This window comes from Drosophila navojoa, chromosome 3, assembly GCF_054131105.1.
Source record: "Drosophila navojoa isolate 15081-1374.11 chromosome 3, UAZ_NAV_1.0, whole genome shotgun sequence".
Classification (NCBI taxonomy): Eukaryota; Metazoa; Arthropoda; class Insecta; order Diptera; family Drosophilidae; genus Drosophila; species Drosophila navojoa.
The window spans coordinates 29256372-29372902 of NC_142891.1; the positions used below are offsets into that span (position 1 = coordinate 29256372).

Sequence of the window (116531 nt, forward strand, 5' to 3'; positions counted from 1 at the left end):
CGTTCTCTGGTCAGTACATAGTTTCAGTGTTTAATATGATATTATTGCTTTCACTCCAAAAATTTCATTATTCATAGACTTGACCGTGCTATGTGTAGAGGGGGTGGGGTGTTAATTGCTGTTAAATCCAGTATCCACTCAGAAGTGTTTAGCTTTTCGTCCCTTCAAAGAAAGAAATTTATGAGCATGTAAATGATAGGGACTTGTTTCTTGTGTTGGGTGAATTTAATATTTCCAATACTTCTTGGTCATCAACTTGTAATGCAAATTTCTTTATTCCGACAATTGATCACTATCTTTTTGATGAATTGTTCAACCTGTCTATGTTTCAGATGAACTCTATTTAAAATCATGTAAATCGCACTCTAGATCTTGTGTTTGTTAATCATGATTCGCTCATTAATGTCGCGTGATCAACTCCTTTCTGCTTACCAGAGGATATACATCACCCCACTTTAGAGGTTTTATTAACTGTTGATATCCTCCCACTCCATTGCCTGTTGTCGTAAATGCAATTTTGTTTTGCTTATTTGTATTAGAATTTTGAGTGATTTTTGTTTTTGGGTAGTTCCAAGTTACAATAATGTTTGGTTCTATATAGTTCATTTGGTAAGTTTTAAATGTTTTGGTATATTTGCATTTTGCTGCTTTTTAAGTTATTATCACTAACCAGAGAACACATAGACCGGACACGTAGTGCAAAGCGTTTTGCACACTTATTTTCGAGCATTGGTTCCCAGACCGTTCGTATTTGCTCGGCTTCTCACTTTTTAGGCTTGTGCTACTAAAATATGGGAACACAAAATCATTTCTCTTCATGCGCTCGACCGAGATGGTCGATTGTTAAACAAAAGATCCCTCTATGCTAAATGTTTCCCTTGCTCTCTCTCTCTCGATGCTCTCTGCTCTCTCAAATGTGTATATGCGTGTATGCATGTGAGCACAAGCAGCAGCTCTGAGCTGCCAGCTCACGAAAATTGAAATTTCTTTGCAGCAAGAACCCATGCCTTCCCTTCTGTGTGAAGAGTATACCGAACTTATCAAACCGTTTGCCAAGCTCGTGCAAAATATGTATATGTGTTTTCAATTTTATTTGTGGAAAGGGTATGAATGCGTTGGTGCTCATAGTGAAAATGCTTTCGCGACGAGCCTGCACGCACACACTCTCCCTTGCTACATGTACTATGAGCATTTGTACGCCTGTGTGCGAAGCTCTTGCTGCTAGTAGCAATTTTAAATCCCAGCATTTGCATTTGGTTGATCTTGAGAAGTGCTCACATACATATGTATGTATGTTTATACATTTGATTGTGTGTGTATGAATGGGATCTGAATCGAACAATTATGGGATATCACTTGTAGAAGCAATTGTATGCCTATGTGCTTTTACATGTGCGTGTGTTTTTTTTTTTTTTTTTTTTTTTTATATTCGTTTATTAACAGTTTTTATATAATAATACAAGGTGCAAGTTGCGTGGTGGCTAGGATAGTGCGCGATGCTTGCGGGACGGCCGTAAAGCATTGCTTCGCAAGCACTGTGCGCTACCGTAGCCTGGGACAGCTCGACTTCTCATTCGCTCGACTCTGCGGAGCTCCATCATCACTGTGGCCGCGAAGGTGCTTGTTTGTTCCCAAGCTTCCTCCGATTCCAGCATGGTGTTGACAATGTTGTCCGCTCTGATGGAGCGGCCCACTGCCTCTTCCAGACGACGCCTCTCCTCCAGGAACCGTCCACATTCGAAAAGAATGTGGTTGGCGTCTTCCACGTGCCCTCGCTCGCACCAGGGGCACTCGTCAGATTCCTCGTGGCCAAAGCGCTTCACATAGCTCCGAAAGCATCCATGTCCCGAGAGGATCTGCGTAAGGTAGTAGTTTACCTCGCCGTGCTTGCGGTTGACCCATGGTTCAAGCTCCGGGATGAGCTTGTGCGTCCACCGCCCTTTAGCTGAGCTATTCCACTTCCTTTGCCATCGTGCAATGCTGTTCGCCCTGATAGCGTTGGGTCGCGCAGGCGCGTGCGAATTTCGCTCCACGGCTTCGGCGACCAAGTACTCCAGCGGTACCATACCAGCTATGACGAGCGCCGCGTCATCGGAGATAGTCCTGAAAGCGCAGCTGACTCTGATTGCGCTCAGTCTGTAGACCGCGCAAATGCCCCGGCTGTAGCTCGGCGTTGCCATCGCTCTTGCCCATATGGGCGCAGCATAGAGGATGACGGACCTAATGACGCTCATTAGAAGGAGACGTCGTTGCTGTTTAGGTCCCCGCGTGTTAAGCATAATTCTCGAGAGAGCTCTACAAGAATCAGCTGCCTTTTTTTGCACATACTCTAAGTGCTCGCGGAAAGTTAATCTTGTGTCTATCATGACACCAAGATACTTTATCGCCCTCTTTGACGCAATGGTGACGCTGCCGATCTTTATATTGGCAGTTTCCACTCTTTTGCGACTGCTGACTAGGACAACTTCAGTTTTGTGTGCCGCTAGCTCGAGCCCAGCTCCAGTCAACCAGCTTCGTATGCGATTGATACTTTCGCTGCACATATCCTCTGTATCTTTGAGCTCCTTTCCTATGGCTACGACAGCTACATCATCAGCAAAGCCAATGGTGTGCGCACCTGTTGGTAGTTCCAAGCGCAGTACGCCGTCATACATGATATTCCATAGGAGAGGCCCCAGCACTGAGCCTTGGAGTACTCCAGCTGACACTGTATGAGTTTGGGGACCCTCACTCGTATTGTATACCAGTGTTCTTCCTCTGAAGTAACTCTTTATTGTTTCTTTAAGATATTTAGGGATATTATATTGTGACAGCGCATTCAGTATCATATCCCAACTAGCTGTATTGAAGGCATTCTTTACGTCCAGGGTCGCAATAATGCAGTATTGCTACGTCCCATGCTTCCATCTTGTGCCATGAATGGCGGAGGTGGCCAGACCAACAACTTTGTTTAGCGCATCCGTTGTTGACCGAGCCTTCCGGAATCCAAATTGATTTGGTGACAGGCCTCCGGCGCTAGTAATCGCAGTCTCCAGTCTGGAGCAGATCAATTTCTCAAACACCTTTCCCATGGTGTCTAAGAGGCAGATCGGTCTGTATGAAGATGGCTCATCTGGTGGTTTGCCAGCCTTGGGTAGCAACACCAGGTTCTGGGCTTTCCATTTTGCCGGGAACGTCTCTTGTATTAAACATTCGTTGAATAATTCAGCGAACGTATTAGGGTGCAAGGCGAGGGCTAGCTTTAGCGCACGATTTGGGATCCCGTCCGGCCCTGGAGCAGTGTTGGTTCTAAGACCCCGGAGAGTTAATATAATTTCTTCCTCTGTGACTAAAACAATTTCAGTGCTCATTGAGCCCTGATCAGCAGACTCGGACCGAGGGGCGTGAATGGAGCTTAAACTTTCTGGAAAGAGCGTTTCCACAATCGTTTTAAGCTCCAGACGATCCGTAGGCTGCACCTGTCTACCTGCGTATAGTCTTTTAACTACTATCTTATATGCCCTGCCCCAAGGGTCATATTCGGCTGAGTCGCACAACTCTAAAAAACATTCTCTTTTGCTTGCCCGAATGGCCCTCTTCAACTGTCTTCTAGCTGCCTGGTAAGCTAATTGTTTCTCTAAAAACGTAGACCTACCGCGAGCCCGTTGGTAGCTTCTTCTCGCCTGGATGCATTTGCGACGAATGTCACCTATTTGTGCATTCCACCAATACGTAGGCTCTTGTTGTCGCATGAACTGCTTGCGGCGTAGCATACTGCTATTGCAGGCACTCTGTATTTGGGCTACCATTTGGCATGCTCTGGCCTCAGCATTACCAATTGTGCCCAGAGACTGAATGGCCTCAGAAAAGACCGCGGGATCAAAAGTATCTAGCCGATACGACTCCCTCCACAAGGGTGACGCCCTGGCAGGTGGCTCACCTATTGTGAATAGAAGTGCCGTATGATCGCTGCCCGTATAGCTATCGCAATGGCTCCATGTTGCTCCCCGAAAGAGGGATGAAGTGACAAAAGTAATGTCGATGACAGATCCCATACGAACCCATTGAATGACTTAACGTTCGAAAGTACGTTCGTTGAGTTGCCGCATACCCACAACGCAGCTTTGCCATTAATGTCAGTTGACCATGTCCTAGGGCAGCTGGTTATACAGTGGTGGGGCTCACTGAGAAAAGCTACGTCTATACATTTTTCCTTAACGGTCTGCTCAAGAAGGTCTTGGGCAGCAATACAATGATTTAGGTTAAGCTGCAAGAACCTTAACATTTCATTTTACGAGCAGCTTCACGGTAAGATGGGCACTTGAAGCTGCCTGCTGAATGGTCCGTCTGCTTTTCACCTTTCCGGATGCAGAGGCTACATTTTGGTGACTTAGTGCATGCTTTTGCACTGTGACCCATCTCTCCACACCTGAAACAGGCGCCCTTTAGGTCACAGTCGCTGCGACAGTTTGCTGCCATATGACCGTAATCGAGGCACTTGAAACAGCGTTTAGGCTGTTCCACGGCTCGAATACGGCATACTACCCATCCTATTCTAATTTTGGACAGCTCGAGCAGAGCTTTAGCTTTCCCAATTGGAAGAGCAACCGTAGCTCTTTGCTGTCCACCAAAAGCTGGCCGAAGCGATTTAATAGCCTCAATGGGGAGTGAGCTATCCTTCAACTCCACCCTGATTGCCTCCAAGATCTCTTCTTTACTTGCTAACTCATCTAGGTCGCGAATCTCAATTTGAGCCGATTCGCTCGGTCACCCAAGGCTTTGCTTACAGCTTCGTGCAGAGCCTCAGCGCTATGCTCCGGCTTCCTACTCAGTTGCAACAAAAGGACCCCCTTAGCGGTCTTCATAATACCTTGGACGTCGCCACTCAGATGCTTTAAGTTTGGGTCGCTCTTGACCACGCGAAGCATGTCCGCATAGCTGCAACCACCTACACCTGAGACCGCGATGGCGTCGCTTCTGGAACGTTTTTGCAGCGGCTTGCGTCCCTTAACAACCGTCCAGCTGTTCGAGTTCGTCTGTCGATCTACCTGGTTGGTTTTAACGGCTGCAGCCCGTAGAACCATTGGCTCTATTGGCTTTGCTGCGCTTTTATTGTGCCTCGGCTTTTTCGAGGGAGTCTTCCTCTGCTCAGTGGCAACTTCCCTCGACCGCTTGGGCGTATTACTACCTACTGTAGCACTAACGCTCGCTGTTTTAGCCTTCTGAGCTACTTCTTTGACCAGCGTGGTCTGCACCTCGCAGTCTTTGACCGGTCGGTTGCAGAACGGTTCGGCCGTCTTGTGGAGACTAACCAGCCTAGCCAGCTCCTCTCTCATTAGTGCATTTATATGCCGCTGCCCCCCAAATAGGGCAGACAAACCCTCTAGCGTAACTCCTATTTGAGCTAACGCTTCTTTTAAAGACTTGGGTGCCTGGCACTCAGCCGCTGGAGACTGGTTACAAGTCGACGGCTGCGGCAACGCCCTCTGTTGTTGCTGCGGCGATCGCTGCAACGAGGAACGGCGCGCGAAAGCTTGCAGCTCCTCCTCCATCATGGCCTCCATATTGCTCCGACTACCACGGCGTGAAGCCTGTAGTGGGCACTGCCTACTAATATAATTTGAGTTTAGAGACCACAGTAACTTAAACTCAACCTAACTACAGCGAGAGCCTGAAAGTATGCACTACTTTTAGTACCTGCTACCTCACACCAGCAGCTGGGTTGCTGTCTTTGCTGAGACTTAGCAACTCACCACAGTTAGTGAGCAGCTGATTGTCCGCTGCAATTTCCAGCACTACTATCAGCTGTTAGAGTGAATGCACCTGATTGATTATTATTTGCACAAATGTGACGCCTAATGTGACAAATTATTTCGCGCTTAAAAAGAAAGGGAAGGAGAAAAGCCCTGACGCCAAAAACAGTGACGCTATTGCCCCCCTCTCTTGCACCACCGGATTGTACCACTGGGGTACTCCGCGAAACCGCCGCGAAGTAAGTTTTTTATTGTTTTTGTTTTGTCGTCGCTGGGTGCGTCGCGCCCACAGCAACCACGTTGTCTACAGTTCTTTCCACTTTCACAGGGGAAAACAAAGATCAAGCTATTGTCCACGGTGGATCGCGATGACATCGACCGTACTCCACGAAAACGCAACTCGAACTCCTCCTACATGTGCGTGTGTGTATGTGCCTGTGTGTATGCATGGGACGTGAACATTGGTGTGCATATGTGTATGCATGGGACGAGAACATTGGCTGCCTACCTCAACTAAGAATTGTCTGAATGATTTTGGGTTCGAATTGAAGAGGCGCGCTTATAACTAAAGTGACAAGTGCATATGCCAATTCTTTTTAGAAGTTTTTTTTTTATTGGCATGCACCTGTATATGTATGTAACTATATGAACAGGTACAAAGGATCGAAAATCGCATCCCATTTGTATAGTAAGCTAAATAAGATACTAAACTTTTGTTTTAATTCCTTCTGATAGCCAACCCACGATCATTAAAATTAAATCCAGGTGCTTAAATATAAGCGCGAGTAACTATACTACACACATACACATACAGTATGAGTTATTCGACGGTCACAGTGCCACAAAGAATTGGCATATGCACTTGTCACTTTAGTTAATCAGCTACTTACATAAATACATACATATGTATTTATGTATAAGCGCGCCTCTTCAATTCGAACCCAAAATCATTCAGACAATTCTTAGTTGAGGTAGGCAGCCAATGTTCACGTCCCATGCTTACACACATGCACACACACAAACGCACATGTAAACGCACATAGGCATACAAATGCTTCTACAAGTGATATTCCACAATTGTGGGCATCGCGTCCCCTGCGTACACACAATCATACATACATACATATGTACATATAAGAGTGAGGCACTTCTCAAGATCAACCAAATGCAAATGCTGGGACCTAAATTTGCTACAAGCAGCAAGACCTACGCACACAGACATACAAATTCTCATAATACATGTAGCAAGGGAGAGCGTGTGCGTGCACATTCGTCGCGAAAGCATTTTCACTCTGAGCACCAACGCTTTCATACTCTTTCCACAAATAAAATCGAAAACACATATACATATTTTGCACGAGCTTGGCAAACGGTTTGATAAGTTCGGTATACTCTTCACACAGAAGGGAAGGCATGGGTTCTTGCTGCGAAGAAATTTCAATTTTCGTGAGCTGGCAGCTCAGAGCTGCTGCTTGTGCTCACATGCATACACGCATATTCACATTTGAGAGAGCAGAGAGCATCGAGAGAGAGAGAGCAAGGGAAACATTTAGCATAGAGGGATCTTTTGTTTAACAATCGACCATCTCGGTCGAGCGCATGAAGAGAAATGATTTTGTGTTCCCATATTTCAGTAGCACAAGCCTAAAAAGTGAGAAGCCGAGCAAATACGAACGGTCTGGGAACCAAAACGCTTTGCACTACGTGTCCGGTCTATGTGTTCTCTGGTTAGTGTTATTATACTACTTCAACATTCGTTTGTTTCTTTTGTTTTTTTTTTTTTTTTTTTTTTTTTGTGGTTTTTACATATGCTTTATTATTTAATGTGTAGTAAGTTTCATACGTATTTTCAATTAATATATTATTTTGATCATCTGGATAAGGTTTTGGTTATTTTTTTCGGTACATGCGAAATTATAAATATTTCATTTATGTCCGATTTATACCAAGTAGAAGTTTTTATCTTTAGAATTTTTTCAGAATTAATATCTAACATATGCTGATGTTGAAAGAGTTTGGGATTGAAAATGCCTAGTCTGGTTAGATGCATGCCTAATTCAATATCTTCTCTATATTCTGTGAAATGCTCTATGCTGAATATGAGATAATCTAGTTTCTTATCTGCTTCTTGTGAGATGGTTAAGTTTACTGCGTCTATTAAATAGCTTACTAAGTCATTTTTTTGTGTTAAATTGTTAATTTTTTACTCTAATTCTTCTTTGTCGTTCTGGTCTAAAGTGCCAAAAATATATTTATTTACTTTTCCTATTGCATTTATTAATCCTCGTTTATTTCTTTTAATAGTTTGTATACCATTCATTTGGCGATTTAATTTTTCTATTAGATACTCTATGTGGGTAATGTCTTTGAACGGTTCTGTTTGTTTAAGTAAGTTGTTATATGTATTTATAATTAAAAGATTTTCGTTAATTGTACGGTGAAATCTTTCTATGTCGGAAATACCGTTTTTGCTAGTACTGATATTGATTCTTACTTTTTCAGATTGTAACCAAGTTTGGAGAGCTGCGCATATAAATGCTGAATCTTTGTCTGCTTTGCTTTCGATAAGTTTTCCCATGTCATTGAAAATTGTTATGATTGCTCTTTTAGTATCGAGCCAATCACGACTGTGGATTTCTACTAGGTTTCCGTATTTCGAATATATGTCAATGCAAGATAAAATTGTTTATTGTCGATTAAATAAAAGTCCATGACGTATTTGTCTCTAGGATTGTATACTTCTGGAGTGATTTCGAAAGCGTAAGCTTTTTGGAATTTCGGGAAATCTGAGAGGTGATGAAAGCATAAGGCATTATTCTTTAAACAAAGATATTATTTGATTATGTCTTTGGCAAGTGTATCTGTCATTTCTATGTATGTTATTTTTATACCCTGAACCCATTGAAAATGGGAAATCAGGGTATAATAGTTTTGTTGAAATGTATGTAACAGGCAGAAGGAGGCATGGCAGAGCCCACAAAGTATATATATTCTTGATCAGCACGACGAGCTGAGTCGATTTGGCCCTATCCGTCTGTCTGTCTGTCCGTCCGTCCGTCCGTCCGTCCGTCCGTCTGTCCGTATGTATGAACGCGTCGATCTCAGAAGATATAAGAGCTAGAGACTTCAACTTTTTTTAAAATGTCCGTATATATCGCGCGCATATCGAGTTTATCACTAAAAAACGATAACTCATTCCGATATTTTTTTATCGATAAAAAACCTTATCGAATGTCAGTTCAAAAATTATATCTCCTACATCATTATAGCTAGAGTGTCCAAATTTTAAATATATATTAAGACGTATTTAATACAATTTCGGATTTTGTTAAAATTTACCCCCCGCCTCTATATCCACCCTCTCACCATCATCTTTGTAGAAGTCGTATATCAAATACTAGAGACTTGAGCTTCGGTATACACACACGTTTATACATCATGATTACGTTCTGAAAGTTTAATTACGATCGTACGTCTAGAAATTAAATTATTCCAGAAATAAGTTATCATAATATCGCCAACACTGCAGCGCAACCTAAGCGCAATCGCCTGTATATGCGTGTGTGTGTGTGTATGTATGTGTGTGTGTGTGTGTGTGTGTGTTTTTTTTTTTTTTATACCCTGAACCCATTGAAAATGGGAAATCAGGGTATAATGGTTTTGTTGAAATGTATGTAACAGGCAGAAGGAGGCGTGGCAGACCCCACAAAGTATATATATTCTTGATCAGCACGACGAGCTGAGTCGATTTGGCCCTGTCCGTCTGTCTGTCCGTCCGTCCGTCCGTCCGTCCGTCCGTCCGTCCGTCCGTCTGTCCGTATGTATGAACGCGTCGATCTCAGAAGATATAAGAGCTAGAGACTTCAACTTTTTTTTAAAATGTCCGTATATATCGCGCGCATATCGAGTTTATCACTAAAAAACGATAACTCATTCCGATATTTTTTTTATCGATAAAAAACCTTATCGAAAGTCAGTTAAAAAATTATATCTCCTACATCATTATAGCTAGAGTGTCCAAATTTTAAATATATATTAAGACGTATTTAATACAATTTCGGTTTTTGTTAAAATATCAATATACTAGAGACTTGTGCTTCGGTATACACATACATTTGAACATCATGATTACGTTCTGAAAGTTTCATTACGATCGTACGTCTAGAAATTAAATTATTCAACAAATAAATTCTCATAATATTGCCAACACTGCAGCGCAACCCAAGCGCAGTCCCCTGTATATGTGAGTGTGTGTGTGTATGCGTGTGTTTGTTTGTATGTGTATGTGTGTGCGTGTGTTTGTTTGTATGCGTGTGTGTTTGCATATTATTATTGAAATATTAGTTGCTTGCTGGGTTCAGGGGATCTCGTAGTCGAGCAGTCTCGACTAGAGCTTTCTTACTTGTTTTTTTTTATATTCGTTTATTAACAGTTTTTATATAATAATACAAGGTGCAAGTTGCGTGGTGGCTAGGATAGTGCGCGATGCTTGCGGGACGGCCGTAAAGCATTGCTTCGCAAGCACTGTGCGCTACCTTAGCCTGGGGCTGCTCGACTTCTCATTCGCTCGACTCTGCGGAGCTCCATCATCACTGTGGCCGCGGAGGTGCTTGTTAGTTCCCAAGCTTCCTCCGATTCCAGCATGGTGTTGACAATGTTGTCCGCTCTGATGGAGCGGCCCACTGCCTCTTCCAGACGACGCCTCTCCTCCAGGAACCGTCCACATTCGAAAAGAATGTGGTTGGCGTCCTCCACCCGCCCTCGCTCGCACCAGGGGCACTCGTCAGATTCCTCGTGGCCAAAGCGCTTCAAATAGCTCCGAAAGCATCCATGTCCCGAGAGGATCTGCGTAAGGTAGTAGTTTACCTCGCCGTGCTTGCGGTTGACCCATGGTTCAAGCTCCGGGATGAGCTTGTGCGTCCACCGCCCTTTAGCTGAGCTATTCCACTTCCTTTGCCATCGTGCAATGCTGTTCGCCTTGATAGCGTTGGGTCGCACAGGCACGTGCGAATTTCGCTCCACGGCTTCGGCGACCAAGTACTCCAGTGGTACCATACCAGCTATGACGAGCGCCGCGTCATCGGAGATAGTCCTGAAAGCGCAGCTGACTCTGATTGCGCTCAGTCTGTAGACCGCGCAAATGCCCCGGCTGTAGCTCGGCGTTGCCATCGCTCTTGCCCATATGGGCGCAGCATAGAGGATGACGGACCTAATGACGCTCATTAGAAGGAGACGTCGTTGCTGTTTAGGTCCCCGCGTGTTAAGCATAATTCTCGAGAGAGCTCTACAAGAATCAGCTGCCTTTTTTTGCACATACTCTAAGTGCTCGCGGAAAGTTAATCTTGTGTCTATCATGACACCAAGATACTTTATCGCCCTCTTTGACGCAATGGTGACGCTGCCGATCTTTATATTGGCAGTTTCCAGTCTTTTGCGACTGCTGACTAGGACAACTTCAGTTTTGTGTGCCGCTAGCTCGAGCCCAGCTCCAGTCAACCAGCTTCGTATGCGATTGATACTTTCGCTGCACATATCCTCTGTATCTTTGAGCTCCTTTCCTATGGCTACGACAGCTACATCATCAGCAAAGCCGATGGTGTGCGCACCTGTTGGTAGTTCCAAGCGCAGTACGCCGTCGTACATGATATTCCATAGGAGAGGCCCCAGCACTGAGCCTTGGGGTACTCCAGCTGACACTGTATGAGTTTGGGGACCCTCACTCGTATTGTATACCAGTGTTCTTCCTCTGAAGTAACTCTTTATTGTTTCTTTAAGATATTTAGGGATATTATATTGTGACAGCGCATTCAGTATCATATCCCAACTAGCTGTATTGAAGGCATTCTTTACGTCCAGGGTCGCAATATTGCAGTATTGCTTCGTCCCATGCTTCCATCTTGTGCCATGGATGGCGGAGGTGGCCAGACCAACAACTTTGTTTAGCGCATCCGTTGTTGACCGGGCCTTCCGGAATCCAAATTGGTTTGGTGACAGGCCTCCGGCGCTAGTAATCGCAGTCTCCAGTCTGGAGCAGATCAATTTCTCAAGCACCTTTCCCATGGTGTCTAAGAGGCAGATCGGTCTGTATGAAGATGGCTCATCTGGTGGTTTGCCAGCCTTGGGTAGCAACACCAGGTTCTGGGCTTTCCATTTTGCCGGGAACGTCTCTTGTATTAAACATTCGTTGAATAATTCAGCGAACGTATTAGGGTGCAAGGCGAGGGCTAGCTTTAGCGCACGATTTGGGATCCCGTCCGGCGCTGGAGCAGTGTTGCTTCTAAGACCCCGGAGAGTTAATATAATTTCTTCCTCTGTGACTAAAACTATTTCAGTGCTCATTGAGCCCTGATCAGCAGACTCGGACCGAGGGGCGTGAATGGAGCTTAAACTTTCTGGAAAGAGCGTTTCCACAATCGATTTAAGCTCCAGACGATCCGTAGGCTGCACCTGTCTACCTGCGTATAGTCTTTTAACTACTATCTTATATGCCCTGCCCCAAGGGTCATATTCGGCTGAGTCGCACAACTCTAAAAAACATTCTCTTTTGCTTGCCCGAATGGCCCTCTTCAACTGTCTTCTAGCTGCCTGGTAAGCTAATTGTTTTTCTAAAAACGTAGACCTACCGCGAGCCCGTTGGTAGCTTCTTCTCGCCTGGATGCATTTGCGATGAATGTCACCTATTTGTGCATTCCACCAATACGTAGGCTCTTGTTGTCGCGTGAACTGCTTGCGGCGTAGCATACTGCTATTGCAGGCACTCTGTATTTGAGCTACCATTTGGCATGCTCTGGCCTCAGCATTACCAATTGTGCCCAGAGACTGAATGGCCTCAGAAAAGACCGCGGGATCAAAAGTATCTAGCCGATACAACTCCCTCCACAAGGGTGACGCCCTGGCAGGTGGCTCACCTATTGTGAATAGAAGTGCCGTATGATCGTTGCCCGTATAGCTATCGCACTGGCTCCATGTTGCTCCCCGAAAGAGGGATGAAGTGACAAAAGTAATGTCGATGACAGATCCGTATCCCGCCCGACTGAAGGTGTACTCGTGCCCAGTGTTGAGCAGTGCAACATCTAGTGTTGCGAAGATCTCCAGTAGGATACGACCTCTGGCATTTGTTGTGAGGCTACCCCATTCTAACGCCCAGGAGTTAAAATCTCCAGCTATAATGGCCTTCCGACCCCTAGCATCCTCGGCAAGCTCGTCGAGCACCGTCGTGAATTCACTGAGCTGCATGCTGGGGGCCAGATAGCAACTGTAAAGCCATAAGTTGCCATATCGGCCGCGTACGAACCCATTGAATGACTTAACATTCGAAAGTACGTTCGTTGAGTTGCCGCATACCCACAACGCAGCTTTGCCGTTAACGTCAGTTGACCATGTCCTAGGGCAGCTGGTTATACAGTGGTGGGGCTCACTGAGAAAAGCTACGTCTATACATTTTTCCCTAACGGTCTGCTTAAGAAGGTCTTGGGCAGCAATACAATGATTTAGGTTAAGCTGCAAGAACCTTAACATTTCATACGAGCAGCTTCACGGTAAGATGGGCACTTGAAGCTGCCTGCTGAATGGTCCGTCTGCTTTTCACCTTTCCGGATGCAGAGGCTACATTTTGGTGGCTACATTTTGGTGCTTTTGCACTGTGACCCATCTCTCCACACCTGAAACAGGCGCCCTTTAGGTCACAGTCGCTGCGACAGTTTGCTGCCATATGACCGTAATCGAGGCACTTGAAACAGCGTTTAGGCTGTTCCACGGCTCCTCTCTCATTAGTGCATTTATATGCCGCTGCCCCCCAAATAGGGCAGACAAACCCTCTAGCGTAACTCCTATTTGAGCTAACGCTTCTTTTAAAGACTTGGGTGCCTGGCACTCAGCCACTGGAGACTGGTTACAAGTCGACGGCTGCGGCAACGCCCTCTGTTGTTGCTACGGCGATCGCTGCAACGAGGAACGGCGCGCGAAAGCTTGCAGCTCCTCCTCCATCATGGCCTCCATATTGCTCCGACTACCACGGCGTGAAGCCTGTAGTGGGCACTGCCTACTAATATAATTTGAGTTTAGAGACCACAGTAACTTAAACTCAACCTAACTACAGCGAGAGCCTGAAAGTATGCACTACTTTTAGTACCTGCTACCTCACACCAGCAGCTGGGTTGCTGTCTTTGCTGAGACTTAGCAACTCACCACAGTTAGTGAGCAGCTGATTGTCCGCTGCAATTTCCAGCACTACTATCAGCTGTTAGAGTGAATGCACCTGATTGATTATTATTTGCACAAATGTGACGCCTAATGTGACAAATTATTTCGCGCTTAAAAAGAAAGGGAAGGAGAAAAGCCCTGACGCCAAAAACAGTGACGCTATTGCCCCCCTCTCTTGCACCACCGGATTGTACCACTGGGGTACTCTGCGAAACCACCGCGAAGTAAGTTTTTATTGTTTTTGTTTTGCCGTCGCTGGGTGCGTCGCGCCCACAGCAACCACGTTGTCTACAGTTCTTTCCACTTTCACAGGGAAAAACAAAGATCAAGCTATTGTCCACGGTGGATCGCGATGACATCGACCGTACTCCACGAAAACGCAACTCGAACTGTGTGTGTGTGTGTGTTTGTGTGTGTGTGTGTGTGTGTGTGTGTGTGGTGTGTGTGTGTGTGTGTGTGTGTGTGTGTGTGTGTGTGTGTGTGTGTGTGTGTGTGTGTGTGTGTGTGTGTGTGTGTGTGTGTGTGTGTGTGTGTGTGTGTGTGTGTGTGTGTGTGTGTGTGTGTGTGTGTGTGTGTGTGTGTGTGTGTGTGTGTGTGTGTGTGTGTGTGTGTGTGTGTGTGTGTGTGTGTGTGTGTGTGTGTGTGTGTGTGTGTGTGTGTGTGTGTGTGTGTGTTTGTGTGTGTGTGTGTGTTTGTTCTTGTTTTCTTTGGAAGCGTCCTCTTTTTTAGGTACGATCCATATGGGTGAACAATAGGGTGAATTAGATTTTCTATTGATTCCCTGTTCTAACATTTCATTAATTTGTTTGTTGACTTTTTGGTCAAGAATTTGAGGGTGTCTATAAGGGTATTTATAGATGGGATCCTCATGTTTGGTCATTATTTTATGTTTGATTGTACTAGTTGTTCAGGCATGATCATATGAATATACGATGATAGTATACATGCCTCCGACGCACTCAGCGACTAGCAGGTAGTGCGCTGTGATAGCGATAAGCGCCACATGTACGGACTGCATAAATATACAAATGAAGACCAACCCTTGCAACCCCAGAGTAAGATAACGTAAGAGACGAGCGCTGAGCCTTACAAACTCAGCGATAGGATAAGAATAGCTAATAGACCAACGCGGAGTCTTACACACTCAGCGATAAGATAAGAACATTTAATAGCCCAATGCTGAGCCTTACACACTCAGCAATAGATACATTAGATTTAAGGGTTGAAATTATGCATGAGTCTGGGTATATGAGACCGGGCTCAGAAGAATAAAGGTCAATACGAAACTAAACACCATCATAGTCAAGTGTATTCGTTCACTAGTAAAGGTCAAATTTTCACCTTTTCTGTACTGGATATCACTATAGTCGTGAAGTATTTTTTTAAATTTATTTGTTTCTTATGGATTTAGATGATCCAGTCTGTATTCGTTTTTTTTTTTTTTTTTCAATATTATTATTTATTTCGTACGAAAATAAGTCGTACTCGAATTCTGTTGGAGGGTAAGGGAATTTGAACGTGTAGTTCCCTATGGTTATATTATCATATGGTTATAAATGCATAATTAATGATGGCTTTGGATGCCGAAAGGTAATTTCTACCTAATAGTATATCGTAACTGTCTGAGGAATTGTGACAATAGAATTTTTTTATAGTGGGGCAGAGTTTTTTACTTGCGAATGAAATGCTTCTATTGAGTTCTATTATACCTTTAATGGTTTGGACTTTTAGATGTTCTTTAGTTTCAGGGAAATTGAAAAAGTTTTTATTAATAAGGTTTATGGAAGAACCTGTGTCTATTATGCATTTAAGGGGTGTATTATTTAAGATGAGTCTGATGTAGGGATTTGTTCGGTTGGTGTTATTTGTCTGGTTTGATCCGATGCAGATTGATGAAAATTTTCTGACAAGTCCATTTTAGTCAGTCCGCTGTTGCTTTCTCTAATTCGTTTAGTTGGTTGGTTAGGGAAGGGACTTTGAGTGGTCTTTTGATAGTTAAGAGGATTTTGTTGTGTTTCGTGATCTAATTTGGTTCGGAACTCAGTATATAGTCAGTATACAGCTGTTGGTTAGTAGGATTATTCTGTCCTGCTGAAGTGGATTGATAGTTATTTTGTTTGTAATTCGTTTGAGTTTGAGTTGGTTTGTAATTCGTTTGAGTTTGATTTTGTTTAGAATAAGTTTGGGAATCGGGCGACTTTGAAGAGTACTTAGGTTTGTCTGCGAAAATTTGTATCATATAAGCCTTCTCTTTGGGCTACTTGTTTTAAATTAGACACTGTTGAAATATCAAACTTCGCTAAAGTCATATAGAGTCTATCTGGTAACTTTATAGCAATAACTTCCTTTACTGTATTATTCATTGCATTTATATAAAGTGTAGAATTGGCGGGATTGCTTTCTACCATTAACTTATTTACAATTATGTATGTCTTATGTATGTCTAATTCTTCGATAAACTTACGAAGGCTTCCATTGAAATTGGTGTTGTACAAACGCCGTAGAAGCTCCTCGCAAGGTGTGTGAGTTTTGAATTCAATAATCAGGGCGGATCGAAGGCTAGTCCAACCTGTGGCTTGTGTGAGTTGAGACACTCGTTGTGCTGCTCCAGATAGTAGCATCTCGATGGTTCCATACATTAAGCTATGCTGTCGGACGTCCTTTGTTGGATATAGTTGCATTATGTAGTAGATACGTCTGATGAAAGCACTTAATCCGTTGGTGTCACCGTCGAATGTAGGCACCTGCCTTAGGAGGGTTTGGGCATGGCTGAGGTGGGTCTCCGACAATTCCAGAGTCATAGTGAAGTCGTTTAATTTGTTCTTAAGTACTTGCTTATTTTTTAGATAGTTAGCTCACTATTAGGTTGCACACAGTTGGCACGAAATTGTGAGTGGGTTTCTGTTCCTTTGATTGTTTCACTTAACTGGATCAATCGTTGTTAGTTGAACAGCTTTTGGTTTTGTTAATTAACGTTTAACTTGCACACAGTTGGCATTTAATTGTGATTGAATTGATCGTTCGCTCGATTATTTAACGTAATTGGATTAATCGTTTATAGTTGAAGGGGTTATTAATTTTTTTTGATATAACACTTACGACTTGCTGGGATCGATAGATTGTTATGTAGTGGTTGTTTCCACTACGCAGAACTCAAATAGTCCAGCGGGTCTATATTTTAACTAGAAGTCTGGTTGCAACGCGAGAAGTCACGTAGTACTTTAGCGGATTAGAATGATGATTTTAATTTTCACCAATCCTACCGGCTGCGCCAATAATAAGACCGTCGTTATAATTTAAATAAAAAAAAAAAAATTTATTCTTAAAAAACTTATAATGGAGTACAATTATTCTTACGCGATGTAAGAGTGGTTTGAGATCTGAATTAAAACTGAACTGATGATTGAAAATTTGTTTGTCTTATATAGCTAGAAATGTAAATCGATGGTGGCGTGCTTTTGGTGAAATGAGTGGCCTGATCGCTGCCAAATATGCTGAATATGCAGTTCCCACGAGAAGGGTTCGATGCGTTGGAGCGCGACTTGTTTATATGAGTGGACGAAGGGATGGTTGTTTCTAAGCGGACACTGGGACGATTTGTTTGTGTGTGGGTGAGCGCTGATGGATATATTACTATATATAATGAAAATTTCAGAACGTTATCATAATGCTCAAATGTATTTTCATTCCAGAGCAGAAGTCTCTAGTACTTGAATTTATAACTGATTTTCGATAAGGTTTCTTATCGATAACAAAATAACGGGATGAGTTTTCGATTTTTAGTGATAAACTCGATATGAGCGCACTGTGGACGGACATTTTAAAATTTGAAGTCTCTAGCTCTTATATCTTCTGAAATCGACGCGTTCAAACATACGGACAGACGGACGGACGGACAGACAGGGCTAAATCGACTCAGCTCGTCGCCCCGATCAGGAATATATATACTTTGTGGGGCCTACCACGCCTCCTTCTGCCTGTTACATACATTTTTTCGAAACCATTAAACCCTGATTTCCCATTTTCAATGGGTTCAGGGTATAACAATTATAACATCGGGCTTACAACATTATTGCAAATCGATTAGTCAACCATCTCAACATGATTTTGCTCAAAATCGATCAACGTCCTCTAATTTACTTGAGTTTTCTTCGCTTGTTCGATTTAGCCCTGTCCGTCTGTCCGTCCGTCCGTCCGTCTGTCTGTCCGTATATTTGAACGCGTCGATTTCAGAAGATGTAAGAGCTAGAGACTTGATTTTTGTTTTTTTAAATGACCGTATATACAGCGCGGATGTCGAGCTTATCTTTAAAAATCGATAACTATTCCCGATATTTTGTTATCGATTAAAAACATTATCAATCGAGGCAGACGCCACTGCACTATAGGAAAAAAGCCCGAAATTTTGGCATCAATTCTAAAAATAGAGCTAGGAGGTTGAAATGTGTACTATCATTCCGTTTATACCCTGTAAAACTCAGAAAAATATGAAAAAAATATTTGTTTTTTTTTTTATTTTACAATAATTACCACATACTCAAAAAATCTTTCTTATCTCACTCGCATTCTCACTGTGCATTATTTTTCCTAGAACGAACGAATTATCATTTTTCTTTGCATTTTTTTGCTGAAACCGATGCAACATGTATAAACAGTTGGGTTGTGTGTTCTTCTTGACTTGCAAGATCAGAAGCTAATTTTCTCTTCAGACTGCCTGCTTGTATATAAGTAAGTTCTCTACGGCCAGCTTTATCTTGCGAGGACTTAACTTCTTTTAAGTTGATAAATATTTTGCCCTCGACCCACCGTGAATGTGTTGCTTTGAATCTATGCAGATTACGGTTACATCTGGACAAAATATCTTTTAACAAAAGCAATAAACTGGGCAACTTGGGTAGAAGTACTGTTTTCTACATTTTCATCCACATTATTATTAATTTTTTCAATCATAAACAATTTCACCGCGTCTGCTTGGCGATTGTTGCTTGCCCATACGTCTAGAAGCTCTGAGCGCTTAAACGCATACTCTGCTATAAAAACGTTTTTTTTCGAAATGGAGCAAAAAGGAGCAAAAACGGTCTCTTATAATGGAAGGTTCAGACAATATGTTTGCATTTAAACTTCATCACTAATTGCCTCTATTTGTAAGTTATACTCCACGAAACAAGAAGAATTTATTTATTTTTTAGCTAAAATACACAACAACAAAACATTGAAAAATTAAACAATTAAACAAATGTACTCAAAAATTTGAATTGACAATTTATAGTACATACCATCAGTTTTCCATTTTTAAAGTTATAAATTTTATTTTTATTTACCGCAGTACTAAACTTGAAAGTTGCACAATTTTTCCCGCGCTTTTTTTGCATACAAAGCAACTCTGGGTCAGCCGACTTGCAGCCCAGCGTTATATAGTGGGGCAGTCCATACAATTTTTTAAAAATTCGTTTTATATTAGTTAAGATATTTATTATTGGAAAATAAAAAAAAAAGTTCAAAAATTGACAAAAAAAAATTGTATTTATGCCAAAATTTCGGGTTTTTTTCCTATAGTGCACTGTAGCTAATCCTGAATGATTTTTAATTTTTTTCAAATTTGTCAATTATTCAATAGAATATGTAGATCATATGCTGAAAGTTTCATTAAATTCGGTTTAGTCAATCGACGTTAAAAAAAAAAAAACAAAATGTTTGGCCAATTAACAAACGCACGTGCTGCAGCAACATCAGTTTTCCTATACATGTGCACACATATGTATGTACATTCATTAAAACATCTTCTAGCACATTCTTAGAATCACATCAGCAGTTAGTTTCGTTAAGTTCTGCTAGATGGCGTTGCATCAGTGAATCTATTTCAGTTTTGACATTGCAAATTCGAATAGACGGGTGGCGTCATGGTAGAGGGCACAGCGCTCGATTGCGAGGTCTCGGGTTCAAACCCAAAGCGTTTCGTAGTTCTTTTTTTTAATGTCGCGTTTCAAAATTTTTATATATTTAATTAAATGAGTTTTCTATTTCATTTATATTTTTAAATACATCGAAATTGAAATTTGAACCATACTAAATGTGCTTTTCTATTAGTTTGGTTCAGGCTAGTATCTAGTCGAGCGCTCTCGACTAGAGTTTTCTTTCTTGTTTGTATTAACTTTTCTTGTAACTTCTTTTAATACATTCCTTTTTCTTTTTATACCCTAAACCCATTGAAAATGGGAAATTAGGGTATAATGGTTTTGTGAAAAACTATGTAACAAGCAAAAGGAATCATCGCAGACACCACAAAGTATATACATATACTCCTGATCAGCACAACGAGCTAAGTCGATATAGCCCTGTCCGTCTGTCCGTCCGTCCGTCTGTCTGTATGAACGCCGAGTTCAGAAGATAGAGATCTCAGCTAGAAAGCTGAAATTTTGTATGCATACTCGAGTATACCATACTCAGTACGAGTTTGCTTTATTTTTCCGATAGCTTTTTATCGAGAATAATCGAAAAATTGATTTTGTTTTTTGAGCCTCATTGGAACGCGATTAAAAGTGGAAACTTCATATTTACTGTGTATATACACATGATGAATACAAACATTTTGTAATTTACAGACTTTGGATACCACGCCCCCTTCGCCACCCATTTTTAAACAACGCCTTTCAAATACTAGAGACTTGTGCCTTGGAATGTACACACATTTTGACCATATGATTATGCTCTGAAAAATTTCATTAGGATTGTATATCTATAAAAGAAGTTATTCACCAAATAAATTCTCATACCATTGCCCACACTGCAGAGCAGTCCAAGCGCAGTCGCTGCTTACTGCGCAGTTAGCAGAGCGCGGGCTTATGCATTCGAGTGGATGTGAGTGTACATAAAAGTGCAGAATGGAGGGTTCAGGGTATCTCCTAGTCGAACAGTCTCGACTAGAGCCTTCTTGTTTTATTTTTTTTTTTCTTTTTATTGCATTTTCCTATCCATTATTTCTAGGTAAAAAATTGTTGAAAGCTATGTTTTTCAGGTTGGGATTCACTCTGATTAATTTATTAATCGGATTTTCATTCAAGCACTTTGTGGTAAACGACATTCTTTGTTTTTTGGTCAGGTGCAAGAACAAATAATGTGGATAGTTTGCCAACACGTGAGCATGAGGCCACAAATAGTAAATGATTGGCCTGTGATTTGTTGATCGTCATGGCGAGGGCAAGACGAATCGGGAATTGAATTCGTTTAAACTCGAAGGGCATATCTGTTGGGATCATCGGAATCCTAGGAATAGGAACTTCCTCATCTTTAAATTTTCCTTTGAGTATCGACGCGTGAATCATATTGCTCATCAGTTTTCTTATCACCAAACGCGTTCCATTGCACAGTTTTGGTTGGCTTAAATTTCTAAGCATGATAACTACCGACCCAATCTCAGTTGTAAATTGTGCAGTGGTAAACCAGGCACATCCAAGGAGTTCAAAAATTCAGTTGGATAATTTGTGGCTCCCTCTTCTTCGTTTGTTACACCGTCGATAGATTTGAATGAATACAGAGTACCAACGATTTTATTTTGAATTATAAAATTAAGGTCATCCACATCTTTATTTATAGCCGCCAAAATTGCTCGCTCACTTAACCATTTAGTATTTTTGTAGAAAGCCATGATATTCAGAAAAAACTTTGTTAATAAGCTCATCTTTTAATGAGACGAAATTGCAAAAATTTTGAGGAAATGAAATCAAGCCGATATTCAGCAATTGCTTCGAGAAATCATCAGCAGATAGATCGTTCAACAATGCAACTCTCATTTACAGACAGTTGAAGTTTGGTTACATATCGCCACAGATTTGATGCTGCAGCAGTAGATCTTGAAATTACTGGTAGTGTTCGTCGGAAATCGCCAGATAATAAAATCCTTGAACCATTCATTATTGCCGTTTCACGGGCTGCCTCTTTTTGAGAAGCACGAATTAAGGCCCTTTTTTGCGGGGTACTAACGCGGCGCTCTTCTCGAGCGATTTCTCGTCCTTCGTCAGATAATTGACTAACGTTATTCTGTTGCCTAATTGCATTGGTCCGCCGGGAAAGATTAGATCTACTAGGACGCTGCATTTTTTTAAATAGTAATACTGAATAATGCCCTCGCATAAAACCACAAAGCAATCGAGATATATAAATATGAATAATTTACACAAATTAATGTCTGAGACAAACAAATGTTTTTTTTTTTTATCAAATGGCCTTTTTTTATGAATAGCCTGAGGCTGTGCCGTAGACTGACTGACTACATTTGTTTATTTACTTCTATAGATATAGATATAGATATAGATAGATATAGATATAGATATAGATATAGATATAGATATAGATATAGATATAGATATAGATATAGATATAGATATAGATATAGATATAGATATAGATATAGATATAGATATAGATATAGATATAGATATAGATATAGATATAGATATAGATATAGATATAGATATAGATATAGATATAGATATAGATATAGATATAGATATAATAGATATAGATATCGATTATAGATATAGATATAGATATAGATATAGATATAGATATAGATATAGATATAGATATAGATATAGATATAGATATAGATATAGATATAGATATAGATATAGATATAGATATAGATATAGATATAGATATAGATATAGATATAGATATAGATATAGATATAGATATAGATATAGATATAGATATAGATATAGATATAGATATAGATATAGATATAGATATAGATATAGATATAGATATAGATATAGATATAGATATAGATATAGATATAGATATAGATATAGATATAGATATAGATATAGATATAGATATAGATATAGATAAGATATAGATATAGATATAGATATAGATATAGATATAGATATAGATTAGATATAGATATAGATATAGATATAGATATAGATATAGATATAGATATAGATATAGATATAGATATAGATATATAGATATAGATATAGATATAGATATAGATATTAGAATAGATATAGATATAGATATAGATATAGATATAGATATAGATATAGATATAGATATAGATATAGATATAGATATAGATTATAGATATAGATATAGATATATAGATATAGATATAGATATAGATATAGATTATAGATATAGATATAGCTATAGATATAGATATAGATATAGATATAGATATAGATATAGATATAGATATAGATATAGATATAGATATAGATATAGATATAGATATAGATATAGATATAGATATAGATATTAGATATAGATATAGATATAGATATAGATATAGATATAGATATAGATTATAGATATAGATATAGATTATAGATATAGATATAGATATAGATATAGATATAGATATAGATATAGATATAGATATAGATATAGATATAGATATAGATATAGATATAGATAGATATAGATATAGATATAGATATAGATATAGATATAGATATAGATATAGATATAGATATAGATATAGATATAGATATAGATATAGATATAGATATAGATATAGATATAGATATAGATATAGATATAGATATAGATATAGATATAGATATAGATATAGATATAGATATAGATATAGATATAGATATAGATATAGATATAGATATAGATATAGATATAGATATAGATATAGATATAGATATAGATATAGATATAGATATAGATATAGATATAGATTTAGATATAGATATAGATAGATTTACCCCCTACCCCTTTATCCATCCATTATGAATACGTTCTGAGTTTTATTAAGATCGTACGTCTAGAAATTAAAATATTCAACAAAGAATTTCGTATAATATTGCCAGCCCAAGCGCAGTCGCTGCTTACTGCGCAGTTAGCAGAGAGCGTTCTAATACGTGTATGTATGTGTGCCTAAAAGAAGTGCAAAGGGATTAGAATATCAGCTTGGAGGGTTCAGGGTATCTCCCAATCGGGCAGTCTCGACTAGAGCCTTCTCACTTGTTTTAGTAAGGCAACATAACCTTTCATTAGTAGGATACATTTATAATATATGTTACACACATTTTACTTACAAAAGAAGCTTTTAAAATAAGCTTTATTTCTTTAAAAAGTAGTAATTTTAAGCCACTCAAAATGTTACTAAGTAAAAAATTATGTTTTTTTTATTTTATTTTTGAATAAAATTAAACATAACAAATCAAGTTGTAATACACACATGTACGACCTAAATGTAAAATTTCTAATCACCATATTTATCTTATAATATAAATTAATTAATTATTTATTATTAAGCAACACTTCCGGAAGTCCGAATCTTAAATAGTAATAAGTGGCTTGTAAATTATTATACAGTTTACAAACTATTATTTTGAAACACTTTTTATTATTCTATACAATTTTACGATTCTAAATTGTCTGTTTTTTTTCTCACTAGAACAATACGAAATACAGCTATATTTAAAATCAACGAAAACAAAGAAAAGTGCCGATAAAGTTAGTTCTATACATAGCATGTATTTAAAAAACTTTTACGAAAACTTCGAACATTTTGCCAATTTGTATTTAGTAAGAACTTTGAGATAATTGATATACTTATAGGCAAATTGAGTCGAGTAGCTATGACATTAAGATCTATACATTTAGGACAGCAGTATAGCTCTTGAAAGGCAGGCAGTTTACATATTAATAGGCTGATTGCATTTACGATTGTTTAGATACTTATCATTGTGGATTCCAAAATGAAGTACGAAGCTATGAAAATAAAAATTCAATTTCAATTCTAGAGATCTTTAAAACGGCTAATCTATGATTTTATTTTTAGTTTTGTATACAAAAACAAATCATTTTTCTCAGTGATAAATGAGTGAGTAGTAATTTTTCAACAAAGTCGAATTACATAATCTAACAAAATATGTAGATAGGTTATTATTACTGAAAGCAGTATAAATAGTATGTTTTTAAAACCACTGCCACTAATTATAATTATATATATATATATATATATATATATATATATATATATATATATATATATATATATATATATATATATATATATATATATATGTATATGTTTGGGAAGGACTAGAGAAGGAAGCATGTAATTAGCTCCAACGTGTACGTGGCTCTGGGGAAGTTATATGCCCTTAAGATTTTATAAAATATTTAAAAAATTTACAGTAAGTACACAATACAACCGTCGATCGAAAGATATTTTGTGTAACTTTAAATCTTGTGGCATAAGTACTATTTCTAGTATTAGTATAAAGCAATTTATGAGCCATATTTCGATTTTTCGATTTCTTTCATTTGAAAACAACCATACATTGCAACGTATCTAAATATAATGGTATAACAGTTCAAATTCTGTGTTATAATAATAAGTCTACTCTATGTACATTGCCAAGGTTTTCTAGCCCTGCTACTCTGCAGGTACCATATTTTGATCCAAATCTGGCTTAGTATCATCTGGATCCAAGCTCAAGCATTCTGCAAAGTAATGCTCCATTGAAGAGTATACATGCTCTAAGACTCCATTAAGTTCATGACCTTCATCAGCATAAGTCTATAAATAAAAAAAAGAGCATTTTTTATGGTAAATTATATACGTTTACAAAGCCTTACCTGATATCGATATAATATATTCGCTTCTGTTAATGATTTTGCTAATTGAACACCATGGACGTAGGGTGCTGTGGAGTCTGCTAAGCCGTGAATTAAAAAAAAAGAATTTGATTTAATAAGTCGAGCACGTTGAGTTGCATCAGCTTCTACGTATCCTTTATAGTTTTCCGCGGGTAGACCTAATATGCGTTCAGTAAACGCAGAATCTAAAATCATGTATATTGATTTATGCAACAATATTAATTTGTACCAGTATTTCTTACTATAATATAACCAATCTGCAATAGGGGAAATCGATATGCCGCATTTAAAGACATCTTGCTGAGTTCCCAAAACCATAGAGGTCACATATCCTCCATAGCCCCAGCCCCAAATACCAACTCTCGTTTCGTCCAAGAAGCTTATGGTATCCAATAGATATCTTAGCATTGAAGCAAATTAAAATTTTTCTTATTGTAAATAACGCCAATATACATTTTTTAAATCATACTCACCTCAAAACAGATATTTGATCTTGAACTTCGACTCCCCCCAAATGACGATATAAAGACTTTTTGCTTTGGCCCTTTGCTCCTCTAACATCCAAGCGTACATAAATAACATCATTTCTTGAGGACATGTACGTTCCCCAGTCTATTCTAAACTTTTCGGAAACAGACTCGGAACCCGGCCGGCCATTGCTATAAAATAAAAGGAAAATACACGATTTAAGTTTCTTATATAAAAAAATATTTTTATAAAACAAGGCAGAAAACTCTTATCGGGAATGACCAACTAAGCAATGCGCAACATCGCTATTCCAACTTGCAATTGCGCTTACAACAAATCTCTAGCTGTTACAGTATTTAAACAATTCTTAGTTTCCATCAATATTAAGAAATTGAGAAGAGTTATCATCATGTTGGTTGGTCAACATTTCTTCGTGTTGCCTACAATCAATACCTTCACGGTTAAACCGCAAAATAGCAAGATTATAGTAAAGTAACGGTTGAGAATTCAAATACATTTTAATCGCAATCGTGAATTTTCGAATATCCTTGAATCTGGAGTACATCTGAATATATGTGAACATGCATAAAGTGTTTCACTGTAGGTGTGCACACGCTTGATATATACGTATGCTATTAACCAAACGTTTCAAAATTGTGACTGATAACGGAATTTAATGAAGCGTTCAACATTCAATTCTATTGAATATTTGACATTTTATAAAAATTCCAGCTAATTCACATATTGGCTAAGTTTAGCTTGAAACAGTCTCTGCTGCCCACACTAGCTGATAGGTAAACGAAAACAAAACTTGAATGATGGTTTATCGAGACAGCAAGCACTATTAGCAATAGCGACCTACAAATGCAAGGTTATACCTCTTATATTGACGCGTTCATAAATACGGGGAGACAGACGGACAAAATATATATACATACATGCATAAATATATGTATGTATAAGTATATTATGCTGTTCATTTCATGATTTGTAAAGTACAAATAAATATTTTCGTAAGAAATTATTGGTACATACACTTCGACAACAACAGGAAATGCTGCATCTCTGAGTTCCTCTCGCCAGCTTGGGGGCAAAAGCAATTGCACTTGCGCCCGACTACCATGCGGTAATGGTATTTCAAATGATCTTTGTATTGGGAGTGCTAGTTTTTGTAACCTTTCTGTGTAAAATGGTCGCGTATCATATAATATTTTCACAAGGCTGTGCGTCCTCTGCGTATGCACCCCAGATACCGGTAATCCTGGACCTTGGCACTCAAGGATGTAGAAATCAATTCCATAGTTTGTTGCTAATCTATTTGATGGTGTTATGAATGCATCAAAATGGGAACAATTTGTATAATAATATCTACTACTCCATAAAGCTTCGCCTAAATCGCATGTTATACACTGTGGCTCGCTTCTGTTAAAAAAAATGGCATTTATTATACTAGAATTTAATAATTTGAGTACACTCGGCTTACTTTCTGGTATCATCATGCACGGGATCCTTCACTAAATACAAATGCCTTTGTCCAGGCTTTTTATCTTGCGTAGCAAGATAGTACACTACATGATTCGTTGTATCCCAACACAAAATTTTTAAAACCTTTTAAACAAATATAATAATATTATTGATTTCACACTTCTTTAAGAAAATACCTCATAACGGCCGTGGGATATTACAGAAATTCTTTGCTGCGATATTGTTATGTGTTTTATGTGAGTAAAATGATCGTTTCCCGATTCCTGAACGCCAGCTAGTAGTAAGAAACTGTTTCCATCTGGAGCAAATACAGGATGCGGAAAAATATCTAACCATTCATCTTCCGGTGCGCGCTCAGAGTGAATCTTAAAAATAGTGAACGTTGGTAAATTATATTTAATGTATTATTAATACTACACATACTTCTGCACATGACCAATTTGTATCCTTTGAGCACGTTGCTATTATACTATAATTTTGTGAGCGCACCATGTAAACTACAGATACTTGATTATTACTACCAGATACCCAGCCAGCTGATGTTAAGTAATAATCTCTATGAAAAGAAAATTCATAATTGTCGCATTTCGTAGACTTTATTACAAATATATTTACTTACTGTTTACTAAGGGAAGGTGGCGGCATTAACTTCACTTTATTTATGGACGTAAAATTCGTTATGTCGACTATCCACAGCTGAACTTCTGGATTCGCAGTGCCTGGTGTTGGGTATCGCACATTTTTGGTTTCAGGAAATGAGCTTCCTGATGACATACCACTACCAGAAATTATGGCACCAGATGATAACCATGGATATGTCATCATTCCGACATGACTATCGTTAAATGAGGCGAAAATAAAGTGACTTCCATCAGTGGATGACCATATAGCTTCCGGTATATCAAAAATTTCCTCTAAAATAAAATATTTTTGTATACATATTTTTAATAAGTAATGTTAAAGTTAAGACCATCGACAATCTCAGGAGGATGGAGAGTTCAGTCAGACATTCAGTGGGAGAACCCAACCAGTGGAACTGATTAATATCGTATCCACAAAATAAAGATACTTAAAATATTAATTCTTTACTCATTTACATTCATATATTTGCATTTTCGATTGAATTAAAAAACAGAACACTCTTTAATTAGTATTTTTATTTTTATACCCTGAACCCATTGAAAATGGGATGGTTTTGATGACATGTATCACTGACCAAACAACACATAGACTAGACTTTAAGAGCAAAGGTTTTCCACGCCGCAACATCTGTCTAGCAAGTCCCGGCCAACTTCGTATTCGCTCGGCTTGGTATTGGATGGCTCGGGTAATGAAAGATAGCACGACGAAATCAGTGCGCTCTAAGCACGCAAACGAAATGGTCATGTATGCGCTTTTCGTTTTTTGTCTTACTCTCTCTCTCTCCCTATCCTATCTCCCTATCTAACTCTCTCTCTCTCTCTCTCTCTCTGTGGGCTCTCAAATCACGAAGCAGAGAAGCGCACAAAAATTGAAATTTCTTCGCGACGATCCCAGCTCTTTTCTTTTGAATGAAGAGTCCTGTTTTCTACTGTTAAGAATTGTGCCAAAATTAATATAAAGTCAAGTTCCCTATTGATGTATTATTTTTAATTTCCTTTTACTTATTCTGGTTTTACCAACAATTTTCTCAGTTTGCCATTTACAATTCTTCCTAATTAGAATTAAGACAAACTGATTAAGAATAAATTTCCTATGCTTAAAACAAGAGTGGGTGGGAGAAAACCATTTAGTATCTAAAGAGGATTTTGCTGTAGCGTGCATGCAGTATAGAACAATTTGAGCAAAAAGAAGACCTACCGGCACTTAAATCTTGCCACAATTGATTTTTTAAGCTATTGTCAAAGCTCAAAAAATTCTCCAAATTGTCTTCCTCGTTACTTGGATTTGGAATGTTGCTGATCGGATGCTGCTGTTCTGTGTCAGATGGCTTTACAAAGCCATCCACTACTTTGTCTAAACTTTTCTTTGTATAGCTATAAGGAATAATATCTTCTTCCTGAAAGTCTATTGAATAAATGTCATCACTTACGTCAGCATTATTATTTGAGAGCCATAGTTAAAAAAAAAATAAAACTTTAATAATTTTTGCACGATTCTTAGCAATAACAAGTAAGAAAGCTCTAGTCGAGACTGCTCGACTACGAGATCCCCTGAACCGTACAAGCAACTGATATTTCAATAATAATTAGCACACACACACGCATACAAACAAACACACGCGCACACACACACTCACTCATACAGGCGATTGCGCTTGGGTTGCTCTGCAGTGTTGGCAATATTATGAGAATTTATTATACCCTGAACCCATTGAAAATGGGAAATCAGGGTATAATGGTTTTGTTAAAAGTATGTAACAGGCAGAAGGAGGCGTGGCAGACCCCACAAAGTATATATATTCTTGATCAGGGCGACGAGTTGATTTAGCCCTGTCCGTCTGTCTGTCCGTCCGTCCGTCCGTCCGTCCGTCCGTATGTATGAACGCGTCGATTTCAGAAGATATAAGAGCTAGAGACTTCATCTTTTTTTTAAAATGTCCGTATATATCACGCGCATATCGAGTTTATCACTAAAAAACGATAACTTATTCCGATATTTTTTTATCGATAAAAAACCTTATCGAAGATCAGTTTAAAAATTATATCTCCTACATCTTAAATTTGAAGTCTCTAGCTCTTATATCTTCTGAAATCGACGCGTTCAAACATACGGACCGACGGATGGACGGACGGACAGGGCTAAATCGACTCAGCTCGTCGCCTTGATCAAGAATATGTCTACTTTGTGGGGTCTGCCATGCCTTCTTCTGCCTGTTACATACATTTCAACAAAACCATTATACCCTGATTTCCCATTTTCAATGGGTTCAGGGTATAAAAAGCACACAAAGAAATAAAAAAGGTCGTTTAACTTTCCCTTCTGCAGACTTAATTCGAGATCGCTCGCACAATTAAAAGCCGTGGCAGGCACAAGCCAATGTTCACGTATTATGAACACACATACATACTTACAATATTCCACAGGCAGCAAGAATAGTTTCCCATAATAACACATAAGGGCTCGTACATGCATGTAAAACGGGACTGTAACTGATGATTGACGGAAATACTGAGAAAGAATTGAGTTTCGCGACGCACGCACACAAAAGCACCTACACGTAGCAAGGATGTAAATGTGTGTGTGCATGCTCGTCGCGAAAATGTATTATTTCTTTGCACAACAGCCTGTGCAAATTGTAAATTGCCTTGTGAAGTGAGCACATGCATACATACATTTGTGTATATGTATGCTTGTATGGGATGGCAAGCTAATTGTCTCTGGATTTCGAGTTTATAAATTTTGTATGATTTGAATAGTAGGGTGACTATCAAATGGGCCATTATGACTTAATTAGAAATTTTTGACAATAATGAGTAAAGCTTGAGTATAATATGACATGTGTATTTCATATATTGCAAAGCATTTAATAAAGTTAGTAGTGTTTTACAATAATTTTTTCGGTTGAAAATGTGTATAAAATAATTTTAATTATATATAATTATTTACAGATATAAACACATTTATAAGCATGATTAGCAATAATCTATATATATAAAAAAAAGTTGTTTAAAGTGTTCCAGTACTTATAACTCGAGATCTGCTGGACCAATTTTCATGGTTTTTGATTTGTTGGATTTGTCACCGCTACGAGTAGGATAGTAGATCTTAAAAATACTGAAAAAAATTTCACGAATACTTGAAAAACGCGGTTTTTTCCCTAAATATTCAAATTTCCATTGATACTCAGTAGGCTTGATAACAGTCACAGTTTTCGGTCATGCTCATATTATACAATAGTATAGAAGTAAATAAACAAATGTAGTCAGTCAGTCTACGGCACAGCCTCAGGCGAACCTGACTATTCATAAAAAAAACACATTTGATAATAAAAATAAGACGCGTGCATACAGAATAAAGAGTTAAATATCTCGAAAGTTCAGGTATTTGTTTGTCTCAAATCTTATATATCTATTTCTCGATTGTTTTATGAGGTTTTGTGCGAGGGCATATTCAGTATTACTATTAATAAAAATGCCGCGTCCTAGAAGATCTAATCTTTCCCGGCGGACCCATGGTGCAATTAGCCAACGGAATATCACGAGTCAATTATCTGACGAAGAACGAGAAATCCCCCGAGAAAGGCGCCGCGTTAGTACCCAGCAAAGAAGGGCCTTAATTCGTGCTTCTCAAAGAGAGGCAGCCCGTGAAACGGCAATAAGAAATGGTACAAGGATTTTATTATCTGGCGATTTCCGACAAACACTACCAGTAATTCCAGAATCTACTGCTGCCGACGAAATAAACGCTTGCCTCAAAGCATAAAAATCAAAGAAAATGTTACCAAACTTCAACTGTCTGTAAATATGAGAGTTGCATTGTTGAACGATCTATCTGCTGATGATTTCTCGAAGCAATTGCTGAATATCGGTAATGGCCGTATTCCTGTTGACGAATCGAGTGGCTTGATTTCATTTCCTCAACATTTTTGCAATTTCGTCACATTAAAAGATGAGCTTAACAAAGTATTTCCGAATATCATCGCTTTCCACAAAAATACTAAATGGTTAAATGAGCGAGCATTTTTGGCGGCTAAAAATCAAGATAAAGATTTTATAATTCAAATCCGATTAATAAATTAATCAGAGTGTATCCCAACTGAACAACATAGCTTTCAAAAATTTTTTACCTAGAAATGATCTATAGGGCAATGCAACGTTTGCCGGGCCAGCTAGTAATATATAAATGTACTTATGTATATATGTATGTTCATACAAAGTACATCTGTGTTGTGTAAAGTGGTTATGACATTCCGTAAGATTGCTACAAACAGCAAGAGTATCGCACGCAGGTCACAAATGCTCATACATGTAGCAATGGACTACAAGTGTGTGTGTGCATGCCCGTCGCGAGATCATATTCTTTATGTGCCTCAACGCATTCATACCCTTCCCATAAATATATATCGAAACGCTAACATTTTGTTTGCATGAATGTCGCAAACGATTTTAAGATTTCGGTATACTCTTCATTCAAAAGAAAAGAGCTGGGACCATCGCGAAGAAATTTCAATTTTTGTGCGCTGCTCTGCTTCGTGATTTGAGAGCCCACAGAGAGAGAGAGAGAGAGTTAGATAGAGAGAGAGTTAGATAGAGAGAGAGAGAGTTAGATAGAGAGAGGTTAGATAGAGAAAGAGAGAGAGAGAGTAAGATAAAAAACGAAAAGCGCATACATGACCATTTCGACGAGCTGAGTCGATTTATCCCTGTCCGTCTGTACGGCATTATGTTTGAGCGCGTCGATTTCAGAAGATATATGAGCTAGACACTTCATATCGAGTTTGTGCTGCTACAAGCAGCAAAAGCTACGCACACAGACATACAAATTCTCATAATACATGTAGCAAGGGAGAGTGTGTGCGTGCACATTCGTCGCGAAAGCATTTTCACTATGAGCACCAACGCTTTCATACCCTTTCCACAAATAATATCGAAAGCACATATACAGATTTTGTACGAGCTTGGCAAACGGTTTAAAAAGTTCGGTATACTCTTCACACAGAAGGGAAGGCATGGGTTCTTGCTGCGAAGAAATTTCAATTTTCGTGAGCTGGCAGCTCAGAGCTGCTGCTTGTGCTCACATGCATACACATATATACATATTTGAGAGAGCAAAGAGCACCGAGAGAGAGAGAGAGCAAAGGAAACATTGAGCACAGAGTGATCTTTTGTTCAACCATCGACCATCTCGGTCGAACGCATGAAGCAGAATGATTGTGCTTTCGAATATTTTCGTTGCCTGAAGCTAAAAGTGAGGAGCCGATCAAATACGAAGTTGTGTGGGTCGTAATGTCAAAAAAAAAAGTGTGCAAAACCCTTTACACTACGTGTCCGGTCTATGTGTTCTCTGGTCAGCTTGTTACCCTGATTAAGAATACATATACTTTGTGGGCTCTGCCTTTTATATATTTTTCAACAAAACCATTATACCCTGATTTCTAATTCTCAATGAGTTCATGATACGACTACGAGATCCCCTGAACTTTTCGAGCAACCGATATTTCAATAATTCCTTGCTGCTTCCTGCATACTCAAGAAATACATACTCTCACAGACACACAAACGCACAAACGCATAAAAAACGCATCGGCTGCAGTGTGGGATTACCTTGGAAATTTAATTGTTTAATAACTTTTCTTGTGGATGTAAGTTCTTCATTAAACTTCAAAATTGTGATCATAATATTGAAATGCGTAGTAAGCATCGACTGCGCTTGGTCTACGCTGCAGTGTGGGCAATATTATGAGAATTCATTTGTTGAATAATTTAATTTCTAGACGTACAATCTTAAGGAAATTTTCAGAACGTAATCATAATCATAGTCATAATTCTAATGCATGTGCATTCCAAAGCACAAGTCTCTAGTATTTGAAATGTGTTTTTTACAAATTGGGGGCGAAGAGGGTGTGGTAAAATGTTTGTACTCATTATATATGTGCATATATGTATATATACACAGTAAATCTGAATCTTCCAGGTCTAATAATGTTCAAATGAGGCTGAAAAAAACAAAATCAATTTTTCTATTAATCTCGATAAATAAGTTATCTGATGATTTATCGAAAAAATAAGATAAACTCGTACTGCGTATGGTACACATATGGTATGGTAAACATAGCAAAATCGGCTCTAAAAAATAGTAAAAATAGCTTAAAAAATTTGTAAAAAAGCTTACAAAATAGCTGAACTCTATGCATTTTAATGTCATGTAATTTGGCAAAAACACTGAATTTCCCGTATATGTAATATGTCCGTGTGTTGTCCAACTCCAACAACTTAAAATCGGTGATTTTTGTGCGCGAATCATAAAATTTTTGCTTATAGATTTTCTCTATTTTGTAATACACTCTTTCACACAATTAATGCCGAGAAATGCGCAATCAGTGATGGTGTAAATGAACCACTAGTGATTATCTATGTAAGTATGTATGTGTATACGATAAAGTACTGGTGGTAGTATCGCACAGATCATTAAGTACAGTTTGGGGCTTAATTACAATTACGTTACAAATTTTTTTCTTTAAATACTAAAATGAAACTAAAAATATTCTTTTGTAAAACAGCTAGATTTATAGCTAATAGCATTTTCAAAATTAATATAGTATTTAGGATTTTAAAATAGCTAGAAATGCTATTTAATAGCTAATCTGGCAACACTGCTTCTGAGATCGACGCACTCATACAGACGGACGGACGGGCGTACGGACGAACAGACGGACATGGGTACCTCGACTTAGCTCGTCGTCCTGATCAAGAATACATATACTTTATAGGGTCTACGATGATTCCTTCTACCCGTTACATACTTACCATAATATCCTGATTTCCCATTTTCAATGGGTTCAGGGTATAAAAATGTTCAAGTCTCTAACTCTTATATATTCTGAGAACGACGCGTTCAAACATACGGACAGGGCCGAATCGACTCAGCTCGTTGCCCTGATCAAGAGTATACATACAGTAATTGTTTGCATATAAGATGTGATGTTTAAGTTGAATTTGAACGACTTTTTTTGTTTTGCAAACAATTAATGGACATACTGTATGTACTTTGTGGGGTCTTTCACGCCTCCTTCTACCTGTTACATACATTTCAACAAAACCATTATACCCTGATTTCTCATTTACATATGAGTCCCGGTCAAAACACAAAATATGTTTTAAAGAAAAAATACATATAAAATTACCTTGGTAAAGCCAATCTGGAACTCCGTTATATATATTATTTTCTTGACCTGTCATTGTTATTCTTATATCTTCTTCCATGGATGGAGATTGTCTTACAAATATATCGTTGTCAGCAACAATAATGATTGAAGTTGTGTTTCCCAGCCAGGCGGCATATTGAAGTCGGGTTCTTTGCACCTTCGATGAGTCTTTTAACTTCACAGGCATATGGTGGTCATTATCTACGTCATAGATTGTGTAAAATGCAGTAAAGGATTTCTGAAATATCTGTGAAATATATTTGTAATTTATAATAAACTTTAATTTATTTAAAATTAACTTGCCTTCTTTACATTGTGTCTGAATAGTACATATTTCAGATCGTGTGAGCATTCATATCCCCTTACATTTAGTTGACGAATGGTATGATTTGTAACTAAAATATTTATTGAGTTTACTGAAGTATCCAATAGGGAAAGGCCCCCATCATCTGATTGAAAGACATATTTCTTCGTTGTCACCCATGATGGCTGTAATCGGGTTGGCGTCAATTCACCTTGCAGATACTCATCTAGAATCATTCTTCGACCCGACCAATATAGTAGTTCATCCACATATCTATAAAAATAAGTTAAAAATAATTATAAAATATATAGGTCAGACCACTTTGTATTTGCTCGGCTCTTCACTTTTAAGTTCGGGCTACAAAAATATGGGAAACTGAGTTTTCTACAGTATTTGAGCAAAAGTTAGCTACTATATTGCTGATGGGGTGTGATGAGTATACCGCAGTCGGTAACACCCGACTGCAACATTCTTACTTGTTTTTATGCATGTACATGCATTTATATTTATTATTTCTACGTTAATGGTGTCGTTATTAAATACGTTTCTGTTGAAAGTGGACTGATGATTTCTATTTGCTTGAAAAATTATGACAGCACTGGTGCGCATGGTTGTCGGGAACAGATTTCAGTTTTTCTACGCAATTGCTTGTGCGTACATAGAGCGGAAGATCATAGGGAGACAGCAAGAATAAGTGAGAAAGTAACGCAAAAATAGGGTACAGCATATGTAAATATGATCATGTATATTTGAGCACTCACAGCGAGCAAATACGAAGTAGAAAATGCCTGCAAAAACTCAAGTGAATCGACTCCTTTACGCTTTGGCATTTTTATTAAAAGCCGTAAACTATGACGCCTTGAAGTCGCTTCAATGTAAACTCACTTAAGACGTTTTTCGCCTATCACGCACTCATTTACTTTTTATACCCTGAACCCATTGAAAATGGGAAATCAGGGTATAATGCTTTTGTTAAAATGTATGTAACAGGCAGAAGGAGGCGTGGCAGACCCCACAAAGTAAATATATTCTTGATCAGGACTCAGCTCGTCGAGTCGACTTAGCCGACGTCCGTCTGTCTGTCCGTCCACCCGTCCGTATGTTTGAACGCGTCGATTTCAGAAGATATAAAAGCTAGAGACTTGATTTTTTTAATAATCGATAGCTATTCCCGATATTTTATTATCGATCAAAAACATTAACCATTAAGGCAAATGCCACTGTAGCTAATTGTGAATGATTTTTATACCCTGAACCCTGTAAAGTGGCCTTCTTGGCGGCAGAAAGGGGACAAAAGCTGCGCGCAAGAGTTAGTGAGTTTTGAGCTTCGGAATGAGCAGACGCAAGAAATCGAATCAGCATTAAAATTGATGTTAAGTTTGGGAGCGTAATAAAGTAAGCACATGTAAAAGAAATGGTCGAGTATTCATTCGTAGTCAGTTTAACTAATATGTTGCTTTTCGACACTAATTGCAATTAACTGTAACACCACTAACTGGTAGTTTGAACGTGGTTACGCCCCGTTCGCCGGAAGGGTAAACCTCTGGCAGTGAAAATCACGCGGTCTGTGAGTGAACGCCGGCGGCGACGCTGGGCGTTCCTCGACCCGCGATCTACGCTTTCGCAACCCCGACCCCCGCAATCTGGAGTGCGCTTGATCGCACCGGCCGCGGGGTTGGGGGTTAGAAATTTCGAGAAGCGTCAAGCTGAAAAAAATAAAAACGGGAAAATCAGTTAATCAAATATTACGCAGAAGCGTAAGCCGAAGACGCACATGCACAAGCATGTGCACGCGCGGGGGCAGCATAGCGTGCGTCGCCGAAACCTAGATAACGAAGAAGAAGGGTGAGCAACGAGAAGTGGTAAGAGCGTGTATATATGCACACCCCAAGAGTAACAGAAAAAAATGTGGTTAAAGTGAACGAAATGAAATATCGAGATTATTGATGATACTGCAATTGCACCAAGAAACTAATAGTTGAATATTAAAGTAGCTACAAACGAACCAGTCGAAAAAAAAGGGTCGCGATAGTAGTGAGAAGAAAAGTGAAAGCATTTAGTGCCGACAGCAAGTGAATATACCCGCCATAAAAGAACAAAAGGTGAAGAGTGCTCATGTATGGGCGCATATACATAGGTATATGTGCACGTGAGAAGGCAAGGGTATATATATGTATATGTGGGAGAGAATAAATCGAGAGAGGGTAATTGGTCAAGCGTATGTGTTTGAGTATGCGCATATGACACTAGGCTAATTTTGATTGTACAGCGGGCCGAGGCCAGGGTAATAGAGTATGATTATATGTGCGCATATGCGGGTGCGTGTATATGTGTGAATATGCGCAAACGGACAGTGGGCCGAGGCCAATATAACAGCAAGTGAAAATAAAAAAAAAAATAATAATTAAATTAAATTTTAAAAAAATTAAATTAAATTAAATTAAATAAAATAAAGTAAATAATAAACGAATAATTGATAATCGAAGAATAATCGAAGAAGGAATAGTGGGTAGATACATATAATAAAGCTGAAACGAGTGAAACGGAATGAAATAAGCGAGAAGTGGAATGAAGCATAATAAAGTCCAGTGGAGTAGAATTAAGTCATGAGATCAGATAGAGCAAAGTCCCTTGAGCTAGGGGTGAAGAAAAGCCAGGTAAAGTTGGAGCGGAAAATTATAAAATAAGGTAAAGCAAATATAAAATATAAAAGAATCCAGAACAAGGAAAGCGAAAAAAAACAAAATAGATTATGATGAAATAAAGAGAAAAATTAAAAGAAAACAAACAAGATTAAGACGAATAAGAAAAGATAAGCAAAAGTAGCATAAGCGTATGAAGACAGAGAAGAATAAAGAAGTAAGATAAGATAGATTAAGACGATAAAAGGAAACGAAATTGTATAGGATAAGAAAATTAAAAATAAGAGAAATAAAAAAAGGAAGAAAAGAACAAGTAAAAGAAAACTAGATTAAGTGAGCGAAATAAAGCGAAATATAGAATAAGTGGATAAAAATTGAGTAAGCAAAACAACTGGAGAATATTGGTATAAGCGACCAGTCATCAAGAATGGAAGGAGGAACGTCCCACAGTTCGGGACTAAGCGTCGGCTGGGTCTACCAGCGCTGTAAAGAGGAATCGAAGACAATCCCATCCCCTCTCCGTCGCCAGAAAGGCACCCGCCTTGGAACATCGCCGAGCAAGTCAGAAAATGGGGTATGGAATACGACGGCCGGTCGGATCCTCTCGGCTTCATCGAAATCCTGGAAGAGCAAGCCATAACTTACGGGATCCAGCTGTAGGTGTGTTGGTAGACAAGGCGGCTAAGTGGTTCCTAAACAGTGGGCTAAGAGACGCGCCCTGGTTGGAATTCAAGAAAGAGTTCTTAGACTTCTTCTTGCCTTCCAAATACCTCGAGCGTCTGGAAGACCAGAGTCGAGCGCGCAGGCAGCGAGAGGGCGAACCCTTCAAGGATTACTTAATCGAGCTGCGTCTATTAATGCGTCAGGCTAGATACAGTCCAGCCCAGGAGTTAAACAGGGCCTACGAGAATGCATCCCCGGAATACAGGCTATTTGTACTGTGAGGAGCAATATAGGTATGCACGTATTAATGTATATGAACATGTTGCTCCACACAGCGACGCGAATACTGTAGGAGCGACCCTCGCACTGGAAAGGGGGTCGAAGTCCTGTTACAGATGGTCTCTTTCGCTCCTACAGTTTCAGCAATGGGTTCGCGTCGCATGCACGACGATCATCGGTAACCGTTAGCCGAGGTGCCGTTCGGGCCGGGTGATAGTAGTGGACACTTTCACTTTCACTGCCACGCAATTTGGCGGGAAAGTGGCGTCACCCGAATCACGCCAGTTTACCGTTTTTATGGGCACGAGCGGCTGAAAGGCCCCGCTCCAGAGCCGAACAGGCCTCGTTACCACCCAAAGCAGGGCCTGTGGCGGGGCTATAAAACGCCACCGGCGGCTCCATACGGGAGGATTATGATTAAAGAGTTAAAAAAGTGAGAGTCAGAGTCAAATGTCAGAGTGAAAAGTGATTAGTGAAAGTCAGAGTGCCATGAAAGTCAACGCGAGTGGTAAATCAGGACTCCCAGGACTTCAAAGGACAGCAAGGACATCGTGGGAACAGAAAGGACATCCAGTGGGAATCCTTACGACAAAGATAGAGGCAACCAGCATCGTCAGCGGCACCGATCAGGACATCGGTGCATATCAGCGGCTTAAGCGAGGCCTGCACATCTGAGTAAGTTCACGTAGCCGTGCGCAAGAGAAGTGTTTATGAGTGAAGCGAAGCTAGTGTTGTGCTGTGAGCGAGGAGAGGCCTGTATATCTGAGCGAACCGCCAGAGTTTACAGATCGAGGTCCTGGCGTTTCCCGAATCGTCCCGGTGAACTAGCGTGTTTTAGCACCACACTCTCCAAGGCGGAGTGCGTTGAACCAGCACTCAGTAGGTGTGCTTCGCTAAAACCAACCAGCGAACCATCATAAATTTAAGTGACGTGTACATTTCAAACTTATTCAAGAGAATATACATTTACGCTATAAAACCTAAATTCACAAATGACTAATTAATATCGCAGGGGCTTCATCAAATAAATTTGTTGGCACGAATCCACAGTGAGCTGAAACTAGCCCAGCTTAGACTCGGGATAAACCGAAGGTTCGTTACAACTGGCACCCAACGTGGGGCCCTGCGATAAGAGTTTAATTTGCATTTGTGACTATGGTGCGAGCGTGGATGTATAGCTTGAAGAAGGATGAGGTGCTGAGTTATGGTGACGAGTGCGGAAGGCGCTTGTCAGGCACACTGGACGCTATGCAGAATCAGTTTGGCGAGTGGGTTGAGAGGAATGAAGGTGAAGCAGGTGGAGTGGATGGCCTGGATCTGGACATGATCCCGCGGGCGATGCCAGAGCTTCTGAAGGGCATGGCATAAAAGTGGTACGTGGCCAACAACAGGCACTGGACGGCGTGGGCGACGTTTGTGCGTAGCTTCCAGGAGTTCTTCTTGCCCAGAGGCTATCTGGAGAAGCTGGAGTACGACGTCAAACGCCGGAAACGCCAGGTGGTAGACGAGAGCTTCAAGGTCTACATGGTGGAGATGCAGACTCTCATACGGCCTCTGCGCTGTGGAGCAGACCATGAGATGAAGCGCATCTATAATAATAGTCTGTCTGATCTGCGTGCCTACGCTCGCCCATATCAATTCCATAGCCTAGTGGAATTGATGCACCTGGAGAAGGACTGCGAAAGGTTGCGGCAGCAGCCACGCCCGGGCCGGACACGATTTATGGCCATGGACGACGCTGGAGGCGATGTGGAGTTTCGCCGCATGGACGATGAGGCGAAGCCTTCTCCTGCGCCAAGGACAGGCGGCACCCGCTATCCATGGGCGAGCGGTAGCAGCGGCCAGGAGCCCCCAGGCGCTAGTGGGCCGTCTTCAGGACGAAGGCAGCCAGATAACAGCGATTGTGGCCATTGGGGTCACCCAACAAAAAGCCACGATCGACACGGACGCCACAAGCAGCTTTATAAGTGAAAAGCTTGCTGACAGGCTCAGAGGAAAGGGCGTGGTGCGTGCAACACGGCAGCGCATACGCTTAGCGGACGGCAGTTGCAGTCATGTGGAATCGCAATTGGGGACGACGATCAGCCTAGCGAAGTGATCGACGATCTGGTGCTGGGCTGGGATTTCTTGGCCAGCATGGTCACCACACTGGAGTGCGGTGGCTTGACACTGAGGATCGAGCCAAGAATCCCACAGTTGAGCGGACAGTCAGAGGAGAAGCTGTCCGTGGCTGTGGCCAGCGTGGAGGCGAGCCCAGAGACGCCAGTGGAGGCGAACATGGAGCAGCCAACGCCTATGCACAAAGACCTGGACCTGGAGAAGTTCCAGCATGTGAAAGGCACCACCAGGATCACGGAGCACCGGATCAGGATGCAGGACAACAGGCCCATAAAGCAGCGTTACTTCCTCAAAAATCCAAAAATGCAGGCGGAGATCAACCTGCAGGTGGATGAGCTGCTGGCCAAAGGCTGCATTGTGCCCTCGAAGAGCCCACATCATCATTATCAGTGGAAAGTGAGGCCGTTTGGACTCCATTCTGCGCCGGCAACATTTCAGCGAGCGCTAGACCGAGTTATCGGCCCACAAATGATGCCCCATGCCTTTGGCTACCAGGACGACATCATCGTCATCGGCCGAGCATGACAGGAGCATATGAACAACCTACGAGAGGTGTTCTGGCGACTGCGGGCAGCCAACTTGAAAATCAACATCGACAAGTGCGATTTTTTCAAGAAGGAGCTAAAGTCACAAAGTCATGGAGGATGGCATTTGCTCGGATCCAGAGAAAGTGGCCGCTATCGCCGAGCTGAAGCCACCCACAAACGTAAAAGAGTTACGCCAATACGTGAGCGTGGCTTCATGATACCACCGCTTCGTGCCAGATTTTGCAGCCACAGTGCATCCGTTAAATACACTGCTCAAAAAGGGCACGAAGTGGGAGTGGACGGAGGAGCAGCAAAGAGCGTTCGAGACGTTAAAGGCCAAATTGACGGAGTCACCGGTGCTGGCGTGCCCTGATTTCTCGAAGCCGTTTTGCTTGCAAACGGACGCAAGCAATTATGGGGCAATCCTGAAGCAGACCTCGGAGGACGGAGAGCGCGTCATTTCGTATGCCAGCCGGACACTGAACAGTGCTGAAAAGAACTATTCAGCTACTGAAAAAGAGTGTCTGGCTATAATCTGGGGCAGACGGAAGCTCAAGCCATACCTGGAAGCCTACAAATTTGACCATATGGCTCTGAAGTGGCTCGATTCGATCGAGAGCCCAACGGGAAGGATTGCCAAATGGGCACTGGAGCTGCAGCAGTACGACTTCGAGATTCGCTACAGGAAGGGCAAGCAGAATGTGGTAGCAGATGCGCTCTCACGGTAGCCTCTGGGAGAGCAGGCGTGCCGTTCGGTCCAGAGCAAGGAAATGGCAGCTGGGACAGGATGTTGCTGGCTCACCAAGCTTCGACAGGACATAAAGAAGGCGCCACATAAGTTTCCAGACTATATGGAAGAGTCTGGAGACTTATATCGGCACATCCCGCATCAAGCCGGCCACGAGGATGTGGCTGAATGGAAGTCGTGCGTGCCTGCGGACCGGCGCAAACAAGTACTGGAGGAGAATCACAACGCAGCCACCGCTGGCCACCTTGGGAGCCGAAAAACAATCGCTCAGGTGGCAGCGCGGTATTACTGGCCAGGTATGTACCAGGATGTGAGAACATACGTACAGCGCTGCGAAGTGTGTCAGCTTGCAGCTGACTGGGCAAATGCTGACGCAGGTGCCCGAGGAGCCATGGGCAACAGTTTGTGCCGATTTTGTTGGCCCACTGCCGAGATCAAAGCATGGGAACACTATGCTTTTAGTTTTCATAGATCGCTTTTCAAAATGGACGGAGATGGTGCCGCTGCGGAGCGCGAATAGCGAATACGGTCAGATTGACAGACATACGCACACGCACATGTAAAGGCATACAGATGCTTCTAAAAGTGATATCCCACAATTGTGAGCATCGCGTCCCCTGCGTACACACAAACAAACATATGTATGTAAGAAACGTGTGTGTGCTTGTGTTTGTTTGCTGCGTGTGTGCTTGTGTATGCGCGAATTATTATTGAAATATCAGTTGCTCGAAGGTTTCAAGGGATCTCGTAGTCGAGCAGTCTCGACTAGAGCTTTCTTACTTGTTATACCCTAAACCCATTGAAAATGGGAAATCAGGGTATAATGGTATGTGTTAAAATGTGTAGGACAGGCAGAAAGTATATTCTTGATCAGGGCGACGAGCTGAGTTTATTTAGCCCTGACCGTCTGTATGTATGATCGCGTCGATTTCAAAAGATATAAGAGCTAAGGACTTCTAATTTTTTTTCCTAGGTCGGCTCCTCACTTTTAGGTTCAGGCTATGGAAATAGGCTAAAAGAGCACGTAAAAGGGTTACATAGACGCTCAACTGATGAACGGCCTAACGGATGAATAAAGACGAATTAATATTATTAACGAAAGAAAATGCAGATCTCAACCAAGACGAAAGTCGGAAAAAATTAAATGCAACATCGAATGGAAGAGGAAGCACTTAATCGATCTTTTAGGGCAAATGACAAAATTAACACGCAGCAGCAGAAAGGTGCAAGAGAGACAGAAATAATGAGCACAAAGCACGCTAAAAAACTCAGTTCAAATGCGACATACAGGCGTCGAAGAAGAAGATTCTGGAAGCACACATACAATGGTGAGCATTAGAGAACTATGTAGGTATGCTGATCAGAATGTTCACGACGAAATTCGAAGAGAATAAAAAACAATCGAATAAATATATCGGTCGATAGTTTTGTAAGAGTGGTACGAGACTTTGATGGAAACTGCTGAACTTTGAAGAAAATGCAGATGCCTATCAGCTGACTGAACGACAAGAATATATAAATGCACGCAATAAAATGACGATTCGATTTTTTTTTTTTTTTGTAATTTACTTCGCACCTTTGTCTCCACCCCCTCACATGCCCCTTTGTAAGAGGCGTATTTCAAATACTAGAGACTTGTGCTTTGGCATATACACGCACATTAATGTTATAATAACGACCTGAACGTTTCCTGAGAATAGAAAAACTATTAAGCAATTAATTTTCCATAGTGTATATGCTTGCATCCAGAGTTATTGAGTTATTTTGAAATATCAATTCTTCAAAGAGTTCAGGGGATTTCGTAGTCGAGCAGTCTCGACTAGACCTTTTTTACTTGTTTTCACTCTATCGTGTTGGAGTATTATTTTGCAAGTTATTACTTGTAAAGTGCTAACATATACTTACCCCAGTAAATATATAGCAGTTATTATGCCAGCTATTACGAAACTAATAACCAATAAAGAGAAGATTATACTACGCCAGTTGTGTCCTTCATCCAAGTCCAGGTCCTGATCTTTCTGCTTTGGATCTTGAACTTGCAATGTCTCATCCGGGGGAAGTCTCCATGACCCACCTCCACCTCCGCGATCAGAAGCAACATTGGCATGCATTTTTTTTAAATCCAAGCAGAATGATTTTAAAAAAAATGGTTGGAGAATTTAACTTATGGCAATATGAGGCGTCTCAGTACTCCCAGAAGTAAAGAGCTAAAAAAGAAAGAATAAAATTAGTTTGTTTGTATATGTCAGATAGTCGATATGTGAAAACGATATGAAATCTAAATTAATTCACTTAAAAAAAAAAAAAAACATTCATGCCTTGGCTTATTCTTTTTCTGCAGCCTCTATTATAAGTAATTGACTAATTAATGGATTACCAGGACTTTCTCCTGTTATTATAGGTGCCCGAGAGCAGTCAATTTAGCCCTGTCCATTTGTCTGTCCGTCCATATGTTATCTGATAACCTGAACTAATGGCTTTGTTGAAATGTATGAAGAAGAATTTTCCACGCCCTTAATGGGCGTAGACATATTATTATGCTCCAAGCCTATAGAATATGGGAAATCAGAGTATAATGTTTTGTTGAAATGTACGTATCACGCAGAAGGAAGTATACACATATACTAGGCAAGGTATATATATTAGGCCCAGTCCGTGTGTTGGTCTGTATGTATAAATGCGTCGATCTCAAAAGATATAAGAGCTAGAGACTTAATTTTTTTATATGCCCGTATATATAGCGCTGATATCGAGTTTATCACTAAAAATCGATAACTCCTCTCGTTATTGTGCTATCGATAAAAAAAACCTATCGAAAATTGGTAAAATAATTTTATCTCGCACATCTTTAAAGCTATAGTCTCCAAATTTTAAACATATATTAAGATGCATTTTATAAAATTTCGGTTTTTGTTAAAATTTACCCCACCTGAAAATCCGCCCCCTGACCATCATATTTGTAAAAGGCAAATGAGCATACATTTGAATATTATGAGAAGTTCTGAAAGTTTAATTAAGATCGAAAGTCTACAATTAAATTATTCGTTGTGTATGTGTGTGCGTGTGTCTGTGCGAATTATTATTAAAATATCAGTTGCTTGGAGGGTTCAGGGGATCTCGTGACTACGAGACTGAGCAGTCTCGACTAAAACTTTTTACTTGTTATACCCTGAACCCATTGAAAATGCAAAATAAACCATATGTCATAGAGTATTATAGTAAGACATTTACTACATATGAATCCAAATATTCGTTTTATGAGTTAGAAACTCGAGCAACAGTTAAGGCAGTAAGGCGTCTAGAACGAAAATTGAACTAACACCAAGAGTATATCAAAGGAAGCATATGGCCCATGTAGATTTTCTTAATGGGAATCCCTTGCCGAATGAGAAAGAAAGAAGTGTCACAAAATAAAGTCATAGAAAAGCGCATAGATACAAGCTGAGCAGCAACGCGACCAAGATATTTTAGGTAAAGTTCGCAAATTCATTGATGGTGAGCTTTTGAATGATTTATAATTCATGTACGAAATTAGAGCTAAACTTTTGGCTAGGCTAGGCGGCAAGATTGAACGCAAAGAGTATATAATAGCACAACTTGATGGTTTTACAAAATAAGTGTATTCATAGCTTGACGCTAATAGCTGTATTAACGCATTAAAATCTTCAATTGCAGTGCTCGGAGCACCCACTCAAATAATAACTGTAGAAGGTAGAAGAATAGGTGCCAAATTTGCTGAATTTTGTGCTTTTCAGAAAATCCATCTCCATCGGATAGCAACGGGAGCCAGTCGGGCCAACGGGCAAGTCGAAAGAATGATGAGCACTTTGAAAACCTGAGGATATACATCACCCCACTTTAGAGGTTTTATTAGCTGTTGATAATCATCTCAATTATACTCCTTCGCCTTCTAAACCAAGTCGTTGTTATCGCAAATGCGATTTTGTTTTGAGTCGGTTGATATTAATTTGGCAGTATCGCTTTTTTATACAACCTTAAACTCTATTCTGGATGTGTGCGTCCCTCTCCGCCGTATGTCGCCCTTTTCAAATAAACCGCCTTGGTTCACTAAGACACTTTCGAATTTAAGAAATATAAAATCTAAATTTTTTAAGAACTATAAAAAGTCTGGTTCTAGTGTCGATTGGTCTAAGTATTCCATAGCCAAGTCTAATTTTAATTTTTTAAATACTCTTTGTTATGAGAATTATCTTGTACGTTGCAAACGTCAGTTTGCTCGAGATCCTAAACAATTTTACTCATTTTTAAACTTAAAGCGCAAGTCTTCTGGTTTGCCGTCTACATTTGTGCTTGGTGCTGAAAGAACTTGTCATCCTGGTCATGGTCCTCTGATCTATTTGCAGATTTGTTTCAATCCACTTTTCTTCTACTGATCCCTATAACAGCTCATATCCATATTCACTTCCTGAATATAGGTCCATTAACGCTCCTAAGGTCACTGCTACCTCTCTGGCTGCAGCCATTAGGACTGTTCAGGCATGAACATATGAATATATACGATGATCGTATACATGCCTCCGACGCACTCAGCGACTAGCAGGTAGCGCGCTGTGAAGAGATAAGGGCCACATGTACGGACTGCATAAATAGACAAATGAAGATCAACCCTTGCAACCCCAGAGTCAGATTACGAAGGAGACGAGCGCTGAGCCTTACAAACTCAGCGATAGGATAAGAATAGCTAATAGACCAACGCGGAGTCTTACACACTCAGCGATAAGATAAGAATATGTAATAGCCCAATGCTGAGCCTTACACACTCAGCAATAAATACATTAGATTTAAGGGTTAAAATTATGCATGAGTCTGGGTATATAAACCCGGACTCAGAAGAATAAAGATCAATACGAAACTAAACACCATCATAGACAAGTGTATTCATTCAAGGACGTTGAAATCATATTTCTCTCCTGGTGCTGATAATATTCCAAGTTGTGTGATTAAAAAGTCCAGTGTGGCTCTTCAGTCACAATTACTAAAAATGTTTAATTTGTCTTCGGAAACCTCTGTGTTCCCTTCAATTTGGAAAAGATCTTTCATTATTCCCCTATATAAAAAAGGTGGAAGATTTGATATTTCCAATTATAGAGGCATTGCAAAATTATCTGCTATTCCAAAGTTATTTGAAAAAATTATAATTCAACCGTCTCAGTATGGTTTTGTATAAATCGATCAACGTCGTTTAAAGACGTAATTTACTAGAATTTACATCGCTTGTCAATGACAGTTTTTCTAAAAATATGTAAACTGCTGTTATTTATACTGACTTCAGTAAAGCATTTGACTCCGTACATCATCAAATACTAATTCTAAAGCTGGAACGTTTGTGATTTTCCCCTAGATTTGTGTCCTGGATTTCATCCTATTTAAAGGGAAGAACGCAAAGAGTCTTGCTGAGAACAGCTATTTCTAAACTCATCTTTCTTTCGTCTGGTGTACCTCAGGGTAGCCATTTGGGTCCATTATTTTTTTCTATCTTTATAAATGACCTTCCTAGCTGTATCTCTTATTCTACGATATTTATGTATGCGGATGATGTAAAACTTTGCCTTCCATACTCCTGTGCAAACGGACATCTACACCTTCAAGATGATCTTAACGCATTTCCACATTGGTATGTGGCAAACCAGTTGCACCTAAATTGCTCAAAGTGTATGACAATGACTTTTAGTTGTACAACTCCTTATATTGTTGACTATAAACACTAACCAGAGAACACATAGACCGGACACGTAGTGTAAAGGGTTTTGCACACTTTTTTTTTGACATTACGACCCACACAACTTCGTATTTGATCGGCTCCTCACTTTTAGGTTCAGGCAACGAAAATATTCGAAAGCACAATCATTCTGCTTTATGCGTTCGACCGAGATGGTCGATGGTTGAACAAAAGATCACTCTGTGCTCAATGTTTCCTTTGTTCTCTCTCTCTCTCGGTGCTCTTTGCTCTCTCAAATATGTATATATGTGTATGCATGTGAGCACAAGCAGCAGCTCTGAGCTGCCAGCTCACGAAAATTGAAATTTCTTCGCAGCAAGAACCCATGCCTTCCCTTCTGTGTGAAGAGTATACCGAACTCTTTAAACCGTTTGCCAAGCTCGTACAAAATCTGTATATGTGTTTTCGATATTATTTGTGGAAAGGGTATGAAAGCGTTGGTGCTCATAGTGAAAATGCTTTCGCGACGAATGTGCACACACACACTCTCCCTTGCTACATGTATTATGAGAATTTGTATGTCTGTGTGCGTAGCTTTTGCTGCTTGTAGCAATTTTAGGTCCCAGCATTTGCATTTGGTTGATCTTGAGAAGTGCCTCACACTTATATGTACATATGTATGTATGTATGATTGTGTGTACGCAGGGGACGCGATGCCCACAATTGTGGAATATCACTTGTAGAAGCATTTGTATGCCTATGTGCCTTTACATGTGCGTTTGTGTGTGTGCATGGCTGCCTACCTCAACTTAGAATTGTCTGAACGATTTTGGGTTCGAGTTGCACGCATATGTATATCGGCTCCGTCGCTTGAGGCTTGATTAGTGAAAAAATCTCATACAGTGCGCTGCGAGCCCTCAAACGAAAAGCATGCATTTATAAAGTCTAACTGCGCGACAATTTTTATACCCTGAACTCATTGAAAATGGGAAATCAGGGTATAATGTTTTTGTCTAAAAGTATGTAACAGACAGAAGGAATCATCGCAGACCCCATAAAGTATATATATGTCCGTTCGTCCGTCCGTCTGTCCGTATGAACGCCAAGATCTCAGAAGATATAAGAGCTAGAGAGCTGAAATTTTGTGTGCATACATACTCGTGTATACCATACGCAGTACGAGTTTGCTTTATTTTTTCGATAACTCATCCGATAACTTTTTTCTCGGGAATCATCGAAAAATTGATTTTGTCTTTTGAGCCTCATTGGAATACTATTAGACGTGGAGACTTCAGATTTACTGTGTATATACATATGATGAATACAAACATTTTGTAATCAACAGATTTTGGATACCGCGCCCCCAATTTGTAAAAAACGTATTTCAAGTACTAGAGACTTGTTCTTTAGAATGTACACACATTTTGATATGATATGAACCTAAAAAGGGAGGAGCCGAGCAAATACGAACGGTCTGGGAACCGATGCTCGAAAATAAGTGTGAAAAACGCTTTTCACTACGTGTCCGGTCTATGTGTTGTCTGGTTAGTGGTTTTACAAAGAGAAATTATTCAACAAATAAATTCTCGTAATATTGGTTACACTGCAGCCGAATCGCCGTCGCTCCTTGTAGAGTTCAGTTGAGACTGCTCTAATACGGGATCCCCTGAACCCTGCAAGCAACTGATATTTCAATAATAATTCGTGTACAAAATACACCTTAACATATGCTTTAAATTTAGAGACTCTAGCTTTAAAGATGTAGGAGATATAATTTTATAACTGATTTTCGATAATGGTTTTATCGATAACAAAATAACGGAACAAGTTATCGATTTTTAGTGACAAACTCGATATGAAGTGTCTAGCTCATATATCTTCTGAAATCGACGCGCTCAAACATAATGCCGTACAGACGGACAGGGATAAATCGACTCAGCTCGTCGAAATGGTCATGTATGCGCTTTTCGTTTTTTATCTTACTCTCTCTCTCTCTTTCTCTATCTAACCTCTCTCTATCTAACTCTCTCTCTCTCTATCTAACTCTCTCTCTATCTAACTCTCTCTCTCTCTCTCTGTGGGCTCTCAAATCACGAAGCAGAGCAGCGCACAAAAATTGAAATTTCTTCGCGATGGTCCCAGCTCTTTTCTTTTGAATGAAGAGTATACCGAAATCTTAAAATCGTTTGCGACATTCATGCAAACAAAATGTTAGCGTTTCGATATATATTTATGGGAAGGGTATGAATGCGTTGAGGCACATAAAGAATATGATCTCGCGACGGGCATGCACACACACACTTGTAGTCCATTGCTACATGTATGAGCATTTGTGACCTGCGTGCGATACTCTTGCCGTTTGTAGCAATCTTACGGAATGTCATAACCACTTTACACAACACAGATGTACTTTGTATGAACATACATATATACATAAGTACATTTATATATTACTAGCTGGCCCGGCAAACGTTGCATTGCCCTATAGATCATTTCTAGGTAAAAAATTTTGGAAAGCTATGTTGTTCAGTTGGGATACACTCTGATTAATTTATTAATCGGATTTGAATTATAAAATCTTTATCTTGATTTTTAGCCGCCAAAAATGCTCGCTCATTTAACCATTTAGTATTTTTGTGGAAAGCGATGATATTCGGAAATACTTTGTTAAGCTCATCTTTTAATGTGACGAAATTGCAAAAATGTTGAGGAAATGAAATCAAGCCACTCGATTCGTCAACAGGAATACGGCCATTACCGATATTCAGCAATTGCTTCGAGAAATCATCAGCAGATAGATCGTTCAACAATGCAACTCTCATATTTACAGACAGTTGAAGTTTGGTAACATTTTCTTTGATTTTTATGCTTTGAGGCAAGCGTTTATTTCGTCGGCAGCAGTAGATTCTGGAATTACTGGTAGTGTTTGTCGGAAATCGCCAGATAATAAAATCCTTGTACCATTTCTTATTGCCGTTTCACGGGCTGCCTCTCTTTGAGAAGCACGAATTAAGGCCCTTCTTTGCTGGGTACTAACGCGGCGCCTTTCTCGGGGGATTTCTCGTTCTTCGTCAGATAATTGACTCGTGATATTCCGTTGGCTAATTGCACCATGGGTCCGCCGGGAAAGATTAGATCTTCTAGGACGCGGCATTTTTATTAATAGTAATACTGAATATGCCCTCGCACAAAACCTCATAAAACAATCGAGAAATAGATATATAAGATTTGAGACAAACAAATACCTGAACTTTCGAGATATTTAACTCTTTATTCTGTATGCACGCGTCTTATTTTTATTATCAAATGTGTTTTTTTTATGAATAGTCAGGTTCGCCTGAGGCTGTGCCGTAGACTGACTGACTACATTTGTTTATTTACTTCTATACTATTGTATAATATGAGCATGACCGAAAACTGTGACTGTTATCAAGCCTACTGAGTATCAATGGAAATTTGAATATTTAGGGAAAAAACCGCGTTTTTCAAGTATTCGTGAAATTTTTTTCAGTATTTTTAAGATCTACTATCCTACTCGTAGCGGTGACAAATCCAACAAATCAAAAACCATGAAAATTGGTCCAGCAGATCTCGAGTTATAAGTACTGGAACACTTTAAACAACTTTTTTTTATATATATAGATTATTGCTAATCATGCTTATAAATGTGTTTATATCTGTAAATAATTATATATAATTAAAATTATTTTATACACATTTTCAACCGAAAAAATTATTGTAAAACACTACTAACTTTATTAAATGCTTTGCAATATATGAAATACACATGTCATATTATACTCAAGCTTTACTCATTATTGTCAAAAATTTCTAATTAAGTCATAATGGCCCATTTGATAGTCACCCTACTATTCAAATCATACAAAATTTATAAACTCGAAATCCAGAGACAATTAGCTTGCCATCCCATACAAGCATACATATACACAAATGTATGTATGCATGTGCTCACTTCACAAGGCAATTTACAATTTGCACAGGCTGTTGTGCAAAGAAATAATACATTTTCGCGACGAGCATGCACACACACATTTACATCCTTGCTACGTGTAGGTGCTTTTGTGTGCGTGCGTCGCGAAACTCAATTCTTTCTCAGTATTTCCGTCAATCATCAGTTACAGTCCCGTTTTACATGCATGTACGAGCCCTTATGTGTTATTATGGGAAACTATTCTTGCTGCCTGTGGAATATTGTAAGTATGTATGTGTGTTCATAATACGTGAACATTGGCTTGTGCCTGCCACGGCTTTTAATTGTGCGAGCGATCTCGAATTAAGTCTGCAGAAGGGAAAGTTAAACGACCTTTTTTATTTCTTTGTGTGCTTTTTATACCCTGAACCCATTGAAAATGGGAAATCAGGGTATAATGGTTTTGTTGAAATGTATGTAACAGGCAGAAGAAGGCATGGCAGACCCCACAAAGTAGACATATTCTTGATCAAGGCGACGAGCTGAGTCGATTTAGCCCTGTCCGTCCGTCCATCCGTCGGTCCGTATGTTTGAACGCGTCGATTTCAGAAGATATAAGAGTTAGAGACTTCAAATTTTTAAATGTCCGTACACAGTGCGCGCATATCGAGTTTATCACTAAAAAACGATAACTCATTCCGATATTTTTTTTATCGATAAAAAACCTTATCGAAGATCACTTAAAAAATTATATCTCCTACATCTTTCAAGCTAGAGTCCAAGATTAAAATGTATATTAAGATGCATTTTATACAATTTCGGTTTTTGTTAAAATTTACCCCCACCCCTAAATCCACCCCTTCACCCTCATCTTTGTAAAAGTCGTATATCAAATACTAGAGAATTGTGCTTCGGTATACACATACATTTAAACATCATGATTACGTTCTGAAAATTATTACGATCATCATTACGATCGTACGTCTAGAAATTAAATTATTTAAAAAATGATATTTCAATAATAATTAGCAAACACACACGCACGCACACACACACACGCATACAAACAAATACATGCATACACATACACATACAAACAAACACACGCATCACACACACTCACATATACAGGCGATTGCGCTTGGGTTGCGCTGCATGTTTGGCAATATAATGAAAACTTATTTGTTGAATAATTTAATTTCTAGACGTACGATCGTAATGAAACTTTCAGAACGTAATCATAATGTTAAAATGTATGTGTATACCGAAGCACAAGTCTCTAGTATTTCATATATGACTTTTACAAAGATGAGGGTGAGGGGGTGGATTTAAGGGTGGGGGGTAAATTTTAACAAAAACCGAAATTGTATAAAATTCATCTTAATATACATTTTAAATTTGGAGACTCTAGCTTGAAAGATGTAGGAGATATAATTTTTAAACTGATCTTTGATAAGGTTTTTTATCGATAAAAAAAAATATCGGAATAAGTTATCGTTTTTTAGTGATAAACTCGATATGCGCGTGATATATACGGACATTTAAAAAAAAAGATGAAGTCTCTAGCTCTTATATCTTCTGAAATCGACGCGTTCATACATACGGACGGACGGACGGACGGACGGACGGACAGACAGACGGACAGGGCTAAATCAACTCGTCGCCCTGATCAAGAATATATATACTTTGTGGGGTCTGCCACGCCTCCTTCTGCCTGTTACATACTTTTAACAAAACCATTATACCCTGATTTCCCATTTTCAATGGGTTCAGGGTATAATAAATTCTCATAATATTGCCAACACTGCAGAGCAACCCAAGCGCAATCGCCTGTATGAGTGAGTGTGTGTGTGCGCGTGTGTTTGTTTGTATGCATATGTGTGTGCGTGTGTGTGTGCTAATTATTATTGAAATATCAGTTGCTTGTACGGTTCAGGGGATCTCGTAGTCGAGCAGTCTCGACTAGAGCTTTCTTACTTGTTATTGCTAAGAATCGTGCAAAAATTATTAAAGTTTTATTTTTTTTTTAACTATGGCTCTCAAATAATAATGCTGACGTAAGTGATGACATTTATTCAATAGACTTTCAGGAAGAAGATATTATTCCTTATAGCTATACAAAGAAAAGTTTAGACAAAGTAGTGGATGGCTTTGTAAAGCCATCTGACACAGAACAGCAGCATCCGATCAGCAACATTCCAAATCCAAGTAACGAGGAAGACAATTTGGAGAATTTTTTGAGGTTTGACAATAGCTTAAAAAATCAATTGTGGCAAGATTTAAGTGCCGGTAGGTCTTCTTTTTGCTCAAATTGTTCTATACTGCATGCACGCTACAGCAAAATCCTCTTTAGATACTAAATGGTTTTCTCCCACCCTTGTCACTTGTCACTTTACTTAATCAGCTACTTAAATATAAGCGCGCCTCGGCAACTCGAACCCAAAATCGTTCAGACAATTCTAAGTTGAGGTAGGCAGCCAATGTTCACGTCCCATGCTTACACACATGCACACACACAAACGCACATGTAAAGGCACATAGGCATACAAATGCTTCTACAAGTGATATTCTACAATTGTGGGCAGCGCGTCCCCTGCGTACACACAATCATACATACATATATATGTACATATAAGTGTGAGACACTTCTCAAGATCAACCAAATGCAAATGCTGGGACCTAAAATTGCTACAAGCAGCAAAAGCTACGCACACAGACATACAAATTCTCATAATACATGTAGCAAGGGAGAGTGTGTGTGTGCACATTCGTCGCGAAAGCATTTTCACTATGAGCACCAACGCTTTCATACCCTTTCCACAAATAATATCGAAAACACATATACAGATTTTGTACGAGCTTGGCAAACGGTTTAAAGAGTTCGGTATACTCTTCACACAGAAGGGAAGGCATGGGTTCTTGCTGCGAAGAAATTTCAATTTTCGTGAGCTGGCAGCTCAGAGCTGCTGCTTGTGCTCACATGCATACACATATATACATATTTGAGAGAGCAAAGAGCACCGAGAGAGAGAGAGGGCAAAGGAAACATTGAGCACAGAGTGATCTTTTGTTCAACCATCGACCATCTCGGTCGAACGCATGAAGCAGAATGATTGTGCTTTCGAATATTTTCGTTGCCTGAACCTAAAAGTGAGGAGCCGAGCAAATACGAAGTTGTGTGGGTCGTAATGTCAAAAAAAAAGTGTGCAAAACACTTTACACTACGTGTCCGGTCTATGTGTTCTCTGGTTAGTGCTATAAATTTAATAAAATTTCCTTAAAACACATCTTCACAGTCAAGGATCTTGGTGTTTTTTTCGACTGTAAACTTAATTTTAATCTTCATATTTCTACCATCATAAATGAAGCCAAAAGTGTGCATGGCTTTATTAAACGTTAGGCTAAGGAATTTAGAGATATTTGTTTAAGAACAGTGCCAAAATGAGTATAACAGTGAAAAATTAAATTGCTTAGATGCCTTGTATGTGTTATCGATATCGTTTTTAATTGCTTTTTAAATTGTGCTCCATGCGAAAAGTGTAATAAAATTCCCAAAGAAACGTATAGGCAAAAATTTCGAGATTGCTGGCTACAACAGCCAGATTTTAACTCGTGGATGGCCCGCAATAAACTATAAAGCGTACTGCAGAAATATATAAGTATATATATATACAGAAATATATATACATTATACACTATTGCAATTATATGCATTAATTTTAAATGTCCTTTTTTTAAATTTGCATCCTTTTTTCGAATTTTCCGGACATATTTTCCTTTTTTTCCAAACAAAAATTGGCATCACTGGATCAAATTGATTAACGGTGATATTGATTCGTCTTCTTTGTCCGCTTCATTACCTGTGTGCACTACGGACTATTCTTTGCATAGTGCGTTTTATGTTCTATGTGTTAATTTCAATATATATTATCACGTATTTTCCTTAGAGCACTCTCTTCCTACAATAAAATCTCTTCTATTATATTACCTTAGGGAAATCACTCTCAATGCTCAGAAGTAAGCAACAGTTCGTCACCAACGTTGTGCAGTAATTTCTCAATCCTATCCGATATTCCTTTTTATACCCTGAACCCATTAAAAATGGGAAATCAGGGTATAATGGGTTCGTTAAAATGTATGTAACAGGCAGAAGGAGGCGTGGCAGACCCCACAAAGTATATCTATTCTTGATCAGGGCGACGAGATGAGTCGATTTAGCCCTGTCCGTCTGTCCGTATGCTTGAACGCGTCGATTTCAGAAGATGTAAGAGCTAGAGACCTGATTTTTGTTTTTTTAATTGACCGTATATACAGCGCGGATGTCGAGTTTTGCTTTAACAATCGATAACTATTCCCGATATTTAACTACCGATTAAAAACATTATCAATTAAGGCAGATGCCTCTGTAGCTAATGAATGATTTTTAATTTTTTCAAAATTGTCAATTATTCAATAGAATATGTAAATCATATGCTGAAAGTTTCGTTGAATTCGGTTAAGTCAATCGATGTTAAAAAATAACAAAATATTTGGCCAATTAACAGACGCACGACGCACAGCTACAACACATATGTACATTGTTTAATTGTTTCAAAATTTTTATATATTTAATTAAATGAGTTTTCTATTTCATTTATATTTTTAAATACATCGAAATTTAAATTTTAACCATACTAAATGTGCGTTTTTATTAGTATGGTTTAGGGTAGTATCTATTCTCGACTAGAATTTTCTTACTTGTTATTTCTCATGCTCTTTTCATTATTTCTTGCAATGTTTGTACTACTTTCATTCTTTCTTACAAATACTTTTACGTTAAGATTTATTATAATTTTAATTAGATTAACTATATTTAAGCTCTTTTAATATCCTATTTTGAGTTTTTTTTAACACTGTCTTTTCATAGTTTCAATAGTATCAATGACCACATTTGGCTGTGAAGTGGCAAATAAAATACCCCCATCGGGTTGGTGATACTATTGTTATAATGTGTTGTACTTTTCATAGGCTTTTTAATTTTAGTTGACTCTAGTTTTGCCAATATCTTTAAAAAAAATAATACTGTAGAAATTTCTCGGTTTGCCACGCCCCTACTGGGCGTAGACACTTCATTTTTGACCAGCTCATAGAACAAATTTGGATGCTTACACTCACAAAATAAAAAAATTGCAGGGCATATTTTGATATGCAACGTCCAATTATATAAGGAATCGATAGAGGAGGTTACTAGTAACTTAACAATCCAAATTTGAAGCTTCTAGCTTTTATACTTTAGGATATATAAGCTTTTGTGGTTTGCCACGTCCCCTGTGGACGGACATACATATATCCACCAAAGCTTTTTTCGTCTTCGGAGGTCAGCCCGAGTATGTATACCAAAGTTGAGGTCTCTAGCGTCATAGTGTCCAAAATGTAGCAGAATTTGAAAAAATCACTATATTTTCAGGTCCGATCTGCCACGCCCCAAGTAGGCGTAGATATATAATCCATCTTAAGGAATCGAAAGATTAGCTCACGTGCATAACACTAGCTTATAGTCTACAAGAGTATAATCAATATAGTCTTATAAGACTCTAATTTATAACACTTTACATAACATTAGCTGGCATGTAACATCATCAGAGACTCAAAAGCCCTAAGAACGATTTTCAATGCTTAGCTACTCCATTCAAACATCTCAGAGCCTACCTCACTAAATTATAAGTAATATATATATATATAAAAGAGAGTTGTGAAAAGTTTTCCAGCACTTATAACTCGAGAGCTGCTGGACCAATTTTCATGGTTTTTGATTTGTTGGATTTGTCTTCCCGAATACTTGAAAAACGCGGTTTTTTCCCTAAATATTCAAATTTCCTTTGATACTCACTAGGCTTGATAACAGTGACAGTTTTCGGTCCTGCTCTCATATTATACAATAATATAGAAGTAAATAAACAAATGTAGTCAGTCAGTCTACGGCACAGCCTCAGGCAAACCTGACTATTAAAAAAGCTAATTTTATAAAAAAAAATTTGTTTGTCTCAGACATTAATTTGTGTAAATTATTCATATTTATATATCTCGATTGTTTTGTGGTTTTCTGCGAGGGCATATTCACTATTACTATTAATAAAAATGCCGCGTCCTAGAAGATCTAGTCTTTCCCGGCGGACCCATAGTGCAATTAGGCAACGGAATAACGCGAGTCAATTATCTGACGAAGAACGAGAAATCGCCCGAGAAAGGCGCCGCGTTAGTACCCAACAAAGAAGGGCCCTAATTTGTGCTTTTCAAAGAGAGGCAGCCCGTGAAACTGCAGTAAGAAATGGTTCAAAGCATCAAATCTGTGGCGATATGTAACCAAACTTCAACTGTCTGTAAATATGAGAGTTGCATTGTTGAACGATCTATCTGCTGATGATTTCTCGAAGCGATTGCTGAATATCGGTAATGGCCGTATTCCTGTTGACGAATCGAGCGGCTTGATTTCATTTCCTCAAAATTTTTGCAATTTCGTCTCATTAAAACATGAGCTTATCAATAAAGTATTTCCGAATATCATTGCTTTCCACAAAAATCCTAAATGGTTAAAAGAGCGAGCAATTTTGGCGGCTAAAAATAAAGATGTGGATGACTATAATGCTTAGAAATTTAAACCAACCAAAACTGTGCAATGGAACGTGTTTGGTGAAAAGAAAACTGATGAGCAATGTGATTCACACGTCGATACTCAAAGGAAAATTTAAAGATGATGAAGTTCTTATTCCTAGGATTCCGATGATCCCAACAGATATGCCCTTTGAGCTTAAACGAATTCAATTCCCGATTCGTCTTGCCTTCGCCATGACGATCAACAAATCACAGGGCCAATCTTTGACTATTTGTGGCCTCAATCTAAAAAATTTCGTGTTTTTCTCATGGTCAATTGTAGGTGGCAAACCATCCGAATTATTTGTTCTTGCACCTAACCAAAAAACAAAGAATGTCGTTTACCACAAGGTGCTTCAATGAAAATCCGATTAATAAATTAATCAGAGTGTATCCCAACCTGAACAACATAGCTTTCAACAATTTTTTACCTAGAAATAATGGATAGGGCAATGCAATGTTTGCCGGGCCAGCAAGTATATTTATAAAGGCAAACCCACAAAACTTAATCATAACTTAACTTAATCACATATAGAATGAATTGCATATATGTATATAAAAATCAATATCAAATATCAGTAGAATCTTACACACCTTTACGCAAAAACATTTGACAAATGAAACTTGACTGAATTATTTTCATTATTACTTACCTTAACCAAATCATTATGTCGCTAAATCATTTGTCATCGCTTTTTATTGATAACGGGGAAAGATGACAGCCAATATTCTGAAACAATAAATAAATTTAGTTAAACTTGCAAAACATAATTTTAGTATTACGAATTTTACATTTTTGAAATATTTTTGATTGCCCGAAACCCTTAAGCGGGGTATCCACAGTCATATGCGAACATGTTCACGAACATGATTTAAAAACAAAATTATGGATTGTGAACATGCCAGCGAAAAAAAAATAAAATCGGTCTTAATGGCAATACATGTTTATTTAAAACAAAAAAAAGGACCTGACTTTGCGTTTCTTTTTACACTCATTCACGATGTGAAATGAGTACATTGGTTTTCTGCAATGTCCGTCTTGCTGTCCGTCCGTCTGTCCGTATGAACGCAGTCTATTTCGGCGCTATTGTAACTAGAGACTTGACATTTGGAAAATATACTCGTGTATATCTCCGATTTATAAAGTTAAAATTTTCAGGATCCACCCACTAGGGGTGGATATGCCAGAAATCATGTTAGTTGAAGAAAGAAAGATGGGTAGAAAAATTATACATCTACGCCTACTAGGAGCGTGGCAAATCGGACCTGATGATATATTGGTTTTTTAAATTCTGCTATATTTAGGCACTATTGATGCTAGAGACCTAAAATTTTTGTATATATACGCAGGTTGACCTAACTCCAACGAACTATGATGGATTTATCTCCGCCTAAATGGGGCGTGACAAACCACAAAAGTGTATATCTCGTACAGCTTAAGAGCTAGAGCGATGAAACTTTCAGAACGAAGCTCAAGTCTCTAGGGAGGGTGAGGGTGTGGATTTAGGGGCGGGGGGTAAATTTTAACAAAGTTATTGTTTTTTAGTGATAAACTCGATATGCGCGTGCTATATACGGACATTTTAAAAATTTGAAGTCTCTAGCTCTTATATCTTCTGAGATCGACGCGTTCATACATACGGACAGACGGACAGACGAACGGACGGACAGACAGACGGACAGGGCTAAATCAACTCAGCTCGTCGCCCTAATCAAGAACATATACACTTTGTGGGGTTTGCCACGCCTCCTTCTGCCTGTTACATACATTTCAACAAAACCATTATACCCTGATTTACCATTTTCAATGGGTTCAGGGTATAAAAATGATATATCTACGCCTACTAGGGGCGTGGCAAATCGGACCTGAAGATGTAGTGATTTTTTCAAATTCTGCTATATTTTGGACACTATTGCCTATATATACTCGAGTTGACCTCCCAAGACCAAAAAGTTGGAGTGGATATATGTCCGCTCAGAGCTAAAAGTTTCAAATTTGGATAGTTAAGTTACTAGTAACTTCCTCAATCGATTCCCAAAATAATATTGTTACGCCTCTTTAGAAACGTGGCACATCAAAAATACCTGTAATTTTTTCATGTTTTAAGCGTAAGCATCCAAATTTTGCAGCTAGGTTACCGTTAGCTTGTTCTATGAGCTAGCCAAAAATGAAGTATTTACGCTTAGTAGGGGAGAGGCAAATCGAGAAAAACTGAGTTTTCTACAGTACTAGAGCAAAACTTAGCTACTAAATTGCTGATGGGGTGTGAATGAGTATTGCGCAGTAGGTAACGCCCGACTGCAACGTTGTTACTTGAATAGGTATTTGCGTAAGTGTTAGCTTCGTCAACCGTATCGATATGAAGCTGTCGCTGATATTTACGTGGGATTTCTGCCCTAGAAGATAAGATTCTAATAGACGAATCGACTTCCATTGGTTGTAGAGCTGGCTGTGGGTTTGGGGCCATTGGTCATGGCGGTACATTAAAGAAATGTTGTGGTTGCTGGGGTATTGTTCTTATACCCTGAATCCATTGAAAATGGGAAATCAGGGTATAATGGTTTTGTTGAAATGTATGTAACAGGCAGAAGGAGGCGTGGCAGACCCCACAAAGTGTATATATTCTTGATCAGGGCGACGAGCTGAGTCGATTTAGCCCTGTCGGTCTGTCTGTACGTCCGTCCGTCCGTCCGTCCGTATGTTTGAACGCGTCGATTTCAGAAGATATAAGCACTAGAGACTTCAAATTGTTTTTAAAATGTCCGTATATAGCACGCGCATATCGAGTTTATCACTAAAAAACAATAACTTTGTTAAAATTTACCTCCACCCCTAAATCCACCCCCTCACCTTTGCAAGAGATGTATTTCAAGTACTAGAGATTTGTGCTTTGGAATGTACACACATTTTACCATATGATTACGCTTTAAAAGTTTCATAAACATTGTACGTCCAGAAATTAAATTATTCAACAACAAAATTCTAACAATATTGCCCACACTGCAGCGCGCCCAAGCACAGTCGCTGCTTACTGCGAAGTGAGCAGAGCGCGTGCATGTATGTGTACCTAAAAGAAGTGCAGAGTGATTAGAATATCCGATTGGAGGGTTCAGGGTATCTCCTCCTAGTCGAGCAGTCTCGACAAGAGTTTTCTTACTTGTTTTTATACCCTGAACCCATTGGAAATGGGAAATCAGGGTGAAATGGTTTTGTTAAAATGTATTTAAAAGGCAGAAGGAGGCGTGGCAGACCCCACAAAGTATATCTATTCTTGATCAGGGCGACGAGATGAGTCGATTTAGCCCTGTCCGTCTGTCTATCTGTCCGTCCGTCCGTCTGTCTGTCTGCCCGTCCGTCCGTCTGTCCGTATGTATGAACGCGTCGATCTCAGAAGATATAAGAGCTAGAGACTTCAACTTATTTTTTTAAAATGTCCGTATTTACAACGCGCATATCGAGTTTATCACTAAAAAGCGATAACTCATTCCGATACTTTTTTATCGATAAAAAACCTTATCGAAGATCACTTAAAAAATTATATCTCCTACATCTTTCAAGCTAGAGTCTCCAAATTTAAAATGTATATTAAGACGCATTTCATGTAATTTCGGTTTTTGTTAAAATTTACCCCCTACCCCTAAATCCACCCCCTCACCCTCATATTTGTAAAAGTCTTATATCAAATACTAGAGACTTGAGCTTCGGCATATACATACAAACAAACAATATGATTACGTTCTGAAAGTTTCATTACGATCGTACGTCTGGAAATTCAATTATTCATCAAATAAATTCTCATAATACTTCCAAGACTGCAGCGCAACCCAAGAGCGATTGCCTGTAAATGTGCACGTGTGTGAGTGTGTTTGTGTTTGTTTGGCTGCGGTGTGTCTGTGCTTGTGTTTTTTTGTATGCGTGTAAGTGTGTGCGTGTATATGTGCGAATTATTATTGAAATATCAGTTGCTCGAAGGGTTCAGGGGATCTTACTTTCTTACTTGTCTTACATTCTATTCTACATATGTTAATGGGTATTTGAAAATGGAGTCAAAAAAACATATTGGAATCCAATAACTCATCAGCGCATCGATCGGCACCACCCTGGGACCCATCGTGTCATAAGGCACCTATCAGCAGCAACGGCGATAAATGGATAGGGTACAGAGCTAACCAGAGAACTCGTAGACTAGACATTTAGAACAAGCCAGATGGCTCCCCCAATTCCCGCAGTCACCACAGAAGAGCTGTCATCAGAGATCCGAAAGCTCAAAACATCCAAGTCGCCCGGATATGATGGAGTCGATGTACCTGTCATTAAAGCCCTACCGCAGTCTGGTCGAGAACTTCTCCTCAACATAGTCAACAAATGCTTCCAGGTAGGACATTTCCCCACCCAGTGGAAATGCGCCGAAATCATCCTGATCCGAGACCTGGAACTAATCTCGCCTCATATCGCCCGATAAGTTTATTGGCGGTACTCTCCAAAGTAGTTGAGAGACTACTTTTGCGTAGAGTTCGCCCAATACTGGAAGAGGCCGGTCTGATCCCCCATCACAGTTTGGCTTCAGGGAATGTCACGGAACACCAGAGCAATGCCACAGGATCGTTGAGAAAATACTAGAAGCATACGAGGAAAAGAAGTACTGCGCTGCGGTGTTTCTGGACGTCAAACAGGCTTTCGACAGAGTCTGGCACGCAGGACTGCTCTTTAAACTCAAGGCAGCTCTCCCCGCACCCTACTACATGCTCCTTAAATCTTTTGTTGTCGGCAGAAGTTCTTACGTAAAATGTGGTGACGAAAAATCCGACCTCAGTGAGATTAATGCCGGAGTCCCCCAGGGAAGCGTATTGGGCCCAGTGCTTTACACGCTTTACACCGCTGACATGCCCATCGTCCTGGACGCCAGACTGCCAACCGCCACCTACGCTGATGACAAAGCCTTTCTAGCCAGCGACTCATTACCACAAATCGCTTCCAGCATACTTTTAGCCTCGCCATTGTTCACTTTTTGTAACCCCCCTTTAAAGCTTGCCAAACAACTTACTGATTGTCCAAAAGGACAGATTGTAAATAAACTAACAGAGAAAAACAAAAATTTAGAACAAACTTATACGCAGCTCGAAACTGTTAAGTTGATGGACTACTATACTTCGCATTTGCTCGGCTCGGTCGCTGGAAGTTCGGGCAGTAAAAATACTGCACGACATAAACATGGTCTCGATTCCATATGAAGCACAGTTATGTGTGTCCTATTCTTTCACTCTCTCTAGCTCACTCTCTCCCTTTTTATCATTTAACAGTGGAAAATGTCCTCGGGTCAGTATCTTGGATATGAAGTACGAGCACGTGAAATTCGTCCTAACTTACGTAAAATTGAGGCAATGAGTGAATTGGCAACCCTCAAGTCAATCACAAGCTTGAGAAAATGTATTGGTTTAGCTTCATCCTTTCGGCAATTCGTGAAACCACTTTATTCACTTGTGATAAAACTAACTTTTGCTGGAAAATTTTTACGATTTTTATTAACAAAGCAGAGTCAAAAATATTTGACTCTAAAAAGAACCCAGTGGAACTGCATACTGATGCAAGTTCAATCAGGTATGGGGCTGTACTCTTGCATAGAATAGAAAATAAACCATATGTCATAGAGATGTATAGTAAGACAACTACTACATGTGAATCCAAATATTCGTGTTATGAGTTAGAAACTTAAGCAACAGTTAAGGCAGTAAGGCGTTTAGAAAGAAAATTGAATTAACACCAAGAGTATATATATCAAGGGAAGCATATGGCCCATGTAGATTTTCTTCCTGGGAATCCCTTGCCGAATGAGAAAGAAAGAAGTGTCACAAAATAAAGTCATAGAAAAGCGCATAGTTACAAGCTGAGCAGCAACGCGACCCAGATATTTTAGGTAAAGTTCGCAAATTCATTGATGGTGAGCTTTTGAATGATTTATAATTCATGTACGAAATTAGAGCTAAACTTTTGGCTAGGCTAGGCGGCAAGATTGAACGCAAAGAGTATATAATAGCACAACTTGATGGTTTTACAAAATAAGTGTATTCATAGCTTGACGCTAATAGCTGTATTAACGCATTAAAATCTTCAATTGCAGTGTTCGGAGCACCCACTCAAATAATAACTGTAGAAGGTAGAAGAACAGATACCAAATTTGCTGAATTTTGTGCTTCTCAGAAAATCCATCTCCATCTGATAGCAACGGGAGCCAGTCGGGCCAACGGGCAAGTCGAAGGAATGATGAGCACTTTGAAAACCTGAGGATATACATCACCTCACTTTAGAGGTTTTATTAGCTGTTGATAATCATCTCAATTATACTCCTTCGCCTTCTAAACCAAGTCGTTGTTATCGCAAATGCGATTTTGTTTTGAGTCGGTTGATATTAATTTGGCAGTATCGCTTTTTTATACAACCTTAAACTCTATTCTGGATGTGTGCGTCCCTCTCCGCCGTATGTCGCCCTTTTCAAATAAACCGCCTTGGTTCACTAAGACACTTTCGAATTTAAGAAATATAAAATCTAAATTTTTTAAGAACTATAAAAAGTCTGGTTCTAGTGTCGATTGGTCTAAGTATTCCATAGCCAAGTCTAATTTTAATTTTTTAAATACTCTTTGTTATGAGAATTATCTTGTACGTTGCAAACGTCAGTTTGCTCGAGATCCTAAACAATTTTACTCATTTTTAAACTTAAAGCGCAAGTCTTCTGGTTTGCCGTCTACATTTGTGCTTGGTGCTGAAAGAACTTGTCATCCTGGTCATGGTCCTCTGATCTATTTGCAGATTTGTTTCAATCCACTTTTCTTCTACTGATCCCTATAACAGCTCATATCCATATTCACTTCCTGAATATATGTAGGTCCATTAACGCTCCTAAGGTCACTGCTACCTCTCTGGCTGCAGCCATTAGGACGTTGAAATCATCTTTCTCCCCTGGTGCTGATAATATTCCAAGTTGTGTGATTAAAGAGTGCAGTGTGGCTCTTCAGTCACAATTACTAAAAATGTTTAATTTGTCTTCTCCTCTGTGTTCCCTTCAATTTGGAAAAGATTTTTCATTTTTCCCCTATATAAAAAAGGTGGAAGATCTGATATTTCCAATTATAGAGGCATTGCTAAATTATCTGCTATTCCAAAGTTATTTGAAAAAATTATAATTCAACCGTCTCAGCATGGTTTTGTACAAAATCGAGCAACGTCGTTTAAAGACGTAATTTACTAGAATTTACATCGCTTGTCAATGACAGTTTTTCTAAAAATATGCAAACTGATGTTATTTATACTGACTTCAGTAAAGCAAACTGATGTTATTTATACTGACTTCAGTAAAGCATTTAACTCCGTACATCATCAAATACTAATTCTAAAGCTGGAACGTTTGTGATTTTCCCCTAGATTTGTGTCCTGGATTTCATCCTATTTAAAGGGAAGAACGCAAAGAGTCTTGCTGAGAACAGCTATTTCTAAACTCATCTTTGTTTTGTCTGGTGTAGCTCAGGGTAGCCATTTGGGTCCATTATTTTTTTCTATCTTTATAAATGACCTTTCTAGCTGTATCTCTTATTCTACGATATTTATGTATGCGGATGATGTAAAACTTTGCCTTCCATACTCCTGTGCAAATGGACATCTACACCTTCAAGATGATCTTAACGCATTTCCCCATTGGTGTGTGGCAAACCAGTTGCACCTAAATTGCTCAAAGTGTATGACAATGACTTTTAGTTGTACAACTCCTTATATTGTTGACTATAAATTTAATAACATTTCCTTAAAACACATCTTCACAGTCAAGGATCTTGGTGTTTTTTTCGACTGTAAACTTAATTTTAATCTTCATATTTCTACCATCATAAATGAAGCCAAAAGTGTGCATGGCTTTATTAAACGTTGGGCTAAGGAATTTAGAGATCCATATATTACAAAGCAATTATTTATTTCGCTTGTGCGTCCCATCTTAGAGTATTGCTCATTTGTTTGGTAAAGGTAATTTTGATTTGATAAAGGTAAAGCCAAGATTGTATGGTTTTATGTAGGATATTACGTTTTAATTAAGTAAATTAGATCCAAAGTACAGTAAATCAGACTGTTGACCGCTCTAATAGAGCATCCCACCGCTCCTTTTGACAGCGCCTTTGCTCTAGGAAGCGTCCACATGGCGTTTGGCGTTTTCCACTCCACGGCTTCGGTGATCAAGTCCTCCAGTGGCACCATGCCAGCTATATCCATCATCCGCATCATCGGAGACAGTGCTGAAAGGGCAACTTACTCTGATTGCGCTCAGTCTGTAGGTGGCGTAAATGCCCCGGCTGTAGCTTGGCGTTGCTATCGCTCTTGATCATATTGCCACAGCATAGCGTTTGATGAATCTAATGACGCTCACTAGAAGGAGAAGTCGTTGCTGTTTCGGTCCCCGTGTCTCAAGCATAATTTTTGAAAGAGTTCTACAAGAATCATCTGCCTGCACATATTCTAAGTGCTCGCGGAAGGTTAATCTTGTGTCTAACATGACTCCAACATATTTAATAGCTCTCTTTGACGCGATGATGACGTTGCTGATCTTTATATTGAGAGGCCTCAGCACTGAACCTTGGGCGACTATCACGTGTCTGTTGATAAGCTTCTTCTCGCTTGGATGCATTTCCGTCGATGTCACCTATTTGTGCATTCCACCAAAACATAGGCGTTTGCTGTCGCGTGAACTGCTTGCGGCGGGCACTCTGTATTTGAGCTACCATTTGACATGCTCTGGCCTCAGCATTACCTCAGTGCCCAGCGTCTGAATGGCCTATGATCTGAATGATCCGTGATCAAAAGTATCCAGCTGATATGATTCCCTCCACAAGGTTGGCGCCCTAGCAGGTGGCTCACCTCTTGTGAACAGAAGTGCCAAATTATCACTGTCCGTGTAGCTATCACAATGGCTCCACGTTGCTTCTCGAAGGACGGATGAAGTAACAAAAATAATGACAATAATGTCAGATCCGTATCCAGACTGAAGGTAGATGCAACATCAAGTGTCGCGAAGATCTTCAGTAGGATACGGCCTCCTGCTATATGACCGTAATCTCGGATACGGCATACTTCCCATTCTATTTGAATTTTGGATAGCTCGAGCAGGGTTTTAGCTTTCCCAACTAGAAGAGCAAACTTAGTTATTTGCTGCCCAATGCCTCAATGGCGAGTTAGCTATCTCCCTAATTGCTTCCAAGATCTCTCCAGGGCGTCAGCGCTATGTTCCGAGTTCCTACTCAGTTTTAACAGAAGGTCCCTCTTAGCTTTCTTTCTAATCTGCGCCTCGCAGCATTTAACCGGTTGGTTGTTGAACGTTTCGACCGTCTTGTGGAGATAGACCAGCCTAGCCAGCTCCTCTTTCATTAGGGTATTGCTGGTGTCCACCGAATAAGGTAGATCACTCACAATCATTCATGATGTACAAAAAAAAAAAAAAAAAAAAAAAAAAACACCATAAATAAAAATTTATAAATTAAAAATTTATTCGAAAGTTACAGTAACCAAAATTTATATAAAAAATGAATACAATCAGTCCAGCCTAAGCTGATCAAATTTTATACGCATAGTAACTCTAATAAAAGTCATTTAATATATTTACAAACTTTTTTTTTTTATTCTTCTTACCAATATACATTGATGATCTTACTATATTTCCTGGTGCCATTCACAAAAGTCTTATTAAAAACGAAACGCCGTCATGTGTAAGTATATAATTCTGAGTCCTCCGTAAAACTATAAATACGATCACAGAATGGAATGAGAATTGTGAATTTCGCAATCTGAAAATAAAAATCAGGTTCTGTTAAAAACGTTTTTTTTTTTTTCAAATTCTAATTGTACAAAATTTAATTAATTTTAATTATGTAGCAGTCTCGACTAAAGTTTTCTTACTTGTTTCAAATTTAATTTTTGTGATGACTTCCCATTTTCAATGGGTTCAGGGTATAATAACGGGATAACGACAGACGGACCGACGGACCGATGGACAGCGTCTGCCACGCCTCCTTATGTCTGTTTACTTTTATTATACCCTGATCTCCTATTTTCAATGGGTTCAGGGTATAATAACGGGATAATTTCTCGTTTTTTATACCCTGAACCCATTGAAAATGGGAAATCAGGGTATAACGGTTTTGTTAAAAGTATGTAACAGACATAAGGAGGCGTGGCAGACCCCTGTCCATTGGTCCGTCCGTCTGTCTGTCGGTATGTTTGATACCTCACGCGTCGATCTCAGAAAATATAAGAGCTAGAGACTTGAATCTTTTTAGGTCTGTGTATATAACGTGCATATCGACTTTTGCTTCAAAAATCGATAACTTTTTCCGTTATTTTGTTATCGATTAAAACATTATCGAAAATCAGTAATAAATTTATATCTTCTTTATTTTTAAAGCTAGAGTCGCCAAATTTAATATTCATATTGTGAAGAAGCCATCTTTGCCCCATGATCGGACCCCGGGACCCAATATGTTAAGAAACATCATGAAGTACCAACAAAATATAATTTAATCGAAACGGATACACCCATTTCATTCATGGTGTAGGGTAGCAGTAGGGCACTGTGGGCTAGCGAGCCGATTTTTCGATGAATATTAATGTTTTAATACTAGGTTCTTGAAATTTGGTACATATGATAGTGTCGATACACCTTAAAATATATCTAAATTTCAGACCGATCTGACCACGTCTTCTCTAGCCGTCCATATAGGTTTCCTCTTATTGTTACTTAAATTTATTATTATTATTATTTAAAAATGTTCCTAAAAGTCATCTTCTAGAACAATTTCTATTGAAAACGGATTTTCAGCGTCAGAATCTGAATCACCATCAGTATTGGTAGCATCAAAAACGGGAGCATTGTTATTATTGCCCATGCTACATAAATATGGCGAGTTTGGTGATTCCAGAAGGTCGATTACGTCTGCTGGTAGGCGAGGTTTGCTTTGCTGACCCAATCTTTTTGTCAGATAGATGCTCGACACAAGAAGATCTGAGGAATCCATGGCTCTGTGGAAAACATCTGCCATATTGTTCTGCCGTGTGCTCTTCTGAGCATGTAACCTCCTGTCACTCTTATATTTATTGCGAGCCTCTGAGGCGTTCTCACCAAGAACACCTAATGGTAGGATTGATGCTTCTATTATTTGGTATCCGTGAATTAACACTTAATGGATTCTTGCCGACATTGGAAACCATAGATATAAGGACATTTATAGTGTTATGGTTTTCTGACAATATTTTTTAAATTTTGTTGGATCAATTGGTAGGTGGCAAGAAATAGCAATTAAAATATTGTTAAATTATGCATGCGGCGGCATGCACAAAGAGAGATGTGCCCTTGATTTTCAGCCAAATCGATTGCCAATTTTCGATTGATGTTGATGGCTTTGGATTTGAAGACAGCAATGAGCTTACCATTATAGCCATTTTGGACAATAGCCATTTGGTATGCCTTGTCTTAAGTCTGAGCATATTTTTATTGCATTTTACCAAGTTTTTTTGTATGTGAATGTGAAAGCTTCTCAGTTTGGTGTTAATTTCATCCTTTTTATTTATGAATAGATCAGTCATAATCACAATTATTTATTTAATCAGCTCTTAAATAATTATATTTATATATAATTACAGTTTATTTATACACATTATTAGCTATAATAATATATGTATGTATAAATCTGCGTACATATGTATGCATGCTCATACATACATAGTCCATTTGTATGAAGTGGATATAACAGTCCGGTCTTACGGACATGATTATTTAATACATGATTGAATAAATAATTGTGATTACAATTATTGATGAATACACATGTCAAACTGCACACATTATTGCCCAAATCACTGATTAATTCATAAAGGCCCATTTGACAGTCACTCTACAATTTACAAACAATTAAATCGAGAGACAATTGTCTTCCCATTCCATACATATGTACATACACATATGCAAATGTACATATGTATGTATATATGTGCTCACTTCACAAGACCAACGGCAAATTTTGGGCCTTACAGTCTGCACAGGCAGCAAGAGCTTCGCACACTGTCCTACAATTGCACATACATATTCCAAAACATATTCTTTATGCGCCTCAACGATTTTGTATGGCTAACGCCTCTAGGATTTCGGTATACCCTTCTCCTCTTCATTTCGAACCCAAAATCATTCAGACAATTCTTAGTTGAGGTAGGCAGCCAATGTTCTCGTACCTGCGTACACAAGCACCAATGTTCACTCCCATGCAACACAGCAATACACACAAATGTAAAAGACATGGCATACAAATGCCTACAGTGAAACCCTATTTTCGATTAGATCTTCTACACAGACCATAAATGTATATACATCATACAGACAATGTTGGGGCCTTCACAATTTTAACAGCAATGTGGACTGAAATTGTACTAGCCAAGATCGAACCAGGGATAAATGCTGTACAGTTTCGTAGGATGCATAAGTGCTCATGTTCTATGTGGGTTAAGTTAATTTCATATGAATTTATCATTCAGACCCTTTCCACAAACTAGCATAATCGTAAGCCATATGTTTATTTAAAAAATATTTAATTGCTCGATTTATATATACAATATTCCCTACATCTGTACAGACATGGATTGCGCCGTCATGGCAAATCGTGCCATGATTACGAACTGCCAGAAAAATATATTATTATTATATTATATGCAACTTCTTCAACATTTAATATTTATGTTTTTTTTTATAGACTAGGGAGGAAGACTGAGAGTTGTTCCCTGACTAGTAGAAAACTTCTTTACAATATGTATTTTATAAAATTTCGATTTGTGTTAAAATTTACTCCGCACCCCTATATCCACACACCATCACTTTTTAAAAGGCGCATTTCAAATTCTAGATACTTGTGTTTTTGCAAATGCATGCATCTGAAACTTTCATAAAGAGTTATTAAACAATTAGGTTCCCATAGCTAGCCCACACTGCAGTCAATGCGTTTTTACGCGTGCGTGGGTATGTTTTTGTGTATGTGCGAATAATTATTGAAATATCAGTTTCTTGAGCTTTCTTACTTGTTTGAGATAAACTCGTTCTTTCTAGTTTATAGAAGGCCAGTATAGGATTTGAGGACCTTCACTATGGTTAACCATCGAAAGACACACAGCAGAGTAATGAGTAATGGCAGGAGAGAAAGATCGGCAGAGAGCTGAGAGAGTTAGTTGAAGAAAACAAGGCATGTGAAAATAAAGCGAATCGAGGCAGCAAAAAATTTTTTTCACACAGCACAACAGCACGCGTGGCGAAATAAGCTTAGATGACGCCGATACAGACGCAGATTTCGTGGATAGCGCTACTGACGCGCCAGAAGATCGCCGGTGAAAATTGTGACATATTGTACAAGAAGCAAACATTAATGAAGTGACGCCAGTAATGTTTAAGTTAGCCAAGGAAATTATGACAGAATTCACTGGAGAGGAATCTATTTGCAACTGGACAGCGCAATTAAATAATTTTGCTCAGGTGTATCAATTGACGAATATACAACAAAAGTTGCTGTGCATGACCAAGTTAGAAGAAAAATTTTTAAGCAATAAAAAGAACTATAGTTTAAAAGAAAGTTTAGAAAAGCCATTTGTAACAAATAGCCCAATCGTTCTGGACTATGATTTCGAAAACAGCACGCTTCAAATTATGACATACGAGAGAAGTAGAGCTGGGAAGCCATCGATGCAACCATCGATTCTATCGATGGACTTTAATTTTTATGATATATCGATGGACTTTTGTCGATATCGATATATCGCCGCTTTGAGTAACAAATCAAACAAATTTTCTTTTGTAACAAAATAATATTTATTTTTTGCGTGCTTGATCTATTTTTTGGAAATTTAATAAGTAGTTGACAAGCATAGCATACGGACATTGTTAAACATTGGTAGTTTCTCTTCAACATGGACAATAAAAAAATGTCAATCAATTTATTTTTTTGAACAAAAATGAATGGCTGTTCCCTGAAAACAATGAGACTAATTAATATTTTAGTATTATTTTACTTTAGTAAATATTGAATATTTACTATATCTTTATTCATTTGTTATATTTTTTTTTTTTTTTTTTTTAATTTGTCGATAAGAAAGAAAATGGATCTCTTTTATATTTAAGTTATCTTTAAAACCGTTATGTTGAATTTGTGTTATGTTTTGGAAATGAAAATTTAATGAATTAAACTTTTATATTTTCTCTATATTTGTCTATATTCCTTATTCTTATTCTGTAAATATGAGCAAGGAAAAGTATTAAATTACAAGTGCATTATTTACATTTATTTCTATTATGAAAAGTACGACTTTTATACAAAAAAAGTTTAAAATTTAAAAGGAAAAATTTTTCGATGGAACCATCGATATAATCGATTATTTTTTCCATCGATGGTAAAACCATCGATGGAGCCGTCCATCGATGGTTTCCCAGTTCTAGAGAGAAGCTATTTATATTGCTGAAAGTGGCATACGTAGATACCGGAAAGCCAGTGAAGCCTAAGAACAATTGTGAAATGAGCATACGGATAATTTGATGATGATTGCTAGCAAACATGTGCCCGAGCATCTCAAGATACTGGAAGAGGGTTTAAAACGATTAGCAGAAAACAAATTAGAGTTGAGACTAGATAAATGCGAATTTAATATCAGAAGATGGCATTAAAGCACACGAAAGGGACTAGAAGCGGTGAAAAATAACCCCATACCTAATAAAGTCCAGTTAATAATGCAAAGTTTTCTCGAGTTGTGTTCTGACTTTAGAAGACTTTTAAAAGATTTTTCAACTTTGACGAAACTTTTATATGACTTATTGCGAAAATATAAGAAATTCACATTTAAAGAAATGGAACTCAATTGCTTTCTATGTCTGAAGGATAAATTGCTAGGAGCACCGAACTGCATTGTGATGCCAATACGTTGGCACTGCACCCTATATTTTATATTTCAAAGCCAACGATAGAAACGGAAGCAAAATATCAGATTTTCGAGCTGGAAATTTCGAATATATCTGCAAGGCAGAAAATTTGAAATAGTAACGGATTGAAATCTTTTAACTCTGGCAGTACCATTAAGAATTGCAAGATGGGCATTGAAAATGCAAGAATTTTGTTACGAATTAGTGCACAGGGCCGGAAGTCAAATGCAACACGTAGCTGCATTAAGTAGATACAACAAATCAATTATGGTAACAGAAGCAAACAGTTTTGAAACTAATTTAATCATTTGCCAAACAAAAGATGCAAAGTTGCAAGAAAATATATAAATTGTTTTAAAAAAATCAGGAGAACAGATTGTTTGAAATGAGAAATGCGATCATATTTAGGAAGACAAACGATGGCAGATTATTATTTTATGTACCCGAAGAACTCGTGCTGTACAAATATCACGATGAATTAAGGCACATTGTAAAGGACAAAATGCTAAAAGCAATTAGTAAGTCATATTGGTTCCCCATTATGAGAAGGAAAGTGTTAGAATATATTGAAAATTGTTTGAAGTGCATAGCATTTGTTCGGCACAGCAGCTAATGATTACTCTTAATAGTTTTATTTATTTATTTAAAGATATTGACAAAAAATAGCTTATATATATAATTCTTAAGGTAAAAATTCGTAATGAACAAGTAAGAACTAGGACTAGGAGATACCCTGAACCCTCCAATCTGATATTTTAATCACTCTGCATTTCTTTTATGCACACATACATACACACGCACGTGTTAGTGCGCGCTCTGCTAACTACGCAGTAATCAGCGACTACGATTGTTCGGCGCTGCGAAATGGGCAATATTATAAGAATTTATTTGTTGAATAATTTAAGTTCTAGAAATACAATATTAATGAAACTTTCAGAACTCAATAATGTTCAAATGTCCATATGTATAGTCCAAAGTCTCTGGTACTTGAAATAAGCCTTATACAAAGGTGAGGGTAAAGGGGTGAATATAGGGGTGGAGCAAATTACAACAAAAACGGAAATTATATAAAATACACAGAAGTCTACATTTAAAATTTGGAGCTCTAGCTTTAAAGGTGTAACAGATATAATTAATTGACTAGCTTTCGAAAAGGATTTTGATCGATAATAAAATATCGGCAGTAGTTATCGATTTTTAGTAATAAATTCGATATGCGCATGATATACCCGGACCTAGGAAAAACATTTCAAGTCTCTAGCTCTAATATCTTCTGAGATCGACGAGTTCATACATACCGACGGGCGGACAGACAGATAGGGCCAAATCGACTCAACTCGTCGCCCTGATTAAGAAAATATACTTTGTGAGGTCTACCACGCCTCCTCATGCGTGTTACATACATTTTAGTTTTATTTATTTATTTAAAGATATTGACAAAAAATAGCTTATATATATAATTCTTAAGGTAAAAATTCGTAATGAACAAGTAAGAACTAGGACTAGGAGATACCCTGAACCCTCCAATCTGATATTTTAATCACTCTGCATTTCTTTTATGCACACATACATACACACGCACGTGTTAGTGCGCGCTCTGCTAACTACGCAGTAATCAGCGACTACGATTGTTCGGCGCTGCGAAATGGGCAATATTATAAGAATTTATTTGTTGAATAATTTAAGTTCTAGAAATACAATATTAATGAAACTTTCAGAACTCAATAATGTTCAAATGTCCATATGTATAGTCCAAAGTCTCTGGTACTTGAAATAAGCCTTATACAAAGGTGAGGGTAAAGGGGTGAATATAGGGGTGGAGCAAATTACAACAAAAACGGAAATTATATAAAATACACAGAAGTCTACATTTAAAATTTGGAGCTCTAGCTTTAAAGGTGTAACAGATATAATTAATTGACTAGCTTTCGAAAAGGATTTTGATCGATAATAAAATATCGGCAGTAGTTATCGATTTTTAGTAATAAATTCGATATGCGCATGATATACCCGGACCTAGGAAAAACATTTCAAGTCTCTAGCTCTAATATCTTCTGAGATCGACGAGTTCATACATACCGACGGGCGGACAGACAGATAGGGCCAAATCGACTCAACTCGTCGCCCTGATTAAGAAAATATACTTTGTGAGGTCTACCACGCCTCCTCATGCGTGTTACATACATTTTAACAAAACCATTATACCCTGATTTCCCATTTTCAATGGGCTCAGAGTGTAATTATACCCTGATTTCCCATTTTCAATAGGTTCGGGTATAACAAGGGAAAAGACTAATAGACCCAAATGGCTACCCTGAGGTACACCAGACGAAACTAAGATAAGTTTCAGAATATCAAATAATTTTGCAATGCCTCTGTAATTATAAATATCAGATTTTCCACCTTTTTTATATAGGGGAATGACTCTTTCCGAATTGAAGAGAACACAGAAGTTTCCAAAAACACATTAAAAAATTTCAGTAATGGTGACTGAAGAGAAACACTGCACTCTTTGATCTTGGAATATTATCGGAACCAGGAGAAAAAGAAGATTTCATCGTCCTAATGGCTGCAGCCTCGGAGACTGCAGTGATCTTATGAGCATTAAGAGAACCAAATTCAGGGAGTAAATATGGATATGAGTTGAGTAGATTCAAAAAATCAGCAAATACATCAGAGGACTCCTGATCATTGCAAGTTTTATCAGCGCCAAGGACAAATGAGGACGACAAAGTAGAAGTTTACAAATGAGTAAAATTGTTTAGGATCTCAAGCAAACTGACGTTTGCAACGTATAACATAATTATCATAACGAGAATTTAAAAGACTAAAATTAAAGTTGGCTATGGAATATTTAGACCAGTCAACATTTGAAGCAAAGTTTTTGTAATTTTTAAAACATTTAGTTTTAGTGTTTCTTAAGCTCAAAAGAGTCTTAGTAAACCAATGTGGCTTATTTGAAACAGGCAAAATACGACTAAGAGTGACACACACATCCCGAATAGAGTTTAAAGTAGTATATTAACAAGTAAGAAAGCTCTAGTCGAGACTGCTCGACTACGAGATCCCCTGAACCCTACAAGCAACTGATATTTCAATAATAATTAGCAACCACACACGCACTCATGCAAACAAATACACGCACACACACACGCTCACATATACAGGCGACTGCGCTTGGGTTGCGCTGCAGTGTTGGCAATATTAGGAGAACTCATTTGTTAAATAATTTAAATTTTAACAAAAACCGAAATTGTATAAAATGCATCTTAATATACATTTTAAATTTGGAGACTCTAGCTTGAAAGATGTAGGAGATATAATTTTTTAAGTGATTTCGATAAGCTTTTCGATCGATAAAAAAGTATCGGAATCAGTTATCGTTTTTTAGTGATAAACTCAATATGCGCGTGATATATACGGACATTAAAAAAAAAAGTTGAAGTCTCTAGCTCTTATATCTTCTGAAATCGACGCGTACATACATACGGACAGACGGACGAACAGACAGACAGACGGCCGAGTGCATGAAGAGAAATGATTGTGCTTTCGTATATTTTCGTAGCCTGAACCTTAAGGCGAGGAGCCGAGAAAATACGAAACTGATAGGACTAACAGATTTTATTTTTCGGTGTTGAAAAAGTTTGTTCTACATGTCTAGTCTATGTGTTCTCTGGTCAGTAGTGAAAACTGAGAGTTAAGTTTGATTTAAGAAATCAAGACATGTAAAAATAAAGCGAAGATATAAAGTCCTTCTACTATATATATGGGCGATCAAAAACAATTTCAAGTCTCCAGCTCTTATTTCTTCCGATATCTGCGCGCTCAAACATACGAACGGCAGACAGCGATAAATTGTCTCATTAAAATAAACTGATTAAAATTAAAATCAAGCTAGCTCACCCTTTGTAATTCAATATAGTTTTAAATGTTATTTAATTCGATAATCGAACACACTGGTTCTTTATCTGATTTTGCCTGTCAGCAATTAAGCTCAGCTCATTAAGCCCGCCTCCTTGCTACCAAGTACCAAGTATTGATTAAAAAGTATATTAAAAAAAAATGTGATTAAGTGCTGATGTACATATGTAATAGCTGAAGGGCGTATTTGTAACGACTAAAATATCTATCCTTCACCATCACTAACTACTGTCGGCCCCAGTGGTGCCAGATTTTTAGCTACAAAATAGTCGTGATTTCTAAAAAATATAAGTGAGAATAGGCTAAAAATTCTACAAACTAGCCTTAAAAAAAGAAAAAAAGGAAACAAACTCGAACCCAAAATCGTTCAGACAATTCATAAATGAGGTAGGCAGCCAATGTTCACGTCCCATGCTTACACACATGCACATATGTATGTACGCATTCGAACATGTAAAGGCACATAGGCATAGAAATGCTTCTATGCATACACACAATCAAACATATGTATGTATGTAAGTGTGAGTAGCTCACAAGATCGACCAAATGCAAATACTGGGCTTTAAAAATGCTACAGTCAGCAAGAGCTTCGCACATAGGCATACAAATGCTCATACATGTAGCAAGGGAGAGTGTGTGTGTGCATGTTCGTCGCGAAATCATATTCTTTATGCGCGTCAACGCTTTCATTCCTTTCCTAGAAATAATCATGAAAACGCAAACATTTCGCATTAGCGTGGCAAACGCATTTAAGATTACGGTATACCACTCAAAAGGAAAGAGCTGAGATCGTCGCGAACAAATTTCGATTTTTGTGCGCTGCTGAACTTGATGATTTGAGAGCCCATAGAGAGAGGGAAGAGAGAGGTGTGAGAGAAAGTAGGACAAAAACCCAAAGCGCATGAAACGGGAACATCCTATTTGTGTTTCTGCAGCGCACTGATTTCGTCGTGCTCTTTTTCATTATCCGAGCCAACAAATACCAAGCCGAGCGAATACGAAGTTGATTGGGACCTACGAGACAGATTTTTCGGTGTTGAAAAACTTTTTACTACATGTCTACATTATATGGTCAGTGGCATAAGCGAAGCGATCCTTAAAGATCTAACTCTTTATATCAAGGAAGAAAAAGGTAATATTTACTGAGTGATAAACAATATTAGAGGAATTTCAATTTGGCGAACTGAAGCCAACAAATTATTGAGATATTTATTAATTTCATTCAACATTATGCTAGTTCATGAAAATAGGTAATGACATTCAAAGTACATTAAGACGTGAGCATTTGAAAAAATGTTTTCAAAATTAAATCATATATGCATAAGAGAAAAAAAAACCAAAAGTTCAAATAATTATTATGCTTTCTGAATGTTAAGCCTAGGTGTATGTATGTACATATGTATACTGCATGACACACACATATGTATTTACATGTATTCAGCAAGCTTGTTTGCAAGTTGTTGTTAAATATTGGACTTAAATACATACATACATACATGTATTTTTACGTATTTACATATGTACACGTATGTATGCATATATCAATATGTAAAATAAATGGTATTGTTTGTACATACATATGTACATATGTTAGTAATGCTTACATATATTACACCTAAATTCGTCTAATGCGTCCTACATTCGTTAACTGTGAAATTATATAAATATCCTTCCATTACGCGAACTTTACACATGTACATATACATACATATGTATATTCTTAAGTCTATATGGATGTATGCATGTATTTTTGTTAATATTGAATTACTCAAATTTGCATTGTAATGTTTTTTCCAGATGTAAATATGTATGTTCATACATAAATACATAAGTATGTATTTAGGCACAAATATTGTTTGTGCTTTTAGGTTCGTACATACTCATACATACATATGTATTTATAGACATACATACATACATTTACATAGTATGTACATACATATGTATGTATGTACGTTTTTAGGGACTCCAATGCATTTTATACTTATTGAGCACTCAATATAATCTTAATTGTTTATATGTATGTATGCACATATACATATATGTACATTACATATATGAATATAAACAGATATATAAACATAAGCCATAACTACTAATTTTCCAAACATTTAATATTTTTATCCTTATTTATGCTCACTCAAAGCCATATGCAATGTATAAACATATGTAAGTACATAATTTAAAACACAGACACAGTCTAACAAACATTTAACATTTATATCCTTATTTTATGCACACTCAAAGCCATATGTATGCAATGTACATATGTATGTATGTACATAATTTAAAGCACAGACACAATCTAACAATTATACACATTTTTCTATATAAACAGATACATATGTATGCACATACATACTTTATTATAAGCCGAAAACACAAACACTGGTTCTCAGTAATATTTAGTGGAAGACCTTTACCCAGTGACAAGCAACCCGGGACTAAACCTGTTTCCAAATGTTGTGTCAAGAATTGTAGCCAACTTTCTGCTCTTGCGAAGTAGTTGAAGGATTTTTTGCCGACATTCGGGAAATTCTGTAAATACACCGAACAAAATAATTATATATTTCGATGTAAAATATTTATAGTATATGTATGTATTTAAAAGCTTATAATAAAAAAAAAATAAAATAAAATCTCTTGTCTTAACTATGACTATGCGGAAGTATAAACGAAGCTCCATTGACTATAATTGGATGTACATAGTATGTACATACATATGTACGTACATACATCATTTGTTCATATGTATGTACTTGTATCTTCTTAAATGTTTTTATTTTCATATACATACATATGTATGTATGTACATATACATGTGCATTCATATATAATGCAAAAATTTACAAAATATTTACAAGACGAACAAATATGTAAGCACTGGCACTTCAATAATTTTTCACCTTTTGTTCAGTGTAGGAATGTATACTAACCAGTAAGGGTGGATTTAAATCGAATACATTAAATAAAACAAGTAAGCGTGCTCTAGTTGAGACTGCTCGACTAGGAGATATCCTGAATCCTCCAAGCTGCACACACTTACGCATAAGCACTCGCTTTGCTAACTGAGAACTGGCTAGTGCTGGTTAGTGCTGAGAAGTAAGCAGTGACCGCGATTGGGCTGCGCTGCAGTGTGCGCAATATTATGAAAATTTATAAGTTGAATAATTTCTCATGTAAACGAACAAACTTTCAGAACGTAATGATAAGGTTTAAATATGTGTACATATATTCCGAAGCACAAGTCTCTAGTAGTTGAAATACGCTTTTTTCAACTTTTCGGCGATTATTATCGGATGAGAGATTGAAAAAAATATGATAACCTTGTACTGCGTATGGTATGCAGGCAAAATTTAAACTCTCTAGCTCTTATAACATCTAAGATCGACGCACACATACAGAGAGACGGACAGGGCTATATCGACTCATCCCGACGTCGTCGCTGATCAAGTAATATATATATATATATATATATATATGTATGTATGTATGTATACATATATATATATATGTATGTATGTATATACTTTATGGGGTCTGTGATGATTCCTTATGCCCGTTACTTTTCACAATTATACCCTGATTTCCCATTTTCAGTGAGCTCAGGGTATAAAAATAATAAAAGCAACAACGAACTTATAGGTACATACATACATATGTATGTATATACAAAAAGTAATGTAAATGTAAGTAAAGCATTTAATGATAGAAAGTCAAATCAGGTTCATTTCTAAACACAGTTTAGATTATTTTTTATTTTAAAACTAAAATTAAACTATAGGCCCGTTGGTGGGATATTTTCTCTTAAGAAGAGAAATATGCATACTCTTTACAAAAAGAGATAGTATCCAGGGCTGCTATAAGCTTATTGGAGTACATTGCAGAATCGGTTATGTTTAAAAAGCAATAGTAACACAACCCAGACAATAGAGACTAGACATGTAGGACACATTTTTTCCATGATGGAAAATCTGTTTCGTAGGTACCAACCAACTTCGCATGCCGGACTACGAAAATGTACGAAAGCACAATCACTTCGCTTCATGCACACGACCGAGATGGTCAAATGTTGAACAAAAGATCCATCTATGTTCAATTTTTTCTTGCTCCCTTTCTCAATCTCTCTCTCTCTCTGCTCTCTCAAGTTGAGGGACCTCTATACTTCGTATTTGCTCGGCCCGGTTGCTGGAAGCTCGAGTAGTGAAAATACTGCACGATAAAATCAGTGGAAGTGTATACCGGATTCTTAAGAGCGTTTGCCACGTTTATACAACAAAATATTAAATATGTATTATTAAATTTCGATGATTTTTTTGTGATTTCGCTACGGGCGTGCATACGCACACTTGCATTCCCTTGCGACTCATATGAGCGATTGTTGGTTTGGTCAGTCAGTGGCTGAAGCTTGAAATTAAATCAACAATACATAATACAAATCATGTTCTTTTTCTATGTCTGTTTTAACGTATAAACGCATATTCATTTGCCTATCGATTTTAAAGATGTACTTACATACACATATATCGATATTAGTTAATTTATTTATTTGTTATTTCTAGCATTTTTATTCAATGTTAATTATTGTAGTAGCTGAATTAGATGGAAACTAATTTAAAATATTTTAAATACGCGCTCGCTAATCGACAGATAGAGCTAACCAAGTCTGGAATTATATCTTTATCCGATAATGGTGAAAGTAAACCCTCTACGTATCTCGAGAAACAAATGGTCTTCCCTGGATCATTATTAAATATTATTGGAACTTCTGATGGTAAAGAAAGTGACGAATGTATTGTTCAAATTTTAAACTTCGATGCTGTTACAAATAACCAATTTTACGAAATCAAAACAAGCTTCTTGGTTAAAGTAGCTGAGGAAATTTGGCCATTTGTTATTAGCATTGACAGTCTGGAAAGTCGATTACGTTTAGTTAACAATAACGAACAATGTATTTGGTTAATTAACTTAAAAGTTAATGACGTTGTGTGTGTGCGTGGAGAATTGTTTAAAAATGGAAACGCGAATTTTGATTGTATTATCCGTTACATTGGTCCAGTGCAAGAACTAAATTCTGTAGGATATTATTTTGGATTGGAAATTTTGGTTTGTTACTAATATTAATCAATTCTTTATTGATATATATAAATTATGTATATATTTTAGCATCTAAATAACGGCTACTCACCTCAAGCCAAGGAAATTCAGTTCGCTACAAGGTACATGCAGTGTGAACCTAACTTAGCAATATTTACGACTGCTAATTGGATAGCTCCTGTATCAAGTGAATCAAAACATAAACTATCTGCCAGACAATTGATCAACGAAACTATTGATCGTGTGTACACAGCTATTGTGCCATCAACATTAAATGGACAGCGAAGTGATCACAAGTCCAAGAAACGACAGCCTACAGCTTATTTTTATGATTCATTGATAGAAACAGACGCTAATCGAAACACAGATAAATACGATTCCGAAATCATGACTGAGTCTATCAAAGGAGATGATTCCACATCTTTAAAAGGGATAAATAAATATAATAAGGATAAATTATATTCAACTAACATTCCTTTACCTATAGAACGTAGAGGATCAAGTCTAGTTAGTTGTCACAAAAACGAAAATAATATTTTTAACATAACCGAATCAAATATTAATGAAAGCGATATGAATGATGTAACTAAAAGTGACATTGAAGAGTCCCTTCGGAATGAGAATAATATAAACATTGTTAGTAATCGTCTGGAAAAAGAAAATGTCGACTTAGCCGATTTGCTCGGTACCAATTGGCCGACAAATGCCGGAGAAGCTGGTTTGATTCTAAACAGAGCTAAATTAGGTGCAAAACCATACGACAATAAATTGGACAGGTCTCCATCTAGTTCCACTTTTGCCAAGAACAGAAATAGAGTTTCGCAAGTACCTAGTTCATCTATAGAAGTCAATTCTAACACTGGTAAGATATTATCGATCCACTTTGTCACTGTAAATGTATATATGTATATCTATATTTTTATACAAATCTAAGATATCTGTGATATTTTACAGCATATCAATATTGATTAGTATGAAACAAAGAACCACTTAAATGCAATTTTCATAAGATTTTCTTTAAAAAAATCAGCCTCTTGAAAATAACTCATTACCGATTAAATGAAATGTGTGAGGACTTAGAGCCTTTACAAACTAGTACATTTCAATTTCAAATCTGCTGAGAAATAATCACAGATCACCGTTGACATTTTACACATACTTAAAGAGAGATTTTACGATACGATTGCTCTGAAAAATTTGTTTTATTTTTTTCTCTTGCGTATTTATAGAGTTTTATCATATACATGAACATGTTCTGTTCATGATTCTTTATAAATAGAAAGTTTGACATTTAAAAGTAGTAAATGGAAAGTTGAAATGAGTTTTGCACTAAAAAGTCAGAAATAATACAATTTATACAGGTACATATACATATATTTTTAGTATAGGTTATTTTTTAGCAAATACAGCAAATACAGTTCTATTCTTATACTTTTACTCACTCACACTTACAAAACTAAAAATAAATTTTGTTGAGTCGTATGTAAATTGTATTTATTTTTCATTAACAGTTCCATTAAATAGGAGAACGATCAAGTGAAAATTTACACGATAATTTTGTATTTCAACAAGTTAGTTCGCATATTAAATAAATAAATAAAATATGCATAATATTCCCTTGACTGTTCTGGAGTTCAGTGTGTCTCACAATGAAAACTGTTTGGAAGGTATATTAAAATATATTTTTTGAATTGCTCAACATCTTGAATGAACGTCGCTGCATTCGCAATTTTAATATAAATAAAATTTGGGCGAGTGTGATAGAATCTTTATATGACCAATCTTAAATATTTCTAATATTGCGTTAAATAATATCGTATTGTCACATTTTAAGATAGGGAAATTATAAGAATTTGTAAGTTGCTCAATTCTTTAGGATAATTTTATAATTTGGCCACTGAAGATTATTCGAAATATTATGCAGCTAATGATTGATGTTGCAGACAGTATAAGCAGCGTAGCATAGCAATTGCTAAAAAGCTCAGATGGGAATGAATCTTTTTGTTAAAATATAGTTAATTTAATTAACATAGTTAATTTGAATAATAATTTGAAAAAATCGTAAAATGCATTTTCCGATATGCCAGATATCATATTAGTTGAAGAGCTAGAAAGCTGAAATTCGGTATGTAGATCCGCTTCGGATACGCAAGATCACCAAGTTCTGCACACGAGCTAAAGTTTCGATTCTTTGAAGAAGGGTGGAAAAATTATATCTCTACGCCTACTAGAAGCGTGGCAAATCGGACCCTTCAAATACTGATATATTGTAGACACTATTGATGCTAGAGAATGAAATTTGGTACATATATATACGCAGTTTGGCCTCCCAAGTCCAACGAGCTATGATGGATTTATCTAGAATCTACAAATTTTGATAGTTAAGTTACCTGTAGGGGCGTGGAAGGTCGAGAAAGCCTGAATTTTCTACAGTACTAGCGCAAAACTTAGCTACTAAATTTGCTGATGGGTTGTGAATGAGTGTTCCGCAGTCGGTAACGCCCGACTGCAACGTTCTTATTTGTTATACCCTGAACCCATTGAAACTTTATGCAAACGATCTTCACATTGTTTTGCTTTGTAGATTAAAAGAAATCTTTTTTTTTTTTTCAAACGACAATTCGGTTTATACCCTGAACCCATTAAAAAATCGGAAATCAGGGTATAATGGTTTTGTTAAAAGCATGTAACATCCAGAAGGAGGCGTGGCAGACCCGACAAAGTATATATATTCTTGATCAGGGTGACAAGCTGAGTCGATTTGGACCTGTCCGTCTGTCCGTATGTATGAACACGTCGATCTCAGAAGAAATAGGAGTTGGAGATTCCAAATTTTGTTTTAAAATGTCCGTATATATCGCGCGCATATCGAGTTTAGCACTAAAAAGCGATAACTCATTCCGATATTTTGAATACTAGTCCACTGTTAAGCCAAACAGCTGTTAAAGTCAAGTGTTATGTTCGAAAAGGGCGTGCCTTCAGCTTACGTTTTTTGGTAGCCGATTTTCAAATTGTCGTTTTTCATAGACAAGATACAACTTCTGAGAAATTTAAAAAGGATATGAATTCTTAGGATGTCTACTATGTGTTGGTTTCAATACCATTTGATATTAGAGCTTTTTCTATTAATTATTTGTAAAATTAGAAAGTGTTGTCAAATGACATATCTTGTAAATAAAATTCAGCTTTGCAAAGACATATAAAACAGCCATTAAGGCGCATCAATATAATTCCAATTAGAGTTCGAGTTGCGTTGGTGACTAGGATAGCGCGCGATGCTTGCGGGACGGCCGTAACGCATTGCTCCGCATGCACTAAGCGCCATTTCTTGGTCGCTCGACTCTACCGAGCTCCGTCATGACTGCGACCGCGAAGGTACTTATTAGTTCCAAGCTACCTCCGATTCCAGCATGGCGTTGATCCTTCCTCTGAAGTAGCTCTTTATTATCTCTTTTAGATATTTAGGGATATTATATTGTGACAGCGCACTCAGTATCATATCCCAACTAGCTGTGTTCTTAGCGTCCAGGGTCGCGATGATGCAGTATTGCTTCGTCCCGTGCCTCCATCTGGTGCCTCGGATGGCGGAAGTTGCCAGGCCAACAACTTTTTTTAGAGCATCTGTTGTTGACCGGGCCTTCCGGAATCCATATTGATTTGGTGATAGGCCTCCGGCGCTAGCAATAGCAGTCTCCAGTCTAGAGCAGATCAATTTCTCAAACACCTTTCCTATGGTGTCTAAGAGGCAAATCGGTCTGTATGAAGATCGCTCGTCTGGTGGTTTGCCAGCCTTGGGTAGCAATACCAGGTTCTGGGTCTTCCATTTTGTAGGGAACCTCTCTTGTAGTAAGCATTCGTTGAATAATTCGGCGAACGTACTAGGGTGCAAGGCGAGGGCTAGCTTTAACGCACGATTTGGGATCCCGTCCGGCTTTGGAGCTGTGTTAGTTCTAAGACCTCTGAGAGCTACTAAGATTTCTTCGTCTGTAACTAAAACAATTTGAGTGCTCGTTGAGCCCTGATTTGCAGACTCGGACTCCGGGGCATGAATGGAGCTTAATCTTTCTGGAAAGAGCGTTTCCACAATCGATTTAAGCTCCAGACGATCCATCGGCTGCACCTGTTTACCGGCGTATAGTCTTTTAACTAGTGTCTTATATGCCCTGCCTCAAGGATCATATTCGGCTGAGTCGCACAACTCTAGAAAGCATTCTCTTTTGCTTGCCCGAATGGCCCTCTTCAACTGTTTTCTAACTGTCTGGTAAGCTAATTGTTTTTTGAAAAACGTAGACCTACCCCGAGCCCGTTGATAGCTTCTTTACCCCATTCTAAAATCTCCTGCTATAATGGCCTTCCTACCCCTAGCATCCTCGGCAAGCTCGTCAAGCGCCGTTGTGATATCACTGAGCTGCATGCTGGGGGCCAGATAGCAGCTGAGAGCCATAGGCTACCGTATTGTCCACGTACGAACCCATTAAATGACTTAAAATTCGAAAGAACATTCGTTGTGTTGCCACATACCCACAACACCGCTTTGCCATTAGCATCTGTTGTCCATGTCCTAGGCCAGCTGGTTCTTCAGTGGTGAGGCTCACTGAGAAATGCTACGTCTATACATTTTTCCCTTATGGTCTGCTCTAGAAGATCTTGGGCAGCAACACAATGATTTAAGTTAAGCTGAAGGAACCTTGACATTTCATTTTACGAGCAGCCTCGCGATAGGATGGGCACTTGAAGCTGTCTGCTGAGTGGCCCGTCTGCTTTTCACCTTTCCGGATGCAGAGGCTACATTTTGGTGGCTTAGTCCATGCTTTTGCACTGTGACCCATCTCTCCACACCTGAAACAGGCGCCCTTTAGGTCACAGTCGCTGCCGCAGTTTGCTGCCATATGACCGTAATCGGCGCGGATACGGCATACAACCCATCCAATTCAGATTTTGGACAGCTCGAGCAGAGTTTTGGCTTTTCCAATTGGAAGAGCAACTGTAGCACTTTGCTGTCCACCAAAAGCCGGTCGAAACGGCTTGATAGCCTCAGTGGGGAGTGGTTCTTTTGAGTTCGCTGCGCCTTTATTGGGCCTCGGCATTCTTGAGGGTGTTTTCTTCTGATCGGTGGCAACTTCCATCGACCGCTTGGGCGTATTGCTACCTGAGATCGCGCTAGTGCTCGCTTTCTCCACTACTTTCTGGAGCGGCATGGTCTGCACCTCGGAGTTTTTAACCGGTCGGTTGCAGAGCTTTTCGGTCGTCTTATGTAGATTGACCAGCCTAGCCAGCTCCTCTCTCATTAGAGCATTAATATGCCGCTGACCCCCAAATAAGGCAGTCAAGCGCTTTAGCGTAACTCCTATTTGGGCTAACGCTTCTTTTAGTGAGTTGGGTGCCTGGCATTTAGCCACTGGGCTGCGGCAGCGCCCTCTTTTGTTGCAGAGGTGATCGCTGCAACGAGGAACGACGCGCGAAAGCTTGCAGCTCGTCCTCCATCTTGGCATCCATTTTTTGCTCCGACTACAACGACGGGATGCCTGTAGTAGGCAATGGCTACTAATATAATTTGAGTTTACAGACCGCAGTATCTTAAACTTAGCTTAACTACAGAGAGAGTCCGAAAGTATGCACTACCTTTAGTAACTGCGTCTTCACTCCAGATGTTAGGTTGCTGTCTTTGCTAAGACTAACTCACCAAAGTTAGTGAGCAGCTGAATGTCCGCTGCAATTTCCAGCTCTATTGTTAGAGTGAATGCACCTGATTTTTATTAATTGCGCAAGTGTGACGCCTAGTGACAAAACTTTTCGCGCTTGAAAAAAGAAAAGGAAAGAGAAAAGCCTTGACGCCAAAACAATGACGCTATTGCCCCCTTCTCTTGCATCACTGGATTCTACCACCGTATTCCACGAACAGCCGCGCAGTAAGTCTTTGGTAGCTTTCGAGTTCGCTGGGTACGTTGCGCACACAGCATACACGTTTTCTTCAGATATTTCCACTTTCGCAGGGAAAAACTCGGAACAAGCTATAGTCAACGATGGATCATAATAACATCGACCGCACTCCGCGAAAACGCAACTCGAACTCCCTGTGTGTGTGTGTGTCTCTGTGTGTGTCTGCTACTTAAATATAAGCGCGCCTATTCAATTCGAGCCCAAAAATTTTTACACGCATATATAAATTTCTATAGGCAGAAAGACCTACGCACACAGGCACATAATACATGTAGCAACGGAGACTGTTTGTGTGCACGTTCGTCGCGAAAACATGTTCATATATAACGAATACGCAAATATTTTGTATGAGCTGAAGAGTTCGGTATACTCTTCTCACAGAAAGAAGAGATGGGTTCTAGCTCCGAGGAAATTTCAATTTTTGTGAGCTGCTGCTTGTGCTCACATGCATACATACATATACATAGTTGAGAGAGCAAAGAGCACCGAGACAGAGAAAGAGAAAGAGAAAGAGAGAGATAGAGCAAGGGAAACATTGAGCATAGAGGGATCTTTTGCTCAACCATCGACCATCTCGGTCGAGCGCATGAAGCAACATGATTGTGCTTTCGTATATTTTCGTCTGAACCTAAAAGTGAGGAGCCGAGCAATTACGAAGTTGTGTTGGTCCCAATCTCCAAAAAGAAGTGTGCAAAACGCTTAACACTACGTGTCCGGTCCGGTCTATGTGCTCTCTGGTTAGTGCGGCTACATACATTTCAACAAAACCATTATACCCCGATTTCCCATTTTCAATGGGTTCAGGGTATAAAAACTAAAGACTTTTGCTTTGGCACATATACGCACTTTAATGTCATAATGACGATCTGAAAGTTTTAATGGGCATAGTCCATCAATAATAAAAGTTATTAAGCAAATAAAGTTTCTGTACTAAGTCCACACTGCAGCCTGTGGGTGTTTATGCTTGCTTCCCTATGTTTGTGTGAATGTGGGTGTTTCTTGTGTAAGCAGAAAGACTCGAAGAATTATTGTGAAATATCAATACTTCGAAGGATTCAGGGGATTTTGTAGTCGAGCAGTCTCGACTACAGCTTTCTTACTTGCTTTATTTTGCACTTGTAATTCAGATACATATTTTCGATTACTTCACTTACAAAATAATTATTAATTATTTTTCATATAATTTCAGAATTGTCTAACATAAGTTATCAACAATTACCTGAAATACCTGGAACAAAGCTCACAGTTGGATCTCTAGTTGAAGTGTCTGATTCTGGAATTTCTGATTTGTATGGTGTAATTCGATGGATCGGTATACATTCTACATCTAAAAATATATTGGTAGGAATCGAAGTAGAAGATGATCCAAGTTTAAGAAATCTTAACACATCCGATGGAACTTACAATGGCGTTCGGTAATTGCCCTCATTTAGAAATTTATACTTATTCATTAACAGATTTTTATTCAGTCACGAAGTGTGTGTGTGTGTTATATGTTTTTCTATAATTCTTTCTATCTTCATCAGTGTAAATCTAGTCGAAGATATTGAAGTTCGTAAGGTTAAATTTGAAATACATACTTTTATAATGATTAGCCCTTAATGGCGTGGCGATTTGGGAGTTTTAATTTGTAAAAAGGGGAGCTTTTTTTGAGCCACGCTAAATAACACGACTCACATATATATCTAGGCTGCGGCCTCTGATGCCAACAGGTTTTCATTCGTAAATTCGAATTATGTAATCGAAAAAGAAGTCAAAATTTGTTTTCTGATTATTTTTTATTTTTTGTTAAAATTATGTTTGTAAACACCGCTGAATGTCTATCTCTTTTGCTAACATTATTCTCATGTTAGGTTCTGTTAATTGTAACTGACATTCTTTCGTTTATGCTTTAAGTCCATATTCGGCTGCCTGCGCTGCAGCGTATATGCTTATGTCTCTAATAAACCTCTTAATCGAATAGGTTATGGACCCAGGCAGCGGAAAGTGAAAGCTGTGCTGGTGATTGGAAAAAACACATATGAGACTCGATTTATTAGTTAAAGCGGGTGTTAAACTAATTTGTGCAGAATGAGTTCAATGTTTGCAATTGAGAAGCTAGATAGTGAAAACTATAGTGCGTGGTCAGTGCAGATGAAGAGTCTGTTAATTCATTCTGACTTGTGGTCGGTGACATGTGGCCGGTTATTGAAAAATGAGAACGATACAGTGGAACAGAAAGCGTTGTTTGACAGTAAAGATGAGAAGGCTCTAGCTAACATTTTGTTGTCTGTAAAAGCATCGCAGATAAACTGTATCAAGCACTGTGGAACCGCGAGAGAGGCTTGGACAAAATCGTCCGAGATCTACATGCCTTCGAGACCCGCGCGTAAAGTACAGTTGTTCAAGAAATTGTTGTATATGAAAATGTCAGCTACAGGCAGTGTTCGTAAACATTTGGAGAATTTTTCTAATGTCGTAGAAAAATTTAATGAAATACAAGTGCAGGTGGCTGATGAAATACTTGTAATAATATTACTAGCAAGTTTACATGAAGAGTTGGACAATTTCGTAGTCGCTATCGAAACACGGGACACATTGCCTTCATTTAGCGCTCTAAAAATCAAATTGTTGCAAGAAGGAGAGAGGCGCAACATAGGCGAAGTAGGTGAAAAGGACGAGAATAAAATTTTTTCGTCGCGTCCAACAAACGGTAAAAGAAACAAGACAAAGAAAGACCCGAATGACATGAAGTGTTGGTTGTGCGGGCAAAACGGGCATTTCGCGGCGAAGTGCAGATTAAGAGAGAGAAAGGTTGATAAATACAACGAAAGTGAAAAAACGACCGAAAAGAACAGTAAAACGGTTTTTTCGATGTTCTCTTTTCTTGGAAAAATCCAATTGACAAAAAATGTCTGGCGTGTGGACAGTGGTGCTACAGCTCATTTGTGTGCGGACAAATCAATGTTTCTTAATATGCGTGAGCACAAAGAGAAAATAAAACTAGCAGGCGATAATTACATAGAAACTGAAGGTTGCGGGAATGTGTTGGATAAGTGGAAAAATAAAATGATCGAATTGGTCGACGTTTTATATGTGAAAGAATTGCAATGCAATTTCATATCTGTGTCAAAAGCAACTGAAAAAGGGTTAAAAGTAATTTTTGAGAAAAACAAAGTGTTTGTTAAAGACGGTAACAATGACAATTGGCTAGTTGCAGAAAAATATAACGATTTGTTTATATTTGAAAGTAGTATGAAAAAGGTAGTTTCAGCTAATGTGAATGCAAATATGAATCAATTGGTGAAATGGCATGATCGGTTCGGTCCTTTAAATTTTGATAACTTTGTGTGCGAAACGTGTGCAAAAAGCAAAATTTGCGTGAAGAAGTTTCCCGAAGTGTCAGAAAGTCGCTCGAAAGAATTACTAGCTTTAGTTCATACAGACATTTGTGGTCCTATGCGTACGACATCACAAGGTGGAGCGCGTTACTTTGCAACATTTATTGACGATAAATCGCGTTATATGTCGGTGTACATGCTAAAAAATAAAAGTGAAGTGTTTGAGAAATTCAAGGAATTTAAAAGATTAGCTGAAAATCAAAGTGGAAAACGCATAAAGGCCATAAGAAGGCCATAAGGGCGTGAGTACCTGAGCGGTACATTTGAAAAATTGTTATCGACCCATGGTATAAAAAGACAACTAACTGTTCCCCACACTCCACAACAAAATGGTGTGGCGGAACGCGCCAACAGAACACTGGTGGAGATGGCGTGATGTATGATGGTGCATGCTGGAGTTGGTGACTCTTTTTGGGGCGAGGCGATAATGACGGCTGCGTATCCACGCACTAGGGCTAAAACTACAGCTTTGATTGGCAAAACTCCATATGAGGATTGGTATGGGAAAAAACCGAGCGTTTCTCATCTAAGAGTATTTGGTATGGAAGCCATTGTACACATACACTCTGTGGCTAAGCTGTCGCAGAGAAATGCAGATCCGCACAAGGAGCAAGAGGTTGCAGCCAAGCGGATATTGAGATATCTAAAAGGTACCTCAGATTTGAGGCTACACTATAACAAAACGGGTGTGCCTATCCACTGTTTTGTTGATGCAGACTGGGCTGGCGACAGTGACGACCGGAAGTCATTTACGGGTTGGTCATTCTACCTTGCTGGAGCAGCAGTCTCTTGGGAGTCAAAGAAGCAGAATTTAGTCGCTCTTAGTAGCACAGAGGCCGAGTACGTGGCATTTTCTACGGCAGCCAAGGAGGCGGTATACCTTAGAAAATTGATCAACGAAATGGAGCTCTGGCCAATGGCAAAGGTGTTGATTTATAGCGATAATCAGAGCGCACAAATTTCATTCGCGTAGCAAGCATATTGTAAGGGAAATGTACAAAAATAATGTAAAAGATATAAAGTACATTCAGATGAAATGATATCAGATGTATTAACGAAGAATTTATGTAAAGTTAAACATGAGAAATTTACAGGAATGTTAGGGTTAAAATGATACATTTTTGTAAAGTAGACATCACGTTGAGGAGTAGTGTTAAAATTATGCATGTAAACACCGCTGAATGTCTATCTCTTTTGCTAACATTATTCTCATGTTAGGTTCTGTTAATTGTAACTGACATTCTTTCGTTTATGCTTAAAGTCCATATTCGGCTGCCTGCGCTGCAGCGTATATGCTTATGTATTTTTAGTCTCCAATAAACCTCTGAATCGAATATTTTTTTATTTTATTTATTTCTTAAAGCTATTGACAAAAACGAGAGTCAAATTAAATTTAAAAAAAAAAAAAAAGAAAAAGCCTAAACAAAGTACAGGATATAATATCAATAGTAACACCGACCCGATGAGGGTATTTTATTTGCCAGTCCGGCCAGCTATGCCCACGTCTCACAGCCAAATATGGTCAGTGAAACTAATGATGCTATAAAAAGAAGTGTTAGTAGGAAAACTTAGAAAAAAATATTAAATGTAGACTTATTAACAACATATAAAATAATAAATATTTCTTAAAATAAAAAATAAAAACAAAAATATTAGAAAAAAAAAGAAAAAAATGTAATAAATAAGAATTAGTACAGAAAAGAAAAAGTAAGGTTTTAAAAGAAATTGCAAGAAAAGTTAATAATAAAAAAAAAAATAAATAAATAAATAAGAAATAGTAAAAAGAAAAGAGTAAAGGAAGAGCACAGAATAGATTATAGGATAGAATTGAGAAATCACTACACAACATTGACAACGAAAATGTATACCAATGCTTATGCCTGGGCATTGTGAGTGATTTCCCTAAGATGAATTAATAGCTAACTTTTTAATTTAGGAAGAGAGAGCTCTAAGAAAAAAACGTGATAATATTTATTAAAATTAACACTAAGAACATGAAACGCACTGTGCAAAGAATAATCCCTAGTGCACACCGGTAAATGAAGCGGACGATAGTGTCTAGTTGTTCGGGACGGAACCGAAAAGTTTAGACGACCCAACAAAGAGGACGAATCAATATCACCACTAATCAATTTATGCAGAAAAACAATTCCTAAAATTGTTCTGCGATTGGTTAGCGATGGAAGATCAATAAGCTGGAGCCTACTATGATAAGACGGTAATCGTAAATTGCTGTCCCATCGAAGATCACTTAAGGCAAAGAGAAGAAACTGTTTTTGGACCGATTCAATGCGATCCTGATGCAGTTTATGCTGCGGAGACCAAACAACAGAGCAATACTCTAAGATGGGACGCACAAGCGACTTAAATAAGCGCTTGGTGATAAAAGGATCTTTAAATTCTTTGGACCAACGTTTAATAAAGCCAAGCACACTTTTGGCTTCATTAATGATGGTAGAAATATGAAGATTAAAATTTAGTTTACAATCGAAAGAAACACCAAGATCTTTGACTGTGTGGATGCGTCGTAAGGAAATATTGCTAATTTTATAATCAACAATTAGAGGAAGGGTACGACTGAAGGTCATTGTCATACACTTTGAGCAATTTAAGTCAAGCTGGTTTGCCACACACCAAAGTTGAAATGCATTTAGGTCATCTTGAAGGTGATGATGTCCATTTGCACTGGAGTATGGAAGACAAAGTTTTACATCGTCAGCATACATAATAATAGTAGAATACGAGATACAACTAGGAAGGTCATTTATAAAAAGGGAAAAGAGTAATAGACCCAAATGGCTACCCTGAGGTACACCAGACGAAACAAAGATAACTTTAGACATAGCTGTTCTGAGCAGGACTCTTTGGGTTCTACCAATTAAATAGGATGAAATCCAAGATACAAGTCTAGGCGAAAATCCTAAGCGTTCAAGTTTAAGAAATAGTATGTGATGATGTACTGAGTCAAATGCTTTACTGAAGTCAGTATACATAACATCCGTTTGCAATTTTTTAGAAAAACTATCATTGACAAGCGAAGTAAATTCAAGTAAATTAGTGGACGTTGATCGATTTTGAACAAAACCAGGTGAGATGGTTGAATAATCAATTTGCAAAAATGCTGCAAGGCCGATGTTATAATTTTCTCAAATAACTTCGGAATGACAGATAATTTCGCAATGCCTCTATAGTTGGAAATATCAGATCTTCCACCTTTTTTATATAAGGGAATGATGAAAGATTCTTTCCAAATTGAAGGGAACACAGCAGTATCCAAGGACAAGTTAAACAATTTTAGTAATTGTGACTGAGAGAAACACTGCACTCATTAATCACACAACTAGGAATATTATCGGCACCGGGAGAGAAAGATGATTTCAACGTCCTAATGGCCGCAGCCAGAGATGCTGCAGTAACTTTAGGAGTATTTATAGACCCATATTCAGAAAGAGGATATGGATATGAGTTGTTGTAGAGATTAGCAGAAGAATAAGTTGATTGAAAAAAATCAGCAAATAGATCAGAGGAATCCTGGTCATTGCAAGTTTTTTCACCACCAAGGACAAATGAGGACGGCAAACCAGAAGATTTACGCTTCAAATTTACAAATGAATAAAATTGCTTGGGATCACGAGCAAACTGACGTTTGCAACGTATAAGATAATTCTCATAACAGCTAGAATTTAAAAGATTAAAGTTTGACTTGGCAATAGAATATTTGGACCAATCAACACTTGAACCAGACTTTTTATAATTTTTAAAACATTTAGTTTTATACCTTAAACTTTTAAGTACTTTAATTTAGAAATCTAAGTTTTAGTAATAAAATTCAAAATTTATATCTTTCAGATTATTTCACTGTCGTGAAGGTGGAGCTATTTTTGTTCCGCCCAACAAATGTGCAAGTGATCGCAGGTTTGAAGATGTAGAAGGCAGCTATTCTTTTAATTCGGTAACAACCGATATCAACTCTATAAAATTTGGGCACGTTGATTGTCCTTCAGTGCTGGGAGCTGTACCACCGTTAGGTAAACTATAAAGAAACAATTAAATTAGTACGCTAAAAAAATATTCAACAGCTATTGTAGTGCATTCGCTTATTTTCTTATTTTTTGTGCTATATTATTAGTAATAAAAGATTTAGATGAATTGGAAGCCATATGCGGAAAATTTAAAGGTATTCAGGGACATCACAATTCCTGTTATTTAGACGCAACATTGTTTTCCATGTTTACATTTACAAGTGTATTTGATTCCATTTTATACAGAAGGCCAGACTCCGAGGTAACTTTAAAAAAATTATAAAATTAATACTTTTAATCAATATGGTATTAATTTCAGGATATTTCACATTATAGTGCTGTACAGAGTGTGCTACGTGATGAAATAGTTAATCCATTACGAAAAAATGTTTTTGTGCGCGCTGACCGTGTCATGAAACTCCGTAATTTTTTGGACCAACTTAGTTCTGTAAGTGGTTTAACAAGTGAGGAAAAAGATCCCGAAGAGTTTTTAAATAGTTTATTATCTCAAATCATGAGAGTGGAACCATTTTTAAAAGTATGTTTTCAATCATTAAAACAAAGTATAACGGAATTTCATGTGCAGTATTTTTTGTTTTAGCTGAGCTCTGGGCAAGATTCTTATTTTTATCAACTATTTGTAGAGAAAGATGAGCGTTTGACGTTTCCAACAGTGCAGCAGCTGTTTGAACAAAGCTTCCATTCATCCGACATAAAATTAAAAGAAGTTCCGTCATGCCTAATTATTCAAATGCCTCGGTTTGGAAAGAGCTATAAAATGTATCCTCGCATTCTACCCTCTCAAGTGCTGGATATAACAGATATCATTGAAGACTGTAAGTTATTAACGTGCGTCTTTTTAAAAAATCAAACGCAGATCAAAGTAGTCAATTGAAATTTATCAGCTAAGTTAAATTTAATTGAAAAGTAAGAAATGTTAAATTTCCAAAGAAATTTGAATTCGTGGCCTTAACTGATTGGGTGAAAATGATTTTTGTCTAGATGACTGTTAACCACTTCGGGCTGTCTACATATTTGTATTTCACTCCCACTTCGAAAAATAGCTCAGAGAGCAACCGATTGAAACGATTGCTCGTCGAGTTCGTTCCGCTCGAAGAACAACCGTTTAATTTTTATACCCTGAACCCATTAAAAATGGGAAATCTAGCTCTAAAGGTGTATAAAATGCATCTTAATATATATTTAAAATTTGAAGACTCAATAAAATTCAATAAAAATTAAAAAACTTTAAAACAATAACAACAACAAAGATATTCGAATTCACACATACTATTCTTTATTTCTTCTTGTTGCTAAATTCTCATTTTCCGTTGTTTTCGGCGTGTTAATGTACACAGCTATGCTATGTTCTCAAGAATTTCATAATATTTTATTAATACCGATACAATCTTAAACAAGTTTTAACCAATTAAAAATGGCAGGGAAGCGATTGCCGTTTGACATGATTGAATTGGTTAATTATATCCACTCATACGGGGTCGGAGGTTGCAGAAATGTATACAATATCGAAGAGGACCGCTTACAATATTTTAAGCCGGGTAAAGAACAATGAAACACTGGAGCCAACGCGTTCAACTGGACGACCTCGGTCGTAAACAGAGTGCTTGCTAGGGAGCTGCAGGAGGAATGTCGCATTGACATATCCGCGAAAGTGTGCGCCTATGGGGAATATGGGGACTCCCCTGAAACTACCATTACTGTGACTGGTTGCGAGTTACGCATAAAATAGAGATACATATTAAGCGAGCATAACCGTACGAATCAAATCTTAAAAAGTATAAATATTTGACGAATGCTGAAAAGATGAAATTAGTTGAAAAAGTATGGGATGAAAAGAATAACCATGTTGCATAAGAATTTAAGATATTCCACTCAGTACTTTCTCAACCATGATAAACTGATAAAACTGCTTTTCTCCTTAAAAAAAATATTGAAAAATCTGAGCAACAGAACGTGCTTTGAAGAAATCCCGTATATCATAGTTGTTTTCAAAGATTAATTAATTGGAACATACATATTACGAATATGTTAAATATTCGCAGTTAAGTTCGAAACACACATACGCACACACACATATGCACGCACACATAAACAGGCAGTGTGGCTTACCTTGGAAATTTAATTGTTTAATAACATTTTTATCGATGCGCGCTGCATATACGGCGGACGGACGGACAGGCGGGCGGACGGACGGACGGACAGACGGACGGGCAGACGGACGGACGGGCGGACAGACGGACGGACGGACAAACAGAGCCAAATCGATTCAGCTCGTCGACCTGATGACAAGAATATATATACTTTGTGGGGTCTGCCACGCCTCCATCTGCCTGTTACATACACTTCACCAAACCCATTATACCCTGCTTTCCCATTTTTTTATGGGTTCAGGGTATAAACCGAATTGTCGTTTGAAAAAAAAAAAAAGATTTCTTTTAATCTACAAAGCAAAACAATGTGAAGATCGTTTTTCAGTCAATGTGTCACTTACTGAGTCTCATTATGCGATATAGAACGTCACACAAATAAATCAATTTAATGTGCTCAAGAGAAAACAAAAACAATAAGAAACGAAGACTCATGGTGAGGGCGAGAATGTGTGTGTGTGTGTGTGTGTGTGTGTGTATACAATTTTTCGGTTGTGTTCGTGAACAGAGCGTAGAAAATAAAACGGTTAACAGTTATTCGCAAGGGTTTAATTAAGGTTAGATTTAAATTAATAGCTCTAACAATTTTGTTTTATTGCAGAGCTTTAGAAATTGTATAGCCGTAGTCGTTTTGTTTTATACCCTGAACCCATTGAAAATGGGAAATCAGGGTATAATGGTTTTGTGTAAAAGTATGTAGCGGGCAGAAAGAATCATCGCAGACCCCATAAAATATATATATTCTTGATCAGGACGACGAGCTGAGTCGATATAACCCTGTCCGCCTGTCCGTCTGTGCGTCCGTCCGGCCGTCCGTCCGTCAGTATGAATGCGTCGATCTCAGAAGATACAAAAGCTAGAGAGCTGAAATTTTGTGTGCATACTCGTGTATCGAGTATAATCGAAAAATCGATATCGTTTTTTCAGCCTCATTGGAATACTATTAGAGCAGGAGACCTCAGATTTACTGTGTGTAATATACAGACTTTGGATACCACGCCTCCTTCGCCCTGAATTTGTAAAAAACGCATTTCAAATACTAGACTTGTGCTTTGGAATGTACATACACTTGAACATTGTGATGACGTTCTGAAAGTTTCATTAAGATCGTACGTCTAGAAATTAAATTAATCAACAAATAATTTCGTATTATATTGCCCACACTGCAGCGCAGCCCAAGCGCAGTCGCTGTTTACTGCACAGTTAGCGGAGCGCGTTCCAATACGTGCATGTGTATGTAAGTGTGTCTAAAAGGAGAGTGAGTAGAATATCAGATTGGAGGGTTCAGGGGATCTCCTAGTCGAGCAGTCTCGACTAGAGCTTTCTTACTTGTTTTTTTTTTTTTTATTTTATAAGAATGTGTGTTTTTTTTATATTTATAAGCCCCTCGACAGTGCTCCGTTTGTGGAAAACTTGCTGAATTTGAATGTCGAGAATGTTTTGGTAGCTTGCAGGTTGGCTCTGGTCTCGAGTGTACAGCTTTCTGTCAAAAATGTTTGAAAACGGTTCATACGCATGGAAAAAGGTAGGCCCCAAAGAAAAGAAATAAATTATTCATTATAAATTATTCATAATTTAAATTATATATTATATGTTTAAATTCATAGAGTAAATCATGAATCAAAGAAATTGTCTGTGCCATTCGACTTCAAAGTAATGGCTGATAACATGGTTCTACCAAGTCTTTATATGGAGCTATTTGCTGTTGTATGCATAGAAACATCTCATTACGTAGCATTTGTGAAAACAGGCTCTGGACCAGATGCTCCTTGGTGTTTTTTTGATTCAATGGCGGACAGAAAAGGTAAATTATTTCATTTTTCATTTAATTAACATTATCGTAAAACAGTTGACTGATATTTCTTGAAGATGCTAGGCGTTAACTTATCAACTTATCGGTTGTCATAACAGATTCTGTAAAACAATCTAAACTTTTTATTTCAGTATAAGTAAAAGATAATGCTCGACTGTAAATACTCTATAGCTTGTAATAATATGCAGCGATCAGTAAAGCACCATCTAATACCAGTGCATCTTCATATTACAAACTTTCTATGTAGTTATTTATACTTGTTCCCTTAGCGCTAAGCCATGGCAGAATGTAGTGTGTCTTTTTTAACTTTGTTTACTCTATTTAAATCACCGCAGCTTACAGTCTACCTAATTATACTCATTCACGAAAATGAATTCGCAATGTCCGTCTTGCTGTCCGACTGTCCGTCTATCCGTATTAACGCAGTTAATTTCGGCGCTATTGAAGCTAGAGACTTGAAATTTGGAGCACAGACTCGTGTATAATCTGATATATAGAGTGTTAAAATTTTCCCGATCCGCACACTAGGGGCGTGGCAAATCGGAAAATGCATTTTCCGATATGCCAGAAATCATATGAAGAGCAATAAAGCTGAAATTTGAAATTTAGATCCGCGTCGACCACCCAAGGTCATGTGCTATGATGGATTCATCCACGCCCTTTAGGGGCGTGGTAAATCAGATAAAAACGTATCTCCTGGAGTTTTTAATGTTATTGTTCTATAAAGATTGATGAAAAAATGATATGTCTATGCCTTTTAGGAGTGTGGCTAATCGGAACTGAAAATATAGTGATTTTCCAAATTCTGCTATATTTTGGACACTATTGATGGTAAAGACAAATTTGGTATATATACTCCGGCTGACCTCCCAAAACCAAAAAGTTTTGGTGGATATATGTCCGCCCATAGGCGGCGTGGCAAACCGCAAAAGTGTATATCTCCTAAAGTATAAGAGCTGAAAGCTTCAAATTTGGATAGTTAAGTTACTAGTAACTTCCTCTACCGATTCCCCAAATAATATTGTTACGCCTCTTTAGGGGCGTGGCATATAACAAAAAAATACACTGTAATTTGTTTATTTTTGGAGCGTAAGCATCCGCATTTAGCAGCTAGGTTCCATGAGCTGGCCAAAAGTGTCAACGCCCAGTAGGGGCGTGGCAAATCGAGAAAAACAACTTTCTACAGTATTATAGCTAAACTTGGCTACTAAATTGCTTATGGGATGTGAATGAGTATTCTGCGGTCGGTAACGCCCGACTGCAACGTCTTACTTTTTTTTTCAAATATTTTTGCATTAGTCCTAAGATAAATAAATATTCACATTAAATTAAAAAAAACCGATCAAAAAAAAAAAAAATTAAATATTGTCGATTTAACTTTTTTAATAGGTGAAAAAAACGGATATAATATACCGGAAATGATATCCGTTCCTGAATTACCTCAGTGGTTATCTGATGAGGGGGCTCGGCACATTAATGAAAGGTCGACAAAAGACAAGGCCTTACCCGAGCATGCTAAACGACTCTTTTGTGACGCATATATGTGTATGTACCAAAGCACAGATGTCATGATGTACCACTAAATAGGTATTTGTATTTACGTTTTTAAATTTGTGATATATTAAACCATGCAAATATTTAGTTTTTTATAATTGAATTCATTTCAGCCTAAGTTTACCATATAATATTGCAAAAATCTGGATATATTCACAATGTGAATCTGATGTACATATTTCAGTTTTTATATCTTGGAATGTATACTCGTGTATACCACGCGAGTTACAAATGTTTTTCCATTTACTTGATAACCTTCAGAAATAATTATTATAAATTTACTGTGCATGTCTATGTAATAAATACTACAAAATAAAACAAACAAATGAATGATTATAGTTTTTAGACTTTCCACAAGAAATGTTATTAATATAATGTAGCCGATGCTGTCAATGCCAATCGCATTGATTTATTTTTAAGATTTCAGGCATGAACATATGAATATACGAAGATCGTATACATGCTTCCGACGCACTCAACGACGGTAGTGTAAGGGTCACATTTACGTACTCTATAAATAGACAAATGGACACTACCCCTTGCAACCCCAAATTATGTAAGACACGAGCGCTGAGCCTTACAAACTCATCCATAGGATAAGAATTTCTAATAGACCGACGCGAAGTCTTACACACTCAGCGATAAAATAAGAATATGTAATAGCCCAATGCTGAGCCTTACACACTCAGCAATAGACGAACTTCATTTAAGGGTTGAAAATATGCATGGTTGTGGGTATATAAACCCAGGCTCAGAAGAATAAAGATCATTACAAAATTAAACACCATCAAAGTCAAGTGTATTCGTTCAATTATTTTGTAAGTTTTCCTCAAATGTTTCCATCTTTCTCAGTTCTATAATATCAGAGAGCGCACACGGCTGTGAATTGGGGAATTGGTCGGTTTGACAAATACAGTATGTTTACCTGTTTGGTAGTATCATTAGTGCTGTGGATATAATTTTTACCAATAATTAACATAATGCTTAAAGCACACATTTTTAGTTAACAATTATTAAAGTTATAATATAATGCAAAAATATAAAAGTGTATGACAATCCAGTTTATACCCTGTAAAATTATAATAACAAATTAGCAGATTAGCTATTTAAAAGCATTTCTAGCTATTTAACAATTGTACATACTGTGCAAATTTTTAAAAGTCTATTACCTATAAATCTAGCTATTTTACAAATGAAAATTTTAAATTTTATATTAGTATTTAATGAAAAGAAATATTTCGATACAGTCCCAAATTTTACGTGATAATCTGTGCCTTAATACTACTACTTGTTTGAATACCTACATATATCATTACTAGTGCTGAGCTTACACTATCACCAATCGCGCTATTCTCCGCAGTAAATATATAAAAGAGTGTAGTAAGAAATAAATAAAAAATATAAGCAAAAATTTCGTCATTCGAGGACAAAAATCACAGAATTTAGAGAGTCGGATAACACGCGGGCATATTGCAGTTTTTTTTTTTTGCTATTTTGTAAGCTAATTTAATTTTTTAAAAGTTATCGTCAGCTATTTTTATACTCATTCACGAAAGTGAAATAAGTATATTAGTTTAGTGCAATGTCCGTCTTGCTATTCGCCCGTATGAACGCAGTCTATTTCGGCACTATTGAAGCTAGAGACTTGAAATTTGAAGCATATACTCGTGTATATCTCCGGTTTACAAAGTGTTAAAATTTTCCGGAATGCATTTTCCGATATGCCAGAAATCATGTTAGTTGAAGAGCTAGAAAGCTGAAAGATCACCAGCTATGGCGGATATATCTCAGCCCATTGGTGGCGTGGCAAATCGGATAAAACTGTATCTCCCAAAGTTGTATATCTAGAATGCTGAAATTTTGCACGTGAGCTAATGTTTCGATTCTTTAAATATGGGTGGAACAATTACATATCTACGCCTACTATGCGTGGACCTGAAGATATAGTGATTTTTCAAATTTAGCTATTTTAGGCATTATTGATGGTAGAGACCTGAATTTCGTATATATACGCAGGTTGACCTCCCAAGTCCAACGAGCTATGATGGATTTATCTCTTCCCAAAGAAGGCGTGGAAAGCCATAAAAGTTTATCAGCTACTTGAATATAATCGCGCCTCTTTAATTCGAACCCAAAATCGTTCTACAATTCTTAGTTGAGGTAGGCACCCAATGTTCACGTCCCATGCACATTCTAGCTGCGAAGAAATTTCAATTTTCGTGAGCTGCTGCTTGTGCTCACATGCATACACACATATACACATTTGACAGAGCAGAGAGCATCGAGAAAGAGCAAGGGTAATATTTAGCATAGAGGGATCTTTTGTTTAACAGTCGTCCATATGGCTCGAGCGCATGAAGAGAAATGATTTTGTGTTCCCATATTTTCGTAGGACAAACCTAAAAAGTGAGGAGGCGAGCAAATGTCCGGTCTATGTGTTGTCTGGTTAGTGGTACATGTCTACCTTTAGAGCTATAGCTTCAAATTTTTAAAGGAAGTCTGTATGTATTTTATATAATTTCCATTTTTGTTGCAATTTACTCCCACCCCTATGTCCACCCCCTCACTTATGTAAAAATTATGTAACGGCCAGAAGGAATCACGCAAACCCCATAAAGTATTTATATTCTTGATCAGGACGACGAGCTGAATCGATGTAGCCCTGTCTGCCTGTCCGTACGTCCGTCCCTCCGTCCATATGAGCAAGACGATCTCTGTAGTCATAAGAGCTACTGAGCTGAAATTTAGCATGCATACTCGTGTATACCATAAACAGTACAAGTTTATCATACTTTTTTCGATGTCTCATCCGATAAACTTTTCTAAAGATACTAATCGAAAAATTGATTTTCTTTTACCCTCATTTGAATACTATTATACCTGAAGACTTCAAATTTACTGTGTATAAACATATGATTAATACAAATAGCTTAAAGATTTTCATTATGCGCACCAATGTATTCATACATATACATATTTGAGAGAGCAGAGCGCATTGAGAGAGAGAAAGCAAGGGTAAACATTGAGCATAATGGGATTTTTTGTTCAACATACGACTATCTCGGTCGAGCGCATTAAGCGAAATGATTGTGCTTTCGTATATCGCTCGAAAAAACTTTACAATACGTGCCCGTATATGTTTTGTGGTTAGTGATAGTAGGAACAACCCATAAAATTAAACAAGTAAGAAAGCTGTAGTCGAGATTGCTCGATTACGAGATCCCCTGAAACCTTCGAGCAACTGATATTTCAATTTCAATTTCTGCATTTTAATTTTATAAAATGCATCTTAATATTCACTCGTTCACTCTTTTCTCATCTGTCTCATCTTCGGCTCTGGATTGGGACCTTTTTGCCGCTCGTTCCCAAAATAACGGTAAAACACACAATCCCAAACGGCATCTCGGCTAACGGTCATCGATGATCGTCATGTGTGCGAATGAAGCCCATTACTGAATCTGTAGGAGCGAAAGAGGCCGACTATAGTCGGACCTCGACCCCTTTCCAGTCGCTGTGTGGAACAATATATATTACACGCGCAGCAAATACGTACGTTTATATTCATATTTTGTTACGTGCTTACCTTATTGCTCCTCACTAGTTTACCTTTAAGTAGACTACATAGCATTGTCCATATCTTTATATAAAATAACCAAAAACAACATTTCATGCATTAACTATCAACTTCACGGCTCTTCATTGCATTCCTCCAATTATATACTTTTAATTTCATATTCATTGTATTTGGTAATCCAGTTCTGTACGAGATATTGCTCGATTGCACAGTATACATTACTCCGTCACTTGTCGATAAAATCAATTGTTATCAATTAATTGCATTATATTGATGCAATGTAATACAAGATAGAGAGTGAACTCTCCAATCTAACGTCCTATAAGTCTATGTAGCTTGGTCTACAACCGTCGGACATGGGACTACAATAGGATATCGCGGGAACAAATCCAAAAACTTAAAACAAGCAGGAAAGCTCTAATCGAGAGTGCTCGACTAAGAGATCTATTGAACCCTTCGAGGAACTGATATTTCAATATGTCTTCGCGTTTTTCTTAGTGCACAAGAAACACATACACAGACACAGACTTATGCGCACACGAGAGTTTGAGTTGCGTTTTCATGGAGTACCGTCGATGGCATCGCGATCCATTGTAGACTCTATCTTGTTCTGTGCTTTTTCAAGTAGTGCAAGCTGCGTTTAAGTTACTGTAGTGTAGTTCAATTATTATAATAGTAGCCATCGCCTACTACAGTCATCACGCCTTAGCAGTCAGAGCAAAAATGGACGCCATGGTAAAGGACGATCTGCAAGTTTCGCGCTCTTCGTTACAGCGGTCACCGCAGCAACAACAGAGGGCGTTGCCGCAGCCGTTGACATTTTATCAGTCATCAATGGCTGAGTGCTAGGCATCAAAGTCACTAAAAGAAGCTCTTAAATGCCTAAATGAGAGAGGAGCTGGCAAGGCTGGTGCGAGGTGCAGTCCACGATGCTCAAGAAAGTAGGTGAGAAACAAGTAACAAACAGAGAAAAACTCCCTCTAAAAATCCGAGGCCCAATAAAGGTGCAGCGAACCCAAAAGAACCAATGGCTCTACGGGCTGAAGCAAAATTTCAAACCGGGCAGGTCGACAAACAAACCCGAACAGCTGGACGGTCGTTAAGGGACGTAGAACTGACGCAATTGCAATTTCAGGAATAGGTGGTTGCAGTCATGCGGACATACTTCGCGAAGTCAAGAGCGACCCGAATTTAAAACATCTGAGCGGTGACGTCCAAGGCAGCTGCATGCAGCTGTTGGTAAGGTCTTGGGTGACCGAGCGGTAGTTAAAACACTTACCGAATCGGCTCAGATTGCGATCCGTGATCTAGATGAGTTAGCTAGCAAAGCAAGACCAAGCATGCAATCTTGGAAGCAATTTGGGTGGAGTTGAAGGATAGCTCAATACCCAGCGAGGCTATGAGATTTCAAGCGAAGTGATTGCTTCGGAAAATTTTAATGGATAGCAAAGAGCTACGGTTGCTCTTCCAGTTAGAAAAGCCAAAACTCTGATCGAGCTGTACCAAATTAGAATAGAATGGGTAATATTCGGTATCCGAGACGTGGATCATACTAAACGCTGTTTCAAGTGCCTCCATTACGGTCATATGGCAGCCAACTGCAGCAACGACTGTGACTTCCAGGGGTCTGTTTCAGGTGTGAAGAGATGAGTTAAAGTGCAAAAATGTAACAAGCCACCAAACTGTAGTCTCTCCATCCGGAAAGGCGAAAAGCAGACGGACCATTCAGCAGGCAGCTTCAAGTGCCCATCATACCGTGAAGCTGCGCGTAAAATGAAATGTTAAGGTTCCTTCAGCTTAACTTAAATCATTACTGTAGGACCTCATCACTGTAGGACCAGCTACCCTAGGACATGGTCAATTTGATCAACGTAGCCGATACGGTAACTTATAGCTCTACAGTTGATACGTGGCCCCCAGCATGCAGCTCAGTGAATTCACAACGGTGCTTGACGAGCTTGCCGAGGATGCTAGGAGATTTTAGTTCATGGGCGTTAGAATTGGGTAACCATACAATAAATCTCAGAGGCCGTATCCTACTGGAGTTCTTGGCGACACTAGATTTTGCACTGCTCAACACTGGTGACGAGCTAACCTATAGTCGGGCTGGATACGGAACTGTAATTGATATCATATCAGCTGGATACTTTTGATCCCGAGGGCTTCTCAGAGGCCATTCAGACGTTGGCATGCTAACTGGTAGCTCAAATATAGAGTGCCTGCAATAGCAGGATGTGACGCCACAAGCAGTTCACGTGACAGCAAACGCCTATGTATTGGTGGAATGCACAAATAAACGACATTCGACGAAAATGCCTCCAAGTGAGAAGAAGCTACCAACAGGCACAGATACAGCCTACGGATCCCTTGGAGCACAGACGATGAAATCTTAGTAGCTCCCAGAGGTCTTGGACCCCCCTCAGCTCCAGGGCCGGACGCGATCCCAAGTGGCAACTCCCACCATCCAAGGTGCTTGATAAAAACACGGAACGAAGCAATACTGAATTATTGCGCATCATCTGGGTGTAAGGAATGGCTTCAACACAGCTAGTTGGGATATGATACAGGATGCGCTATCACAATATAATATCCCTAAATATCTAAACAATAAAGAGCTACTTCAAAGGAAGAACACTGGCATACAACAAGAGTGAGGGTCCCCAAACTCATACAGTGAGTGCTGGGGCCTCTTCTATGAAGTGTCATGTACGACGGGGTACTGCGCTTGGAACTACCAGCAGATGCTTATGATGTAGCCTCCGTCGCCAAGGAGATACATAGGATATGTGCAGCGAAGGTATCAATCGCATACGAAACTGGTTGACAAGAGCTGGGCTCGAGCTAGCGGCGCACAAAACGGAAGTAGTCCTAGTTAGCAGTCGCAAAAGAGTGGAAACAGCCAATATAAAGATCACCATTGCGTCAAAGTGATCGTGACTCAATCACGAAAGTGAAATGAGTATAATGGTTTTGTCCATATTGGTATAGTCACTGACCAGAGAACACATAGACAAGACATGTAGAACAAATTTTTCTACAGCTTGAAACTGTTAAGTTGGTCGACCACTATACTTCGTATTTGCTCGGCTCGGTCACTGGAGGTTCGAGCTGTGAAAATACTGCACGACAAAAACAGTGCGCTGTAAGCGGTCAATCCAAATGGTCCCGATTCCATATGAAGCACAGCTATGTGTCATTATTACTCTACACTACTACTACACTATTAATCTCTCTCTCAGTGCCTATTTCTCGCTCTCTATGGTCGCTGAAATCATCACTCTCAGCCGCGCGCAAAAATTAAAAGTTTTGATCGCGACGATCCCAGCTCTTTCCTTTTGAGTGAAGGGTATACCGAAGTTTGTATAGCGTTTGTCACGTTCATACAAAATGATAGCTTTTTTATGATTATTTCTAAAAAGGGTATGCAAGTAATTTCCTAGTCGTTATTTGGAGTATAGGAGCTGTGTCGCTCGTATAAAAAGTGTCATGAATATATGTATCGTCAATACCAGGAGAGGCAAGTGATCGTCGAGGGGGGACGAGGTACCCCGCGGGGCGCCAAGTACAGCGAACCAGTAGGAGAACTGGGTTATGTTATTAACAGAGTGCTGTTGTTGAGGGTTCTGGCATTAACATACTCCCCCCCCCCCCCCCCCCACACTGCAAGGATTGCAAATTAAGACGTCGCGTTCGAAGCTGAAGACCTCTTGGTGTGCGGATCAAGGCCGTCTTGGAGATGCAGGAGCGTGTGGTGATTCTGGCCACACGTTTTCCAACGTCCCTTGTTGCGGCAGGATTGCCTGGAGTGCTCGTGAGCCAAGCAGTTCGTGCAGTACTCATGTACAAGTACCGCACGCATCCGTTTTTCCTCAGAAAGGCCCAGAAAACGCTAGCAGTTTCTGAGACCATGGGCTCCTGGGCATACGCGGCACTGCAAGGAATCGGTACCACGTGGCTTGCTGCTTTCTAATGACGGCGTCTTTATCTGGAAAAACGAATAAGTTGGAGGTTGAATTGCTTGTTCGTTAGAACATAACATGGAGGTTAGTTCGACAGCACGAGGAGGACAAGGATCGAGTTGGAATGATGGGCCTGAATGAAGGATATCATTCAGGCTCTCATTGAAACCGACCCTCACTTTTGTATTGGTGTTGTCGGGAACTCGGGATGGAAGAGTTGCCGGAATCTCAAGTTTTGTCTCACCCGGAACGGATACTTGAGTTGTGAACGAGGAGACCATTTCCTGTGAAGTTCGTGAAAGTGGGCCAGTCAGTACCCAACCGAAAACAGTCTCTAGACCTAGAAGAGGTCCACAGATATTCGGATGGTAACCTCCCTGAATAATAGTCGGAAGGAAATCCGCACCTAGAAGGACATCAATTTCTAAACTCTTGTAGAACTCGGGATCAGCTAGCTGAATATTCGGCAGCTGGTTCAATAAGAGTTGCGGAATTGAAGATGAAGGGAGTTTACCGGCAAGTTTTGGAAGGACGAGAGCAGGAGCTTCGATTCGCAGTCTCGGCTTCGAAGAAGAACCAATGTCAAAGCTGCATAGCTTTTGTGCATGAGCTGTAACTGCTTGATTCAAGCTGGAAACTTGAGTCTGCATGGATTTGAAGGGCAACTTGATTTTGCGGAATAGTCGCTCAGAAATGAAAGTTGCTTCGGATCCTGAGTCGACTAAGGCACGGGCGGGATAGATTGCTCCGGAATGGCATATGTTGATCACCGCCGTGCCGAGGAGGACACCTCGCGTGTTGGCAGCCAGATACGTTTGGACGTTGGACATAACTTGCGTACGAATTGGGGCTAGAGCTGTTGCGGATGCAGCAGCAGACCGAGGAGTATTGTCCCTATCGAGTAGGGTGTTATGTCGACCATTCCACTTGAAACAGTTGTGCGTACTGGTACACTCTCGTAGCTGGTGACCCTTAGCGAAGCAGTTCAGGCGAAAACTCATTGCTTTGATGTATGCCTCTCGTTCGTGGATAGACAGCTGGAGAAACCGAGGGCAAAATCGAATTGGATGGTTCTGTTCTGAACACAGATCGCACAGATTCACTTGCGTTGTGAAGGAGTTGACATGTCCCATGCTTACACACATGCACATACACACACGCACATATAAAGGCACAAAGGCAGTCAAAGGCTTCTACAATGATCACCCCATCATTTGTGAGCATCGCGGCTTCTGCGTACACACAATCAAACATATGTATGTATGCATGTGTGAGTAGTTCACAAGATCTACCAAATGCGAATTCGGGGCTCTGAAATCGCTACAGGCAGCAAGAGCTACGCACACAGGCACACAAATGCTCATAATACATATAGTAACGGAGACTGTGTGTGTGCACGCTCGTCGCGAAAGCATTTTCACTATGAGCACCAACGCTTTCATACCCTTCCCACAAGTAATATCGAAGACACATATACATATTTTGTACGAGCTTGGCAAACGGTTTAAAGAGTTCGGTATACTCTTCACACAGAAGGGAAGGCATGGGTTCTTGCTGCGAAGAAATTTCAATTTTCGTGAGCTGCTGCTTGTGCTCACATGCATACACACATATACACATTTGAGAGAGCATAGAGCATCGAGAGAGAGAGAGAGCAAGGGAAAGATTGAGCATAGAAGGATCTTTTGTTTAACATTTGACCATCTCGGTCGAGCGCGTGAAGCGAAATGATTGTGCTTTCGTATATTTTCGTTGCTCGAGCCTAAAAGTAATTCGCCGAGCGAATTCAAAGCAGTCTGGGGCGCCAAAGTCCCAGAAAAAGCGTGCAAAAAGCTTTCCACTAGTTGTCTAGTCTATGTGTTCTCTGGTTAGTGATACTAGTTACGATCTCAGCTGTTTGACACAAACACTGACCAGACAACACATAGATGAGACATGTAGAACAAATTTTTCTACAGCTCGAAACTTAAGTTGGTCGACCACTATACTTCGTATTTGCTCGGCTCGGTCGCTGGAGGTTCGAGCAGTGAAAATACTGCACCACAAAAACAGTGCGCTGTGAGCGCTCGATCCGAATGGCCCCGATTCCATATGAAGCACAGCTATGTGTCATTATTTCTACCCTCTCTCTCTTTCTCAGTCCCTATTTCTCGCTCTCTATGGTCGCTGAAATCATCACTCTCAGCCGCGCACAAAAATTAAAAATTTTGATCGCGACGATCCCAGCTCTTTCCTTTTGAGTGAAGGGTATACCGAAGTTTGATAGCGTTTGTCACGTTCATACAAAAAGCTAGCTTTTTTATGATTATTTCTAAAAAGGGTATGCAAGCGTTGGTGCTCATAATGAAAATGATTTCACGATGAGCATGCACACACACACTCTCCCTTGCTACATGTACTATGAGCATTTGTATACCTGTGTGCGAAACTCTTGCTGCCTGTGGAAATTTTAAAGCCCAGCATTTGCATTTGGTCGATCTTGTTAAGTGCTCACATACATACAAGCGCAGTCGATGCTTACTGCGCAGTTAGCAGAGCGCGTTTTTATACGTGCGGATGCATGTGTATGTATGTATATGTGTATAAAGGAAGTACAGAATGATTAGAATATCAGATTGGAGGGTTCAGGGTATCTCCTAGTCGAGCAGTCTCGACTAGAGCCTTCTTACTTGTTTATATATCTTTTTGTGCCCACCTTCACTTCGTCATTGACAAGAGGGAGCTTAAGGCCTTTGTGGATATCATAATTGGTCATATACCAACGAGCACCTGTAATTGTTCTGAGTGTCATAGACTGGTATCGCTGCAATACTTCTATGCTTGAGTTGCTTGCTGTTCCCCATAGTTGCATCGCATAATTCCAAACTGGCTTCAGGACAGTCTATAGCCGTATTTTATTTTCAAGGCTTAGCTGCGATCGCGGATATAGGAGGTCTTAGGTTTCAGTTGAGCTTGTTTTGCTTTTATATGCAGTTTCCAGGTAAGCCGGCGGTCCAAGTGTACTCCCAGATATTTCACAGTTTCGCTAACTGGAATGGTAGCCCCATTGAGTGAAACTGTGGGACAGATTTCGCGTCTGAGCGAGAATGTGACTTGCACAGACTTTTGGGTGTTCACCACTATTCTCCACTTTTTTAACCATACTTCAATTAGACCAAGTTCTTCTTGAAGTAGGTTGGCTGCAACTCTTGGGTCATTGTTCGTAGCAATGCTGTGTCGTCAGCATATGTTGCTATCTGAACAGCATTTGTACTAGGCAAGTCTGCTGCGAAGACAGTGTACAGAACAGGGCCTAAGACATTGACTTGAGGGACTCCAGCATCCTGTTCATGAACATAGAATATTTTGTTTTCTAAGTAGGATTTTATTATTAAGAAGTACGGAGCGGGCAACACATTTTTAATTTTGTACAGCAGTCCTGCATGCCACACTCTATCGAGGCCTGTTTGAAATCCAAAAATACTCCAGTGCAATATTTTTTGTTTTCAAACGCATTTAGAATTTCCTGCGTAATGCGATGACATTGTTCGATCGTACCATGTCCCCTTCTAAAGCCAAACTGATGTTCGGGTATGATATTTAGCTCGTTCAGTACAGGTAACATTGTACTCAAAAGTATACGTTCAAATACTTTAAAGAACGTCACCAGCAAACTAATGGGACGGTACGATGATGCGCAGCCTTCCGGTTTGTTGGGTTTTGGAATCATTTTAACCTCCGCGCATTTCCACTGACTTGGAAAGTATTCGAGTCGAAGCATAGCATTATATATATGTCAGTAGCCGGATGCATTTTTTTGGGAGATCCCGGAGATTTTTTATTATTTAGCTTTTTCATTTCCTCTTCTACCTCTGAAACAGTCGTTTGGCTTATCGGCAGGCTCATTTGACAGGCTGATTCCAGAAAATTATTTAACTGGTCTACTGTGTCAGTATCGGTTTCCGCATTAGGCTTAAAAACTGAGCTTAAATGTTTTGCAAATGCTTCAGCATTCTCAAGATTATTTCTGCAGCGTTGGCCATTGCTGTCAGTAATTGTCGTTGCTCTTCTGGCAGGTCCCTTTAGATATTTTGTAGCTCTCCATAGGCTATAATCTAGGTCACTAGTGTGTGGGTCAAGATTTCTTAGATAATCTGCCGTCGCTTCATTTTTAATTTCCCATAGTTTAATGTTTAATTCCTTTGCAGTCTTGTTGAAATTACTTTTGTCTGTTGGGTTTCGAGTTGTTTGCCATATTTTGCGAAGGAAAGCTTGGCTACATAAATTTTCATCTGGTGGAGGTGTAAAGATATGTCCAGCTACATGAATAGAGTTAGTCAATGTTTCAACTGCAGAGTCAATCTCTTCCCCTGTTCTTAGGGATATGTCTAGCCTCGTTTTCTGTTCAAGGCAATTTTTAAATGCACTTATATTAGTTTTGGCATTAGTAATTCTATAAGGCTTTTGCTTGAAGCAAACTGTAGAACCATATGTCAAAATAATGGGTGAGTGATCAGAGCTCAAGTCAAAACTCTCCTCTATTTTAAAATTGTTTTGCGGAAGTCCAGAGTATATAATAAAATCATATAAATCTGGGATTTTCCTCGTATCAGTTGGCCAATATGTTGGCTTACCTGTCGACAGGGTTGAGTATTTATTATGCGTTATGCATTTATGCAGTTCAGCACCCTTTGGGTTTACTAGTCTCGATCCCCACCAGGGGTGTTTTGCGTTGTAGTCGCCTCCAGCAATAAACTGTCTAACTTGCAGGGATATCTAGATGGCTCATACACTGCAGCCACAGCGATGTTTGAATGCATACATTTAATTTCAATTGTTGCAACTTGCTATAAATTTGTGCTGATGCTCTCCAGAGTTTTATAAATTAAAGGTCAGATGGGTGATATTATAGAGATTATAATATCATACCCTTTAATAACTATGTAATTTTTCTTTGTAAAGTGCTGATTTTTCTGCTATTACAGTCTCACCTCTCAGTGCTTGTGCATAGCTAACTTGAATTGTGTCCATATTTTAGGGATTATGGTTTGTTGGAATGTTTAATGTTGGGCGGTTAGCCGATAGTGCTGGCCTGCTCGTCTGGAAAAAGCTCGTCTTATTTTGGTGATTTCCTGGTAGATTCTGCAGCCTTTGTAGCTGGCAGCGTGATTCTCTTGGCAGTTGGCGCAAGTAGCTGGTTCACTCTTATCTTTAGGACAGTTAATATTGTACTTAGGTGATTCTCACATAACACACTTGATCCGTTTGTTGCAGTGTGCGTCAAAATTCTTAGCATCGGTAGCTCGATTAGCGTTGTGCTACTTCCAACGCGTAAACTACGACTCCGCATTTGCCAATTCTTTGTGGCACTGTGACCAGCGAGTAACTCATACACATAGTTGTGACGGTATAGTGACCGGCGGGTAACTCGCACTTACATTTAAGCACCTGAGTTCATTTTAATGATCGTGGGTTTTTCTATCAGAAGGAAGGAAAAAAACGTAGTACCTGAATAAGTTTAGTATACAAAATGGGATGCGATTTTCGAGCTTCGCATACAGGCATACAAATGCTCATGGTACATGTTGCAAAGGAGAGTGTGTATATGCATACTCATCGCGTATCGTCGTGAACAGTGATTGCATTTGCTGCTACATAACAGCAATTTCAATCAAAATATTGCTCTGCTCTGCAAAAGCAAAAAATTTGCGATCCGTTATTTGTAGTTGTAGCAAAAGCACAAGCATTAAAAGCGAGATGAGAGCAGAGAAAATGAAACAAGTAAGAAGGCTCCAGTCGAGACTGCTCGACTAGGAGATACCCTGAACCTTCCACTCTAATATTCTACTCATTCTGTACTTTTTTTATGCACATATACATAAATATACATGCATCCAGACGCACGTATAAGCCCGCGCTCTGCCAACTGCCAAAATCGGTAAATTACAAAATGTTTGTATTCATCATATGTATATACACGGTAAATCTGAAGTTTCCTCGTCTAATGGTGCTCAAATGAGACAGAAACCAAAATCAATTTTTCGATTATTCTCGATAAAAAAGTTATCGGATGATTTATCGAAAAAATAAGATAAACTCGTACCACTAACCAGAGAGCACATAGACCGGACACGTAGTGTAAAGTGTTTTGCACACTTATTTTCGAGGGTAATCTCCCAGTCAACTTCGTATTTGCTCGGCTCATCACTTTTAGGGGTCGGACTACAAAAATATGCGAGAGCACAATCATTTCGCTTTATGCGCTCGACCGAGATGGTCGATGGTTGAGCAAAAGATCACTCTGCGCTCAATGTTTCCCTTGCTCTCTCTCTCTCGATGCTCTTTGCTCTCTCAAATGTGTATATGTGTGTATGCATGTGAGCACAAGCAGCAGCTCTGAGCTGCCAGCTCACGAAAATTGAAATTTCTTCGCAGCAAGAACCCATGCCTTCCCTTCTGTGTGAAGAGTATACCGAACTTATCAAACTGTTTGCCAAGCTCGTACAAAATATGTATATGTGTTTTCGATTTTATTTGTGGAAAGGGTATGAAAGCGTTGGTGCTCATAGTGAAAATGCTTTCGCGACGAGCGTGCACGCACACACTCTCCCTTGCTACATGTACTATGAGCATTTGTGTGCCTGTGTGCGAAGCACTTGCTGCCAGTAGCAATTTTAAATCCCAGCATTTGCATTTGGTCGATCTTGTGAAGTGCTCACATACATACATACGTACATATGTATGTACATATATACATTTGATTGTGTGTACGCATGGGCTGCGATGCTTACAATTATGGGAGATCACTTGTAGAAGCATTTCTATGCCTATGTGATTTCATATGTGCGTGTGTGTATGGGCATGTGTGCTTGGGAGATGAACATTGGCGTGTGCCTGCCTCAACTTAGAATGATGTGAACGATTTTGGGCTTTTGTAGCTTTATTGACTAGCTGAAGCGACAAGTGCATGTGTGTAGTATATTGACTGGCGAGTAACTCGCGCTTATATTTAAGCACCTGATTTCATTTCAATGAATGCATTTTTTAAAAATATGTAATACCTGATTAAGTTCATTAAGCTAATGGAAAGCAATCCCTTGCACCTGTTATTATATATACATGCATGCAAGTAAAAAAACTTATACGCTGTATTGACAAGTGCATATCAAGTATTAAAAAAAATGCATTCATTGAAATGAAATCAGGTGCTTAAATATAAGCGCGAGTTACTCGCCAGTCAATATACTACACACATGCACTTGTCGCTTT

At 38.6% G+C, this 116531-nt stretch overlaps 2 protein-coding genes and 1 long non-coding RNA gene across 11 annotated transcripts; 2 read left to right on the top strand and 1 right to left on the bottom strand.

The window, feature by feature from the left end:
• Positions 1 to 24942: 24942 nt before the first annotated feature.
• On the bottom strand, positions 24943 to 80305 carry LOC108649667 (dipeptidyl peptidase 4). 5 transcript variants are annotated; one of them, XM_089257649.1, is made up of 15 exons: positions 80200 to 80305; positions 68545 to 68699; positions 59534 to 59610; positions 44545 to 44846; positions 35662 to 35935; positions 35338 to 35605; positions 28132 to 28426; positions 27936 to 28068; positions 27689 to 27877; positions 27511 to 27635; positions 27063 to 27449; positions 26033 to 26218; positions 25802 to 25959; positions 25539 to 25744; positions 24944 to 25479 (listed from the first exon to the last, which is right to left on the bottom strand). In XM_089257649.1, the coding sequence occupies exons 4-15, from the start codon at positions 44748 to 44750 to the stop codon at positions 25336 to 25338; spliced, it is 2571 nt and encodes an 856-aa protein (XP_089113775.1). In that variant the 5' UTR covers positions 44751 to 44846; positions 59534 to 59610; positions 68545 to 68699; positions 80200 to 80305; the 3' UTR covers positions 24944 to 25335. The 5 variants fall into 5 exon arrangements, with proteins under 5 accessions (XP_089113778.1, XP_089113775.1, XP_089113774.1 ...); XM_089257648.1 differs by having other exon boundaries at positions 80139 to 80290; XM_089257650.1 differs by lacking the exon at positions 80200 to 80305 and adding an exon at positions 79732 to 79745.
• On the top strand, positions 31381 to 31816 carry LOC149091974 (uncharacterized). Its single transcript, XR_016196549.1, has 2 exons — positions 31381 to 31534; positions 31609 to 31816. It is a non-coding gene; the product is annotated as an uncharacterized LOC149091974 (long non-coding RNA).
• Positions 80306 to 82298: 1993 nt separating the features above from the next.
• Positions 82299 to 102076, top strand: CYLD (ubiquitin carboxyl-terminal hydrolase CYLD). Of its 5 annotated transcripts, none has more exons than XM_089257613.1 (11): positions 82299 to 82882; positions 82943 to 83735; positions 90003 to 90228; positions 96043 to 96221; positions 96323 to 96477; positions 96535 to 96753; positions 96817 to 97051; positions 99767 to 99908; positions 99991 to 100187; positions 101586 to 101783; positions 101839 to 102076. In XM_089257613.1, the coding sequence occupies exons 1-10, from the start codon at positions 82379 to 82381 to the stop codon at positions 101777 to 101779; spliced, it is 2844 nt and encodes a 947-aa protein (XP_089113739.1). In that variant the 5' UTR covers positions 82299 to 82378; the 3' UTR covers positions 101780 to 101783; positions 101839 to 102076. The 5 variants fall into 5 exon arrangements, with proteins under 5 accessions (XP_089113739.1, XP_089113738.1, XP_089113740.1 ...); XM_089257612.1 differs by having other exon boundaries at positions 101864 to 102076; XM_089257614.1 differs by having other exon boundaries at positions 101935 to 102076.
• The last annotated feature ends 14455 nt before the right edge of the window (positions 102077 to 116531 follow it).

Coding starts and splice junctions, on each gene's coding strand:
- LOC108649667 (XM_089257649.1), bottom strand. CDS start 44,750: ATGCATGCCAATGTTGCTTCTGATCGCGGAGGTGGAGGTGGGTCATGG. Junction 28,427..35,337: donor TCCAGATTGGCTTTACCAAG/GTAATTTTATAT, acceptor ATTTTATTTTAG/AGGAAATTTTTGATATACCG. Junction 27,878..27,935: donor CAAATTGGTCATGTGCAGAA/GTATGTGTAGTA, acceptor ACTATTTTTAAG/ATTCACTCTGAGCGCGCACC.
- CYLD (XM_089257613.1), top strand. CDS start 82,379: ATGGAAACTAATTTAAAATATTTTAAATACGCGCTCGCTAATCGACAG. Junction 82,883..82,942: donor ATTTTGGATTGGAAATTTTG/GTTTGTTACTAA, acceptor TATATATTTTAG/CATCTAAATAACGGCTACTC. Junction 99,909..99,990: donor GTTCATACGCATGGAAAAAG/GTAGGCCCCAAA, acceptor TTAAATTCATAG/AGTAAATCATGAATCAAAGA.